Genomic DNA, 144,179 nt, shown 5'->3' on the forward strand with positions numbered 1-144,179 from the left:
GTGCGTTATGTGTGTGTGTGGGAGGAAAAGAGAGAAGGGAGGGAGGAAGGAGAGAAGAGAGGGAGGGAAGTAGAGAAAGAAGGGAGTGAGGGAAGTAGTGAAAGAAGGGATGGAAGGAGAGAAAGGAGGGATGGAAGGAGAGAAGGGAGGGAGGGAAGGAGAGAAGGGAGGGAGGGAAGGAGAGAAGGGAGGGAGGGAAGGAGAGAAGGGAGGGAGGGAAGGAGAGAAGGGAGGGAGGGAAGAAGAGAAGGGAGGGAGGGAAGAAGGGAAGGGAGGGAAGAAGGGGAGGGAGGGAAGAAGGGAAGAGAGGGAGGGAAGGGAAGAAGAAGGGAGGGAGAGTTTCCGGCGGCGGGAGCGGATGCCGGGGTCCGGGCATGAGCTGAGGCCGAGGTTTGTAAACATTGCTCCAACCCTCGGCCCGGCCCTCCCTGTACTGTTCACCGCGTCTCCCCGGGAAGAGAGAGGGGTGGAGCCGGGGCTGTGTGCGTGAAGCACGGCTACTGGAGGGGCGGGAGCGCTGCTCCGGGACCGTGAGGGAACGACCCACCTCCACCTTCTCCATTCCCCCTCACACCCCCCCCTCTCCCCGTCTACCCCTTTCTTCCCCCTTAACCCCTCTACTCTCTCTCCACCCCTCTCTCCCCCCTCCACTCGGGGTAGATCTACCCATGCCGAGAGTAGATTACTCTAGCGCGGGGCCGCCTAAGGCGCGGCGCCCAATTGGGAACAATTGGTCCAATTGGCTTAAGACCTGCCCTGCCTTCTGTTGAATTCACTGAAAGAGACTGTGACAGACAACATGTGCAGCCATGAGCAGAAAGATCAAGTATTGTATTGGAGTTGCCTGTATAGGTATCTCCACCACCTATTCCAACTTCTGCTGTATCTCTCCTGTTTGATCCTCTCTTATATTAGACATGGGTTTGTATGGAAATTCTGTGAATATTTCAGTGTTTTGGGTGCCTCAATCTGATTTACAAACATTTTTAATCCAGTCAAGATAGAGTGGAGTCTGTATTAAAACCCATCCCATCATAATGGGGTAGAATTAGTCCCATCTAAGATGTCTGATCTAAAAGATGTTCTCCTGCTTAAGCCTTGAATAAATAGATTCATCAGCATGTTTGCTTTAAGGGGAAAGTGAGTTAGTTTAAACACCAAGGAACAGTAAAACATTCATTAGGATGCTGTCTGATTGAAAATGTGTATCATTCATGTGAAGAAAATTGCAAAATGAAGTCTGAAGGGATGGGATACAATTGCTTTCTGATGGCTGAGGGGTGTAACAAACCATAAATATAATATTTAAGGTGGCAACTGGGAAAAATATTTTACAAAATACTCTGTTATACCATTTAGATATGATTTTGACTTGATGTCTATCTGGTCCATCAGCAAATCTAATCCAAGGACAATAAAATAAATCTTCTATATACTAAAAGTCTGATCTTGACCACTTCCTGTTGTTCTGTATATTGATTTTTTTTAAAACGCTGCAACTTACGGCTGTGATTTTTGGCCATCTTACTCAGTCCCCCTCCGCTGTGCAGGCCAAAAGGATTTTTCCCATCTATGAAAAATAAAAGAGTTATTAATATTTTTTAAATGTTGAGATTTTCTCTCCCGAAGGCCACGCCCCTTCCGGAGGGACTATAAAACCCGGAAGTTTGGAGCTGCCTCAGTTCTCTGCAAGATGGGGGAGCGAGAGGTCGCAATTCTCAGTCTGAGCTGTGAATAACACTGAACGCATATCTACTAAACTGTGAGTGGTTTTACTGAACTGTCAGTGCCCTTAATGTGGTTTGAAAATGCTAAAGTGTGTTTTGGTTTGAAAGTGCTCAAGCTGTGTTGCCTTTCGTTTTGAAAGTGCTAAAGCGAGCTGTGCTGCCTTGGGTTTTGAAAGTGCTAAAGCGAACTGCCTTACCTTTGGTTCTGAAAGTGCTAAAGCAAGCTGCCTTGCCTTTGGTTTTGAAAGTGCTAAAGCGAGCTTCCGTGCCTTTGGTTTTGAAAGTGCTAAATCGAGCTGTCTTGCCTTTGGATTTGAAAGTGCTAAAGCGAGCTGCCTTGCCTTTGGTTTTGAAAATGCTAAAGCGAGCTGCCTTGCCTTTGGTTTTGAAAGTGCTAAAGGTGTGTTGACTTTGGTTTTGAAAGTTCTAAACAATCTGTGTTGACTTTGGTTTTGAAAGTTCTAAAGCAATCTGTGTTGACTTTGGTTTTGAAAGTGCTAAAGGAAGCTGTGTTGACTTTGCTTTTGAAAGTGCTAAAGCAAGCTGTGTTGACTTTGCTTCTGAAAGTGCTAAAGCAAGCTGTGTTGATTTTGCATTTGAAAGTGCTAAAGCAAACTGTGTAGACTTTGCTTTTGAAAGTGCTAAAGCAAGCTGAGTTGCCTTTGGTTTTGAAAGTGCTAACACAAGATGTGTTGACCGGTTTTGAAAGTGCTAAAGCGAGCTGCCTTGCCTAATTAGTGCGGCCTTGCCTAATTAGAGCTGCCTAGCCTTCTATATAATTAAAAGTCTAATCTAGACCACTTCCTGTTTGCGCTTTATATTGATTTTAGAAGAAACGCCACCACGTACGGCTGTGATTTTTGGCCATCTTACTCAGAGACCCCTCCGCTCATCAGGTGCCGAGGATTTTTCCCATCGATTAAAAATAAAAGAGTTATTAGTGTTTAAAAAATGTTGAGATTCTCTGCCTTAAGGCCACGCCCCTTCCGGAGGTACTATAAAACCCGGAAGTGTGGAGGTGCCTTAGTTCTCAGCGAGATGGGGGAGTGAGAGGTCACAATTCTCAGCCTGAGCCATGAATAACACTGAACACACATCTACTAAACTGTGATTGGGTTTACTGACCTGTCAGTGCCCTTAATGTGCTTTGAAAATGTAGTTAGAAAATGCAAAAGTGTGTTTTTGTTTGAATGTGCTAAAGCTGTGTTGCCTTTGGTTTAGAAAGTGCTAAAGCAAGCTGTGTTATCTTTGGTTTTAAAAATGCTAAAGCGAGCTGCCTTGCCTTTGGTTTTGAAAGTGCTAAAGCGAGCTGCCTTGCCTTTGGTTTTGAAAGTGCTAAGCGAGCTGCCTTGCCTTTGGTTTTTGAAAGTGCCAAAGCGAGCTGCCTTGCCTTTGGTTTTGAAAGTGCTAAAGCGAACTGTGTTGCCTTTGGTTCTGAAATTACTAAAGCGAGCTGCGTTGCCTTTGGTTTTGAAAGTGCTAAAGCAAGCTGCGTTGCCTTTCGTTTTGAAAGTGCTGAAGCGAACTGCCTTGCTTTTGGTTTTAAAAGTGCTAAAGTGAGCAGCCTTGCCTTTCGTTTTGAAAGTGCTAAAGCGAGCTGCATTGCCTTGGGATTTGAAAGTGCTAAAGCGAGCTGCCTTGCCTTTGGTTTTGAAAGTGTTAAAGCGAGCTTCCTTGCCTTTGGTTTTGAAAGTGCTAAAGCGAGCTGTGTTGGCTTTTAGTTTTGAAATTACTAAAGTGAGCTGCATTGCCCTTGGTTTTGAAAGTGCTAAAGCAAACTGCCTTGCCTTTGGTTTTGAAAGTGCCAAAGCGAGCTGCCTTGCCTTTGGTTTTGAAAGTGCCAACGCAAGCTGCCTTGCCTTTGGTTTTGAAAGTGCTAAAGAGAACTTCCTTGCCTAAGTAGAGCTGCCTTGCCTATTTAGAGCTGCCTTGCCTTCTATATAATTAAAAGTCTAATCTTGACCACATCCTGTTTGTGCTTTATATTGATTTTAGTAAAAACGCTACCCCGTACGGCTGTGATTTTTGGCCATCTTACTCAGAGTCCCCCTCCGCTCATCAGGTGCTGAGGATTTTTCCCAACAATGAAAAATAAATGAGTTATTAGTGTTTAGAAAATGTTGAGATTCTCTCTCCTATCAATAACGCCATGAAGGCCATGCCCCTTCTGGTGGGAGGGAACTATAAAACCCGGAAGTGTGGGCGTGGCTCAGTCTCTGCAAGATGAGGGAGTGAGAGGTCACGACTCGCTGTCTATAGTGGCCTTGCACACTGATTGAAATGGTATGAAACTGCACTTGAATTTGGTGCCTGCTTGAAATTGAATTTCAAGGAATAGCTGTGAGTCAACTGCGAGCCCACCAGCCGTGAGTGAGTGAGCTGCCAGCACAACAGGCTTGAGTGACTAAGCCGCCAGCCCAAGAATCCATTCAGCCCACAATGTCCATACTAGCCCTCTGGATACCAGTCCCTTCAGCACACAACACCCATACTAGCGCTCCAGAAAGCCCCCTCCCCTCCCCACTGGTCACCAATATTGGAATTGGTAGAGAGGTGGAATATTGCGTTGGGGGACCAGCCCTCCCATGTGATGCTGGGACCCAACGGGTCCCACTTAATCTAGTAAGTATAAGTAGATAGAATTAGGATTGCGGTTTATGCAGAAGATTATCTTTAATGTAAACTGACCAGGTCAAAAGGATTTTCATGTTTGAATAAATCAATTAAATTGGGTGAACCCATGAACTAAGTGCAACATTTGAGTATTTCAGTTGTTTCTAAAATCACACTGGAGGGCAAGTGTTCAAGATGTAGAAGTTGAAAGATGAAATTGAAAACAAAGGTAAGAAAAGTATTTTACTTTAAGTCCGACAAAACAATTTGTTTTTACTCTCATTGCAGATCAGATGTAAAACTAATATATGCACTGTATATCAAAAAACAGAAAATATTTATTACCTATAAACACAATAGCAACACTAACATGATTTCAATATTGATGATACATTTACAAAGGTTGTTGAATTTGTAAGTAGATGCAACATTTAAAATGCTTAGAGTCAGGGAAATTAAGGTTAGAAAATCTGTATGGAGAAAAGTTGAACATTAAATGATTGTTGTTTTCAGACCATAATGAAGCAATTTATTAATATTTAGTCTCAACATTGCCACATCATTATTGTTTTGACAAAAAAGAAAGTAGATACATGGAACTGCAAATGCTGGTTTAGAAAAAAATAACAAGTCCAGGGGTAACTCAGTGGGTCAGACTGCATCCCAAGAGAACATCAATAGGTGATGTTTCGGGTCGGGACCCTGACCTGCTGAGTCATGCAGCACTTTGTGTTGATTTCTGACAGAAAAGAGGTTTGTTGAAAGGTCTGTATTCATCCTGTATATCTGATGTAATACTTGGTTTGTTGTTGCAGATTCTTAATTGGATAATATACGTCAGAGAATCTGTGAAAAATCAAGGGAAAAGATTAAGGCACGTCCCATATTTTTGGATGCACACTTGAGATTTAGTGCACAAAGTACATAAGTTTGATGCTTTTTATCTGTTCCCCATCATCTGAAGATTAAATATCCTCTTCCAACATTGTCAGAATTGGTACTGATTTAAGTTGAGATGGATGAAGACAATGCATCTATCAATATATAAAGGGTCATTATCTATTAATGGCTTTCAAATAGGCATTTACTGGAAAAGTAAAATGATTGATAGATACTGTGTAAGCCCACATGTACTGTTAAAATGGAATACTATTGGTTTGCATTGTTATACTGTAAAGATCTCAATGTAGATAACTGAGAATCTGAATCCACTAATTGAAGTTTGGGGAGCATTGCTTCCTTAGTACTAGGGGAAAATTCCAATTTGGATAAAAATAATTTCAGCTATCTTTCAAGGTAAAGTTTGGTTTAGAGATACAACATGGAAACAGGCCCTTTGGCTCGCTGGGTCTGCGCCGACCAGTGACACTATTCTACACACACTAAGGACAATTTTACACTTATACCAAGTATACAAACTCAGGCCAATTAACCTACAAACCTCTATGTATTTGGACTGTGGGAGGAAACCGAAGATCTCTGAGAAAACCCACGCAGTCACAGGGAGAATGTGCAAACTCTGTACAGACAGCACCCATAATCGAGTTCGAACCCAGGTCTCTGGCACTGTAAGGCAGCAACTCCACCGCTGCGCCACCGTGCTGCCAAAGAGTTGCTTAAAAAACTGAGCATCTTTGTCCACCTTTATTATAGAATAAATCAGTTTACTGATTTTCTTTTTTAACTTAAATTAGAAATCTTTTATCTTACCTTGAACATTTTTAGTCTCTTAAAAGTAAATACTCCCCCCTTTCTCAAACCTTGTTGCAGCCGTTGCCCATTTTGTTACCTGCCTGTCTTCTACAGGAAGTTGGGCTTGGTTGCTGATCATTTTAACTTTTCCCCAAGGATTGACAAAATCTTATACTGTGCATTCTTTGACACTAGTTTCACACAAAGTTGAAAACCACATTCCATTCCCCAATATTATTAATACTAAATTAGGTTGAAATGAAATAATGACTTCGGATAAAGCAAGTATTTGAGTGTTAATAAATACTTCTCAGCATGTGATCATAACTTTTTTTTTAAAATGCATGTACTTTTAAATGCAGCAACTTTAAGTTGTTCCTGGTACTCGACCCAAGTGGGATACGTTTTTTAAATAATTCTGCCACGTTCAATAGAAACATCCAAAAGTTTATGTAGGAACCAAAGTTCTTGTATTTCAAATATAAAATTGTTCTTTTTTGGGAATAGTTCCTCACTAATGTGAAATCTGGTAAAATGTCACTTGGCTAATATAATTTGAGGTGACCGCTGATGCGTCAGTGTTGAAAGGCTCAGATGGTAACTCTTAGTGAAAAAGGCAGGTTGATCACTCATGTTGCTGGCATTGGTGTGAAGAAAGAACAGGCAAATTCACATCACAGCTGATTATAGAATGATGTTCTCACTTTGGAAAAAAAAAGCCTCCTAAGAGACTTCACTGTGGTTATTCCGGCAAGAGATGATAGTATCCTGATCGCAGCATTGTCAGCTGAAAGACTCCACCATACGTGTTTATTGATAACTCAATTTACTCCTAGCTGGCATATGTTTCCAGCATCTTGTGAACATCATTATCCAAAAATCTGTTTTCTATTCCAACTCACTTTTAAATCATTACTCTTTACTTTCAAACCTTGCTTGAACACATCTTAAAATAAAAATCACTTATTTTCAAATTGTTCCATTGCTTTGCCCTTCACTATCTTTGTAATCTTTCCCAGCTCAGAAATCCTGAATGATGGTTACTGATCTAATGCTAACCTTTTGTGCTTCTCGGATTTTGAATGGTTCACCGATCCTCAGCAGTAGAGTGCTCTCTAAATCCCGTACATCTTTTCCATTATTTAAAAAGTACTGCTTTGACTTTTTGTCATGTACCCTAATGTTATTTGGCTCAGTGTCAATGTTATCGTATAACATTCCTGTGAATTACCTTTGCAATATTTTGCCATGTTATAGGTGCTAAGTCAATTTGCAATTTTCTTCCAACATATCACATCTTAATCATACAAACATCCGTTTCAATGGTCAGCCAGCACTTCCGCTATGTCATTGAGACTGCTGTTGTAATATCTATAGATTCTAAGGGACGACATGCACTTATCTTTTACCACATCTGTCTATTGAGGCAGATTACATCTGTCCGTTGAGGTAGAAACAAAGTTACCAGTGGAAGGACATTGAGTGCATTGTGTAGATCCTGAACGGTTCAACATTCTATCAAGAGACCTTATTTTATTCCCAGTGTTTCAGACAATAAAATGTCTACTTGTGGTGCAATGAGGGATGGAGAGGTACTATGGTTATAATTCTACAACAGAAAAACAAAGCAAAAACAAACAAGTGAAGTGAATATTAACTCAATGTTTAAAAGAGAACAAATGAAAGAAGCCAAGAATTGCCTGAAATTCCTAACAGTTATATTTTTACACTAAATTGATTCACTGTTCTTGCTTTGTGCCCAACATAGAACAGTACAGTGTAAGAAAGAACTGCAGATGCTGGTTTAAATCAAAGGTAGTCACAAAATGCTGGAGTAACTCAGCGGGACATGCAGCATCTCTGGAGAGAAGATATGGGTGACATTTTGGGTCGAGACGCTTCTACAGAATTATACAGAAAGGTCTGTAGAAGGGTCTCGACCCGAAATGTCACCCATTCCTTCTCTCCAGAGATGCTGCCTATCCCGCTGAGTTACTCCAGCATTTTGTGTCTACCATAGAACAGCACAGCATGGGAACAGGCCCATTGGCTCACAATGTCCATTCCGAATGTGATGCCAAGTTAAACTAATCTCCTCTGCCTGCATGTGATCCATATTCCTCCATTCCCGGCACATCTGTATGCCTATGCAGAAGTCTCAAATGCCAATTTTGATTCTGCCTCCACCATCACCCTGGGCATTGTGTTCCAGGCACCCACCACACTCTGTTCATAAAAATAAACCCCGCACATCTTCACAATTTTCTTCCCTTACCTTAAAGCTGTGCTCTCTAGTCCTTTACATTTCCTCGGGGATGGGGGGAAGAAAAAGATCTGACTGTTTACTGTATCTATGACACTGAGATGGAGATTTGATTCTATCTCAAATTCAATTGAAAAGATACAAATATGATAAGCATGAGAACAATGCTCTGTACATCAGTTAAATATTAAAATGATCTCCTACCAGATTTGTTGCACCTGTTTATAGCCTGCTAGAAATGCATTCTGTCATGTGTGAGAGGACTCTCTTCCACTCTCTGATCTAGGAAACTGATTGTTTTCAAGGTGATAGCTGGAAGGAAAAGTAATCACAATAGATCATAGGATTTTGTAATTATAAGAACACCATAGAAGGCCACTTGGCTCTTCAAGCCTGTATCGCCCAATAAGGAACTCCCCAGCACCTGGTCTCTTGCCGTACAGGAAACTACTCTTCAAGTGTACATCCAAGTTTTTGCCTCTGAGACACTGGGTTCCAGCCCCTATTGCCCATAAAGGGTTGGGGGTGAGAGAACTCTCCCCTAATCTTACATTGACTACTTTAATCTAAGCCCCATGTCTTGAATCTATTGGGCAAGTAGCATGGGGCCTTCCTATTTTCCCTGGATCCCCATAATTTTGTCTCGAGTTTCCCAACAGCCTTCTTTGCTACATTTTGTTTCCAATCCTAGCAACATCCACAAATACCTTTTGCAGTGTTTCTGTAATAACTGCATATTCTCTTTAATGTGACCTGTCTGTAATGTTGTGTGCATTCATAAGCATCAACATGACCTTTAAACGAGTGTTTATTAGAGTATTAAAGATAATTTGGTTCACTTGGGCTCCTCTGCATTCCCTGTCATTAGTATGGGATATAGGCAGACTAAGACTATGGTAGTAATGTCGTTTTGAACAAAGACTACAATGCCTACTTTAGAGAACCGTAAAAGTTAATGATCTTATCAGAATGTAAACACCAGGAATGTGAGGCATTAATTAGAGAAATTGGTGTCATCCGATTTTAGGGTTAGATACTAACAACAATGCTTCTCCCATTTAAAGAAAAACAACTAATCTTCTGATGTAAAGCAGTATGTTGTGTTAATGTGCACAAAGACAATGCAGTTGAGTACTGACTTGGCTAAATAATTAGAAGACCCCTACCCCCCTACCACCACCCCACCCCTCCTCTTTTTGGTTGTTGTATCTTAATAAATAACTATGGGATACGGGGGTTTATATAACTGCACCCTTCAATATTTTTCACTGGACATTACATTAAATTTATTGAGAAAAAATAATAAAAAACTGCGTGTACTAATTATTATACACAATATATACAGTGGCTCTACACAGTGGTTGAAACGTGTTGCACTCTATACAACATTGCAGTTGTTCCTATTCACTATCTCGCACTCGTTACTGCAGTTTTCTTGAACTAATTGTTGACACGGCTGTTGACACGGCTTTGCTATCGCAAATTCCGGAATCGTATGAAACCTTCGGCAAAAAAGTGCAAGAAACGCAACTTCCATGCCTGGGGTGGTTTGTATTCACGAACATATTTGCTTAAAACAGCCTTTTGAGCACTAACATTCTCATTCCGTAATTGTATTGCATCCTGGTCTTTGTTGGCTCGATGTCAATACAATCAGTCAAAATTATGGTATTCATTTTTATTGTATTTTAACAGCAACAGGTAAGCCAGTCCACAATTCAACTATGCCCTTTTTGTTGTCATGAAAGTCTCCTTATAATCTTCTACTGCCGCGAAGTGGTGCCAAGGACGTGTAAATCCTTGATTTCTTATTTTATCTGTGCACAACTAAATCGATCCGCCGCGCATCTGCACCTGCTCCCTCGCTTTTTGCACGAATAATGGTGCCATCTAACTCCCCTCTAATCAGACCATTTAAACCAAGCTATTACAAAGGAAAGTGAAATTCCTGCTGCAGAGTAATGTTCGCCCTCTGGTAAGAAAAGCTAATAAATTTCCCAAACATGGCACATTTAACTGATAGTATGTGCGCTTTTTTTCTTATTTGACACAACCAACTGTTTTACTTACCAGGTTAGTGAACCTAGACATCCCCGAGGACTCACTGGCCAGATTAATGGCGCCATCTGATTACTACCAACAACTTGCAGAGTATTCCAAATTGGCCATTGTTATAGTTTACCCCGTTTATAGTTTTGATCGCAAATGCAAGTAAAATCATTACTATTAAATAGTTTCAAAAGACTTTCATTTCCAGGGGCATTCAAAATAGAACTGTTGCAAAAGGAATTTGCGGTAACTATATTCCGTTTGCACACAGCGTTTCAATAAAAGCCTACACTCTAGATTAATTTAACAGTGGTTTAGCTGGTTTTAATCTAGTACTAAAAATCTAATATCTGACTATGTTTTGGGAGAAATAATAATTCGGCGCAAGATTTGATTAAATATATTTCAATTATACAAACTAAGTGGTTCCGACATGAACGCGAAAACAAGAATAAAGTGCGAAATGAAACCAAACCGGACAAGATAAACGCAGTTTTCTATAACTGTTTTCTATATAACAGTTCGACAAGTTTTCTATATACTATGTTGAGAACATTATTAATGTAATCTTCAGTCTATCAACCAAGGTACGATCGTTCCATATTCACAACACCAATGCTATTTATTTCGCCAACTCGGTTCATATTTAAGGACACATTAATCACTTGTTGATGTCTATCCTTCTCCCACATTTAATTTTGAATATCTATATATGTAATGCTGGCAGAAAATGATAATATAAATCATCGTCTGTGCATAAATCATCCTCTAAATCATAAATCACCGATCTTCGTTCATTTCAGTAAACATATTAGAAAGCAGTATGAACTTGGAGGTTTCTACGTTCTAAACCTGGGTTACCGTGAATAATATATGTAGGAAAGTAAATTTCCTATCACTTCGGAAACTCGAAACTTCACATTTCTGCTGGCCTAGTCATATTCATTAAACTGTAGATATCGTTATCTTACAATTCTTGGATCGTTCGGACATTAAACAACCAAAAATATACCAGCGAAATCTTAAAAGGTGTGAGCACATCGAGAATGCATTCTTTCAGCACCATGGACAGCTCCAGCCGGTAGGAACTATGACATTTTTAACTTGCTTTAACCCAGCAAAACCCTCTCGTTCAAAAAATAAATTCTGTAGTTCAAATGTTCGCCGTCTGTTTTATCGGGAAAATAAGATATTTACGTTGCAACTATTGAAACACTCACTCTATTGAAGTTCTGCCAACATCAATCATTCTTAAATAAAGCTAACATCCCTTGCCACTATCGCATACATTTCTCTTCCCCATTAGCTGACCCCAAAATTGACTGTTTTGACCAAGTGAAATGGTTATAATAGCTAATTCATATTTTATCCGTCATGTGTTCAAGAAAATAACTGTTGGCTTAACATTTAAAGCTGCATTAGCCAAGTGAGTGAATGCGCTGAGTACTTGGGGCTGTCGAGAGGCAGTTTACAATAATTATTTCCATTATCTCCCATCCGTCAATCTTCAATCACAGTCTCTTTGGGAAATATTTCACAACGCGGTTAGCACTGCTCAGTGACAGTACTTCAATTGCCAAGATGCAATTTAGATGTGATTGAAATGTGAAAACTTAAACAAAAACAAGAATATGCTAATATCTGAAAACAACCATACTTGACTTTTTGAACTCAATTTCTGTGACACTGTTCTTTAATTGATTTTCTCAATTGTACCCAGACAAGTTGTACCTTTGTAAGCAGAGACTGATGGGAGATTAAATTTCATGTGGGTGTTTGCAATTGTCGCACCACCTTCCAATAATTGTGACAGACACTGGCTTAACAATTTCTATTAAAAGTCACGTTTTTTAAGCAGAGGCACTCGAAACGTTGCAGTAATCAACAATGACTGCAAATGCATACAAGGTGAACGACTTTACCCCATTTTAACGCAACTGGTGCTTGAATGATTGTAATTATAGAGGCTTAAAGTCCAAATAGATGATGATGATGATTGCTGCTTTGTGGGAAAACACCACGAAGACACTGAACGAAGCAATGTATTTGCTTCATTGTCTCCATATTCATTAGCCTAAAATACGACTAGAAAGATGTGCATTTGAAGGATAACGCATTGTGTAATTTCTCGGGGATCAGCTAAATGCACAGAGAAACGAACTAATTCTTCAGCCCAGTGTAAATAGTTTGCAAGTGATAGAGGAAGTGATTGTTTTTCCTAGAATCCATGTACAAAACATACGGTTTGGAGGGAAAGAGTTCGGGCAACACAAATATACCTAATTTCTGAAAATTTACAACTTGCAGCTAGCGATAATTAATAACTTTGGAAAATAGTTCAATTTGCTAATACATTATCATATTAATTTCAATTCAGAAATAATTTCATTGAGCTGCGTAATACTTGGAGTTAGGACAAAGTTCCTATCACGTTTATAAAATACATCGCGACAGAAGATATAACAACCGCATAGATTTTGCTTTGATGTAGCAATGTAGGACTGAGCCAACCATTCGGTTGCAAAGTCTTCTGTGGTCATTCGGGCGGTAGAGTTATATCTAACCTTGAAAATCTGTCTCATCTGACGCAAACACGATAGTTGGCATATTTTCAAAGACCGGCTGAGCAGTTTGCTCGTGTTTCGCGCCCCCTACATCAAATGTCACCCAAGAAGATAAAGTAAAATGTAAGTTCATTTCTATAGAGAAAGTTCATTCAAAGTAGCGGATGTTGTCGACGCAAATATATTCTGCAATGTCCACCTGGAGATAAATATACTTCAGAATCAATAATGTTTGGTGAAGTTTTCAATTCTAACAATTCACAATTTGTAGTTATCCAAATGCAAAAATAAGCTCTAATTGCATCGGAGAGCCCCGTGTTTCCAAGAGTTCTGTTGAAGGAAACTACGTTAAGTGAACTGAAACAAAGCAAAAATACCAATTATATGCGGTTCTGAAAACGATTCAACTGAACTGCTGTATGCGCACATTAAAAAAAAACGCGTTGAAGGATCAGCGGGGTCATAATGCATACACCATCCGGCACACACCATAATGTAAGATACTTTTTACATAGCAAATCTGTGATGTTACTGGCGAAAGAGAATTTAGTTTTTCGGTAAACCATAAAACTGGCACTAATATCTGGACTTATGAAAGGTATTATGTTTATATTATGTCCCCTTGTATTAGAATACCAGTTATATGAACCGAATTCATTTGTTTCCCACTTCCCTGCGTTTAATTTATCTGGAAATCCTATCCTAATATCACATGAATTTCAATTTCTTAATTTACAGCGGCGATAAAGTAGGCAAGAGCTGGATTGGTGCTGTTGTTACCATGGGCAGGTCTTATCAAGCGTGAAGTTGGGTGCGTTGCAAACCTATTTAAGTGATTATCTGTGGAGCACCTCTCGAGTCATCTCCATCGCTGCAGTCTGGCGATAAGACAGCTGTTCCTATGGCTGCTGCCTCTCGCTGGACCCTAGTCGGCTTTTGATATAGTGTAGCTTTGTTATTGCACCCTGGCGCTATCACTTGCTCTCTTCTGAAAACATTTGATCTGAAGACAAAAAGAACGATTGATTGATTGATGCTAAACACTGCACTACAACGAGAGCACGTATCTTCGGCGAAAATGTGTTAATCTAAATGCAAAATCGGAAAATTAATTAAATCTGTCGATACCAATCACTGCATAGCCCGAAAAACACCAGGGCGTTCTACAAAGGTGTAATCGGCCTGCAATCGTAAAAACTCAAAAGATAAATATTAATTTGTTATTAAAATACGTTGAAGAACCACCACGATCGAGTTTCCCCTTATCAACAAACACGGTTGAGGTGGAAGAGAGGGAGGTGGGAGGAGGGGGAGGGGGTGGGGTTGGGGGGGTGGGGTTGTGTGGGGGGGGGGGGGGGGGGGGGGTGGTGGTGCCGAGAAAAAAATCTTAGACAATTACTTCGTGCATAAAATACAGGTGACGTTTCCCTTCATCCCCATGCTGGAACTTGCCGCGAAACGGGCATTGTCTTATCAGAGGTGAAATGTCAAATAAACTGGCGGTTCAGATGAATAGCAGACTGATAGTCTTAAACTGAGAGAAGGCTGAAATGTTTGCGATTTTTATGTAACACACTACAAAATTTACCATCTGAACTAAAATGTTAGTCTTTCTAATTTATATTCATCCCGTCTCAAGAATCACACACGAACAAGACTGCTTTTCTCATTGATTCGACGGAGGGTGCTTTTCCACAAGCCAAACAGTTGTTAATTACTTAAAATAAGCATTTAACAGTCGGGCTAAATGTCACAATTGGTAATCAATACATCTTAAATGTCTATACGGGTAACAAACAAAGTCAAAGTGACAGCCGAAATGTAATTCCTCGGGGTTGTAATTTGTCACGAAGACAAAATTGTAAACATATCATATTAACTACAAGATCCCTTATTTTTGTGACAAGCTCTTAGTGCAGGGAATTACATTCTCAAACAGCTAGATGTTATGGCCAGGGTTAAACAGCAGAGGCATAAAATCCCACTGATCTCCAAGTACAAGTGGTAAAGTGCATAAACTAAATGTCCAATGCAAGGCTTCTTAGCTGTTGATCGTGGCCTTGAATACTAATCACGTTTGAAAACCTACAAATTCTTCGCTGTGCCACATCTTGTATGTACTATTTGCGTCTCCGAGTATGTATGATCTTTAGAAAACTGATCCCGTATGAGGTGTAGGCTTGATTGCATGGTTGATACGTGCTGTGCGCTTTATAGAAATACAGAATCTTTATTAATCTTTTGGGTTCAAATATCATAATAGCTTGTTTCAACGAAGACGAGTTGAGAATAATAGCTAGAACGTTGATACAGTCGGTTTTATTTTTATGATGCGTTATCCGACTGTCAGTTTGCGGGTCGTAATTACCGTTCCTAAAGCTTGGCTCGCTGCTGGTTTTATTGAGAGAACAATCATTTGTTATTACTGCTAGGTCCAGGACTAGACTGGTCGGTCTATCCTAAATTAGATAGCCCGTCTTTCTATGCTGCCGCCATTTTACACCAGCTCTAAGCAGATCACAAAAGCTGCACAGAAGGAAACGAATTGAAAACTGTTCATCTTGATAATTCGTTCTTCATTTAGTTTTCAGTTTTAGCTATTCATTTGATCGCGATGGGTGCAGGTGGAGGCTTTTTTTCCTTTCGCGACTGCTTGTGTAGTGAAACTACGTGACTTTGAAATATGTAACCACGTGCTTTTATGAAAGTGCCCAAGACAGATGAATTCACTTTGAATCCAGAAGTTACAAGAGTTTGATTAATACTTATGGCATGCTTGAAACTATGATACCATCTTTTCATGGTTGGATCTGGTTTCCACGCAGTAAAGACAGATCTGAATAGTGAAAATCTAGATTAGACTTAAGTAGCTGTTTGTGGAATTATGTGCACTTTTAAAGCGAGTCGTGGATAATATATTCCAGCGAATTAAATTGAAATCAATTGGCGTTGCTCACTCAGCAGAACATCTACTTGGATGCTCATTAATCTGAAAGTGGATGTGATTTCGATGTGAATAATATTCTTGTTGCACTAATGGACGCACCAACTTGTTGGAATATCCGTGTTTCCACGATCACAAATCCTTTAATAAAATTACCGAATGTAGTGGTTTATGCAATTAGTTTATCGTGTGTCCATTATTATCACGGTGTTCTATCGCTTACATTCTCGTAAGTGGAAATAACGGTACTCAAATGTAAATTGTTTTACAGTAAAGGGTAATATGTGGTGTTTCTTTTCCAACCTTAATGGCAATTTTAATATTACAGTAGAATGATACACACTTCTCTGAAAATCTTTGTTTGACAGGATGCTTATACCCATAGTGAGATGGTCTAAGGATGTGGAAACCAAATCCACTTCCGCATGCACGCAACGTTTTGCACAAAGGTTGTAGTTAAAAAGAGAAATGCAGAATATATTCTACAATTTATGTTTTCATATTTAAATACGTTTGGAAAAATCCTGCAGAATTAGTTAGAATTGCAATAAACGAATTGGGAGGAATAGAAAATAAATACATTCCACGTGGGCCCGCATAAAGTCATACATCGAGAGTTAAATTACAATATTTTTAATTTAAAAGTTCATTCAATGTTCTCATTTGGGAAAAAAATGATTTAAAATGTTTCGGGTGTTTTGAAGAAGTTCTTCGTTTACGTTTTTCATTTACGATTATTGAAATCCTTCCGCACACAGGACAGTTAAAAGTTGTAAGTTTTCTCTGTCATACCAGAACCGTTGAGGAATCGTTAGTGTACTGGCTGGTAAACACTGGAACGATCAAAATGATTCGTCCATGGAATTGATCCTTAAAAACGCAACTACCTTTGCCGATGTAATTAATGGAAAGTTACTTACCGTTTGAGTGTCACTTTTATACATATCATTTTGCTGTGGTGAAAATAAAGGCAGTTTCCATTACGGACTGCAAGATAAGAAAACTGCATCAGTACGTCACATTATCAGTTATTGCTTTCTGTTGATTTTTCGCAGATGACTTCCCATCAATATGATACTCACAAAGGCTATTATTTGTCGCTAACCGGGTTTCTGGTATTCTACCCGCGTTCCTAATCGCTGACAATACTGAAATAGGAACATTATTCAAACTCGCATTGTTTCAAATATAGAACATCTATATTCGAGTCGAGTAAACGACTCCAAACGTGAACTGACATCGACAGTGAAAAAGTACCGTGCAATAGAATGGTGTACGAAAACATTAAATTGAGGAGTTATGTTCTGTATAACACACGATTGCATATGCAATTGTCATTTTAATTTACTGGTGCCCTTGATCCAACAGTAACATATTCTCAGGTCGATGTTACTCAAGTTCCCATACGTGTGGAAATGAACATCCAGTTCACAAGGCTCTTGTTTTGGTACCCATGATAAAACGTAGCCTTTCATGTTAGTCCATCTCCTTACACCTCCATTGTTTCGTACAAGCTCTCGTTAATTACTCGCGTTGGTAAGGTTTGACCTCCCCCACCCCTTCTCCGATTTGTTTAGTTGTGTTTGGTCTAAAAACTCAGAATTCGAGATGCAAAAGATCCACATTTGTGTCAAACAGCTTTACGTGTAACGACTGCTTTCTCGGAGCGATTGTAGAATCACCTCACTGTCAGGTTTGATCGTTTCCTCATTGTGGTATGAGCTTTACCCTGTACCAATGTTACATGACTAGTCATACCCCAACGGATATCACCAGCAGTTAACCAGAAGCCTTTTTCATATCCATCATGATTTGATGGGATTTCTTTGCTATGATCTAACGTACTGTAAAAGCAATAGGAGCACGTTGTTGTGCACCATCTCTTTAGCAATGGAATTGTACACTGGCGCGGGCTGCTTCAATGACCCTGTTAGCTCGAATGCACGCAGGAAATGTTGCTTTGTTTGAGGATTTGGGCTCGCTGAAAAAAACCCGTTACCTGAACATATCTGACAGCGGCAACGTTAATAAAAACTTGAACTTTCAGTAATTTATAAAATTACCACATGCAGAATATTGGGATCTACGTTATCAATTGTAATTTGCGTTGTAGGGATGTATCATTTAAAAAACGTGTTTTGCCTCCGCCTAAGATCAATGTCACTCGATGGGTTGAAAGATTGGAAGGTTTACTTTGAGGAAAGAAATTTAGAGCAATAAATTTGAGGGAAGCAATTCTCTATAGTGCACTATGGTTTATTTTCCTCACTTAATGCCAATCTTTCTATATAAATGTATTTACATAATCATTACGATTAAAACGGACTGTACTTTGGTTGGTTTCTACATTTAGTTACGCGACGGAAAACAAGTGACCCAGGAGAGGGTATCGGAATCAAAAATAACAGTAACTTACCAACAGTAAATACAGTAGGGCATTTTCCTATTACAAAACAAAGCTATAACCGGAGGAAATGTGGCAGCTAATTTTTGACACATTTAAAATGAGTGGTTTAACTGGAATATTGAAAACAATAAATCTGATTTGGCTTTTTTTTTTAAAGTGCGACGTTAATCCAAAATCATGATTTCGCTCTTTGTTTTCGGCGAGAATGAGGGGGATAACGTCGCTTCTTCAGTCGTCTGCCTGGTTATGTTACTCAATGATATGGGGGGGAGGGGGGGGGAGAGGGGGGAAAAAGGCAGCTTTGCGTTCAAGCCAACCTGCTTGCGAATAACAGGCTGGGCGGATTCCTCTCTGCTCGACCCCCTCCCTCTCCCTCCTTGCACCCCCCCTGGCCGTGATTGACAGGAAGGCAGGCACGCGCCCGCTCCGGGCCCGCTGGTGGACGGGGACACGAGCTATGCAGCCCGTGGGTGGGGAGCGGCGTCTCGGCCAATCGGTGGCTCCTTCTCCCTCCCCTCCCTCCCCCGAGCAGGGCTGCCGCTCCACCGTATACGTCCGCCGCCGCTGTAGGAGGGTCTGTGCAACGATTGCTGGTGGCGTGCGGGGCCCTGTGCCTGTGCTGTGTTACTGAGCGAGTGCGGATGTGGAAAGGTGTACGGATGCGGTGCTGTTCGGCTCTATAAAGCTGTGCGCGAACACACCTCTCAGTGACAGAAAAAGCGCCTTCTTATTTCTAATCTGCGTCAGACCTCCTTACAGCGGGATGCAGCTGGTGTTTCTGCTGTAGGGGAAGATTTGAAAGCCGCTTTGACGGTCCCGAATTCTTTTGTTCATTTAAGTTATTTTTTTTCTTAAGTTTGCTTAACGTTATATGCTAATTAAATTAATTAGACTTCTCATTTGGGTTGTTTTAAAGTTTATTTTGTGCATTTTTTTTATTTCTATGTTGGACGTTCAGGCACACTTTTCTACCCCAAATTACTTCTATAAACCGCTTTCACTTCAGGGTCTACAGTACTTGAACTATTAATACCCTTTGCATCACCTTTTTTCGTAGAAGGACTGCACTTAACTTTTCTACTTCCTAAAAGCCAGAAGGTAAGTAACCGCTCCATTGGTTTTTGGTTTTAACGTTTTAGTATGAAAATAATTTGGTTTTGAATGGCAATACTCAGTCCGGTGATAAAGTGGAATTTCGGCAATTGCGAATAAATGTCGTTATTCAAGGAAATTATTTTCAAACAAAATCAAAAATAATAGAAAAGGTAGTTGGTATAATGTTTTATGTGTGTCGCGTTTCTTTAAATCCATTGGGTGCAGCCGTGTGGTGGTTAGGATTGCAGGAGCTACTTTATCAAATGACAGATTGTGAAGCCCATGATCTTACAGACTCAATTTTGAATGCTTTGTTAACTCTGCACACAACAGCAACGTATGGTTTGACTTTTTTTAAACAAATGTTATCTCCCACGGAGATAGTGCAATGTCGGTTATAAGGCTATGATAGTATCTAGGTGAGATCCCGTTACATCAGATTGCTATACCGAATGCAGGCTGTTTGCATTTCTACCTCTTACTTTTGTCTTAATCACTCCTTGAGGGGGAGAGATGCTTCGTTTAAGTGGCTTTGTAAATTACTGCACGTGATTTCAATATTCGATGGGTTCCCCAATTAAATGTATTGCGCTGGTCGTTCGGCATACAATTGAATGGCGCTGGCAGTTATAACTAGGAAGGAACTTGTATGGAACGGTTCACTCGGGTAACTGCATCCACGAAAGAATGTTTACGTTAAATATCTTGACTGATGCCTTCGACACGTCGAACTTGAATAGACCGGCCTTTCGGTTGGAAGATCGGCACGTGCGTGGAAGTGTTTTTTTTAAAAACTCTACTTTTTCGAGGTTAAATTAGTGAATTTGAGACTTTCATTCACTGAAATCGAACACCGCCTACACTTGATAGATTTAGCACTATTTAGAAATGATTCCTCTGGATTTGTAAAACATCTCTCATCTGTGTTTTCAGTTCAGAATGGCATTTGCACATTGCCCCTTTCCTTCCAAAACTTGGGTTGAAGAAACTGCCCACTACAGACCTTTTTAATCTAACAATCTCAGGGTGGATAGAGCGGTCGAATGAAGACATTTGGTTCGTACTCGGCTTCAGATCTACTACTTCATATTAAATTATACTGGTTTCAAGTACATGCAAGGTTCGCTAGTCCTATATCGGGATATATTTCGGGACTAGCTTTGGGGGCAGGCTGGAATTGGAATTGTGCATTGGAAATTGAGCGATCGGAGCTAACTGGTGGAAACGGTGAACGGTTGCACCTCGAGGGTTATTTACCATGCCTAGACCGTGTGCGTTGTTCATTCACGACACGTTAACGTATGGTAGAACTAATAGTAAATAGGCCTGCGTTTGCATTTTCAACACGCTTTGCCAGTCGTCATGAGCCCAGAACCTGGCGAGGGGTTTCGGAGGTGTCCTCGGTTCAACTGTGTCGGGCACATGGAGAGGCGCCAACCTCCATCTGCATCGTAATTGTATCTAGGAGACACCGTCGTCTTTTCCCGCCAAGCCTTTGGGTCGTTTAGTAGCAAAAGAATGGAGATAGCCTGGCATTGCAGAATGCATGTGAGATTGGATGGGGAAGGGATGGAAGCTATGCTTGTTGGAATGTTTCTTTTTTGTCAGCTTCGTTTGCAGCACCAGCCCGGCTTGGAACCCCTCGAACGTGGCGTGATCCCCGGGGGGCGCTGGCCGTCGCTCGTGTCTCTCACACCCGGAAGCGGCTCCCCTGACGGAGTGATGTATGGTGGATGGTTTTGGTTCAGGCGCGACTTGTATCCTTTCGGCATCCTAAGCGACATCTCGCATAACTTCTTGCCGGATAGGGATCACTTTATATATATTTTTTAAAAGCAAATGGACTGTGTTCTAAATATTGAGTGAACTTGGATCTATAAAGTTTGACAGCATGGGAAGGGGGCGACGGCAATATCTTGAACTAACCTGTTGAGAATACGGTATAATGAACGTTGTTCACTACTATCAGTTTGATTTTTTTTTTTAAATCATTGTAGTTCGTTTTAGAGCAGTTGGTGCGAGCAAACGAATCTAAAGCGATAGGATAAATATTGCAATGACTAAAGCTGAGCCTTTTTCAGGATTTGGTCTTGCACAATCTAAAATTATAAGGGCTCACCTTAGAACAGGTTTTGGTTGTGATGCTTGGAGGAAGTAAACTTTACATGGAAATAATTCCAAATAGTGTATCTAGACATTCTGAAATGCCACACAAGAAGTCACTATTGGCTGACATGTGATCAGGCCATGCAATCATTGAGGAGATTCGACCTTGTTTAAAAGAAAATGCCTTGCATAAAATACTTTTGGCCAAGTAAAGATGAGGTTCTCAAGGTTAATTCCTCGTATGTTTACTTTGAATATGTTGCACCATTGCATTTGTTCGGAACCTTGGTTATCAGTGATTTCAATGCCAGTGATCCTGTTACTCTACTAGTTTCACCCCACTGGAACTCTCCTTCCTATTTTGCCCCTACACACCAGTAGTACTTGTGCGGTTGACGGTTTGATTATTTCTATACTTGCGGTGTTTCTAGGTACCAACTCGTTTCTTTCATGAGATCTGAGCACAGAAGATAGTGGTTGCAGAGCATTTCGATTGAGGGATTTAAGTATATGCAAATAAGCTTTTGCATTTATTGTTAAAATAACTGACTTATTTCTTAAGGTAGGCTTAGAAACTTTATAGTTCTAGAATTGTCGCAAGAAGCACACATTTCAATCAAGTCTTGTGGTGGATGCAAAGATGTTATGTATACATTTTAAAATCTTGATATACCACTCCAGATTGAGGATTGTTTAATTGCATCATCTTTTCATTTGAAGCGATCAATTTATGGAACAAGATCCTGTTTTGACCAGCACTCAAATGTTCATGATCAAGGATTCCAACCTTTGAAGCAAAGGTCTAGGAAATAACTAAAACTGAAGTGCAATTTATTAGATTTTAGATATTTGGGGAGTTATGGGTAGGATGGATGGTAGGGAAAATATTTAATACAATGTACATATTGCAAATATAAATTAATACTAACAGTGTTAACTCTATTCAGCTGTTAGACTAAGTACATTAGATTTGCATAATTGGCAGTCCAGTTAAATTTATTGCAATCTTGTAAATTAGTAAATTTTCATTGTGCAGTAAACATTTTGTCTAAATTTTAGATCAATGTCTGATGTACTAAATTGTGTTTTATTTAATTGCCAAAATTAGGAGTGATTTTAATCATGGTGCTGGTTTTATTTAATGTCACCTTGTGTTGACCAAAATTGGACTGAATGTTCAACATGCAGGTTGAAACAAATTAGTTGATTTCGTTAATACACTGACTTTTGACTACTTCACATTTGATTTTTTTTTAAATTGCCTCTCAGCATTAAACAGACCGTAGAAGGGTGTGCAGAAAGGCCTGACACACTGCTTCACTCGTAGAAAAGATTTTCTGTACTTTGCCATTCATTTAAAATTTAATCTGTTTTGTCCACTTTAGCAAGTTGCTAGCTATTTCTATTTTCGATGCTTTTCCGGATATGCATTTAATAGCAGTTTGAGTGTTGCGATGAAAAACTTGTTTTCAATACTCCTTGCATGACGGTGTTAGTCTTTATAAGATGGGTTATTTTTGTTATTTAATGTTTTTGCAGACGGGATGAAGATAAATATATGACCTATACCACATTACCACTAACTCTCAGATTATGCCATGAAAGGTTTGGTTTGAGAGGCTAGTTAGCTTGCATAATCACTTTTTCCCATAGGATATTCCTAAAGATATTTATTTGTATGGTCTGAAATCTGAATGTCCCTAAGAATATTCTTAATAGGCATTTGTGAGGATGGATATGATGCATGTATGCGTTCCATCACTTGATTAGATTGAACCATGAACTTGGAGATTAGTGATAGGTATCCTAATGGTTTCAACATATTGTATCAAAATCTGGTTTTAACATAATGATACTTGGTATGCAGTTTAAATTTGCACCCAAAAACAGCTCTTAATAGACCTTGGAGATGTTTGAATTCTATGGCAGAGAGAAGGTCACTGCATATAGTAAAAGCTGGTGTGGACATCTAATCATAGAACAATTTTAAGTTCCTCCAAGCTAGTTTGGAGCCCAGCAGCTGAGGTAATGGTGGAACTTTAGAAACAATATGTCAGAATTGGAGGATTATAGCTATCTGAAGATTGTGCCTGGAAGAATTTGGAAATGGGAATCTGGAAGCACTTGAGAACAGAATTTCAAAATATTTGTCAGATGAGTTAATGTAGATCACTGTATCTGGGTAATAGTTTAAACCAAGTAAATTAGGATGTGGGCTTGGTGCTTTGGCTGGATTTAAATTTAATAAGGTAATTGGATTTAGAGGGCCAATTTGAAGGTTTTGAGGGGAAGAAGTGGGTGGGGGTGAGTGCAACAGAAAATTAAGCCTTTACCATGTGGTGGTTTGGTCCTGTTTGGATTCTGTTCCCCAACGGTGTAAAATGCTGGTTAATTTTGTGAAGAGTTGCTATTGAGAATGATTAAGGTATTAAGTTTTACAAATATAGCTTCGCTTAATGTTGTGCTGGGGAGGGAGATATTTGTAGTGGCAGATGTTAACATGATTGGATGCTACAGATTTAATAAACTTTAATATGTTCAATATGTGGGACATAGGTTTTGCTCAAATCTTCCAGCATTTTGACCTTTTTGTGCTCAACTAAAGAAATCTATCAATGTTCATGATATGGTACGACTTTTGAGGTTTGTGGCAGAGTAATTGGAGATTTAAACTATCGGTCTGTATTTTTCTAGTCATTGGCAAATTTAATAGCACTGAACTCTGAATTCAAAACTCACTTGGATCTCGAGGAAGAAAAGTAAAAATATGGTGGCAGCATCTGTGCAAATGAAAAAACAGAATGTTTCAGACCAAAGACCCTCATTCAGAAAACACTGGTGGTGAAGAACTCGGGTTTTGGATTTCCATCATCTACAATTTTGATTATTGTCCACATCTCTGGATGGCAACAAGAGCTGCTACCAGGCATTAACTGTAGAAGGTGCTCAAGTACCTAGTGGTGATGCCATCAAGCTGATTGGGCAGTCAACCAGATTAAAGACTTGCTGTATCCAGTTATGAAGTAAAAAGCATCTCTTTGAAACTACGTTTTCGGAAGAAAAATACCCAATGGTTATGTACGAGATCATTGTAAAGAGAAATTGTCAGAGAGCAACTGAAACACTTGAAATGTAATAGTTATCTTAAAGATTTGGATATAAGATGGTGCATTTGAGCCAGAATTGGTTATGCCTCTTATGTGATTTGTGCTACATTTTAAAAACTTGGTTATGCTTCATTCAGCAAGGCATAGCATCAGTTTTTGATGGATTGTTAAAATGAAGAATTCTCTACATTGATACTGGGGGAATGTGTGGCAGCATATTCTTTGAAGTTGGGAATTGTCGCTGCATTTTCAGGATTTCCACATTTTTGTCCCAGAAATTGCTGGCAGATGTAATTTATTTTAATCATGAGCTGATGTCCTTTGCATATTGACCCAGAAATCTCTCTTTTGTTGGGAATGTGTAGAATACATTTCACTAGTTCAAGTGTGACACAGCGATAGAGTTGCTGCCTTCTAGCACATAGAACGGGATTCGATCCTGGCTACGGGTGCTGTCTGTATGGAGCTTGTACGTTCTCCCCGTGACATATGTGAATTTCTTCAGGGATCTTTAGTTTCCTCTCACACTCAAGACGAACGGGTTTGTAGGTTAATTGGCTTGATATAATTTTAAGTTGTCCCTAGTGTAGGAGGATTGCAGATTGGTGTGGGCCGAAGGGCCTGTTTCCTTGCTGCATCTCAAACTAAGTGTCATTCATGAAAGAAAAATCCAAAATGTACATTAACTGATCCAATAGAAATAATTGATTCTTTTTCGCAGCTAATGAAAAAACCTGTCAATAGAATTGCTGATTTTGTGATGACGTTTTGTAAGAATTTGCTGAACTTTGACGTTGCTACAGGCTCTTATGTTAGTGAAGCTGGTCTAGTGTGGAATAAGTAAAAGAACACTGCTTAGTGAAAATGTCTGCAGCACAATGTTTGTCGTTCCAAAAGCGCCATTACAAATGATAATTTCAAATAAGAAATTTTAACAAAGGAACACAGTTGATGACACGATTCAGCTGCATATCTTTACAGTGAAATGCGTGGTAGGTGCTGGGAGAAAACGTGGGTGGGGTTAGGTCTCATGGATGTTGGGGGAAGAAAGTTGAACAGAATAAAATATAAGGAAATTGTAGTGTGAAGTCACCAGGGATTAAGTGGTTGGGACAATTAAATGATAAGCATTCTGAAATAAATGAAACTATAGAAAAACTGGTGAGAATGGAGACCTGTTAAGTATTTGAAATTGGTATTTGATCTGTGTTTGTAAAATTAAATATTTCTTTGGATAAGGTGTGGGCATTTTTAACAAGGAATTAATAAATGTTATTGATATACTTTTGGACTTGTTTTTCACCTTATTTCTTCAATTGGAACTTTTATTAAAGATGGTGAAATAAACTTGGTGGAGGGTACTCGGCAATTGGTATTTGGAGAAAAGTGGGGTTAATATTTTGGCCTGGTGATCATTAGAAGTGGTTCTGACTTGGCAAAATTACAATTAATTGGAAAAGTGAGATTTAAAGTGAATTAAAATTATGGGTTAAATGCAAAACTAAGAGCTGATTGTTGAAATGTGGAATCAAGTCTGTTTGTTTGGGTGATTCATCAGGGCATCAAATTGCTGAACCCATTGAATAAAGTCAGAGACGACCATTTGCAAATAAGTGAGTGTAATGAGAATTTGCTCTTACTGGCAATTTGAAATGAAGGTCAAAAATTATAAACAGCAGTTCAGGCAATATCTGCAAGAAGAGATACAATTAAATTTTCTGGTCGCAGACCTTTAATAATCATCAAAGATTAGGGTGGCAAAGTAGCACAGTGGTAGAGTTGCTGCTTTATAGTGCCAGTAGACACTGGTTTGATCCTGACTACAGGTGCTGCTGTACGGAGTTTGTACGTTCTCCCCGTGACCCTGTGGGTTTTTTCCGGGATCTTTGGTTTCCTCCCACATTCCAACGTTTATGTACACGTTTATAGGTTAATTGGCTTGGTATAAGTGTAAATTGTCCCTAGTGTGTGTAGGATGGTGTTAATGTGCTGGGATCGTTGGGGGAGGGGGGGGGGTGTGTGAAGGTGGGGTGAAGGGCCTGTTTCCACGCTGTATCTCTAAACTAAACTAAAAATAATAATTTATCTTTTACCTCTTCCACAAATGCTCCTTGACCTGTTTCCAACATTTTAATTGTAAATTCAATTGTAATTCTAATACTGGATAACCGTACAACTCCTTCAAAAAAATATTTTTTTTCGTCTTATTTTGCACTTATGACAGATTTATCCTTCTGCAGAGATCTGTGGAACAAGAGGCAATTTTTTGCTATTTATTTAGCCTTATGAAATTGTTTGGTTGTAATCTGAGTTCCTGAATTAGCCCATGATAAAATATCCCTTGCGTGGCTTGACAATTGAATAAGGACAGTTCTGGGTTTTAAATATGCTCTCACTAGATTTGCTAAAAGTTAGATTTAGTGACTTTGGGAATCTTGCTGTTTCAAAGGATCAATATATTGTGGTGCTCGATGCTCACGATGCCAGGAACAGCACTTCGGCTGGAATCTAAATGTTGAGTTTGTCGTGTGTCGAGGTGTTTTCCCCAGTACTACCCCATTAAGATCCTGATCAAGTCAGCTCTCCATCGTTGCACCCACAGCAATGAATTAATATGTTGCTACATGGTGTTGCTTTTAGGGCTGCTTGGGCCGATTGGTGCAACTGCTCATTGCGGGGACTGTGGTGTATCCTGGCTTGTATGGTGAATATGGACCATTGCTGGAGACTGGCAACTCCTGCTCTGTGTTGCTAGATTGCTGGGGTATTATGATTCCCTTGTAACCCCCTCTTAGAATGTGTCAGAAGCCTCTATTACCTTGGCTGAAGATTTCTTTATGGTTAGTTTTCTGGTTGCTGCCCTATTTAGCTTGTCACTGGTTAAATCCCTAGATGAGGACAGTTGCCCACCCAAACAGGGACAGCCCTTCATCTTGCAAGGGACCATAATAGCCAGGCAGTCAACACATGGAGAAGGTGTTGCCTCTCCCCAGCAATGGCCCATACTTGCCATGCTCGGATGCAACCTAACTTGCACATTTCATTGTGGAATAGCTGCACTGTTTGCCCCAGTCCTTGTAGGTGACCCATTGCATTGGTGGTTCATTCCACATCGAGCAATGTGATGATGCGATCACTGTTTCGCTGATTGTTGGAGAGGCAGCGTCTATGTTTAGCCCGAGTGGAAATCTTAAGAGGTATAAACTTGCAAGTCTGTGTTTTGCTCCCAGCACAGCAGTCACTGCAGTGATTCAATGCTGTGTAAATTGCACATAGTGGGGTACCGGCAGGTGTATAATGAATGACACGTATATAGTAAAGGGCCTGTCCCACTTTCACGACCTAATTCATGACCTCTGCCGAGTTTGCCCTTGACTCGTACTCGCAGCATGGTCGTAGGTAGGTCGTAGCAGGCCGTGATGCTAGCCGTAGGTACCCGTGGCATCAAGTAGGTCGGGCCGTTTTTCTAGCATGATGAAAAATGTCCACGAGTGAAAAAAAGGTTGTGATTTAGGTCGTGCAATTATGCTAGATTCCAATATCTGGTTCTTTGTCTCCATGGCACTGTTAAGTTTATCTGCATGGCGGTACTCAGTGTTTGTTATTTGCATACAGCAGAAAATGTGGGCTCTTGAATTGATCTCCTGTGGGTTCTCTTAAGTTTCCAATCAGTTGTGACCACCTCTCCACAATGATGTTGCTGAATTCTTTATTAGCATTGATATCAACAATAAAAATAGAGGAGGTGGAGAAGCTTTTCAGAGGACAAAAGAGCCGGCAATCTCCAGGACCTGACAATGTTTCCCCCTCTACTTTTAAGCTCTGTGCCAAACAGCTGGCATGGTCTATACAGCCATTTTTAATCAGTCCCTGCAAACATGTTCTGTCCCTGCCTGCTTCAAAGTCTCCACTATAGTCCCTGTACCCAAAAAGGCAAGGATTACTTGTCTTAATGACTACAGGCCTGTCGCACTGACCTCTGTAGTCATGAAGACACTCGAAAGGCTGGTGCTGGCCAAGCTGAAAAATATCACAAACTCCCTGCTGGACCCTCTACAGTTTGGGCCAATCGGGCCAATAGATCTGTGGATGATGCAGTCAACCTGGGCCTGCACTTCATCCTACAGCACCTAGACCGCCAGGGGACCGATGCGAGGATGTTTGTTGATTTTAGCTCTGCATTCAACACCATTGTGCCAGAACAACTACACTCCAAACTTTCTGAGTTGACTGTGCCTGAACCCCTGTCAGTGGATCACCAACTTCGTGACAGACAGGAAGCAGCATGTGAGGCTGGGAAAGTACATCTCGGACCCGCAAACACTCAGGAGCACCACAAGGCTGCGTACACTCTCCTCTCCTCTCTCTACACTAACGACTGCACCTCCACAGACACCTCTGTCAAGCTTTTCAAGTTTGCGGACGACACAACCCTGATTGGACTGATCCAGGATGGGGTGGAATCTGCCTACAGACAGGAAGTGTCACAGCTGGGGTCCTGGTGCCGTAGCAACAACCTAGAGCTCAATGCGCTTAAGATCGTGGAATTGATTGTAGACTTTAGGAAAGCTCCCCCTCCCCTCACCCCACTCACCAACAACACTGCAGTCACATCTGTGGAGTCTTTTAAGTTCCTGGGAACCATCATCTCCAAGGACCTGGCTGAACCGACCCGACCAGCTGTGACCTGCGCCAGATAATGGCAGAACGGCATCTGAGATTGCAACGGACTCGAAGAAGATCATCTCCAAGGACCTTAAGGCTACCATCGACTCCACAGTCAAAAAGGCACAACCGAGGATGTACTTCCTGCGGCAACTGAGGAAGCACAATCTGCCACACGCAATGATGGTCCAATTCTACATGGCCATCGTAGAGTCTGTTCTCGCCTTCTCCATCATGGTCTGGTTTGGCTCAGCCACCAAGCACGACACCTGGAGGCTGCAGCGAATCGTCCAATCAGCAGAGAAGATTATTGGCTGCAACCTTCCCTCCATTGATGAACTGTACACTGCAAGGGCCAGGAAGCGAGCGGGCAAGATCATCTCTGACCCCTCGCACCCTGGCCACAAACCCTTTGAATCACTTCCCTCTGGAAGGCGACTCCAGACTGTCAAAGCTGCCACAGCCAGACATAAAAACTGTTTTTATCCACGAGTAGTTGCTCTACTCAACAGCCAAAAATCTGTAGCCTCCCTTTGATCTGGTATTTTGTTGGTTCACATGCTTGATCAATGGTGTTTCATCATTAATGTTTTATTATTATTAATGTTTAGTGTTTTCAGAGTCATTCGGAACTGTCACTATGTCATGTTACTTGTGGGCGGAGCACCAAGGCAAATTCCTTGTATGTGAATACTTGGCCAATAAACTTACTTACTTAAAAGTAAGGTGATTGTTACAAATATTTGGAGATTTATGCCAGATGGTGGCTGCTACTTATATACCCGTACGCTGCCTGGATCTTGCTGCACGATTAAAGGTGTTGCACTTGGAAGGGAAACAAGTATGCTAAGAGTTACCTTTTCGATTATCAAAACCTGCGTTAAAAAAAATGCAATTCCTTGGTTTTGTAAATCTGGGATCAAGAGTTGGAAGGCTGGCATCAAGAGTTGGACTCATACTGGATGGAGATTCCGGCATAGCTAAATTTAACAAATATTAGTTTTTAAGTCTTTGGTTTGCAGTGTCAATTCCTTTATTGTTGTTGGCTTCAGTGTGGGGAAAAATATGAATGAATTATTATCAAGTACATCTTGGTAATCTTTTTGGACATTAATCAATGTTTTACCTTGTTTATCCAACACTGTCCAAGGTTTACATTTTGAATAACATTATACATTCCTTTGGAGCTTTCACACCATCTTGTAGACATTTTAGGATTAGCATTTGAAGAGTGTACTACTTTAGCTAGAATGGAATGGTTTAGTTGACTATCCTGAGATGAGAATAAGTAAATGCTTAAGCTATTGAAAAGCGTGTGTGTATATAGGCTCGGTGGACTTTTTCTCTGCTGTATCTTTGCATTTCCTCAAATGGGAACTGTTAGATAAGTAAGCTCCAACTGACTAAAGCTGGGTCGGTATCCTTTCAACCCCTTTCTTTCCTGGTAGTAAAGAGCATTTGGCATGCGTAAGTTTGAGGTAAATCTTCCTGGTCCGTGATGCTGTAGGATGGGGTATTACTTGCTTGTGTAAACCAGCAGAATAACATAGTACAATAGGAAATAGGTGACGTTTCGGGCCGAAACCCTTCTTCAGACTGATGGGGGGTGGGGGGGAGAAGGAAGGAAAAAGGGAGGAGGAGGAGCCCGAGGGCGGGGGGGGGGGGATGGGAGGAGACAGCTCGAGGGTTAAGGAAGGGGAGGAGACAGCAAGGGCTAGCAAAACTGGGAGAATTTAACGTTCATGCCATCCGGACGCAAGCAACCCAGGCGGAATATGAGGTGCTGTTCCTCCAATTTCCGGTGTTGCTCACTCTGGCAATGGAGGAGACCCAGGACAGAGAGGTCGGATTGGGAATGGGAGGGGGAGTTGAAGTGCTGAGCCACCGGGAGTTCAGGTAGGTTATTGCGGACTGAGCGGAGTTGTTCGGCGAAACGATCGCCCAACCTCCGCTTAGTCTCCCCGATGTAAATCAGCTGACATCTAGAGCAGCGGATGCAGTAGATGAGGTTGGAGGAGATACAGGTGAACCTTTGTCACCATGGATGTCCAGTCACTCTACACCTGCATCCCCCACCAGGATGGCCTCAAAGCCCTCCGGTTCTTCCTCGACCAGAGGAGCAACCTATACCCAGCCACTGACACCCTCCTCCGCCTAGCGGAGTTGGTCCTCACCCTCAACAACTTTACGTTTGACTCCTCCCATTTCCTCCAAACACAAGGCGTAGCTATGGGCACACGCATGGGCCCCAGCTACGCCTGCCTCTTTGCCGGGTACGTTGAACAATCCTTGTTCAATACGTACCAGGGCCCCATCCCCGACCTCTACCTCCGTTACATTGACGACTGCTTTGGGGCCACCTCCTGCACCCACACACAACTGACTGACTTCATCCACTTCACCACCAACTTCCATCCGGCACTCCAATACATCTGGACCATTTCCGACACTTCCCTACCATTCCTTGACCTCACCATCTCCATCGCAGGGGACAGACTTCTGACCGACATGCACTACAAACCAACTGACTCACATGGCTATCTGGACTACACGTCTTCCCATCCTGCCCCCTGTAAAGACTCCATCCCCTACTCCCAATTCCTCCGCCTACGCCGCATCTGCTCCCAGGATGAGACGTTCCACACCAGGGCATTGGAAATGTCCTCGTTCTTCAGGGAACAGGGATTCCCCTCCGCCACCATAGATGAGGCTCGCACCAGGGTCTCATCCATACCCCGCAACACTGCTCTCTCTCCCCATCCCCGCACTCGCAACAAGGGCAGAGTCCCCCTAGTCCTCACCTTTCACCCCACCAGCCGGCAAATACAACAAATAATCCTCCGCCATTTCCGCCACCTCCAACGTGACCCCACCACTCGCCACATCTTCCCATCTCCCCCTATGTCTGCCTTCCGCAAAGACCGCTCCCTCCGCAACTCCCTTGTCAATTCTTCCCTTCCCTCCCGTACCACCCCCTCCCCGGGCACTTTCCGTTGCAACCGCAAGAAAAGCAACACCTGTCCCTTCACCTCCCCCCTCGACTCCATTCAAGGACCCAAGCAGTCGTTCCAGGTGCGACAAAGGTTCACCTGTATCTCCTCCAACCTCATCTACTGCATCCGCTGCTCTAGATGTCAGCTGATTTACATCGGGGAGACTAAGCGGAGGTTGGGCGATCGTTTCGCCGAACACCTCCGCTCAGTCCGCAATAACCTACCTGAACTCCCGGTGGCTCAGCACTTCAACTCCCCCTCCCATTCCCAATCCGACCTCTCTGTCCTGGGTCTCCTCCATTGCCAGAGTGAGCAACACCGGAAATTGGAGGAACAGCACCTCATATTCCGCATGGGTTGCTTGCGTCCTGATGGCATGAACGTTGAATTCTCCCAGTTTTGCTAGCCCTTGCTGTCTCCTCCCCTTCCTTAACCCTCGAGCTGTCTCCTCCCATCCCCCCCCGCCCTCGGGCTCCTCCTCCTCCCTTTTTCCTTCCTTCTCCCACCCCCCATCAGTCTGAAGAAGGGTTTCGGCCCGAAACGTCGCCTATTTCCTTCGCTCCATAGATGCTGCTGCACCCGCTGAGTTTCTCCAGCATTTTTGTGTACCTTCGATCTTCCAGCATCTGCAGTTCTTTCTTGAACATAGTACAATAGGTGTCTTTATTTTTGACCAGTTACCAGGCCATATTTTTTATTAAACTTTGTGATGGATGTTTAAGCTAAATTTTAAATTGTGGATAGCATGAATTGAGCCATAATCTATTTTTGCTCAACTCCTATTTTAATTTTCACCTCTATGAACAAAACCTTGCCTTAAGATTGTATTGTTTCATACCCCAAAACATGTGTAATTGTAGTTTAAATATATCTAGAGTTTAGTTATAGAGATCGAGCGAAAACAGGCCCTTTGGCCCACCGAGTCCGCACCGATCAGCGATCCCTGCACATTAACACTATCCTACACACACACTAGACTTTTTTAAACTTATACCAAGCCAATTAACCTACAAACATGTAAGTCTTTGGAGTGTGGGTTGAAACCGAAGATCTCAGTAAAAACCCACAGGGAGAACATACAAACGGCACCCATAGTCGGGATTGAACCCGGGTCTTCGGTGGTGCAAGCGCTATAAGGCAGCAACTCTACTGCAGTGTCACCGTGCCGCCCCAGTTTGATCTCCGTTTGGTTGGTAAAGCCGTACCCGCCAATGGGTTCCTTACACGTCCAGAAGTCCATAGCCAGAAAATGCACAAATCTTTATGAATATTTAGAATTCAGTTGTATGTGAGCTCATGTGTGTGAATGTTCACAGATCAGGTGTTTGTAAACCAGTGGCTTGTACATTGTGTTGGTGTCATTCAATCTGTACTGACCTGGTATTATAGTAAGGAGTTGGACATTGTTCAGACAAATTGAAAACATTTTGTGGAAGGTGTTTTCAACATACCCATTTGAATAGTATTTTCTGTAATTCTAATGGTATTTGTGTAGCTTTTTTTTTTTTTTAAATTTCCGAGGAGATTTAATGATTTTCCAAATGACCAGCCGGTTAGATTAACGTAAATGTTGTAAATTATCTGTATTCTAAGGATAAGGGATCTGTGGATAGAACCCAAATTAATTGCTTAAAATTAATTTGAATATAGCAGTATCTGAACAAGGTTTTTAAGTTATTGTACAGATTATTCGACTTCAACTTGGTTAATATTATTTTCGGGCAAAAGTACTACTGTTAAATAAAAGACAAATATTGGGCACACTTGGCAGGTCTGGCAGTATCTGGAGAATATTTTGGGTTGATGACTTTAAATCATGATCTTTAATTGGAAATGTTGGTTGTGTCTCTCTGTATAAATGCCTGGTCACCTGAGTATTTCCAACATCTCCAAATTTAGTTTTCCCTAGTAATACTATGAACTAGTTTAATTTTAATAAAAGCATACTGATATTACAGGGAAAGATCAATGTCTATCGTTGTTAAGGGTGCCAGTTACTAAGTGAGTGACTCTTCAATACAAGTCTGATTATTCAATAATAAAAAGTGTATCAGTTCGAAAGAACTTCTTAATTTGGGAAAATAATATGGGATGATTGCCTTTTACCTAGTCTTTATCAAAATGGGTAACTTTGGAGTTGGATTGGCATGAAACTGATTGATGGTACACCTGGAGCAAATCACTTTTTCACACAGCAATGCATGTTTATCCCATCATTTAAGAAATCGTTGGACAGGTACATGGATAGGACGGGTTTGGACAGTTATGGGAAAGCGCAGGCAGCTGGGACATTGTTGGCTGATTTGGGCGAGTTAGGTCAAAGGGCCCGTTTCCACTATATCACTCTATGACTGAGTGATTAAATTCTAGTTCATTCTAGATGCTTTGGACAATAGTAGAAAGTACAGTTTAGTGCTGTTGGTAAATGAATGTTCAGTTCTTGGCATTAGATGTGAAGCATTAAAAAAAAAGTGTCATGGTTATGCATTTGGTAGAGAATAAAAGCTAAAATCAGCTATTCAGTAGAATTTTGCACTCATGTAATAGCCTTGGAGCAAAGTGTAGAAATGCAAGTATAAGCAGGGAGTCTGAATGATGACTGAGCATTGGTATAGGTTTATGAAGTTTACTAGATTCAAGCAGTAGATTGCCCAGGATCTGTTGTGACCACTGTTGCAGGTCTGGATCAAACGTGTTGTCTTTCAACAATCTTATTTTATAAAATTCTGCATCGGGTGATATCAGCACTCATTTTATAATTATTGTGACTGAGAATATATTGATGCCTCATTATAGTAACGTGGAAATAGTTCATGAATAGAGGCTAAGAATTTGGATGTGACTATTTCTGACTTGGTAACTAAGGTATAATAGTGGATATATGATCGTAATACTTTGTGGGTATGTCTAAGGACTGCAGACTGAAATTATCTATGTTTAACCTGTGAGATGCACAAGCATTGATAGTTCATGAGGCCATTGGTTAACAACAACTATCAGTGCAAATATCAGGACTGACTATACAGGTGCACAACCTTTTATCCGGAGTTCCGGAAACCGAAAAGCTCCGAAAACCGGACATTTTTTCCAGGATGTCATCTGCACACCAAAGCTCGTGTTTGGCGCCAAACTTGACCCGAAACGACCCACGGTCAACCCAGGTCTGTACTACTGTAGCGGCTGCCTCCTCCCCGGAGACCGGGGAAACTTTAATTCTTAGCCCCCTACCTGGGCGGGGAGCAGGCAATGCCTTACCGGGTCGCCGTGCAGTAAGCTCCGGAGCGCTGTGGCCGCCGACTCCCAACATCACGGAGCTGGGGTTGCGGGCGTCCGGCCGCGGGCGGCGCTGGATTTTGAGCGCCGCGCAGCCAGGGGTAGAGTTGCCGGGGTCGGAGCTCCAACCGGCGCCGCCCGCGGCCGGACGCTCGCAGCCCCCAGCTCCGCGATGTTGGGAGTCGGCGGCCACAGCGCTCCGGAGCTTACTGCACGGCGACCCGATAAGGCATTGCCCGCTCCCCGCCTCTCCGACCAGGTAGGGGACTAAGAATTAAAGTTTTCCCCTTCACCCCCCCCACCACATAAAATCCCTCCAAACTAACTGACTAACATTTAAGCAATGATTTACAATGATTCCCCGGTCTCCGGGGCGGAGGCAGCCGCTCCAGACTTTTCAAGCCGCCCGCACTATCTACCTAATCTACGCTAAAAATCTTCCATTCGGAAATCCGAAAAATTCAGAAATCCGAGAAGTGTCTGGTCCCAAGGCTTTCGGATAAAAGGTTGTGCACCTGTAATACCAAATTAGCTCAAATAATTTGGTAAATATTTGATAATAAATGGAAAGACTTCTGAAGAGAGCTTTAAGGTTTTCAACCAAGATTTGATTTCCCAACCTGCCTCGCATCAGGATGTTTAAGATAGAATTGCAGATGCTGGAAAAATTGAACGTAGACAAAAATGCTGGAGAAACTCAGTGGGTGAGGCAGTATCAGAAGGAATAGGCGACGTTTCGGGTCGAGACCCTTCAGACTGATGTCAGGGGGGGGGGGGGGGGGGGCGAGCGGGGAAAAATAAAGAGGCGGAGACAGTAGGCTTGTGGATGAGCTGGGGAAGGTAAGGAGGGAGAAAGCAAGGACTATCTGATATTGGAGAAGACAAATGTTCGTACCGCTGGGGTGTAAACTACCCAAGCGAAATATGATGTGCTGTTCCTCCAATTTGCGCTGGGCCTCACTCTGGCAATGGCGGAGGCCTAGGACAGAAAGATCTGATTTGGAATGGGAGGGGGAGTTGAAGTGCTGAGCCACCGAGAGATCAGGTTGGTTATTGCGAACTGAGCTGAGGTGTTGGGAGAAGCAATCTGCGCTTGGTCTCACCGATGTAGAGAAGTTGACACCTGGAACAGCGGATGCAATATATGAGGTTGGAGGAGGTGCAGGTGAACCCCTTCCTCACCTAGAAAGACTGCTTGGATGGAGTCGAGGGGGGAGGTAAAGCAAGAAGTGTAGCATTTCCTGCAGTTGCAAGGGAAAGTACCAGGGGAGGGTGTGGATTGGGTGGGAAGGGACGAATTGACCAGGGAGTTACGGAGGGAACGGTCTCTGCGGAAAGCGGAAAAGATGGGAAGATGTGCCCAGTGGTGGGATCCCGTTGGAGGTGGCAAAAATATCGGAGGATTATATGTTGTATGCGACGGCTGGTAGTATGGAAGGTGAGGACAAGGGGGACTCTGTCCTTGTTACGAGTGGGGGGATGGGGAGTGAGAGCGAAGCTGCGGGATATAGAGGAGACCCTGGTGAGAGCCTCATCTATATTAGATGCGGCGTAGACGGAGGAATTGGGAGTAGGGGATAGAGTCCTTACAGGAAGCAGGGTGGGAAGAAGTGTAGTCCAGATAGCCATGAGAGTCAGTGGGTTTGTAGTAGATGTCAGTCAGTGGTATGTTACCTGCGATGGAGATGGTCAACGCTGCATCTCCACCCAGAATGAGGTGTTCCAGCCCAGGGCATCAGAGATGTCCTCATTCTTTAGGGAACAGGGGTTCCCCTCTTCTATTATAGAAGTATACCTTGATGAAAGCTATCAAAACAGTATGAAAGCAAAATGACTAAAATGGCAAATTAGACTTTATTTTGAAGCAGTTTGGCTTTGAAATCTAGCTATTATCTTTTCACTGTGCACATTTTTTAATATGTGGTTACAGTGGTTTCTGAAAATCTGACCAGGCAATTCTGCATGTAAAACCAATTTTAAAATCATGTACATTCCATGTTGGAATGAAGCCATCCTTAATGAGTATACATTTGGAGCTTTAATATAAAAATTGTTCATGAAACAAGCTGTCAGTGGGCGCAATAGCCAGTGAACTTTAGTAGCTTGGTTTTTTTCCAAGCAGGTTAAACTTCAGGTAATGGCATAGTGTAGAAGACCTACCTATGGTGGGCTCAATTTATTTATCAGTCTCTTTTTCACATTTTTCTCTAATTCTGAGATTCTTCAATATGAAGACCCTGGGATCATGACTTTGTGCCTGTACAGTCAAAGAAAATCCCTTTACTTCACTCTATACCCATGACTGTAGCCAGATGCAGTTCCAACTCCATCTTCAAATTTGCTGATGGCATCACCATTGGTGGACAAATTACAAATGACAATTTAGAGTATCGGAGGGAAATTGATCGACTGACCAAATGGTGCCAGAACAACCATATTGCTGTTAACATCAGTAAAACTAAGGAAATGATTGACTTTAGCAGTGAAAGGCTGAAGATCTACAAACCTGTCTTCATCGATGGATGGTGGTGGAGAGATTCAAAACCTTCAAATTCCTGGGCATCTGTGGCGCAGCACATTGATACAATCATAAAGAAAGCCTATCAACGCCAATACTTCCTTGGAAGATTGAGGTTATTGCTATGTCGATAAGTACTTCTACAGGTATACGGTAGAGAGCGTATTGACGGGCTGCATCACGGCCTGGTTCGGTAACATGAATTCCCCAGAGCGAAGAAGATTGCAAAAAGTGGGAACACTGCTTAGTCCATCACTGATACGGTCATCCCCACCATCAAAAGAATCTACAGCAGCTGCTGCCTAAAGGCTGCCAGCATTATCGGAGACCCACACCATATTGGTCATGCTCTCATTTGACTCCAGTCTTCCGAAGAAGGTATAGGAGCCTGATTATGTTCAGGAACATCTTCTCAACAACCATCAGACTATTAATCACTAAACCTTCAGCTAATCTCCAAACTACATAGACTTGGGGGCATTGTTTCTGCCTTTTTACTTTTTATTTGTATATGTTGAACCTTATTGTTCTGGTGTTTACAGAGTAAATGGTGTTCCATTTCAGGACATATGATAATAAAACACTAACTCTTGAATATCTTTGGAAGCCCCCATTACTTTTGGCTGTATTACATTTCTGTCCATCACTGGAAGACTCATTGATCTCTATTAGCATTTAGTAAAAGCTAATGAGTTTTTTAGGCCCTTCAAATGAAATGCAGATTTGATTTTGCCATAGAGGTAATTTTAAATGGAGGTCATTTTCTGAACTGAGTATCCCAAAGGAAACTGATCCTTTACTTTCCATTAGAGATTCGGGTAGAAAAGACAAGTCATTTCTGTTTTGAAATTGTTTGATTTGTTCTGGCACTCCCCTCATCCCTATTGCTATTTTACACTCCAAACTTGATGGGATTATTCAGAAATTTATTGTACAGGTGTCCACTTGATCCAATGTGATCCCATCAAGCAAAAATGAAATTTAAAGTCATTTTTGCCTCCCAGCTCATCATCCAATGCCCTGCTCTTCAATTGCTTAGTAAGATACTTTTTAAATTTTGGTAATGCTTTTCATCTTTGTCACCCGTTTCATTTCAGGGATCCTAACACTGATTCCTTTGAATTATGTAAAGTGGCTCACATCTGATGCAAAACGACACTGATTTGCTGGGGAAGCATTATATTTGTAGGTAGACATCATTGATATAAAGAAGTGCATCATTAGCTGACTGAAGCTTGGATTGCTTGTAGCTTCCAATATTTGAATCGTTTTTTTTATCGAAAAAAATCTTTATGCAGTAGGATTTCAAGTTGACTTCAATTTTAAGTATAGCTTTGCTGTCTTCAAGAAAAAAAATTGCATAATCTTCTATATTAGACAAAGGTAAATGCTTGCATTTAAAAGTTGGTTTATTTTGGCATATGGTGATAAGCTTTTTGGTTGATTTCAATGCTGGTTGCAAACACAATTCTCCTGCACTTGGAAATCCAATTTGCTCATCAAATACAATTTTCCAGTGTTTTATAGATTATGTATATTAAGCATTTTGTTTTCAAAAGCATTTGTAAGAATTATTAACGCACATATTTTTGGAAAGACTAAATTCAGTATGTTCTTTTGCTGAATTGAGAGTCTGGCAGAGCTACTAAACAATGTCCACAGATTTGCAGGTAAATCTATTGGTATGAGTGAATGTGTGGTAAATCCTTTTGATGTGTAATTTTGCTCATACTTCTGCTTCTTTAATGCACCATTAGGTCAGAACTGAATTATGTTTGTTCTATTTTGGTGCTGTTTCAAATATACAGGTCTACTGCTGTTTTTCCCCTGACAACTGATGGTGGGGCCCCCTTAATCCGGACTGAAGCCCCTCTGAAAATGTGGTGCCTAGGCTGGGTGATGTGGCCGATCTCAACCTGATGTGGCCGATCTCAACCTCATTGGGACCTACGTGTCAATCGCCGGGTTGAATTTGCTACCTGCGGTCAGGGCTTTGGAATTCCGGCCAAGCCGGAGCCAGCAGATCCATTCCCATAACTGACTTCCGTGGCCGACTTTGCGTGTCTCAGTCCCCCAAGGTCGTGACCTCTGTTGGTCCGGCCAAACTGATAATCCAGAAAAGCGCTGTAACCAATGGTGCTGGAAAATCAGCGGTGAACCTATACTTGATCACAAATATAGGAATGCATTTCGTTTTGGTAACATTAGTTCGCAATACCATCAGTCTAGTCTAACTTACAGCAATGACTGGACTTGGTTCGTTCAAAACGATTAACATTTGTATGAATCGTTCTTATTTTGAAACTAAGAGGTACATAGCAGGATAGACAGAGTCAGTAGATGCTGTTTAGATTTTCAGAAAGCCTTTGATAAGGTGCCACATGTGAGGCTGCTTAGGAAGTTGAGAGCACATGGTATCAAAGGGCGGATACTAGCATGGATAGCAGGTTGGCTGGATGGCTGAAGGCAAAGACTGGCAATAAATGGGACTTTTTGTGTTTGGCTGCCAGTGACTAGCTGAGTTCCACAGGGGTCGGTGCTGGGCAGCTACACTTCACGTTGTAATGGTTTGGACGAGGGGATTAAAAGCTGTGTGGCCAAGTTTGCGGATGATTCGAAAATAGGTGGAAGGGCATAGTAGTGCAGAGAAAGGACTCTGCAGAAGGACTTGGACAGATCGTGTGAGTGGGCAGATGGAATATAGTGCAGCAAAGTATGGAGTCATGCATTTTGGTAGTAGGAATAAAGGTGTGAACTATTTTCTAAATGGGGAGAGAATCAAGAAATTGGAGGTGCAAAGGGACTTGGGAGTGCTGGTGCAGAATTCCCAAAAAGTTAAAATGCAAGTCGAATCGGTAGTAAAGAAAGCAAACTCAATGCAAGCATTTATTTTGAGGGCTTGTGTACAAAAACAGAGATGTAATGTTGAGGCTCTAAAGACACTGGTAAGGCCGCATGTGGAATATTGTGAGCAATTTTGGGCACCATATCTGAGGAAGAATGTGCTGGCTCTGGAGAGGGTCCAGATGAGATGATCCAAGGAATGAATAGGTTAACTTATGAGTGTCGGCACTGAGCCTGTACTCGCTGGAGTTTAAAAGAATGAGGGGGGACGGCATTGAAACATACAGAATAGTGAAAGGCTTGGATAGAGTGGATGTGGAGAGAATGTTTCCACTATTGGGAGAGTCTAGGACTAGAGATCATAACCTTAGAATTAAAGGACCTTCTTTTAGGAAGATGAAGAGAAATGTATTTGGTCACAGGGTGGTGAATCTAGAATGCTTTGCCACAGAAGGCTGTGGAGGCCAAGTTGGTGGATATTTTTAAGGCAGAGATAGATTGTAATGGTCATATTTACAATTGGAGGTGTGGGTTCGATTCCCACTTCTGACACCATGTAAATATGACATCTACACAACACGTAATTTAAGATCATCTTTAATCCACATACAGACTTGACAGCATGTTAGTAGTCACTGCCTCCTGTCTGCTACCAAACTGCATATCAAAGGAAGTAGTTAATATAAATGATACAGTAAGGCGGCGTTAGTGATGCTAACCTATATATGATTGGTTGCATGCATAAACTAATCTACAGTCATGGGTGTCAGGAGAATGGGGTTAGGAGGGAGACATAGATCAGCCATGGTTGAATGGTGGAGTGGACTTGATGGGCCAAATGGCCTAATCCTACTCCTATTGCTTATGACCAATAGTACAATAGTTTAAATAAAAATAAACTTTCTGATGTTTCATTCCAAATTCCATTCTCCAGATGTTTGCTCTCTATTCTTGCATAGGATTTTGATGCCACTGTCTTGAGCAGCAATTATCACACATCCATAATAGCTTTAAGGTAGCAGCTCGTCATTTGGACAACATTTTGTTCTCTGTTGCTGTTGGATGGTTTCAGGATTTCTAATCCAGAATCTGGTGTTTTTTTTAATCTCCAAGGTGAAAGTTGGAGAATTCTTCAGGTTCCATTGCAACATGACAGTTGCCTGCCTTCTTTCAGGTGTGGTGGTTGTGGGTTTAAGAAGTCCTGTTGGTGCCTTTGCAATATTTGCTGATATGCAGAATGCAGCTACAGTTCTTTGGTCGTCCAGTGTGATAATATTTAAGGTGGTGCATTAGGTGTTTGGCAAGCCAGTTGCTACTTGAGTGTTGGACTTTCTCGCAGGCAAATGGGAAATATTCAGCATACCCTTGATGTGAACATGTTGCATATGCTTTGCTTCTTGGGGAAACGTATAGTTTGTTACATTCCCAGTCTCTGATCTGCTCTTATCAATTGTGGTATGTGGCTCATCTATTTTGTTTCCAGTCAGTAATGGTACTCTTTTGTGGGTTAAGGTTAGGGGGTGCTCTGTCCTGTGAGATTTAGGTTCAATACAAAATGTCGTAAGTTTTTCATGAGAAAATAATTCTAAAATTGTGTGCTGTTGTAACCCCAAGCATAAAATGCTTGAAGATTCAGTGCAGCTTCTTGTTTCCACTTGTAATCGTGGATAGAGCATAGTACCTATGTTGGTTGTGTGTTTGGCTCATGCTGTTGAATTAATCTCTACACTGCTGTTCTATGAAGCTGTGAGTCATTGTTTACCTGAATTGTGAATCAGAAAAATCTGGTTACAGCCTTGGTCAAAGTCAGTTTGGACTATAATACAGTGAAAAACCTTGTGCTATGTTTCTAAACGTCTTTTTGTTGAAGAATATAAAACGCCTCAAGTAGTTAAACTAGAATTAGGCTTGTTTGCTTTATATTATATAAAGCCACTGATTTCAGCTAATATCTCAATACCTGTCATTGAGTTTGTACAAATGTAGGAGGTATTGGCGAAAATGTATTTGTCTTTGGATATACAAGGAACTGCAGATGCTGATTTACAAAAAAAAAAGACATGTGCTGAAGTAACAGTAGCTTGGGCACCATCTCAGGAGAACCTAGATCAGTGATGTTTTGAATTGGGACCCTTCAGACTGATTGTGTGTGTGGGGGGGGGGGGGGGGGGGGTGTGGAAGGGGAAGTGTATGGAAGAGAGGTGGGGGCAGACCAAAGCCTGGAGTGATGGGTGGGTACAGGTGAGAGGGGTTTATAATAGACAGATTGGAACAAAAGCCAGAGATCACTGGCCCATCACTTGCCAGGCATTGGCCTGTCCCCACCTCGCTTCCAGTTTTCTTCCTCCCCCCGCCCCCACCACAATCAGTCTGAAGAAGGGTCTTGACCCGAAATGTCACCTATCCTTGTTCACCAGAGATGCTGTCTGACCTGCTGACTTTCTCCAGCACTCTATGTATCCTTGCCCTGAAACTTGAGCTGCATCATACAACACTCTTTGACGGTGATTCTATTTCCTATAAAGGATTTAATGAAATTAACAATAGTTAATGCTGAGAATTGCATTCCAAGACTTCCTTTGATTAAATCTAATCTTCCACAGTGAAACTGAAGTTTTAACTCTTGCGATCATTCCACTGTGATAATCTAAAATTGTAGCTTACTGCGCAAGAAACGGATTCACTGCCTATTGAGTTGTGCTTTATGGGTTTAATCCATAGTTGGGTACAAAAGTTACATTTATCAATAGTAACCAATATGCATCCCTCCTTGAGGGTGACTAAGATACTGGATTCAATATGGTGTATGGAATATTCATTGGAATGTTCATGTAGTCTTGTATGATAAATGAAAATGCACAATTTGTAGAAATTGAAAGAACAAGAAAAGGTTAACTATAATTTTAGCAAACATCCTGAATAAGTTTGCAATCGTAACTGCTAGAAGCCCACTTCTGCATCACCAAATGTATTTGTTGTAGTTTGAATCACAATTGTGCTTATTTGTACTAATTTTAACTAATGTATTGATTTTTTTAAATTGCAGAATCTGGCTGCAATTTTATCACTATCTCTTGCTTATACATTTCACTATTCACTACATATAATTTATTATGCATGGGGTAATTTACATTTTTTAAGCGGATTAGATTGGAATTGCCTCATTTTCTTGAGCCCAAACTGCATGGACATGCTGTGAATATACATAAGGCATTGTAAATTGATTGTTGCATTATCTTGCTAATCTAACATACGGTACTCTTTTGTGTCCATATTGCAGACGGCAACTCCAAACTAACATGGCAGTCAGACTGTGTGATGTGGCTACTCTGCTTAGAAGTGGTTCGTGGGCTGCAGAGCCTTGGACTGGGGTCTGTGGGATTTTTCTTTAAATTCAGTAGTGACTAAGATATTTTATTATTGAGGCCATACCAAAACGTATAAAATACATGGTTCTCAAAGGTCCTTTGGTCTTGCAAAAATCTAATTGTTCAGAAATAGATAATTTATATAGATAATTTTAGAACAGCAATAGATCTTAATTACAAAATAGCTGTATGTAAAGTGAAGCCAATGTAACTATTTTGGTATGGTCTGATTTAGAAATTGTATAATTTTTATTGAAGTGGATTTAATGCATTATGCTGTGCACTGTTGTAGCAGTGCACATGTTTAACTGCTGTTAATTTCCTGGGTTGAGTTGCTAATTGCAAATGGCATTTCAGTGAAGTTCTTTAAAACCCAGTTACTTGTAATCATTCTGAACTCTTGCTATTGGTTTATGGTTCATTGTTGTGATTCCCATCCACATTTTGTAAGTGATTATATTTAAAAAAAAAATAAAATTAAAAAAAAGTTCTTGGCTAGAATGAGTACTTCTGCAGCGTGCATGTGGCTGCTCAGTGGATTTGTGGTTGTGCTATAGTTTTTCACATAAAGAAAAATCTGAATTACAGTAGTGGATATCACTACAGGTCTCTGTTTTTGCCAGTGTTATACACTTGTTTTACCAATACTTTGCATTAAATTTGTGTTAAGCCTCAAAATTTGCTAATTTTTTTTGCTTACATCTTGAGTATTGAATGGAATGTACAGTGGTATCAATAGTATTTGAATTGCATAGGCTTATTTCTTAATGGCTGCTGTGCTGTTTTGAAGGCTTTCCTCATCTAGGGTAGAGGATGGCTGCAGGTGGCACATATAGTTTTTGTGTATGTAATAATTTGTGTTTGACAAAGGGGAAATATCTTCATTGAGATCCTCCTTGTCTGAACTCAGTAGTTATAAACTAATTGCTGCAGTTGCTGGCAGTGTAGAATTTGCCCCACAAATATATTGTAACCTTGCAAACATCTTGAGCTGTTTTATCTGCTATATGACTTTGAAATGTTAAAACAAGTTGTGTATCTTAAATTGTTGAATGATATCCCCAACACCATTGTTCCTCCCAAAAAGATTGTGGTTATCTAAATTCCCTATTCTGAATATTGTGTGAATTTGTAAAATGTGAAATATCAGTTGGAGTAGTTGATATTTTCGGAAGTTGTCACAGCTAGGATCTTTTGGAGGTGGTCATAGCCAGGGGCTGTTTGTATTGTGACATTGCAATAGCAAAGTTCAATTTTTTTTAAAAAGGTCCTCCCTTTGACGAGCTTGGATGATTGCAGGAGAGGTCTGATTGAATGAGATTATGCTGCCAATTTGGTGGAAGTGCTATCCCTGTCTCTTGTGTAGTGTACTACACTAGTGTGGGATTATAGTCGTGTAGTTGCCGTTGAGCTGGTGATTTAAGATTTTGGCTAGAGATCCAATCTTGAAATTCAACAATACTTGTGAATATGTTGTTTCAATAATTTACAGTTAACATAACAGATCTTGTCTGGAAGGATTTTAGTTTAGCCCCATTTCTGTGACTAAATTTGACTTTAATATTTCTACCGCATATAGTTGAGTGGAATTCTTTTGATATTAAAAAAAAAAAACGGGTTGCTGCAAGCTGTGGAATATGAATGGATTTTATTAAGTTTATTGTATAATGCAGCATGGCTTCAGGAGGTTCTGTTGTTATTTTGTTTCACCACAAGATGGCGGAAATCTAGCTGTGGGGATTCATAACCCTCCATCCGTTCGGGAATGCTGTGGAGTGCATTTGCAGCATGGGTGAATTGCTGGTGTGCACTGAATATCAATCGGGTATCTCTCCATTATGAAATGTAAAACTGTTATTACTTAATAAAACTAAAGGATGTTGAACGTTGTGGCTGTTGACGTCACCTGGACTTGATAACTGAAAAAAATTAAAAGCCTGCTTCAGGTTACAAAAATAGTTTGAACCATAATGCAAGCTGTGAAAGGCTAAAGTGTGACCTTATTTGATCAGTAAACTTCTGAAGAAATATCTTCTATAAATTGAAAAATTTGCTATATTGCTGCTTTGGTTCGTTCTGTAAATCGAAATATGTCTTTTTTTTTTACATTTTGATTATAAGAATAATATTTTTTTGAATAGTTTGAGGCTCTGCATTGATACCCAAATTATTGCCGCTTGGATCACAAGTGATTTAGAAGTTGAATTGTATTCCTTGCTTAAAATGTGTCCAGATATTCATGATTACATTTCTTAATTACAAAGACTAGGACTTGTACCAATTCTTAATCTAGCTAACATTTATATGTTGGGTGATCTGTACGTATGTTCTATTTAATTATTGATCATATCCCCAATAAAACGCTATTGATCTCCATTTTGCATTTCATTGTCCATTTCTAGTTCTTGGGGGAGAAAGTGAAGTATTCCATTACTCCTGTTAAAGTGGATAGGGGAGAAACGTCCATGTGTTTATGGGGTGTTTTGGGTGGGTGAGAAGGTTTGGGGTGTAAATGGGTTATTGCCGCAAGAGATGATTTATTTTGAATCTTATCTATTAAATATCAGTATAATTCGGTATTTTGTTTTAATCACTTGGTAGTACATATGCACCTCATCACCTTCAACCAATCAGTGTGTATCCTTCATTCGTGCTCCACTCCTGACCAATTTCCACACAAATGGAATTTTAGAATTTAATTTTTAATAAAGTTGTCAATTGGCTTTTGATGGTGAATTCTGATTGTGTAATGTCAAATGTATCAAAATGAAGCAAAAGGTCATCAGACGTTTTTACTGCTGGAAATGCCAAAGCAACATGGCGATCTGTTGGTCAAGAAAAGGCTTGCATTTTGGGTGTTTCTAACATAAATGCACGATTGGCATATCAGAAAGGTCTTGGGGGTTTTGTTGAATTGCATTTTTAAATGAGTTCATAAGATAATGTTGACTTATTTATTTTTAGCAGGTAATTGCTGCCATGGAAACGCAACTGTCCAATGGTCCAACTTGTAATAACACATCAAATGGTCCTTCCAACACCAACACTGGTACAAACAACTGCTCATCACCTGTTGACAGTAACACCATACCAGAGGACAGCAAAACCAACTTAATAGTCAACTATTTGCCTCAAAACATGACGCAAGAGGAGCTCAAAAGCCTGTTTGGCAGCATTGGTGAAATCGAATCCTGCAAACTAGTACGGGACAAAATTACAGGTATCTTGCACTTTACCATTGTATGTTGTTTGCTTTGTGTTATGGCCACTAAATGTGTAGAGCCTCCAGAATGAACAACCAGATATTTAGATGTAGAACATAGAAAAGCTGAAACTTTCTGTAAACCCTTTACTGCTGACTGAATATAATTTCTAAAGTCAGAGCTTTGTTTCATTTTTTTAAATTTAGACTTGGTTTATTTGCATGTAGATAGGGTTTTTCATCAATAAGATTATAAACTATTTGAAAGCTTTGGAACAAGGAAATTAAAATAATTTTAATATGTAGCCTTTGTGCAAAAATGGTATGTTCCAATGTTAATTGAATTTATTTTATAACAGCTTGTGCAACAAAATGGGATTTTAATTTTAATTGACTACAGTTTATTTCCAAATTCATGTTAATTTGCATTTTTATTTGATTGCGGTTTAGAAGTCTATGCAGTGCATTCTTTAGGCAGGTTCCATTACAGATGAGAGCTTCAAGATTTTTAATTTAAGGCTGTGTGTGTGTCAATTAATCTTGAAGCTGGCACTTTCTTAAATAGTTGTGGCAAACCCTTAAAATCCAGGACATTAAAGTGGTTCCACCACCTTTTAGGCCGTACATTCCAAATGTATAAACATCTTCTCTGCCCTCTTGTAATTCTTGAGCGAATTGTCTTCCATTAGTCTCTAAATTGCTGTAATCCAATTGTTTTTTTAGTTTTGAGCACAGAGTAAATATTGCTTTAACCTTTTTGCTTTACAGAGAATGGCCTCATTTTGCAGTATCCCAAAGGTCATAGATTCATAGTAGAATTCTAGCAAACCTCCTTTCTACCATCAAGGTTGTGGTACAGAGTATGGTACAGAGTATTACAGTATTGTTGCAGCTGGGGAATAACCAGTAACTACTTTTTATACACCTTATTTAGTTTAGAGAGCATGACATGGGTACTTCGATCCACCTAGTCCATGCTGACCATTGATTACCCCATACTTGTTATGATATACCACTTTCCCATCCATTCCGTGCATACTTGCGGTAATTTGAGGCCAATTAACATACAACCCCTTATGTCTATGGGATGTGGGAGAAAACCTGAGAACCTGAAACCCCACGGTCACAGGGAAAACGTGTAACGTCTACACAGACAGCATGCAAATATCAGGATCAGACCTGATTGGTGCTGTGAGGCAGCAACTCTTACAAGCTGTGCCACCTTTCACGTGATAATGGAGGCTATTCAGTCCATTGGATTTGGCTTTTGGATCATTCTTTGCTCTCTTAAATGACCAGTTCCACCCTGATTCACCTACTTGCAACCACAACAGGGATAATTTGTGATCCGTTAACATAGCACAAGCATGCCTTTGAGATATGGGAGGAAACTGATGTACTAAGAGGAAACTCCCATGGTAACAGGAAGTGAATGGAACTCCAACCAAGATCAGGATTGAACTCGGGTTGCTAGAGCTGTGAGGCACCAGCATTGCTTGTTGTACCATTGTGCTGGCCTACTGTAAAGTTAATGGTTTAAAATGACTAACCTCAAGCCATCTTCCTGTTTTTACACACTGCTTGCTGACAAATTAACTCTTCTTAACCCAGATACATGTCAGCATATCAACCTAGCTTCAGCACCTTTCCTGCTTGGTACCAACTTTGTCTTCTAATTCAAGGAATAAAGGATTTCTGTGTTTGCTGTGAGCTTTCAGTCCATAAGACTGTACAGTTCATTACTTAAAAGCTGTTACTGGTGAATTTAATTACAATTACCCAATTAACTTCAAAGGTTCAAAGGTCAATTTATTGTCATCTGTACCAATTAAGGTGCAGTGAAATTCAATTTACCATATAACCGTACTTTTTAAAAAAAAGGCAACAAGACGTGCAACTACATAAGTTAACATAAATCCACCACAGCAGATTCCTCACTGTGATGGAAGGCAATGAAGTCCAATCTTCCTCATTTATTCTCCCGTGGTCGAAGCCCCCATGTCGGGGCAGTCGATGCCCCCGCGGCCTGGAGCTCCCGAAATCTGTAGTCAACCAGGGACCGCCAACTCCACGATGTTAGTCCTGTAGGCTCCCGCGATTGGAGCTCAGTGGTCGATCCCCGACAGGGTTCGCGAGCTCCACGATGGCAAGTCCGCAGGCTCCCGTGGTTGGAGCTCCAGAAGTCGGTCTCCAGCCGAGGCCGCCAACTCCTCGATGTTAGGCCACAGTGTGGATGGAGATAAGATATGGAAAAAATGTGCATCTTCCCAGACCCCCACCCCCCACATAAAACAAGCTAAAGAACTACAACATTTAACACGTACTATTAAAGACAACAAAGAAGGAAGTGACAGATAGACTGTTGGCAAGGCAGGCATTGCTGGCGCCACCCGATGTTTGCTATAACGTCTAGTTTATAATGCTTACTGAACATCACGAGAAATTATAAATTATGTAACAGTCATCTGGTTTAGGAATTGCACAATGAAACATAGAAACATAGAAATTAGGTGCAGGAGTAGGCCATTCGGCCCTTCGAGCCTGCACCGCCATTCAATATGATCATGGCTGATCATCCAACTCAGTATCCCGTACCTGCCTTCTCTCCATACCCTCTGATCCCCTTAGCCACAAGGGCCACATCTAACTCCCTCTTAAATATAGCCAATGAACTGGCCTCGACTACCCTCTGTGGCAGAGAGTTCCAGAGATTCACCACTCTCTGTGTGAAAAAAGTTCTTCTCATCTCGGTTTTAAAGGATTTCCCCCTTATCCTTAAGCTGTGACCCCTTGTCCTGGACTTCCCCAACATCGGGAGCAATCTTCCTGCATCTAGCCTGTCCAACCCCTTAAGAATTTTGTAAGTTTCTATAAGATCCCCTCTCAATCTCCTAAATTCTAGAGAGTATAAAACAAGTCTATCCAGTCTTTCTTCACAAGACAGTCCTGACATCCCAGGAATCAGTCTGGTGAACCTTCTCTGCACTCCCTCTATGGCAATAATGTCCTTCCTCAGATTTGGAGACCAAAACTGTAAGCAATACTCCAGGTGTGGTCCCACCAAGATCCTGTACAACTGCAGTAGAACCTCCCTGCTCCTATTCTCAAATCCTTTTGCTATGAAAGCTAACATACCATTCGCTTTCTTCACTGCCTGCTGCACCTGAATGCCTACTTTCAATGACTGGTGTACCATGACACCCAGGTCTCGCTGCATCTCCCCTTTTCCTAGTCGGCCACCATTTAGATAATAGTCTGAAGAAAGTTGCTCTTTCTGTCAGCAAAATGTGGTTGGATGTTTGGCACATCGGAGTCAAATCTTTGGAATTCTCAACCCAGGGCTGTGCATGCAGAAGGTACACAAAAATGCTGGAGAAACTCAGCGGGTGCAGCAGCATCTATGGAGCGAAGGAAATAGGCAACGTTTCGAGCCGAAACCCTTCTGAAGGAGTAACTGGAGAAGTAGGGTTTCGGCCTGAAACGTTGCCTATTTCCTTCGCTCCATAGATGCTTCTGCACCTGCTGAGTTTCTCCAGCAATTTTGTGTACCTTCGATTTTCCAGCATCTGCAGTTCCTTCTTAAACGCTGTGCATGCAGAGCTGTGTATATTCAGGGCTGGTGCTGCTAGATGTTTGGATGATGGGTTTGTGGATGGGAAGTAGTTTTGAGTTGAAGATTAGCCTCATCTCATTCATCCATCTCATTGAATGAATGGTACACCAGGCTTGAGAATGTATACAGAAAATTATAATTATCTTTTTAAAATCAGCAACTAGATGGTCTGCTTTAGACTTGTTAGACATGATCTTACAAGACTATCTTACTTGAATTGTATCCTCTGATTTTTGATCATGAATAAATTGTGATCTTTAAGATCAATGTACGATGAAGTAACAGGCGGTGTAAGACATTGTGCAGTTTTAGAATCTTATATCTTTACTTGTGTACCTTGTGTGCATTTTGTTCCAAATTATTCCTTGTACCAGTTTTAACTAGTTACAGCTGCAATTTCCAAGCTGCTGAATACTAAAGTTCACACTATAGATCATGACTGACTTGAATAGTTTTAAATCTTTTGGGAAGTACACATTTGCTCCTCAAAAGTAAATTACGTATAGTTTAATTTGATTCTTGACAAGTATTGTAACCTTAAGTGGCTGCATAATGGGTGTCTGTAGGTGTTTTTTTTAACTGGCACTGTGCATCAAATATTGTGTAACATTCTAGCTGTTATAACCAATTTCTGTCTGCCACTTGTTAATTATATTTAACAATGTCTTCCTAGTAGAAATGTCTGACTATATATGCAGTAGGGCAATGCAGTTATCCGGCTTTTTTTTTTTTTTGGCCGTATGTGCGACAATATGAATGTTGTTAACTAAAATAAGTAAGTCAGCATTAATCTAAAATTAATCAGTTCAATTTCTGGAAAATAAGTGATTTCAGCATTTATTTTGGATAGATCAAGGGTGAAAAACAATTTCCCTCCCCCCCCCCCCCTCAGTACATTGGGTTTAATGCTTTGGAATATCCTGACATTTAGAAAATCTACCCTTAATAGGTACATGATAAGGGAATAATGTTTAGTACAAGATAAAGCCAGTAAAGTCTGATCAAAGATAATCCAAGGGTCTCCAATGAGGTAGAGTGGTTCGGGACTGCTCTCTAGTTGTGGTAGGATGGTTCGGTTGCCTGATAACAGCCAGGAAGTAACTGTCCCTGAATCTGGAGGTGTGTGTTCTCACACTTCAATACCTTTTACCCAATGGAAGAGAGGCAAAGAGGGAGTGGCCAAGGTGTGACTCTTCCTTGATTATGCTGTTGGAGTCAATGAAGGGAGGTTGGTTTGTGTGATGGCCTGAGCTGCATCCACAATTTGCAGCAATTTCTTGTCTTGGATGGAGCTATTCCCAAACGAAGCTGTGATGCATCCAGATAAAATGCTTTCTATGGTGCATCTGTAGGAGTTGGCGAAAGTTGTTGGGGACATGCCAAACTTCCTAAGCCTTCTAAGGATGTAGAGGCATTGGTGTGCTTTCTTGTTCATTGCTTCAATATGGGTGTTCCAGGAGATGTTGTTGGTGATTAACTCCTAGGAATTTGAAGTTTTCAACCATCTCTACTTCGGTGCTGTTGTTGCAAACTGGGGTATGTGTATGCTTTGCTTCCTGAAGTCTATATCACTATCTCCTTTGTTTAATACTACAGTTTGCCATTATAATGTACAATTATCACTACTTTTTGATGCAAGTGGTTTTGAATTTAACCCTATCAAAGTTAACTTCAAGGCTGCGTAATTGGTCAAAGCTGCATTTGCTGCTCATTCAGCTTTATTTGCTTTAGAGGTTGGTTTTGGCAATGTGGTGGAAGGAGACAAAGTGAACAGCTGAACAAAACAATGATAAAATATCATAGCAGACACAAGTAATTCAGCGGGTCAGGCTGCATCTCTGGAGAAAAGGAATAAGTGATGGTTCGGGCCGAGACCCTACAGAGTGAGTCGGGTAAGGGGAACGAGAGTTATAGACGGTACTTAGGAGAAATGAATGGAAGGTATGCAAAACGCACCGATAATTATGGAAATGTGGAGCACACAATAGGCCATTGTCAGGTGTGGAATAGGTAAACTTAGGACTCAACAGGATGACAGTAAAACTGGTACGACAACTAGGATGGGGAAGGATGGAAAGAGGGGATGCAAGGGTTAATTGAAATTAGAGAAATCAATACTCGTACCACTGGGTTGTAAGCTTCCCAGGTGAAATATGAGATGCTGTTCTGTTAAACTGAGTTATTTTGTCCATCTAAAGTCAACTTGACTCAAACACTTGTAGCTGTTGAAATCGATTCTTTACTCAGCTGAGACTAGTCTCTGAACCTTCCAACACAGAGCTGATGCTCTGGGGCGGGTCCAGAGAGGAGTAAGTTTGATAGAACTCATGTCATTTATATAGGTATTAGACATTTCAGATACAGAGGGTATGACAAGCTAGTAACCAATCATCTGAGTCCTTCTGATGATTTACAACATCAGTCACATGATCCCCCTTTCCTGGCCTCACAACCTTCGTTTGCTTGTGGTATAACTTTGCTTATTTTATTTCAACACAGCAAAACCCCAGTAGGCTCAATTATCAAAGACCACTCCTCAAAATATAAGATACATATGTAATACAATGATCACACAAGTCATACACACTTTCCATACCAAGAAGAAAGATATTTCTATAAATCTAAACAAGGTCTAATGTTTACATTCCTACTAAGACAATACATTTCATAAATTGTCTCACTACAATTTTACAGTTTAAAATATCATTACCTATGTATTTAAAACATTAATTATATAAGTTTGCTGAATTACAGTTTCTAAGTTCAAAACCCCCAATCTCCCAACCAAGCATACATGGGTCGTAAATCTGTCAACTTAATAAGTGTTTGGTGCAAGGATACAACTCAATTCTAATTTGTAGCCCCTTTCCTGCTATCTGGAAGCTGGATTTCCAATCTCATGTACAAGGCAGAACACAAGGGAGATTTACAACTCAAACCATTACATCAGAATTACATCTGCTTCTTCGACTTTCTATAAACAACTCCATCAATTTAATTATTTCCTCTCCAAGCAACTACTCCCCTTCACACACATCCTATTCCTTATCACAATCTCATTATAATTTAACATAGCCAAGGCTAACTACAGGGTCTATTATCTCTCAGCCTTGAATACTCTCAAACTCAGCATAAACCTCACAGCTTAAGAATGTGCCATAGAGAAAGAGCAGTTGACCTCTGGCCTAAGAAGAGGCCCCTATTCAACTATCCATTCTCCAACATAATCATACCAAATACAATTTCCTCCAGCATTATAATTGCCTCAAAGCAATAAACTAAGCTAAGCAGGTTCAGGTTTCTATGCTTTGATTCATCTTTCCCTGTGTGTGTATGTTTCATTGCACTTTATTTCTCTCGGACACATATTTCTGAGAACCTTAAGCTTTTATTTTGCAAATTACCTAGCTTATATAAAAGTCACTATCTGAGCGGTTCTATTATATAATATTTCCTCAGTTCCTCCAATATGCATTTGGCCTCACTCTGACATTGGAGGAGGCCCAGGACAGAAAGGTCAGAATGGGAAGGGGGGTTAAAGTGTTTGGCAACTGGGAGATCACTTGGGACTGAGCGAAGGTGTTCAAAGAAATGATCACCGAGTCTATGCTTGGTCTTGCTGATATATAGTCCACACCTGGAACAGCGGATACAGTCGATGAGTTTGGTGGAGGTGCTAATGAACCTCTGCCTTACCTGAAGGGACTGTTAGGGTCCCTACACAGATGAAGGGGAGAAGGTATAGGGATGGGTTTGATGGCAAAATTAAATGTACTTGTTATAGTACTTGTGCTTTCATGGGATATTATGCAATTGAGTTGAGTTTCTTGTGAATTGAGAATGGAGATTGTGTTTTCAAATTGTATTGCACGAATACAGTTATTGTAGTTCAGTCAATAGGTTTTGTATTGCTACTTACAAAAGGAAAAGCTTATCTGCAACTTCTGTAATTCCTTTTCGCTTTTGTTGCCCAGCTTTGTTTTGAAGTAAGTCTATGTAATCTTAACAATTTTTCATCCCCATTCTTTTTATAAGATGAAAATATTCCATCCTAGGATCTAAATCCTGGAATTCTCCACTCAGTCATTTTGTGGGAGTACCTTCAAGTGAGAATGTAGCAATTCAAGGAAGTGGCTTACTAACAAAGGTAGCTGGGAATGGATAGCTGAATCCCCAAAATGCAATTTATTAGTAACTACCCTGTAAAGAATTTAATTTTGTTCTTTTGAAGCTTTAACGTTTTCCTATTGGTATCCTGGTATACCCTATGCTGTATTTTAACCGGTTTTCAGGTAACATTTGATTGCCACTTCAGTTTGCATTGGGATTGTCTGATCATTTGCTATTACTTGCCAAGCTTGTGTGGAAATTCACTTGTATGTTTTGCAATTTCTCCAGTAATGTGCTAGGCAATGACATATTGCAATGGTCCATAATTAAACCCGTTGATGCATTGAATTGGGGAAAATCAAAAACTGCAGATACCAAAAATGGGAAGAAAAAACATGCTAGGTCTATAAAGGGAAAGATTTAACATTTCAGTCCCTACACCCTTCATCAGAAATGTTAACTTTCTCTCTATCTGCAGGTGCTGCCTGACATTAGAATTTCTAGCACTGAGTTTTGTCATATTGATCTTGGTTCTGTTTGCACGTGTTATTTTCTTGAGATACTTTAAGCTTGTGCTGCAAATTCATTCACCAAATGTAACTTGGTCGAGCTTCTGCAGGTTCAACCCACGGAGTCATAGAGCCATACACAGCACAAACCATCCCCTTGGCCCAACTAAAATATGCCGACCAAGATGCACCATCTAATCTAGTCTCTCTTTCCCATGTCTGGCCCATGTCCCTCTAAATCATTCCTATCCACAGAACTGGGGAGCTTTTTCCTGACCTGAAGAGTATTTTCCAGAATGTAATGTTCTTAGCCTAGATTTCTCAATTAATCAAGATTCAAGAGTTTATTGTCATGTGTCCCAGATTGGACAATGAAATTCCCACACTAAGCAGATAAAGTGCAATGGGCTATTAATGTTCAGAGTTTTGTTTGAGTTGAGATTAATAGCCTGATGGCTGTGGGGAAGTACTATTCCTGAATCTGGATGTTGCAGATTTCAGGCTCCTGTACATTCTACCTGAAGGCAGCGGGGAGATGAGTGGCCAGGATGGTGTGGGTCCTTGATGATGGCAGCCTTTTTGAGGCAGCGACTGCGATAGATCCCCTCGATGGTAGGGAGGTCAGAGCCGATGATGGACTGGGCAGTGTTTACAACTTTTTGCAGTCTTTTCCGCTCCTGGGCGCTCATGTTGCCGAACCAAGCCACGATGCAACCGGTCAGCATGCTCTCTACTGTGCACCTGTAGAAGTTCGAGAGAGTCCTCCTTGACTTACCAATCTCTCCTAATCTTCTCAGGAAGTAGAGGCGCTGATGTGCTTTATTTATGATTGCATCAGTGTTCTCGGACCAGGAGTGATCTTCAGAGATATGCACGCCTAGGAATTTGAAGCTCTTGACCCTCTCCACCACCTGATATAAACGGGACTATGGGTCCCCATCCTATCCCTTCCAAAGTCCACAATTAGTTCCTTGGTTTTGCTGGTGTTGAGAGCCAGGTTATTGTGCTGGCACCATTTAGTCAAACGGTCGATCTCACTTCTATACTCTGACTCATCCCCATCAGTGATACGTCCCACAACAGTGGTGTCGTCAGCGAACATAATGATGGAGTTCACACTGACCGGCTACGCAGTCATGAGCATAGTGAGTACAGCAGGGGGCTGAGCACGCAGGCTTGAGGTGCTCTCGTGCTGATTGTTATCGAGGCTGACACATTTCCACCAATAGGGACAGACTGTGGTCTGTGAATGAGGAAGTCGAAGATCCAATTGCAGAGGGATGCGCAGAGACCCAGTTCTGAGAGTTTGGTAACCAGCTTGGAGGGGATGATTGTATTAAATGCCAAGCTGTAGTCAATGAATAACAGCCTGACATATGAATTTTTGTCAATGATACAACTTTTTCGGTTTGATCAGAACAGGTCTCCTCTGATATGTTGTCTCTGTCCTTCACCAGAGAGCACCAAAATGTTCCTTTCCTTCCAACATTTGCTGATTGTTGATTTTGCTGCAGTTATGTAAAACTAGCTTGAGCACATTTGGCACTCTGTGTACAGTCCAAAGCACCATAATTTTTGGAGGATGTATTGGTCATTGTCAGGCTACACTGAAGCCTAATTTTCACCAGAAAATTACATAATATTAGTGAGGGGAGATGGCATGAACTAAGTCTTCCCTGGAGGAAATTGAAAATTATGGTCTTAAGGCACTGACGAAGATAACTTTGTGTGCATATGTGGGAGCTGTGGCTCAGGATAAATGGGAATTTACATTGGGATGTTTGGGAGAGAAATTGCAAAAGGGATCATGCACAGGGTGGTTGAAGTTGCACACTGACCCCTCTCCCAAATAAAAACTCTGGTGTATTATAACTTGGATCCCTGAACTGGCTGCACAAACCACTTGGTTGCATTGTAGCTGTAGATTGCCTTGGTTATCTTTTTCAAAGCAACCAGGGAAGGACACCAGATACTGGACATCTTGAATTAATTTTATAGGTCGCGCAAGGTCTATTTTCCAATAGAACAGCCGTGTTAAAAAGAAATGGAAGCAGGTAGACCATTCGGCTCATCTTACTGCTCTGCTGTTCAATATTACTGTTTGTAAAAAAAATGCAATCACTTTACTGCGCCAACTCATTGCCCATTGATTCCCTTGGCATTCCAAAAATGTCAATCTGTCTTTCTATTTGATGTATGATACTCCATCTTGGATATAGAATTTCAAATATTTGCTATCCTTGGGCAAATATATTTATTTCCATCTGGCTTGACTGGTCTGTCCTTTATTTTGAAACTGAACATGGTTCTCAAACACCACAACCAGATGACCCAAAGTGCTCGAGTAACTTGACAAGTTGGGCAGCATCTCTGGAGAACATGGATGTGATGTTTTGGGTTGGGACCCTTTGTCAGATTAATTGTAGGGGGGGGGTTATAGAAAGCTGAAAGGAGGACAGGCCAAAGCATGGCAGGTAATGGGTTGATACAGGTGAACATGATTTTTTTTTTAAGGCAGATGGTTGGACCAAGGCAAGAGATGAAAAGACGACAGAAATTTAAGTTGCACATTGTGAAGCTAGAGGGAGAGATGTGGGTGGTGAGGGGAGAAATTGGTGCAAATGTAAGTGGGGGATGGGAGCGAGTGTGGGGGGTTATATATGTGGGGAGATGGGGAGGGTTAAGTAGTTGCCTAAAATTGGAGAATTCAATGTTCATAGCATTGGTTTGTAAGCTAACCAAGTGGAATATGACGTGTTATTTCTCCAGTTTGTGTGGCCTCACTCTGGAAATGGTGGAGGCCCAGGACAGAAAGGTCAGAATGGGAACGTTTCCAAATGTGGCCTCACCAATGTACTCGGATTAACCTCCATCTGCCACTTCTCAGTTCCTTCCTGTCATTCATCTATTTCCCTCTGAGTACTTTAGCAGCCTTCCTCAAGTATTCAAAAATCCTCAAATTTTGGTGTTGCCTGCAGATTTATATTTATAAATATATATATATTTTTACGTCCAAGAAATTCGTATACATCTCGAGATTCCAGCAGATTCCTGTGGAACTCCACTGGCCACAGACACCCTTTCATCACAACCCTGTCTTCAATGTATAAGCCAGTTCTGAATCCAAATGTCCAAGTCACGGTATCCCATGTATTTTAATCTTCTGTGTCATCCTGCCATGGGGGACATTGCCATATGTCTTCTTATAATCCATGTAGACAACCTCCCATCGAGGAATTGTAAGGGTAAAAAGACCCTAATGGTCCCAAACAGTAGCCTGGACGTAGGGCGCAAGTTGAATCGGGAGTTAAAATTGGCATGTAGTAAAAGTAATGCTGTGGTTGTATTGGGAGATTTCAACATACAGGTAGACTGGGAAAATCAGGTTGTTACTGCAGCCCAAGAAAGGGACTTTGTAGAGTGCCTTCGTGATGGATTCTTTGAACAGCTTATATTGGAGCCTACCTGGGAGAAGGCAATTCTGGATTTAGTGTTATGGAATGAACCGGATTTGATAAAGGACCTCAAGGTTAATGAGCCATTAGGAGGCAGTGACCATAACATGGTCAGGTATAATCCACAATTAGAGAGAGAGAAGAGTAGATCGGAGGTGTCAGTGTTGCAGTTGAATAAAGGGGACTATGGTGCCATGAGGGAGGAGCTGGCCAAAGTTGACTGGAAAGATACACTAGCAGGGATGACAGTGGAACACAAATGGCAGGTGTTTCTAGGAATAATACAGAAGGTGCCGGATCAGTTCATTCCTAGGAGGAAGAAAGATTCCAAGGGGAGAAAGATACGACCATGGCTGACAAGGGACGTCAGGGACAGTATAAAAATTAAAGCGAAGAAGTACAACGTAGCAAAGATGAGCGGGAAGCAAGAGGATTGGGTAATGTTCAAAGAACAACAGAAGATAACCAAAAAGACAATACCGGGAGAAAAGATGAGGTACGAAGGTAAGCTAGCCAAGAATATAAAGCAGGATAGTCAAAGCTTCTTTAGGTATGTGAAGAGGAAAAAATTAGTTAAGACCAAAGTTGGACCCTTGAAGACTGAAAAAGGTGAATTTATTATGGGGAACAAGGTAATGGCAGATTAGTTGAACAGGTACTTTGGATCTGTCTTCACTAAGGAGGACACAAGCAATCTTCCTGATATATTAGTGGCCAGAGGATCTGGGGTGACGTTGGAACTGAGGGAAATCCACATTAGGCAGGAAATTGTGTTGGGTAGACTGATAGGACTGAAGGCTGATAAATCCCCAGGGCCTGATGGTCTACATCCCAGGGTACTTAAGGAAGTGGCTCTAGAAATTGTGGAAGCATTGGTGTAATTTTCCAATGTTCTATAGACTCAGGATCAGTTCCTGTGGATTGGAGGGTAGCTAATGTTATCCCACTTTTTAAGAAAGGTGGGAGAGAGAAAACGGGGAATTATAGACCAGTTAGCCTGACATCGGTGTTGGGGGAGATGCTGGATGCTGATGATACTGTGGTGGTGGGCCTGATCTCAGACAACGATGAGAAGGCCTACCGGGAGGAGGTGGCTGATCTAGCACTCTGGTGCCAGGACAACAGCCTCCTCTTGAACATCAAAAAAACTAAGGAGCTGATCGTGGACTTTAGGAGGGCACATCATCCGAGGACGTACACACCATTGAGGATAAATGGGGATACTGTGGATAGGGTGAGCTGTTTTAAATATCTGGGAGTCCACATCTCTGAGGATATGACATGGACATCACACGCAGCAGCACTCGTGAGTAAGGCAAGGCAGCGCCTTTACCACCTCAGGCAATTGAGGAAATTCAGAGTGCCTCCGAGGATCCTCCAGTGCTTCTACTCAGCGGCTGTGGAAAGCATCTTGTCCGGAAATATTACCATCTGGTTTGGGAATTGCTCTGCCCAGGACAAGAAGGCTCTGCAGAGAGTATTGCGTTCGGCCGAATGCACTATGGGAACTTCACTCGCCCCCCTGCAGGAACTATACATCAGGAGGTGCAACTCCAGAGCCAATAAAATCATGGGAGACCACTTCCACCCATGCAACGGACTGTTCCAGCTGCTACGGTCAGGCAAACGCCTCCGTTGCCATGCTGTGAGAATGGAGAGGTTGAGAAGGAGTTTCTTCCCAGAGGCCATTCGGACTGTAAACTCCTATCTCACCAGGGACTAACTTTACTGAACGTTTTTCCTTCCAATATTTAATATGTAAAAGAATATGTGTGTGTTTATGATTGTGTTTATAGTTTGTTTGGTTGTTTGTTTGTTTGTCTTTTTGCACAAAGTCCGCGAGCATTGCCACTTTTCATTTCACTGCACATCTCGTATGTGTATGTGACGAATAAACTTGACTTGACTTGACTTGGAGTCAATTATAAAAGATGAGATAGCCGCACATTTAGATAGCTGTAACAGGATCAGTCCGAATCAGCATGGATTTACGAAGGGGAAATCGTGCTTGATTAATCTTCTGGAATTTTTTGAAGGTGTAACTAGGAAAATGGATAAGTGAGAGCCAGTAGATGTAGCGTACCTGGACTTTCAGAAAGCATTTGATAAGGTCCCACATAGGAGATTAATGGGCAGAATTAGGGCACATGGTATTGGGGGTAGAGTGCTGACATGGATAGTAGTGGTTGGCAGACAGGAAACAAAGAGTAGGGATTAACGGGTCCCTTTCAGAATGGCGGGCAGTGACTAGTGGGGTACCGCAAGGCTCGGTGCTGAGACCGCAGCTATTTACAATATACATCAATGATTTGGATGAAGGGATTCAAAGTAACATTAGCAAATTTGCAGATGACACAAAGCTGGGTGGCAGTGTGAACTGTGAGGAGGATGCTATGAGAATGCACGGTGACTTGGACAGGTTGGGGGAGTGTGCAGATGCATGGCAGATGAAGTTTAATGCGGATAAATGTGAGGTTATCCACTTTGGTAGCAAAAACAGGAAGGCAGATTACTATCTAAATGGCGTCAAGTTGGGAAAAGCGGAAGTACAACGGGATCTGGGGGTCCTTGTACATCAGTCTATGAAAGTAAGCATGCAGGTAGAGTAGGCAGTGAAGAAAACGAATGGCATGTTGGTCCCCTAATTTGAGGAAGGACATTCTTGCTATTGAGGGAGTGCAGCGTAGGTTTACAAGTTTAATTCCCGGGATGGCGGGGCTGTCATATGCTGAGACAATGGAGCAGCTGGGCTTGTACACTCTGGAGTTTAGAAGGATGAGAGGGGATCTCATTGAAACATATAAGATTGTTAAGGACTTGGACACACTAGAGGCAGGAAACGTGTTCCCGATGTTGGGGGAGTCCAGAACCAGGGGCCACAGTTTAAGAATAGGGAGTAAACCATTTAGAACTGAGACGAGGAAACACTTTTTCTCACAGAGTGGTGAGTCTGGAATTTTCTGCCTCAGAGGGCGGTGGAGGCAGGTTCTCTGTATACTTTCAAGAGAGCTAGATAGGGCTCTTAAAAATAGCGGAGTCGGGGGATATGGGGAGAAGGCAGGAACGGGGTACTGGTTGGGGATGATCAGCCATGATCACATTGAATGGCGGTGTTGGCTCGAAGGGCCAAATGGCCTGCTCCTGAACCTATTGTCTATTGATCACCATCGTCACTGTAACACGATTGTTCAATAGGCATGACCTGCCACAGAAAAAGCCATGTTAGCTGTTCCAAATTAGCCCATTCTCTTACAAATATGGCTAAATCCTATTCTGAAGAATCCTCTCCAATAGCTTCCCTACCACTAATTAAGCTCCTTGCCTATAATTTTCTGGATTATCTCTATTTTCCTTATTAAATAAAGGAGCAACATTGGCTACTCTCCTGTCCTCCGGGATCTCACCTGTGGCTAGATAAGATATAAAGATCTTCGTCAATATCCTGCAATCTCTTCTTTCGCCTCTAGAATTCATTTTGTAGCTATCTCCATTGTAATTTTACAGAACTATAAATGTTTGATCTGAAGTATTTTTTGAATAGAGCTGGGTAAAAAAAGTGCATAGGTTTGATTAAGATGTAATCAGTTTGCTTTACTTTAGAGATAATGCATGAAAATCGGCCCTTTGGCCCACTGAGTGCACCAAACAGCGATCACCCTATACACGTAACACTATCCTACAAGCTAGGGACTTTTTAAAATGATATTACCAAAGCGTATTAGCCTGCAAATCCCTACGTGTTTGCAGTATGGAAGGAAACTAGAGCACCCACACAGCCGCAAAGAACGTACAAATACCACCCGTAGTCAGCATCGAACCTGGGTCTCTGGCGCTGTATGGCAGCAACTATATTGCTGTGCTACTGTTCTGCCCGATATATTGTTTCACAATTGTATTGTTACCAGCTCCAAGTTCTTGTGAGGAAATGGTGGTGGTGACTGATTTGCTGAGAAAGTTGAGACTTGACTGCATTAAAGTGAGTCTGATGTTGTAGGTAAGTTGAGGACAATTTATTTTCTGAAAGAACATTATTTTATTTTCCACATTGTGTTATGACATAGGACTTTTTCCATTGTGCTTTTGCTGGATCTTGGGGAAATAAGCCAATGGATTGCACTGAAACCCATTCCCTTGCACATTCACCAACTTCTCTTTAATTCTCTTCCTATCTATCCTCATTAAAAGTAAATTGCAGATAATTTACAAAACCTGCACAGATTTGAGATGTAGGATAAAGCTGGGGGACTTGGAGGAACATGTAAACTCAACACACAACATAGATCAGGATTGAGTCCAGGTTGCTGGAGCAAAAGATGCTGCTGCCTACCTGCTATCACTGAATCTATATTGTTTTTAGGATAATATGTTGAACATGGTTAGGTTATGCAGTATCTGTGGGGATTTATTAATCCCCAATGAATCTGTTTAAACAATTGGTTTGGTATAAAGTTGCATTAGTTAAAGATGTGGTTAATTGTTAGCTGCTGCTTTAGTACAGGAGCAGTTGGCAATAATTATGAATGTCCATATCCTTTGAATAAATAAAATAATCAATCTGCAGATGGGGAGTGGGGGAAACATTGCTTTGCAATTAATGTTACAGGCCATTTTCTACAAACTAACAGCACAAAAGTGACCCATTCATAATTGACTTGAATTCTCTCTCCTCCACAGGTCAGAGCCTTGGTTATGGGTTTGTAAACTATGTGGACCCAAAGGATGCTGAAAAAGCCATCAACACATTAAATGGTCTCAGACTCCAAACCAAAACAATCAAGGTAAATTTGTGACACTAAGACTTCGTACTTTGTATTGGGTGCTGCACTAAATTTAATTTTTCAAACAAGTATTTGGGGTAGATTTGATGGGTCTGTCGTACCTTTCATCTGCTTTAACCAATAGTCAAAAGTCTTTAATTGTCATATGACATTCTTGCTGCAGCTTCATAGTTTTGCTCTTAGTAGTTAACTATTAAGAGCAAGATGCCATCAAATTTCCTCATTGAAATACTAGCTGGTATTAGGATCAAATATGAGTGCGAGTAAAATGTGCTTTCATTTTCAACTATCAAATGATCTGTCCATTAACATTCTAAATTTGGAGCTTTTCCAGTGTAGTGTTAGGGGCCTGTCCCACTTGGGCGACCTAATCCACGAGTTCTGGCGAGTTTGCCCTCGACTCGTACTTGCAGCATGGTCAACACAAGGTCGTAGGAGGTCTTCGTAACTCTCCTTCATGCTCGAGTCGTCTCCGCGTACTCGAGGCCTCAGTTAGGTCGCATCGGTATTTTCAATATGTTAAAAAATGCCCGCGAGTAAAAAAACGTTGCAATGGAAATCAATACTTTTTTACTCGTAGGTTTAGTCGTAGTAGGTCGCCATGTTAGTCGAGGATAGTAGAAGGTAGTCGTAGATAGTCTTCATCATAGTCGAAGGGAGGTCAAAGGAGGTCGTCTTCACTCTCCACTATTCGATGTCCAATTTTCCTGAAGTTAGTCGAAGCTAGTCTTCAACATAGTCAAAGGAGGTCGAAGGAGGTCTTCTACATAGCCGAAGGAGGTCTTCAACATGTCATTTTTTTAAACTCTTCTCTACTCGCCAATTAGGTCGCCCAAGTGGGACAGCCCCTTAGGTGACCATTCTAAATCTACAGGTCTTTTATACTGGGCTCGAAAAGAGATCTGCCTCACAATTATGTAAACTCGGAGATTGTAGCATCTTCCACTTTTTTTAAGAAGCTGCTTTGTTCTTCAAAAAGTGCTTGTTTTTTGGTATGTAAGAATCAATTAAATAAATTCTTTGCTGGGAGTTTAGGATCGTGTCATGTGAAGACTTGACTGTTTTGCTGTTCTTTCAGGTGACCAGATGAACCTTTTTGAGCAAACCAATAGGCCTGCAGTTTTTTTTGTTTATTGCCCAGAGGTACTATATTCAATCAACGATACTTTATTGTCACATGGACCTAGAAACAGTGAAATTCTTTGTTTTTGCATACAATCCAGTAAAATCATACTGCAAACTTCACCTAGGCAGTACACAGTGATTAGTACCTCTGATCCAGCAACATTTTAACCTTTCACTGACACCAGACCTTGGGTTTGATAGACGTTATCTCCTTGTGGCGAAGTGTGCTGATGTTGCAGTAGTTTTAATGGCGTTGCTTTGCCCAAGACTATCCAAATGGACTGACAAAGAGCATAAATCTAAAAGGTGTTTAATTTTGTTGACTTCATTTGCTTTGGAGTCGGATGGCATTTTTCCACAGCGTCCTAAAGGTAATTGATATGTTACTGTTAAATGTCTGGAGTTTCAATTTTTCAATTTCCTTCCAATCTAAACTCTATTCTGTGTAGGAATGAACTGCAGATGCTGGTTTAAATTGAAGGTAGACCCAAAATGCTGCAGCATCTCTGGAGAGGAGGAATGGGTGACGTTTCGGATCGAGAACTTATTTCTGACGAAGGGTCTCGACCCGAAACGTCACCCATTCCTTCTCTCCAGAAAAGTTGCCTGAGTTACTCCAGCATTTTGTATCTAAACTCTAATCTGGTTGTCTTTAGCCATGGAAAATATGTTCACGTACCTCAACCAGGTCTAACTGTTGTATTTGTAGTTCATTTCTGCATTGGGCAGGTTTTTATAGAAACTGTTCTGTGTGAACCATGATCTTTAGCAATGGGATAAAAAAAATTGACCTCTAATACAAGTCCAACTCTACACAGGAAGTGAATAATATGCAGTGGAGCCAGAGAAGTGGGTCCCTGCCCAAGTTTCTTGCTGCCCTACCTGAATCAAATAGTTTATCTGTTAGTACTCAGTTAGGTATAACTGTTCAACACTCTTTTATTGCTGTGCACTATGTATTTGATTTTGATCAGCCCAAGATCTATCATTAAAATGTATGTTGCAGAATACTACAGAACTGTAGGTGCTTAATTTTTTGTGTTGTTGACTCTGCTGTCAAGTGGAGTTTGTGTTCACTTTTTTTCCACCCGTTGAGGACTAGCAGTAATAAATGAGGGACTGCCTCATGCCCTCGTAAACATGTGTAGGCATTGGGCAGTATGCTCAACTGATGGCTCATTGTCTGTCTGTCTTCCCAGGAGAAGTTATCCTGCAGTATAAAGGTAAATAACTTTCCCAGCCCGGGCGGGGGGGGGGGGGGGGGAGTGAACTATTTGCTGTGTATTGTAGTATTAATAATAATGGTTTTGGTTAGGTGGTGCTCAAGCGCTACTGTTTATTGTCCCTGTTTGGTCGTACACTTTATAAATTTGAAAGGCAGAATTGTGTGCACTGTTGGAGTAGAAGTGCTTTTTCTCCGAACAAATGCAGCTACCCTTAAATGAATCTTGGACTTTCATTCTTGACTTTCTTCAGCTCGAAGGCTGAGGAAAGAACTGAGATGTATATAAAATTAGAAGAGGCATAGATGGAGTAGACATTTTTTTTTCCCCCTAGGATGGAAATGTCAAAGACTAGAAGGTATAGTTTTAGGATCAGAAGAGCAACGTTTAAATGATGAGCAGGGCAAGTGGTGGATGCCTGGAATGGTGGTGGAGGCAGATAGGATAGGGGAATACAAGAGGGATTTAGATAGGCAAATGGAAATGCAAGGGATGGGGTATATGGATCATGTGCAGGCAGAGAAGATTAGTTTAACTTGGTATCATGTTCAGCACGAACTTTGTGGGCCGAGGGCCTATTTCTGTGCTCTACTGTTTTATGCTCTATTAGACATACGTTAGATACCAAATATGGTATCATCTAATGTAAAACAAACACATCACACTTGACATGCAATCTCTGCACAATGAATTTGATCAAATATTAATTTGGCCAAATGAAAGTTGATTAAAAGCATGAAACATTTGCAGACAAAACTAAGTGATCAACTGCAATATTCAACGCTATTCACATGGCATGTATCAGAATAGAGAGATTGGATTCTTCAATTTAATTTTATTCTGCTATTAATTCCTTTTATTTGGGCAAAACACTTGAGCATGTAACATTTAAAATAAATAATATTTTAATGCAATTTGATTTTTAAAATGCCTCTCATTTCTAGTATTCTGGTTTAGTCTGGGTTTGTGCCATTTTTCCAGCAACTATACTTCAATAGAGATGAAGGGTGGTTTTGTGAAGGGTGAGAGGCAGCACTTTAATCCACATTTACAGTAAATATTGTGATAATGATTAGGGTTTTTGGAGAAGGGAAATTACATGCTTGTAAGCATTCAAGTGGTAGGTAAAGCATTGTAGTTCATCTAAGTGCTGCTGCTGCTGCTGCAAAGGTTGGTGGTACATGGTAGCAATTGATTCCTTTGCGGCAGTTGCTGAAGTTGGGGCCATTATAAACACTTGGTTCCATTAAATGGTTTCTAAGCTATGGGAAGATGTACTTACTTTAAACGCTTCTGAATTGCCTTTGTCCAATAACAACAAAACGGATGAGAATTTGCCATAGTTGATCTTAAAGTAGTTCTTGTTGGATTCCCCTGTAAAATGTAATTTGCTTATTCACCATGTTGCTGTGAGCAGTTTTATTGATGTTGTTATGCATGGTCCAAGGTGGGTCAAGTTGAAGGTTGGCCTAACAATTAAAATGTAGGTTGGGGTTAATGAGTGAAGTCCATATTAATGCAAATTTGATTTGAAGCATTTGCATGTACTTCCAGATGGAGTACACTATTGTGATCTTTTGTTTGCATTGCTTGCTTGTTCTGACTTTTGCTGGAATTGTTCAATAACCACAAATATTTTGAACTGTGTAATCAATCTTACACCGCAAAATTGAAGTAAAGCCTAAAAATCTAGATCATTTTCTTCTATTGATTTATAAGGGGGAGGCAAGGACAAAACTCATTTTTGAGTAATTGCTATACTGTGATTCAAAGGATGGGTGAGTTGGCAATATTAAACATTGGTATTATTTTATCTCCTTTGCCCACATCTAAATTTACTTTGCTAAGGTCAGTGTGCTTCATTTCCTCCTTGAACTTGCTTTAATCAAAATTTGTGCCATGTTTTTGCCGTGCAGTAGATGCATCTAATTTCAGTTTGGAGAACTGAATTAATGCCAGTTGAAGGCTCGTTTGTGGAGATAAGCTGTAGGTAAGAAGAGTGATAAGAGTGAGGCAGTGATAAGCCAGTGATGCATGAATAATGGACAAACATATTGATTATTTTTCTTCTAGTTTATTTCTTCAAAAAAATCAATTTCCGGGCTTTTGAGAGGGGGTGGTGAAGACTAGACAAGGATTCATTACTAATTTTTAGTTTTTATTCAGTTTGGATGTTCTCTGATTGGGTCATGTATCAAAGGTATCAAAGGTATTTTATTGGTCACATTCACATACACCTAGGTGTAGTGAAGTAAAATGCTTCTTGCCATTTTGCAGCACATAAAGAAGGAATACAGACATAACATTAATAAGAGTTTTAAACATAAAGAACATCCCCCCACAATGGTTCCCAGTCCCCAACCCCAGTTCACCCATAGTCGGGCCTGTTGAGGCCTCCACAGTTGCCTCTACGGAGGCCCGATGTTCCTGGCCGTTCTCGCCGGGTGATGTTGCTCCGGTGTCGGGAGAGTCCTCTCAGCGTCTTGGGAACCCTGGAACGGCCACTTCCGTACTGGAGGCCACGGCTTCCAAAGCCAACAAGGCCGCGCCGGTTGGAGCTCCACAACTGGTGATCTCATCTAGAGATCTCAGGCTCCCGGTGTAAAGTTCAGCGCCGCCGCCCGCAGCTGGTCACTCCACAGTCCCGCAGCTCCGTGATGTTTTCCTCACGGTCATGTCCTGCCATGTTGCACTTACCTTTTCTTCTTATCTTAGACTGTAGCTACTTCTGCCTAGGGAAATACTCCCCAAAGCCAATACTTCAGAAAATATTACTGCTATTTAGTCTGAAGCTTGGTTTAAACACAGAACTATGTTCCTATGAATTATATCAATATTTTGATTGAAATAAAGTTTTGTTTGGAGCTTTCATTATAGAATAACGATTCTTGCGTGTGTTTATATTTATTTGTGAGGTGGGAAGGGGAAGAAACGGGGTGCAAGTAACTTGGTATTGTACCTTTTTTGTGCAGGTTGAATATCCAAAGATACTCTAGAAATATCCAAAGGAATTGCTGAAAAATATAAAGTAATCCAATGATGCAGGAGGGAGTGGAGCATTTTACTGGGAAATTTTGATCAGAGTAGCTGGCCTTGTGGTCAGTGAAGTAAATGGAGGTGGGAGAATGCAGGTTATCGTATTAATTTTGGCACAAACATTAAGTAACATTAGTAAAAATTACCAAAAGACTGAAGGGCCTGTTTTTGTGCTGTGCTTTTCTGTTCTGTTAGTGATGGGGAAGAAATGAAGCAGTGACGCTAAATAAAGCAATACATTTTTAAAGTAGGTAACAGAGCAGCAGTAGGTCAATTGGGGTACCAGGATTGGATACGAGTGGTTTGGCTCTCGACAGCAGACATTCACATTGGGTTTTCTGTACTCCAGTAGGAGGGAAACTATTGAAGGGTAAAATTAAGGTTATTGGGTATTGGGCGCGACATGCAGTGTTAGAGGTAGAATAGGTAGTTTTGGTCATGGAGAGGATATTCAATCGAAAGCTGTGCTCTGGATGCCAAATAGCAAATTTGAAATGGGCATCGCTAATTGCTGGCTCATTTGGGATGTGGTTTGGTGGGGTTGGTGTGTGATGTGAGAGGAATGTGGTTTGTGATGAGCACACAGTTGTTTCAGCCAAAGGCTGAAAATGATGGCTTTAAACTTTTTACTGTTTAGATGGAGAAAGTTGCAGCTCATCCAAGACCAGATGTCAGACGAGCAGTTTGGCCCAAATTAAAAGGTCAGACATGTATTTACCTGATCCCTTACAGCAAGCTAAAGAAAGTAGTCAGGATAAGGCTATCTGCTTTATCCAAGTTCTCCCCCCCCCCCCAATTTTTAGATTAAGACTTTACCATCTAATGCACAAGCCCCATCAGGATTTCTTCTGTCTTGGGAGTTACAAAATACCATGTGTTGGGAATTGTTTTTTTTACCGTAATGGAAAGATTGAGTACAAAAATTACCAAAAGATAGATTTTATCAAGGGTAACATTTCAGTTACATACAGTATAAAATTTGACTGCTATTGAGGTTTTTATTGCATATAATCTATATTCCGGAGCATTTAAGAAATGTTTTGTCGTTCTGTAGGTTATCATTAGAGTCAATCAGCAGTTTTGAACAGGTGGCAAAAACAATGGCAGTACTTTTTGCATGTCAAACCTTTTTAATAAGAGCAATGATTTGCACATAGCCAGAAAGTGATTTTAAACTCACAACCGCTAATCCAATAATTTGAACTAGCTATTTATCCTGTTTTAAGAAACAACGCCTAGTTAGATAGTTAACTTTGACTCTTTCCCCCCCCCCCCCCCCCCCCCCCCCCCCACTATATTTGGTGTTGTGTTTTCAAAAATTGCCTTTGGGCCATTTTGTTCAGTCCATCAATTTTTCTATAGAGTCCAGTCTACACTTTAATTTTTGTCACTTTAATGTAGTGACTGGCCAGTGCCATAAACCGCCAACTACCATCGAGTTTCCCCTCATCGCGCACCCTGTTACTCCAGGTACTGAAGACGTTCACACCACACACTGTTACTTCAGGTACTGTAGTGAAGACTAGTTGTAATAGTGAACATTTATTTATAATCCCACCTACCGATGAGTTTCCCTCATTGAACTGTAGGTTCTGTTTATATCCATTCTGCTGTTAATATATCCACTTGAGTGCCTGCTTTCTTTGGCAATGTCACTAAAATGTTCAATGAGTGGGTCTTTCACAAACACTACTGACAGCCACAGATTAATGTTATTTTTGTTTGCCAAGGGATAAATACCAGTTTTAAGATTGAGCAAAAGATGGCTGACATATGAGAGGAAAATGAATTTATTCTCTTTGAGAAGGATGGATATGCATAATATTATCTAAATGATGAAGCTTAATTTCCAGACTGAATTAGTTGTGCTCCTACAGAAAATAAGACATTTAACTGCAACAGTAATTTGGAAGGGTAAACAAATTAGTAGTGCAGAATGGCACTACGCCCTGGAGTTTGGAATGAGTAGCCTATTTGAAACATTTTCTAAGGGGACTTGGCAAGCTAGTTATTAAGGATGCTTTCCTTACCATGCCACACCCAGCCCCTAAAGCAACGTCGAGAATCTAGAACTGGGAGCCAATATTATGGACATTCAGCACGGAGGTAATTTTGTTTTGTTTCTTGAGCGTGAAATTTTGTACCAATGAATGGTATGGAAATTAGCAATTGGCATAACAATAGACAATAGGTGCAGGAGTAGGCCATTTGGCCCTTCGAGCCAGCACCGCCATTCAATGTGATCATGGCTGATCATCCCCAATCAGTACCCCGTTCCTGCCTTCTCCCCATATCCCCTGACTCCGCTATTTTTAAGAGCCCTATCTACCTCTCTTGAAAGTATCCAGAGAATCTGCCTCCACCGCCCTCTGAGGCAGAGAATTCCACAGACTCGCCAATCTCTGTGAGAAAAAGTGTTTCCTCGTCTCTGATCTAAATGGCTTACTCCCTATTCTTAAACTGTGGCCCCTAGTTCTGGACTCCCCCAACATCGGGAATATGTTTCCTGCCTCTAGCATATACAAGCCCTTAACAATCTTGTATGTTTCAATGAGATCCCCTCTCATCCTTCTAAACTCCAGAGTGTACAAGCCCAGATGCTCCATTCTCTCAGCATATGACAGTCCCGCCATCCCGGGAATTAACCTTGTAAACCTACGCTGCACTCCCTCAATGGCAATAATGTCCTTCCTCAAATTAGGGGACCAAAACTGCACACAATACTCCAGGTATGGTCTCACTAGGGTTCTGTACAACTGCAAAAGGACCTCTTTGCTCCCATATTTGATTCCTCTTGTTATAAAGGCCAACATGCCATTTGCTTTCTTCACTGCCTACTGTACCTGCATGCTTACTTTCATAGACTGATGTACAAGGACCCCTAGATCCCATTGTACTTCCCCTTTTCCCAACTTGATGCCATTTAGATAGTAATCTGCCTTCCTGTTTTTGCTACCAAAGTGGAGATAACAAAGCTGAGATTCTTATTCCATAGTGTAATTCAGAGGGAAGCAGGCAAGAAATTGACTTTTCCCATTAAGTTCCTGTTTCCAATAGCAATGAGATGGTTATATCTTGCATGTGGTTTGGGATGTGTAGAAGGCCAATGCTTGATTCATTTGGACTTTTGTCCATTATTCACCATAATCGTAACTGAAATTAAAATTAACGTGTTTGAATTTGTGCAGAATCTTTAGATTATAGAGTTATATATTTTTTGCAAGATTTTTTACAATAACTGAGCATTGCTGTCAAGATCGGGTTTATTGCATTCCAAAGATGGTGAGCTATTACCTTGAACTGTTGATGTTCTCATGAAAGCAACCCCACAGAGATGATGAGTGTGGAGTGCCAGGGTTTGGACCAGTAGTGTATTTCCTAATAAGAATGGTGTGAGACCTGGTGGGGAATCCACAGATGCCATCCTTGACCTTGGTTGTAATAGACAATGGGTGCAGGAGTATGCCATTCGGCCCTTTGAGCCAGCACCTTCAAGACAGCACATTTGGGAGATGAAGTTAGAATTTCCTATGTGAGCAACTGCACTGCATTTTCCAGATTATAAATACCTGTTACTTTTAAACCTTTAAATTTAATTAGTATATTCTAGTAAAATGTCCAGAAACATGTGCGACTTGAAGCATCAATGCATATATCCAATTATTACACGTTGAATTCGTTTATCTCAAAATATGACATTAACTACAGTAAACCCTTGTTATAATGGACCATGGTGAGGGGGGTGGGGGGGAAATGATGTCTGTTATTGCCGAGTGTCCGCTATAGCAGAGTAAGGTTTTACCATTGTGTATTGTTGAAATAAAGAACTGCAGATAATGGTTAATAAACAAAATGACACACGGTGCTCGAGTAACTCAGCAACTCAGGCAGCATCTCTGGATAACATGGATAGGTGATGTTGGGATCCTTCAGACTGATTCAATCTGCTGAGTTACTCCAGCACTTTGTGCCGTTTGACCTTAAAACTAGGCTCCGATGCCACTGGACCTCACCACCGAGCCCTTCACCAGCTATCCCACAGTCCAGTTGAAGCGGTTATTTTACTTATCACGTGCACAGGCCGCTGCAACTGACAGGATACGCTCAGCCACTGCGGGTCTGTGACACTCTCTCGCCAGCTGCCACTTCTTCGCTTTGCCCGTTCCACCGTCGCTGCCTTCCTCTCCCCTGCAGTAGCCAACATCTTTCAAGGTGGAGTATGTCGGCAACTCCGGGGAAGGAGACATAGGTGGTGGCGGGGGGAGGGGGAGAGAGACAGTGACGGAAGGTGACGACGGTCGGGGGGGGGGGGGGGGCAAAACTAAGGAAGAATGAGCAGCTGGGGAGAGGGGAGGGAGCCCCATGGTGACCAAGCGCGTCCTGTCATAAGCGGCGGCATGTAGAAAGCCCTCACGGCCAGGGGCTACAACGTGAGCCACAAAAGAACGATTTGGACAGGTTGGGAGACAGGAAACAGAGTAGGGATTAACGGGTCCCTTTTCAGATTGGCAGGCAGTGACTAGTGTTGTACCGCAAGGCTCGGTGCTGGGACCGCAGCTATTTACAATATACATCAGTGATTTAGATAAAGGGATTAAAAGTAACATTAGAAAATTTGCAGATGACGCAAAGCTGGGTGGCAGTGTGAACTGATGAGGATGCTATGAGGATGCAGGGTGACTTGGACAGGTTGGGTGAGTGGGCAGATGCATGACGGATGCAATTTAATGTGAATAAATGTGAGGTTATCCACTTTGGTGGCAAGAACAGGAAGGCAGATTATTACCTGAATGGTGTCAAGTTAGGAAAAGGGGAAGTACAACAAGATCTGGGTGTCCTTGTTCATCAGTCACTGAAAGTAAGCATGCAGGTACTGCAGGCAGTGAAGAAAGCGAATGGCATGTTGGTTTTCATAACAAGAGGAGTTGAGTATAGGAGCAAAGAGGACCTTCTGCAGCGTAGGTTCACGAGGTTAATTATGGTGGGACTGTCATATGTTGAAATAATGGAGCGACTGGGCTTGTATACACTGGAATTTAGAAGAATGAGAGGGAATCTTATTGAAACATATAAGATTATTAAGGGATTGGACACGCTGGAGTCATGAAATATGTTCCCCATGTTGCGGGAGTCTAGAACCAGGGGCCACAGTTTAAGAATAATGCAGGCCATTTGGAATGGAGATGAGGAAAAATCTTCTCACCGAGAGTTGTGAATCTGGAATTCTCTGCCTCAGAAGGCAGTGGAGGCCAATTCTCTGGATGCGTTCTAGATGGAGTTAGATAAAACTCTTAAAGATAGCAGACTCGAGGGATATGGGGAGAAGGCAGGAACGGGATACTGATTGTGAATTATCAACCATGATCACAGTGAATGGCGGTGCTTGCTCGAAGGGCCGAATGGCCTACTCCTACACCTATTGTCTATAACTTACAGTTCCTATTATTCAAAATCAAAGTCATCACAACCTCAGTATCTGACTTGAGGTACCATAGACAATGCTTGCTTTTTGTATGACCTGGTCATTATTGATATACATCAATGATTTAGATGAAGGGATTTAAAATAACATTAGCAAACTGACAGATGACACAAAGCTGGAAGGCAGTGTGAACTGTGAGGATGCAGGACGAGTTGGACAGGTTGGATGAGTGGGCAGATGCATGGCAGATGCAGTTTAATGTGAATAAATGTGAGGTTATCCACTTTGGTGGCAAAAACAGGAAGGCAGATTATTTGAATGGTGTCAATTTGGGAAAGGGGAAGTACAAAGAGATCTGGGGGTCCTCGTTCATCAATCGCTGTAAGTAAGCATGCGGGTACAGCAGGCAGTGACAAAAGCTGTTGGCCATCATAACAAGAGGAGGCGAGTATCGGAGCAAAGAGGTCCTTCTGCAGTTGTACAGGGCCCTAGTGAGACCACACCTGCAGTATTGTGTGCAGTTTTGGTCTCCAAATTTGAGGAAGGACATTCTTGCTGTTGAGGGAGTGCAGCGTAGGTTCACGAGGTTAATTCCTGGTATGGCGGGACTGTCATATGTTGATAGAATGGAGTGGCTGGCCTTGTATATGCTGGAATTTAGAAGGATGAGAGAGGACCTTATTGAAACATATAAGATTATTAAGGAGTTGGACATGCTGGAGGCAGGAAACATGTTCCTGATGTTGGGGGAGTCCAGAACCAGGGACCTCAGTTAAAGAATAAGGAGGCAATTTAGAACAGCGATGAGGAAACGTTTTCACCCCGAGAGTTGTGAATTTGTGGAATTCTCTGCCTCAGAAGGCAGTGGAGGCCAATTCCCTAGGTGCTGGTAGATAGAGCTCTTAAAGATAGCTGAGTCATGGGATATGGTGAGAAGGCAGGAATGAGGTACTGAATGTGGATGATCAGCCATGATCACAGTGAATGGCGGTACTGGCTCGAAGGGCCGAATGGCCTTCTCCTGCACCTATTGTCTATCCACTGTCTCCTTGTAACCTAAACCTTCAGAGCAGGAAGATCGTCAAATCTCCTATGTCCTTTCCATTTAATATCATCCTTTCTGTAGCAGGGTGATGAGAACTGCTCATAATACTTCAAATGTACCCTGAAATGTACAGCTGGAATGTGCCAAACACCACCTTCACCATCCTATCTACCTTGTTACCGGTTTCATGGAACTATGCACATACTACCCTCTTTTCTACAATGCTCCCCCAGGCCCCTACGATTAACTAAGTTTTGCCATAATTTGTCTTGCAATAATGCAATGCTTGACATTTATTTGAATTAAAATCCATCTGCCATTCCTCGCCCCATTGGTTCAATCAATCAAGATCCTGTTGTACGCTTGGATGACCTTTACTCTCTTCTAATTCCAACTTTAGTGTCGTGTGCAAACTTACCAACCATGCCACCTACATTCACACATCATTAATATAAATAAACAATTGTGGACCCAGCACCGATCCCAGCGGCACACCATTTGTTACAGGTCTATAGTCTGAGAAAAACAACCCTCTACCACTACCCATTGTCTCTTTAATTGGTTAGCTCATCCTGAATCTAACGAATCTAAAGTGATCTAATGTTTCAGACCAGCCTACCATGGGATACCTTATCAAAGGCCTTACTGAAGTCCATGTGGCCAACATCTGCACTGCCCTCATCAATCTTCATAGGCACCGTTTAATTAAAAAAATTGGTCAAACTGGATTTCCCATGCATTAAGCTATGCTGACTACATTTCCAATAATGCAAAGATGTGCTGCAATAACCTTGCAGAACGATGCTACTTAATTATTTTTCTATAAACAAGGAAATGCCGGTTTACCAAGGTAAGACAAATTGCTGGAGTAACTCTGGGTTACTCAATCATTTTGTCTTTTAATTTTTAAACCCTGGCCCTTTTGATCTTTTGTAAAAACTGCTGTGCTGTAATTCTAATGACAAAAAATGACATGTCTCTGCACCTGCCATTTTACCACCTTGGTCTAAATTTAACTATTAATAATAACTCATCCTGCATAAATGATTGAGAATATGATTACCTTGTGCTTTTTTGGACACTCTTGTAGGTCATTGAAATGGTGATCCTTTCAGACATCTATATCTATATATTACTAAAGCTCTCATCTTGTTTCTGTCTATCTGTGCTTATGTGCTCCCTGAACTATGGCAAAACGGTACAAGATAACGCTAACATTTTTTGCACCACCTAAATCGCAATTGTGCTGTGGTTGTTTTGTGTCAATTTTCTTTCAGATTGGTTATATTTCGTTATAAGTTTGTGACATTTTTAGATTTACAAAACCCGAATTAAAAAATAATAATCCCTGTGCTTACATCTATGATGTCACAATGGGATTGTAGCCATGCTCGCAACATTGTTGCTATCCAAGTACACCGAGTCCTGCTAACTAGCAGGTGCAAATGTATTTTTCTTAAAAGATACAGTACACTTAATTTTTTGTTTAAAATGAGGGAGGGTGATATGGCAGCCCCTGCGCAGTTGGGGGCTATGGGTGAGTGGTGGAATATTGCGTTGGGGAACGGGTTGCGTTGGGGGACCAGGCCTCCCGTGTGACGGGGACCCAATGGGACCCACTTGGTCTAGTGTGTGTGTATATGACTAAAACTCTCATCTTGTTAGTTTGCATGCGTGTGAGTTCCGGAAACTACGCCAAAACGGTACACGGTAGCGCTACAATTTTTGCCTGCCTTGCTCGCCATTGTCCTGTGATGTAAATGAAACAAGTTTCGTTCAGATTGATGTTATATTTTACAGATTATTGATATTTTAAACTTTAAACTTTACAAAAAACACTTTTCCACTTGCCCTGCCCGTCAACTGCATTACAATGACGTCACAATGGGCTCCGAAAATCTCATTTACATTTTTTAAAAAAACGTGATTCTGAAAAAAAACTTTGTTTTAATCAAATTCTATTTTCATTAACAGCTTAGGTTATTTTAAAGAAAACGCGATATTCATTGAGAACACTTTATTTATTTATTTATTTATTTTTTTTACTCGTGATTTTCATTGTGCGGGGTGCGACGGGGAGGTTTCATTTTTTAAAAATCACACTTTTCATTGGTGGGATGGGTTCATTTTTTTTTAAATTGCGATTTTCGTTGGGAGATGGGATGGGGGAGGTGAGAAGTGGGGGAGCTGGGGGATAGTGGGAGGGGAATGTGGGGGAGGTGAGGAGGGAGTGGGGGAGGAGGGCGGGGGGGGGGATAGAGGGAGAGGCGGGGGGAGTGGGAGAGGTAAGGAGTGGGGGGGATAGAGGGAGAGGGCAGTCGGGGAGGTGGATGAGGGAGAGTATGGGGTGGGGATAGGGGAGGTGAGGAGTGGGGGAGCAGGGCGATAGAGGGGGTAGGGAGGGGAGAGGGGTTATGGAGGGAGAGAGGAAGTGACAGGGGAGAGGGAGGGGGAGGTGGGGGAGGGGAGGAGGAGAGGGGAAACAAGAGAGGGTGAAGAGGGGGAGGGAGTGCTGGGGATGATGGGGAATGGAGTAGGATAGAGGTAGGAAGAGGGATGGCGAGGTAATGGAGGAGGGGAGGAGGAAGGAGGGAGGCGGTGATATTTTACAGGTTATTGCCATTTTGAACAGTTGCGCTTCCACTTGCCGGCCGTGTCTACGCAGTTGTGGGAGGGTTTACCGTGACTCGTGTCACAACGGGGATCTCTGGCGTCACAGCGGGAACCCGTCAGCCACGCCTGCGCAGTTGGTGGCTATGGGTTAGTGGTGGAATATTGCCTTGGGGGACCTCTACCTGGTCTAGTAAGGTAATAAAACGAAGCTTGAGTTTCTTGCTAACAGATGGTGCCTACCATGAACATTTCCAACATTCTGTTTCTATTGACCATCAGAAGTTTCGTATGTCCTCTTGTTCATGTCAGTGTACCAGAATTTTATTTTTGCTATCAGATCTTCAAACTATGAATACAAAAATGGTGGCAAATTCTCAACTCAATGCTTCAATCCGGAAACTGTGCCCAAGAACTCCGATTTCTGTCTCTGTAAAACATTAATAAAAATATTAATGGCTGAGAATTTGCAAAGAATTAAATGGTCTTGGACATCTAGAAATCTGGATGATATGGGGAGTGCTTATATAAAGGCCAGTATGTGAGAAACAGAACTTGCAGCAAAAGGCAGTGGACGAAGGTTGGGTCTATTTTATAACATCAGTTGTTAATAAACCAGGAACCTTAACACAGTAAGGTTTGAGTAGATGGTCTTGATCAGGGTTGGGGAACCTGCGGCCTTCTAGGCCATTAAGTGCGGCCTTTTGAATGAATCCAAATTTTGTAGAACAAATCCTTGTATTTTTATTTATGTTTTAGTTCGTCTTATATTAAAATTAAAATAATGAACGTATTTAAAATACCAAAGAGTAAAAGAAAATCCAACGAAAGAATCCTCCCCGACTGACGGCCACAATTAAAACATTAGTAAGTCATGAGGGCTTTGTTAACACCTGTTATGCTCATGATTTAGTTCTAATGCGACTCTAGAGTTAACTTTGACATGCACGAAAACTGCTTTCTTGCTTTTCAACCACTTATTGCTGCAAATCTACATTCTCCTATCTAACCCAAATCAAGACGCCCTTAAGATCACAAATGTCGGATACCCATCTAGAAGATCATCTGAAACTGCGTACCTCCATGTTGCAACCAAATATTCAAATGCTTTCCCACAAAAGCAGTCACAACAAAGTCATTAAAAGGTTAATTAACTTTAGAATTAACAATTTTTTTTCATTTTCTTGAAGTTAGTACACAGTAGTTAGATTTTTACAAAATAATGTACATTTTGAAATATATCTAATTGAACTTTCTTGGACGCGACCTTATTAGATTACAGCTAACTTAATTTGGCATTCCAACATGAAAAGGTTCCCCACCCCTGGTCTTGATGCATGAGATGGTCAAGAGTGGAAGTGATTGGACGGGAAGCTGGAGCTTAAGTGGTAGACCAGGGTATTTGCATGTCAGTTTGATTGTGGTTGCATTTGAGCCAAAACACTAGTTGGCAGACAGGAGGTTTGAACTGACTGAAAGTATGATTCAATTTTAAAAGTGTATTCTAAATGTATTATTAAACAAGTCTCATGCCTGACTACATGCAAACTGTTCTGGGGGGCTTTCTTAAAAACTTCTTTTTCTGTATCCATTGTTAAGATTGCTTGCAACTTTTCCAGTAAATCAACCATTTTAATATCCCATCTTGTCCTAACAGTATTCTCATTCAATAATATCAGAACATTTATGCATCTTGTTAGTGTTTTAGAGCATTGAAGTATGCAAACAATCCTGGTAGGGAGAGGGTGTGGCAAGTAATATTTACTTTATGGAAGTAGTTTATGCTGAGATTGATCCACCAGCTTACAAGTCGGAATCCCTGACCATCCTTGTTACAATTTCAGTTGGTCTCTTTTTTAACATTTTTATAAATACAATTTTTATAAATGAGCTTGTAATAATATTGTTAATGTCTTTTCATTTCACGATTCATAAGATCATACGATCACAAGTGATAGGAGCAGAATTAGGCCATTTGGCCCATCAAGTCTACTCCATCAATCAATCTTGGCTGATCTATCTCTCCCTCCTAACCCATTCTTCTGCCTTCTCCCAGTTTCCTGCCTTCTCCCTATTCATTGAAAGTTTGTATAAAGTAAATCATAGATGAACATAATGAAGTTGAAACGTTACTGCAGAATACGATGCTCTTTCCAGAAGAGAAGACTTAAATATCCATATAGAAACTTAAAATCTTTATTTTTGACCCCCTGTGAGTGGGTCTAACTAAACCACGCTGATGTAAAATTAATTCACAAGTCGCACAACTGAAGGATTGGTTTTTAACTTAATTTAAAAACTGAAGGAAAAAATCTAGTCTAAAATTTGCCAATTTGCTAATATGACCATGATATTTTGTAAGAAGGTTTATAAAAATAAAAATAACTTATGAGAACTTCATCCCCATATTTTGAGGCTTGATTTGATGCCATGAAATTCTCTCTATACTAGAAGAGCAATTCCAACCCTTCAGGGTTTCATTTATTAAACTGTGATAGATTCTGTCTTCAGACCAAAATATATTCCCTAGCCCAATTATAGCAATGGATGTTGAAAAGCAAAAGGTTGCTCTTCAGCATCCAAATTAAATCTGAAATACGACAAAATACTGGAAATACGCAGCAGGCCAGGCAGCATCTATTTAGAGCGAGTTAACATTGAGCCAGTAATATCAAGTGTTTAATTGTCATATGTACTGAAAAAGGCACGATGAAATTCTTGTAGCAACATAAGTCTGTAAACATAGTACTCATATATAATATAAATAAAGTTAAATGCATTAGAAACGATATCAGTGCAAAACAAAACCCCAGAGGCAATTAACTTTGTTTCCTTTCTCCACAGATGTCAAGAGTGTTTATGTCCCAGATAGAACAATGAAATTCTTACTTGCTGCAGCACAACAGAATATGTAATCATAACAAATAATATAACAAACTCGGGGGGGGGGGGGGGAGAACAAACAATAACAGTGCAATAATAATAATAATAGTCTATTGTAGTTCATAGCTTAGGAGGTTGTAGTGTTTAATAGCCTGATGGCTGTAGGGAAGAAGCTGTTTCTGAACGTTGCAGTTCCTAGGCTCCTGTACCTTCTTCCCGATGGCAGTGGTGAGATGATGCCTGACATGAGCATTGATAGCATTTTGTTTCTATTACAGTAGTGGGTGTTGCAGAAATGATGACCCCTATCCATAAGTCACAACCACTAGATCAGAAAAATGCTGCTAATCAAAATTCTAGTGGGTCATAGCTGGATTATGGCCTGATGGATTTTGGAGGCGTATAAAAAGAAATGCATGGTTTCACTCGATGCTATTTATGGCCATTAGTTGCAACATTGGTTTAGACCTGAATTACAAAAGTTGCACTTTTTGCACATGATGATCCACTTTTAAATTGTTGTTATGATCATTCGTATGGTTTTTGACTCTTAATTTTTCAAAAGTGAAAGGTGGTTTCTTTGTAGCATGTCTACTTGTACTAATGAATTCTAGATGTGCTAGACTTTTGATGTGCAAAGTCACCTGTCAAATGAATATTGGACTTGCTAGAACAATGCTTGAATGTTTATATCAAATAAAAAAATATTTTTCTTCAGGTTTCCTATGCCCGTCCCAGTTCTGCTTCCATCAGAGATGCAAATTTGTATGTCAGTGGGCTCCCAAAAACAATGTCACAAAAAGAACTGGAGCAGCTTTTCACCCAATATGGACGTATAATTACCTCGAGGATTCTTGTGGACCAGGTTACTGGTAAGTGTGCACCCATTTCTGTTCATCTTTTAAGGCTGCAGGTTGTGAAATTCTTCATTTGCTGATAACTTGCCTCCAGAACCTGTCAAAGGTTGAGAGATTTGGGCTAGAAAATGTAATTTTCTGCTGGAGTTGTTCATAAATATGCATGAGCAGAAATAGATTTAAGAGCTGTCTCTAACTTGAGTCAGTTCCCACCCTAGAGGTGCAGGTTTGAACTATGCTTCCACACATGGTGAAGTAATAAATTTAAAGTGGTTATAATCTTTATTTCAAATCTACTGCAGAGGATGCAGTTCTTAATCCTTATTGTGCTGCTAATGTGCTTTTAAATTTAACAGGAATGTGAAGCAAATGTAAAAGTTTGGATTTGGCACTTAAGCCAAACCTTAAACAAAACTGTTTGTAGTAGCAAGTCTGGGTAGCACAGATAGGTAACAGTATGTCAAGTCTTTACAACATGGACAGAATTGGTAGACTAAAGTTTAGTCACTGGACCATTTACATTCTACAATGCAAATGGAAATAAATATTGTCCACAAAGCCAAAGTTTAGTTATTCAGATCTTCTAAATCTGGTGGGAACGGTTTGAACTATAGATATTCCAGGATAAAAATCTAGCATGTTTGACAGTACAATTGGCAAGATGTATGGATTTATACATCAGTGAATATGTTCACACTGGATTCCCTTAATCTTGATGTATTGTGAGCAGTTAATTTTAAAGCTAAATACAGATCAAAGATTTCCCACTTCCAAACGCACAACTCCCTCCAAAGAAAAGGCGCTTTTCATGTGGTCATTACCCTACAGAAATGGCTATTTCCAGGGGCTCCCTTTCATACCTACCTATCTTTAAGTAATACATTTATATTGCTAATCTAACAAAGTAACTCTTAAACACTGTTAATGGCTCTTGACATAAACATAAATCAATTGTAAGAATAATGTTACAGAAAGTAATTGACCTGGCATGTAGGATAATTGATGATAAAACAGATTTGTATTTGAATTCAGATATCAGTGGTGGAGGCCTTGTTTTCAATTTGTATCAGAGCCATGACTCAATTTGTCAATGGCACATTTCCATGATTTTTCTGTTGGATGTGCACAATGCAATTGATTACTAAATCCTGTTCATCTAGACCAGCATTGGCTCAGATCTTGAATGTTTTAAAATTTGCAACTTTGATGGTCTTTGGATTTTGAGTGGGTGAGCTGAGGATTCGAACAGTATGAAATATGCATAAGTGGATAATATTGAAGATGGAAAGTTAGTAATGAAAGGCTGGTTTGGTTTTAAACTTCTGGGTAAATTATTATCCAATATGTTGATAATAAATTGGATAGTTATATGGATGGGAAAGGAATGGAGGGTTATGGTCTGAGCGCAGGTATATGGGACTAGGGGAGATTATGTGTTCGGCACGGACTAGAGGGGTCGAGATGGCCTGTTTCCGTGCTGTAATTGTTATATGGTTATATGGTTATTATATGGTTGAGATTGGGTTGGGTTTTAATATAAATATTGTCATTGATTTCTGTCGTCTTAAATAAACATTCTCGGGCTGCATCCATTTCCTGTAAAAAAAGGTTTATTGCTAGTGATGAAGACTAGAAACCTTGTGAATCAAAAGGTGGTAAATCTTTGCATTGATTTGTGCAGGTAATTTGCTTGAATGTAATGCCGGTGCTTACAACCTTTGGTGCTGGATTGGCAGACTATTGGAACACTTTTTCAGATTTAAGTTGCACAATATTACAATATTCCAGGTAACATTAAGTTTCAAGGCTGCACAGGGACCAAGACTGAGTCTTGGAAAGCAGGTACTGGTGAGCTTTGGGGGAGTGTGAGGACATAAGTTGGTGAGGTTGATGATGAACCATTGAGATTTCTAAATGATTATAGATTATTTGTGTTTTACTGAAGGACATTTCCTTTCTGAAATGGTTTGAAATTCTGTAGATTTTATTGACCCATTGCACAAATGAATTTTCCTATTTCTTGGGACTACCTAATGAAACATTTGTTGCAGCACAGCACCTCTCATTCTTTTGCAGGGGGCTTATCTGCACACTTAGAATGTATTTGGCATGCTCATGTTTGCCTATGGAATTGCTGTCACCTTAAATATCTGAATTTACTAACACCCTCAAAAGATGTGCTTTTTTAAGTGCCGTTTTCCAAGAAACCAGGTGGCAGTCCATAAGGTTAAAACAATGACTAACTATGGGTGGCACAGTGGTAGAGTTGATGCCTTACAGCGCCAGAGACCTGGGTTTTATCCTGACCTCGGGTGCTGTCTGTGTGGAGTTTGCATGTTCTCCCTGTGTCCACATGGGTTTTCTCTGGGTGCTCGGATTTCCTCCCACATTCCAAAGACATGCAGGTTTCTAGGTTAATTGGCCTCTGAAATAAAAATAAATGCCCCTAGTGTGTAGTGTATGGGTGATTGTTGGCCGGCGAGGACTTGGTAGGTTGAAGGGCCTGTTTCTATGCTGTATCTCAAAATTAAGCTAAAAAAAAATGTGTATTTGGATCATCTGTGCAAGAACAATGACCTTTTAAAAGAAACGTGTATAATGGAATGGGTTTCCAAATTATAACGCATAACCTTTTAGTATACATTACCTCTCATTGGTTAAACATTGTGCGATGGAGGATTTGGTATATTTGCTACATGTACTTGGAAATATGGAGGGTGATCTGTGCTCCAAATGAGCATCAAAATAAATGCAAATGAAACTGCAACCAATGTACTATGCCATTTAAGCTGATCAGTGTATTTTTAAACTAATTATTATTGTAGTTACCTTTTAATGTTGGAGTCTCTCAGTTACACTTATGTCAAATAAAATAGATATTAGTTTTAAACTTATCAATATCTGGTGGTTCTTTAAAATGTGGTTGCCCATGGTAATTGTTTAGGAGCTGTGGAAATGACAGGGCAGGGCACGATCCCCCTGCTGGACCCTATGCAGTTTGCATATCGGGCCAATAGATCTGTGGATGATGCAGTCAACCTGGGCCTGCACTTCATCCTACAGCACCTAGACCGCCAGGGGACCTATGCGAGGACCCTGTTTGATTTTAGCTCTGCATTCAACACCATTGTGCCAGAGCCACTACACTCCAAACTTTCCGAATTGACTTTACCTGAACCCCTCTATCGGTGGATCACCAGCTTCCTGACAGACAGGAAGCAGCATGTGAGGCTGGCAAAGCACATCTCGGACCCACAGACGCTCAGCATAGGAGCACCGCATGGCTGCGTACTCTCTCCTCTCCTCTACTCTCTCTACACCAATGACTGCACCTCCACAGACACCTCTGTCAAGCTTTTCAAGTTTGTGGACGACACAACCCTGATTGGACTGATCCAGGATTGGGAGGAATCTGCCTACAGACAGGAAGTGTCACTGCTGGCGTCCTGATGCCATCGCAACAACCTAGAGCTCAATGCTCTTAAGACAGTGGAATTGATTGTAGACTTTAGGAGAGTTCCCCCTCCCCTCACCCCACTTACCATCGACAACACCACAGTCACATCTGTGGAGTGTTTTAAGTTCCTGGGAACCATCATCTCCAAGGACCTTAAGTGGGTGGCTACCATTGACTCCACAGTCAAAAAGGCACAACAGAGGATGTACTTCCTATGGCAGCTGTGGAAGCACAATCTGCCACAGGCAATGATGGTCCAATTCTATAAGGCCATCGTAGGGTCTGTTCTCACCTTCTCCGTGATGGTCTGGTTTGGCTCAGCCACCAAGCACGACACCTGGAGGCTGCAGCGAATCATCCGATCAGCTGAGAAGGTTATTGGCTGCAACCTTCCCTCCATTGATGAACTGTACACTGCAAGGGCCAGGAAGCGAGTGGGGAAGATTATCTCTGACCCCTCTCACCCTGGCCACAAACTCTGAATCACTTCCCTCTGGAAGGCGACTCTGGACTGTCAAAGCTGCTACAGCCAGACATAAAAGCAGTTTTTATCCACGAGTAGTTGCTCTACTGAACAGCCAAAAATCTGTAGCCTCCCTTTGATCTGGTATTTTGTTGGTTCACATGCTTGATCAATGGTGTTTTATCATTAATGTTTTATTATTATTAATGTTTAGTGTTTTCTGAGTCATTCGTAACAGTCACTATGTCATGTTGTTACTTGTGGGCGGAGCACCAAGGCAAATTCCTTGTATGTGAATACTTGGCCAATTTACTTACATACCTGCAATTAAGGTTTTCAGGTGCTCAACAAGATGTTAGCCACAGAAGAGAGTTGCATTATTATTTTCACAAGAAAATGGAGCTGTAAGGATTACTTGTTATCACCTTTTAATGTGTGATACAAGTAAATGAAATCTAGAATAGAATTGGAGGACAAACTTTGGATTTCATGGATTAAGCATTTCTTGGGAAAAGCAACTCTTGGTCATAAAATGGTTCTCCTGTATAATTGATCCGTTCTTCTGCTGATACGTTTGCTTGTACACAGTTTTGTTCATGGGTAAATATTGACCCGTGGCTGCCTGTTCCTTGGAAGGTATTGTTCTTGGAAGAGAACAATTGAACCTTGAATGTGTTATTCCTTTTATAAATTGTTTGAACAATCTATGTGGATAATTTGCCATTGGAAGAAGAAATTATGCATTTCTTTATGGCAAAATCAATTTGGCAGCATTCAACTTTGCCTTTATTTTTGAGACCCTGAGCCATGGTTCAAACCACCGATAGTGCTTGGTGCTTCCGAGTAATTCGGTATGGCCTGTAAGATTTTGCAAGGCTTCTGATTTTCATGGCTTAATGCGTTAGGAAGGTGTTTTCGCAATGTGTGGTTAGTTGTTGCATTGTTCCTATAGGGAACATACAAAATGTTCTAGGTGAGCATGCAGTTTAGTAGCAATAGAGCTATATAAAACAGTAATGGATAGAGATTAGATTGCAGCTGCTGGCTAATCACTATTGTCGACATTGCACCTATGTCGCCATCTATAGTGGCACTTGGATAACAAGGACACCCATGTTAGACTTCTATTTATTGGCCACCAGCTCTGCCTTCAACACCATAATCCCAACCAAACCCATCTCTAAACTACTGGATCTAGCAGTTGTCAGCGCTCTTTGCCACCTGATCCTTGACTTCCTGACCCATATACCATAATCAGTGAGGATAGGCAACATCAAAAAATCCTCCACGATAATTCTCAACGCCAGTACATAGCAAGGCTGCGTTCTCAGACCTTTACTTCACCCCCTATAGATTCATGACAACGCAGCCAAAATCTGCTCTATTTGCAAATTTGCAGATAACGCTGTTGTGGCGGGCTTGATATTGAACAATGATGGGACGGAGTACAGGAAGGAGGTGGAGAATTTAGTAGCAGTGTCAAGACAACTTCTCCCACGATGTCAGCAAGATGGAGTAAGTTATTGACTTCAGGAAACAAGATGCACGTTCCAATCAGCATAATTGATGAAAATGTGGAGATAGTAGTTCCAAGGCGTAAATATCACTAACAATTTGACATGAGCCAACTACATTGAAGCTACGGCCAAGAAGACAAAGGAAGTTCATGTCTCCAACAACTTTTGCCAACATCTACATCTACATTGAGGAATGCATCACAGCTAGGTTTGGCAACTGATTTGCCCAAGACCACAAGGAATTGCAGAAAATAGTGGATGCTGTCCAGTTCATCTCACACATATCCCCCCCGATCGGCTCCATCTACACTTCACACTGCCTTAGGAAAGCAGCCAACATAATCAAGGTCCATTTACACTTGAGTCATTCCCTCTTTCTTTGTGGAACTTTGTCCTTCAGTCCACAGAGTCCATGTGACCATTGATCATTTGTTGACTCTTATTCTATGTTATCCCACTGAGGCATCCACAACTTACATATTGGGTAATTTACTGAGGCCAATTAACTTGCAAACCCACATGTCTTGGGGTTTTGGGAGGAAATCCAAGTGGTCAAAGGGAGAATGTGCAAACTCCACCCAAAGTCAGGATTGAATTCTGTTCTCCGGTGTTGTGAGGTAGCAGCGTAAACCAGTTGTGGCAGGAATTTGGTTGTTTCATGTTCCTCGATCTATATCAGCTTCACTCATCTGTTTTGATCCTTAGTATCAGTGTTGTTTACATATGTTTTAAGACCATTCAGCACATGGTACATACTTGACAGAGAACAGAGGCAGTGAATGGGCAGCAGGGAAGGAGAGAACTCTGGGTTGAGGTGAAAGTTATCTGATGCATGAATTCTGTGAAGCTTTAGCCAAGGATAGCCTAGATTTTAAATGCATCGTACAGAGGACATGACCATTACCTTGTAGAATAGCCATTTTGGAAAATGTCTGAGATAATTGAACTTAATAGATCAATGTTCATCTCCTAGAATCTCTAGGATGGGGAAAAAAATTGTTGATGCAAGAAATCTGAAATAATACCTCAGATTTTAATCTGCCTAACTCCCTCAATTCACTGTGCAGGATTATTTCCCCCTTTCTACCAAATTTGTGACTACCAACATTTACTATGACCTCTGGCTGTTCTCCCTCCATCAGATTGTTCTGAACCTAAGCGTCTCTGACCCTGCACTTGGGAGGCAATAGACCAATCTGGAGTCCTGCCCTTGACCACAAGTGCATGTCTATTCCCCTCAAGTTTATTCCGCATCACTATTGCTCTCTGACTTTTCCCACTGTGACTTTACTTCCCTGGCTGTACATCAGAATTTGCTTTGCTGTACAAACTCGGAAGCAGCTGCTGCTGCTTTCATCCAAAGCTGTCACCTTCCCACCAATAACCACAGGAGTCTCCTGCGCTAGCCTCCTCCACTTACTGCCACTCTCATGTCGTCAAATCCTTTCCTTTTGCAACTACAGTGTTACTAACTCACTAAATGTACTATCCATGACATTATTAACATCTCCAATGCTCCATAGCTAGTTAAACCAAAGCTCCCAACGATATGGACACCCTCCCCATAGGTGTGGTCACCAAAGTGGAATTTTGACAGAAAAATTGAACATTTGAAAAAGCAAACAATGGGTGATGGAAGGTCATTTTGTAGCTAGAGGTAATATTGAAGCTGGGTTTTATTGATAAAATATGAATGTTGCACAGAAAGATTCTCTCAGTAACATGGGCTTTAAAATGAAAAAGTGAAAGGTAGGGCTGGGCAGGGAGAGGTTGATAACCTGATAAGATGGAGGGAAGGAATTTGGGATTTTTTTAATTTCTAGATTCCAGTGGAAATAACATGTTATATTGAGCTAGAATAGGCAATGAATGATTTAACAGTGTCATGTGGTTAGGCTTTGCCTTTAGAGGGTGTGAGTATGTGGATGAGACTAGGCATGAGAAATAGCTTTCATTTAGAACATGCCGCCAAGGATGGAGGCATGTCATCATTACCTGCAGAGGTTTGTAAATAGAACTAAAGGATGGGTAGTTGCTAATTTGGTGACTATTGTATGCTTTTTTGTCCTTTTAGGGAGGCAGGGTTGGAAGAGGAAACAAAAGTGGCAAGCAGTTTATGATTTCATAATTGAGTTGGAGGTTTTGAGCTGTTTCCCTGCTCTCCAAAATATTTGGATGTGGATAAAACAAGGTTATCAACAATCCTGTGCAAGGTCCTTGATCTGCAGCAGAACCTGGCATTCTCGGCAGTTTAATTTCCCAGCTTTGTGCAAATTGGTTTTCTTTAGTGGCTGGACGCCACACGAGAATAGTTTACAAGTACTGGCTTTGATAATTTTATTTTATCTTGCTCCTATGTTGTTTCTTGTGCTGTGTTGGTTCTCCATAATTTAAAGTCGCTTGGTGTGTGCCAATTAATCCTTCAATGTACAAAATGGTTCATCGTTGAGCTAATACTTCAGCTTGTTAGAAACAAGATTGAGACAATTTAATATAGGATATTCCAGTATAAGATAGCACTTATTTTGAAACTTGTTTCATAATGATGACCAGATAATTATCTTCTTCCTCATCCATCTCCTTGTCAATTTATTTCATGATACTGGCTGTAGATCAGTAATTACTATTTCATGAGCCAGAAACAAACTGCAGGAGGAACTTGGCGGGTCAGGCAGTGTCTGTGCAGGGAACTGATTAACTGTATTTTAGGTTGTAACGCGCTTTCATACTGATGGAGTAGAAGGGTGATATCTGGTAGAAAGGGAAGGTTGGGGCAAGAGCTAACCAGTAATAGGGGTATCCAGGCAAGGAGGGGTTGATTAGCAGATATATGTGGTGGGAAGAAGGGTGAGTTAGTAAGGCTAGAGGTGATAACTGGAGTAGGTAAAAGCGTGCAAATGATAACATCTGTTAAGAACAGAAGTGGGGAGTGAAATGTATACCCAGTAGGATGGATGGTGGGCAGATGGGATAGATGAAAGGATGGGGGACATGGAATGGTATAAGGTAAGTATGATTTGGTGGAGAAGTGGAAAGCAACTGAGTAGTGAAAGCAGGGCGAGTAGAAAAAAAGCTGTGCAAGAATGTGCTACGTCAATGAGGAGGAAGGGGACATCCCACCCCTCTCTATCCCCTCCTTTGTGCCATTTACCCAGTACTATTTCCCATTTATTTACTCGTCACCCATCTGTTCCCGCTCTGGGTCCCCCATTTGCACTTTTTGTCTTCTTCACTTCGGGTACTAGTCACCATCTCATCTTTTCTCTTCCTACACTTGACTCATCTGCCAATCAACCCCTTCTTAACTGAATCCACATCACTTATCAGCACTTTCAAATATCTCCCCTCTACTCCAGCATCCTGAAGAATGATCCAAAATGCCTGTCCATTTTCCTCCAAGAATGCTGCCTGACCCCCTGAGTTCCTCCAGCAGTTTGTTTCTGTTTGCTCAAGCTTCCAGCATCTGCAGTCTTTGTCTGTTTTGCTATTTCATAGCATATGATCATCGATGTAGCAAAGTGTATATTTTATCAGAACAAGTTGACAGGGTACGATGGTTGATCTTGACATGGGAACAGATACCCACATGCTTTGGATAATTAGATTGTATGCAATTTGAGTGTAGTGAATTAAGATTTTTCAAAAGTTCTTGGAAACTGGAGGTGCAATATTTGACATTTCACCTGTTGGTTCTAATAAAATCTCACATGAAACGTGAACTATTTCTCTCTGCAAATACCTCTGAGCATCCCAGTATTTTCTATTTTATTTCAGATTTCCAGCATGTACATTTTTTTGACATACAATTAAAGTCAGTACTGTCAAACTCTAGAATTATCTGAGCTCCAGACAGCCATCCTTGGAAAGAAGTTGATGTGCTCCTCTGATTTAAGTGGGGCTTGATAAAACAGTGCTGCAAACCTCGGCCAGATCAGAATGGGATGGGCAATTTACAGTGACCATCAGCAGGCAGCTCCAAATTGCCCTCTGTACGTGCTCCCCTAAAACAGCTATCCAATCTGTATTTTGTTTCTCCAATGTACCAATGATTGGGTGAACTCCAACATACGATACAATAGAACTTTATTTATCCCAGGAGTGAAATTGGTCTGCCAAGTCATAAAACACAACAAGATAGATAAAACATGAAATTAAAGTGATGAGTGGAAAGTCCAGGATTGGGCATGTGCAAAGATTGGGATGGGAGGAGAGGGGGGGGGGGGGGGGGGGGGGGGGGGGGGAAGGAGAGTTGGTCTACAGCCACGACCGAAGGGGGAGGGGTTGTAGTTTGATAGCTACGGGGGGAAAAGGATCTGTGGCGTTCTGTGTTGCATCTTGGTGAAACCGCTCTGTTGATGAAGATGCTCTTCAGGTTGACCAATGTGTCATGGAGGGGGTGAGCTGTATTGTCCCAGATGCTCCACAGTTTGAGGAGCATCGTCCCCTCCAAGTCCAACTCCAATGAATCCACTCCCAGGATGGAGCCAGCCTCCCTGATGAGCTTGTGATTCTGTTGGCGTCCGCGGCTTTCGCCCTGCTACCCCAGCCCATGATAGTGTAGAAGATGGCAATCGCCACCACCAATTGATATAGTATCTGCAATATCTTACTGCAGACCTTGAAAGAGTGGAGCCTCATAGTACAGACTGCTCTGTCTCTTCTTATACAGTGCCTCAGTGTTCCAGGACCAGTCCAGTTTACTGTCCCGATTAAGCCTTGTTGACTTTCTGATTTAATATTTAATTCTATCACATCAGGTAACGCACTTTGTATCAGAACTTGTCAATTCTGCAGCCAGTTATCCAGTAGTGTTTTGGGGTTTTTTCCCCTCCATTTAGCCAAACTGATCTGCTGGCCATGTCCACAAAAATGTTCACAACTTATATTTTCTCTCGTATGGGATCTCATTCGAACTTTCCTCATTACATAGATTTTCTTCACTTAGTCTTCCTAACTGTTCCCATTAATGCAGTATCGAGATGATCTTTACAATAATCCCCACGTGATCTTACTGTGTCAGAGAGATTTCTCCTTGGTCTATCAAACCTCTTCAACTTTAAAACTGTCCTGTCTTCTCTAGTCTGTGGGGCTTTTGACTTGAACTGTTAACGGTTTCTCTTTCCACAGATGGCGCATGACATGTATGTTTCCAGCATTTTGTTTTTCAGATAACACCATTTAGTTCTATCTTCATGAATTTTAACATGCTAGTTTAGATTTTATACAGTGAATAATCTGATTACAACAAATGTTATCTTTGTTATCTGTTGATTGATACAAATACATCTATAGATGCTCCTGAACACATCATCAGTGATGTAACCTGGGGTCATTGGGTGTTTCGGGTCTTTCAACATCAGACATCCTCACCCAGGCGACCCAGCCGTGGTTGATCAGACCACGACTTGTGTTCAGGTGGCATTCGCTCCTCCCCATGGACCTTCTCTCCTGATCCAGAGCCATCTCGAGGCCTTCTCCGCTGCCTCTGTGGTGTTCTTGATGGCCCTTCTCCTCGCCACTCCGTTGATGCCCAGTGCACTCAAGGCTCTGTAGAGCGATTGCCCTGCAAAACCTCTGCAGCCAACCTCGATGGCCAGCCCTGCTTACAGCAGTCTATGACCAGTTCTTCATACTTGGCCATCTTCCTCTCGTGGGCTTCCTCCAGATGGTCCTCCCACGGCACTGTCAGTTCCAACAAGATTATGTTTTTGGTCGCCTCTGAGACCAGGAGGATATCTGGCCTCAGGGTGGTCGTGGCAATGTGCTGTGGGAACTTCAGCTGTTTCACCAGGTCTACGGAAAGTTGCCAGTCCTGCGCAGTTGCCAGGATTCCTAACGGATTCCTGGCTACTGTGGTTCTTAGCAGCTGCACTCCAGCCTTCACGAAGGTGATCATCTGGGTGGTGAGACGTGAATTTTAACATGCTGGTTTAGATTTTATACAGTGAATAATCTGATTACAACACATTTCAATTCAACTTTAATGTCATTGCACAAATACTAAGTATGGGTACAACGAAATGCAGTTTTGCGTCAGTCCGTAGTAGTAGTGCATATAGAAATTTAAAAAAGAAACAGAATAATCAAAAATACAGAATAATTAAACAATGGGGACGGAGAGACCGGAGAAATCTATCGGCGGGACTCCGAGTTCAGCAATGTGATGGTATAATTGTAGAAGCTGTTCCTCATCCTACTGGTACGAGACCTGAGGCTCCTGTACCGCCTCCCTGATGGGAGGAGGGCAAACAGTCCATGGTTGGGGTGGGAGGGGTCTTTAATGATCTTCCCAGCCCGTCTCAGACACCGTTTTCGGTGGAGGGCATCCATGGCAGGGAGCGGGGCACCGATGATGTGCTGCGTGGTTTTCACCACCCGTTGTAGTGCCTTCCTGTCCGCAACAGTGCAGCTGCTGTACCATACCGTGAAGCAGGTGGTCAGGATGCTCTCGATGGTACAGCGGTAGAAGTTGGTCAGGATCTGGGGGGACAGGTGGGCTTTCTTGAGCCTCCTCAGGAAGTAAAGGCGCTGCTGTGCCTTTTTGATCAGCTTGGAGGTGTTGAGGGACCAGGACAAATCCTCCGAGATGTACCCCGAGGAATTTGTAGCTGGAGACGTGCTCCACCTCAGTCCCGTTTATATGGATGGGGGTATGACTGCCTCCTCTGACCTTCCTGAAGTCGACAATGTTATCTTTGTTATCTAGTAATATATCAAAATGGTTTTAAACCTTTTGGGAGATTTTGCTAATTTAAATGTGTCCATAATGCAAGTAATAAAATGCATGGAGAGATTAAACTAGGTAACCACAACTTTGCTAAAGATTACATTTGTAGAATTGTAAAACTAATTTGGGTTTGTGGGGATTCTAGTTGTTGGACCATTGGCATCTGAAGGTATGCCAGTGGTATTTCCTCAATTTGGGAACTGGGCAAGACTGACTTATTTTCCCATTTCTAAATTAATTCGAGAAGATGGTAGTGAGCTGCCGGTGCTACTGTCCTTGTGAGGAACTCCCACAGTGGTGTTGGCTAGGATTTGAAACCAGAAATATATTTCAGAATTGGAGGGGGACATTCAGATGGCACTGTTTTTGTGCACCTAAAGCCCTTTTTACTGTGTCAAAGTAGCTTGGGTGAGTAACTGCATGCCCTTTTATAGATGTAGACTGCAGCCATTGTAGGCTGGTGGTGGATGGAATAGATGCCTAGGGTGGTTGATGGTGTACCATTTGAGTGGGTTGCATCGTCTTGAATGCTGTGCAACTTTGTGCTGGAGTCGTTCTTATCCAGGCAATTGGTGAGTGTTCCTTCAAATGACTGAAGTACCTTGTAAGCGGTGAGAGGCTTTCGCTTTCTGTTATGCATCAGTCATCATGGAATACCTAGCCTCTGAATGTAGCTATTGTATTTGTAGCTATTCCAGCTGAGGTTATGGTTCAAGTGGGACTATAGTGATGGTGTTAAATATATAACGTAAGTGATTGGATTGGCTAGTTGGTGATGGTCACCTTCTGGTACTTGAATGACTAACATTATCATGTCATGCTGAATGCTGCTTCTTTGAGTTGAGAATAGTTAGAATTGATGTATTAGACGAAATGGGAGTGAAAAACAAGTGTGAATTTTATTTAAAAAGTATGTTAACTCCAGTTGAATCAAAAGTTTCAGATTAAATTGGGAGAAGATGCAAATTATCTCTTGTGAATGAAGTAAAAAGAATAAAGCTAACCAGAAATGTGAACATACCTTCATGTTCGTTAGTAATAAAATGTGTAATTCTGGGTCCAAAACTAATTACAACCCAGATAATATGAAAATAACCTCTTGTGAGTAATAAAATCATTATATTGAGTTGTGTTGCAATGCAGAAAGATTTATCTCAAATTGTTTAGTGTTTTCCAATGTTATTGGACTGTAAAGGCAAGTCTGGGGATTGGGAGATGTAATGAGCTCTGTCCTACTGCAGTATATTATTGGAGAGCAAAAGATTCTGATTTTGAGAAGTAATTAGTAGATCACAATGCATTCTACCGTAATAAAAATTGCACTAGTCTAGTTAGAATCTGTTAGGCTCTGCAGAAATTGCATTTTTTACTGAAAATGTACCCTTTCGCTGAACGGGTAAATTACTAAAGTTGAATAAAGAAATACCTACTTTTTAGATATTTTTCTGTATTCCCCTTTGTTTATTTCCAATATTTTATCTTTTGCTTTCAATGTACTTTATGCATGGGTAGTTTAAAAATCAAATTATAGCAGCTTGTTCATTGAGAGTCAAATTAAATGTAAGTTGTGTAACTGGGCGTATATTTTGTTTTTAAGGTGTGTCCAGGGGCGTTGGCTTTATTCGGTTTGACAAAAGAGTGGAAGCAGAGGAAGCAATCAAAGGTTTAAATGGGCAGAAGCCTCCAAATGCCACAGAACCAATCACTGTCAAATTCGCTAATAATCCAAGTCAGAAAACCAACCAGGCAATCCTCTCGCAGCTGTACCAGTCTCCAAATAGGCGATATCCTGGACCCCTTCATCATCAGGCACAAAGGTTAAGGTATGTAATAACCCTGCACAGTTGCAACTTAAAGGGGGTATTTAACACATGTTGGGGGTAAGTGCTACATGAAGCTGGATTAAATATATATGGTAGCTGACTAGTTTCATTCCAAAATTTTATCTAGATATTTAACTGTGCAGAATCTTGATGGATTGATGAGTGATTTTTATAATATAGTTGAAGCTGCAAGAAATGCCATTTTGAAACTGCCCAATTTTCCCTGGGCCTTATTTTGCTTGCTCTAGCTAGATGGGGAAAAAAACATCTACCATCTAGCTTGATGGTGATTTTTAACTCATATTTTTAGTGTTCAGCTTCTCCCTATAAAACAATTAAATCTACCAATGTCCATATTTTGTTGAGGATTAATGCATGGGTTTTTCCTATCTGCCTAGAATTGTACCATAGTAACCTTTTGTCTGCAGTTCACAACAAATGCCATATTTCAAATAGTGTTCTGTAATGTGTAGCTACACACGAAAAGTGCACCAGAATTGGACCCAAGCGATAGTTTTTGAATTAGACGACGAGTTTGGTTTGACCCCTTCCTACATTTCAATAGAAATTCTTGATTCATCTTGGACTAATTGTGATTAAACTGAGCAGGGTGACCAAGGGGTTTGTGGAGCAACTTGCATACTTGAAGGAACATTTAGTTTATCTGAAGCTGACAGCTGTGAGCTCTGCTTACTTGATCTTTGTACCGTGTTTAACCTGAATCAAATAAATTCCCGAGAGTTAAAGGTCTGGCTTAGCTTGTGTAATTATGCTCCTACAGCTTACCCCCTTAGTCTAGTTCAGTAAAACACTGAGTCAAGCACTGGTTCAACTAATTCTTTATTCTCACTAACACAAACAAACTTCCTATACGATACCTAACCAACCGTGGGTCCGATCCATGTCTCTATTCGTCCAAGCCCTTCAGCCTCGTATGAATAGACACCTCCAGACAGTCACACAGTTCCAAGTGCACTCCCAGAAGATTGTCTCCGATCCATGTGGTGTCCCCTCTTTTACAGGGTATCGGACCCGTGGCGCGAAACTATATGGGGGGGGGGGGGGGGGGCTTTATGCGTATTTCAGGAGATTGAAGGTTGCATATTTTAATTATATTGTCAATGGGAATTAGAAGAGCAAATATGCCAGGAGATTGCATGCAGCGGCAGGAATAATAGGGTTGTCATAGTCGGGGATTCTAAATTCCCTAACATAGACTGAGACTATCGCAGTGCAAAAGACTTGGTTGGGATGGGATTTATCAAATATGTTCTGGAAAGTTTTCTCGGGTGATATGTAGAGGGCTCTACATGGAAGACGGCAAAGGTTGATCTACTCTTAGCAAATTAGGAAGGGCAAGTGCCTGAAGTGGTTGTGGCTTAGCCTTTTTGCACCAGTGACCACTTTTTTAAACTTTAAGATAGCTATGGATAAGGACAGGGCGTGCCTGCGAGATAAAATTCTGAATTGGGGCAACGTCAACTTTCATATTAGACAGGACTCGTTTAAGTTGGAGTGGGTTGTATTCAAGTATAGAAACGTCTGGAAAGTGTCATACTTTAAAAAATTTAATGACTAGAGTTCAGGGCATGTTCCTGTCAGAGTGAAGGGCAAGTCAGGTGGGTGTAAGAAAGCTTGCATGACAATAGAAATTGAGCGTCTGGTTATGAAATGAGGCATGGGGCAGGTGCAGGCAGCCGGGCCCAAGTGTATCCCTGGAGGAGTTTTGGGAACTGAGGAGCATACAAAGGGGGCAGGAGATAGCTCTGGTAGATAATATTATGGAAAATCCAAAGGGATTTTAAAAGTACGTTTAGGAAAGAGGATAACTAAAGATAGGATTGGACCCTCGGAAACCACAGCGGTGAGCTGCAGGAGTTGTGCAGGGTCCTCAAGAGTATTTCTCCTGCTTTTACCATGGAGAAAGACATGGAGACTGCAGAGCTTGGGACGGTCAGTATTACGGTCAAGGTGGTGCTGAATGTCCCAAGGTGTATGAAGATAGACAAATCACCCGGCCTGATCAGATATATCTATGGATATTGGGAAGCTAGAGAAGAAATTCTAGGCACCTGGCTGAGATATATGAATCATCAGTTATGGGTGGGGTGCTAGAAGACTGGAGGGGGCAAATGGTGTGCCTTTGAGAAAGGGTGCAAGTAAAAGCCTGCGAAATGTAGGCCAGTGAGCTTAATATGTGTGGTAGGCGTTACTGGAGGGTATTCCAGGGTCTAAAATACGTGAATTTAGATTAGGGCTAATTAGGTAGGGTCATCACCATTTTGTGCGTGGGAGATCGTGTCGCGAGAATGATTTTTTTTTTTTTTTTAAACCAAAAAGGTTGAGACCAGAGCTTTAGACATTTGATATATGGATTTCAGCAAGGCATTTGATAAAGTTCCGCATGGTAAAGTGCTCTGGAAGATTAGTTTGCATGAGATGTAGGGAGAGCCAGCTGACTGGCCAGAAAATTGGCTTTGCCATCCATGCCTTCATCTCCTCCCGACTGGACTACTGCAACTCACTTCTCCTTGGCATCAGCTCCACCTACATCAACCGACTCCAACTGGTCCAGAACGCAGCCGCCCGACTCATCACCCACACCAAATCCTGGCATCACATCACTCCAGTCCTCAAACAACTTCACTGGCTTCCCATCTCCCACCGGATCACCTACAAAATCCTGGTCCTCACCTACAAAGCCCTCCACCATCTGGCCCCCCCATATCTCACTGACCTCCTCTCCCCCTACCAACCCTCACGGTCCCTCAGATCTACATCAGCCGGTCTCCTCTCCATCCACAAATCCAACCTCCGCAGTTTTGGGGACAGAGCCTTCTCCAGGGCAGCTCCCAGGCTCTGGAACTCCCTCCCCCAACTGATCCGCAATTCAGTGTCCCTCGCCATCTTCCAGTCCCGTCTCAAGACCCATCTCTTCACCTCTGCCTATCCTTAGCCCCACGTCCCCCTCCCTTTTCATCTGTGCTTGAATTGCCTCATATTGTGTTTTGAATTGAATTCTGTCTTTAATTTGTGTACTAGTCATGTCTCTACTATTTATTTCATTCCGCTTACATGTCTTTCCTCTACTTGCTAAATTTTTGTAAGGTGTCCTTGAGACTCTTGAAAGGCGCCCATAAATAAAATGTATTATTATTATTTGTGGAAGGAAGCAGAAGGTGATGGAAGGTTGTTTTTCAGACTGGAGGCTTGTGGTTAGTGGTGTGCCTTGGGGATCGGTGCTGGACCATTTATGTTTTATGGTTTATATTAATGATTTAGATGAGACTAAAAGGCATATTTGGGAAGTTTGCAGATTACACTAAAATGGGTGGTATTGCAGATAATGAAGATGGCTATCAAAGATTACACAGGAATTTGCTCAATTGGGCAAGTGGTCTGAAGAATGGTTAATAGAATGAATGCAGGTATGTGTGAAGTGTTGCATTTTGGGAAGTCAAACCAGGGCAGGACCTTAAGAGTAAATGGCAAGGCTCTGGGAAGTGCTGTAGAACAGATGGCTTTAGGAAAAACAAGTACAAAGTTAATTGAATGTGGTGTCAGAGATAATGAAGAATTAGAACGACAGCTGCAGCAAGATGGTGTGAAGCAGGTATGGGCTGGAATGCGAAAGATCACGGGCATGAAGCAGAACGGTGGTACACTGCCTGATGGTGAACAGGGTCTGGCTGATGATCTGAATAGATTCTTCAACAGATTCGACGGCTCCACACCACCCCAGCCTCCCCCACCTGGTCTGCTGACCATTGCTGCTTCCTCTCCACCTCCCATCCCTCTCTCCATCACTCCTGAGATGTCACCTGTACGGAGTCCCCTCTTTCCACCTCCCACTCCACCGGCAGCCCCACCCATGACTCTTTATACTGCTCAGGTCAAGGTGATGCTGGACAGACTGAAGCCAGGGAAGGCAGTGGGGCCTGATGACACCAGCCCAAGGCTACTGAAGACTTGCTCTTCAGAGCTGTGTGGTATTTTAACACACCTGTTCAACCTGAGCTTACGTCTACAGAGGGTTCCAAGGCTGTGGAAAACATCTTGCCTGGTACCTGTCCCAAAGAAGACCCATCCCACTCTCTACAATGACTACAGACCAGTAGCGCTCACTTCTCACATAATGAAGACATTTGAGAGACTTGTCCTTTCCTACATCAGGACTAGTGTGTCAAATCACATGGATCCTTTGCAGTTTGCATATCAGCCTAACATCAGTGTCGATGATGCCCTCATTTACATGCTGCAGAGGGTGTACACACATTTGGACACTGCTGATGCATCTGTAAGGATTACTTTTTTTGACTTTTCAAGCGCCTTCAACACTATTCAGCCCCGACTGCTAGGGGAGAAGATGGAGAAGATGAAAGTGGATCCATCACTGGTACTGTGGTGTTTGGATTACCTTTCCCTCAGACCACAGTACGTGCGCCTACAGAACAGTGTCTCGGGCACCATCTTGAGCAGCACAGGGGCTCCACAAGGAACTGTGCTGGCTCCGTTCCTGTTTACCATCTACACAGCGGATCTCCAATGGAACACCAACAGCTGCTTTTTGCAGAAGTATTCGGATGATACAGCTGTTGTCGGCCTCATTAAAGGGGGCAATGAGGAGGAATACAGAGACATTATAAGTAACTTTGTGGAGTGGAGCGCACACAATAATCTCCATCTCAACACCAAAAAAACAAAGGAGATAGTGGTGGACTTTAGGAGGGGGAGGAGGAGGACTCAAGCAACGCCGATCACCATTAAGGGCACTGAGGTGGAGGTGGTTGCTAATCACAGGTATCTTGGGGTGCAGCTTGACAGTGAGCTGAACTGGAAGTGTCATATGGAGGCGGTGTACAGGAGGGGACAAAGCCGACTGTATTTTTTAAGGAGGCTGAGGTCTTTTAATATCTGCCAACCCCTACTGTGCAGTGTCTACCATTCAGTGGTGGCCAGTGCTCTGTTCTTTGCTGTGGCCTGTTGGGGAGATGGCGCCCGTATAGCGGATAAAAACAGATTGGACAAACTAATCAGGAAGGCCGGCTCAGTGGTCGGGGCTGAGCAACGAACGGTCCAGCAGGTGGCAGAGGCCAGAACTCTAAATAAACTAGGTTCCATAATGACAAACCCCGCTCACCCACTCCATGCCCTGAAGGTGATCAAGAGCAGCATCTTCAGCCAGAGGCTGATTGCACCAATGTGCAAAACGGAGAGATACAGGAAGTCCTGTTTACCAGCTGCTATAAGACTTTTTAATGAGCATAAATAACTGCACTTTTTTTTTTTTTTTTTTTTTTTTTTTTTTTTTTTTTTTTTTAATTGTATTTTAACTTGTATTTTAACGTATTTTAACTTGTTATGTATGAAAGCGTGGTGTTATGTTTGTCTTGAAGCTGTCGTGGCACTGTAATTTCCTGAAAAGGATTATTAAAGGAATAATCAATCAATCAATCAACCTCCGCAGTTTTGGGGACAGAGCCTTCTCCAGGGCAGCTCCCAGGCTCTGGAACTCCCTCCCCCAACTGATCCGCAATTCAGTGTCCCTCGCCATCTTCCAGTCCCGTCTCAAGACCCATCTCTTCACCTCTGCCTATCCTTAGCCCCACGTCCCCCTCCCTTTTCATCTGTGCTTGAATTGCCTCATATTGTGTTTTGAATTGAATTCTGTCTTTAATTTGTGTACTAGTCATGTCTCTACTATTTATTTAATTCCGCTTACATGTCTTTCCTCTACTTGCTAAATTTTTGTAAGGTGTCCTTGAGACTCTTGAAAGGCGCCCATAAATAAAATGTATTATTATTATTTGTGGAAGGAAGCAGAAGGTGATGGAAGGTTGTTTTTCAGACTGGAGGCTTGTGGTTAGTGGTGTGCCTTGGGGATCGGTGCTGGACCATTTATGTTTTATGGTTTATATTAATGATTTAGATGAGACTAAAAGGCATATTTGGGAAGTTTGCAGATTACACTAAAATGGGTGGTATTGCAGATAATGAAGATGGCTATCAAAGATTACACAGGAATTTGCTCAATTGGGCAAGTGGTCTGAAGAATGGTTAATAGAATGAATGCAGGTATGTGTGAAGTGTTGCATTTTGGGAAGTCAAACCAGGGCAGGACCTTAAGAGTAAATGGCATGGCTCTGGGAAGTGCTGTAGAACAGATGGCTTTAGGAAAAACAAGTACAAAGTTAATTGAATGTGGTGTCAGAGATACATATAGTGATCAGAAAGGATTTCAGTGTATTGGCCTTCATAAGTTAGTGTATTGAGTATAAATGTTGGAATGTCATGTTGCAGTTGTACAAGGTGTTGGCGAGGCTGCATTTGGAGTATTGTGTTCGGGTTTGGTCACAGAAAAGATGATGTTAAGCTGGAAAGAATGCACAGAAGATTTGAGGATGTTGCTAGGGCTTAAGGGCCTGATTTATAGAAAGGTTGGGCAAGCTAAGACCTTATTTCTTGGAGATCAAGAGGATGAGGCATGATCTTATAGACTTGTATGAAATCATGAGGAGAATAGAGTAGATGCAAAGTCTTTTACCCAGAGTAGGTGAATCGGGAACAGCAGGACATAGGTTTAAGATGAGGTGGGAACGATTTAATAGGAATTAAAGGGCAAATTTTTCACCAGAAGGTGGTGGGTATGTGGAATGAGCTGCTATAGGTGGTAGTTTAGGCAGATACTATTAATAACATTTAAAAGCCATTTGGACAGGTATATGGACAGAAAAGGTTTAGAGATATGGGCCAAACGTGGGCAGGTAGGATTGGTGTAAATGGTGCAGCTTGGTTGGCGTGGGCAAGTTGGGCCGAAGTGCCTGTTTCTGTGCTATGATTTGTCTCCCTGCTAACAATGTCACTTAATGGAATTGACTCTAATACATTTAATTGTGCTATGCATCCATTTGCAAAGCATGTGTAGAAAACCAAACACCAGAAAATAAGTGAAGTGTGTAAGAATGAACTGTAGATGCTGGTTTACACTGAAGATAGACACAAACTTGAAGTAACCTAGTGGGATAGGCAGCATTTTTGGATAGAAGGAATGGGTGACGATTCAGGATGAGACCTTCAGATTGAGTCAGGGGAGAGGGAGACACAGATAAGTGTAAGGTGTGAAAATGAGACATCAAAGGGGACGCAAGGCAAGAAAAATGTAGAATAGATCATTGTTAGCTAGCAAAATGTGAGAACGATGCATACAGAGATAATTTAATCAAGAGGACAGTCAGACTGGTCGGAGAACTAGGAAGGGGGAGTGATGGAGGGAGAGAGGGAAAGCAAGGGTTACTTGAAGTTCGAGAAGTCAATATTCATACTGCTGGGGTGTACGCTGCCCGTGAAATATGAGGTCCTGTTCCATTGGTATTGGGCGCAGACCTGACAAGTTATTATAGGACCGACCTTGGATAGGCCATAGGGGTTGCTTGCATTCTGGTTTTGAGATGGCTGAGGCCGGTGTGGGAACTGCACCCACCTTCAATACAATACAATTCAATTTATTGTCATTTGGACCCCTTGAGGTCCAAACGAAATGCCGTTTCTGCAGCCATACATTACAAACAAATAGACCCAAGACACAACATAATTTACATAAACATCCATCACATTGCTGTGATGGAAGGCCAAAAAAACTTCTCTCTCCACTGCACTCTCCCCCCCCATGTCAGAGTCAAAGTCAAAGCCCCCGGCGGGCGATGGCGAATTGTCCCGTGGCCATTAAAGCCACGCCGGGTGATGCAAGGTCGCACACCGGGTCTTGGTGTTAGAGCCCCCCGGCGTGCGCTCGCAGAGACCCGCCGCCATTCCAAGCCGCGCGGGGCGGTGCTGTAAGGCCCCGATCCAGGAGCTATTCAACCCCGCAACTCGGGCGGGAGAAGTCGCCGCTGCAGAAGCCCCGAAAAGCGGTCTCCCTCCAGGGACCCGCGGGCTCCCGGTGTTACCGTCCGCCAAACCCGCATTTGCAGCCACCGAATCTCCGGGGGTCGGGTCGCAGCAGCGTCCACCACAGCTCCACCCGCTCTGGACTCGGCCAGCTCCGCGACGGTGAGTTGAGTAGTCGGCACCAGAGCCCCCGGTCTTCCTGTTGGAGGCCGCTCCTCGTTGCAGCCTCAACGACAACGGAGACCCGACAAAGAAAAGGTCGGGTCTCCCGTGCAGGGAGAGATTTAAAAGTTACCCCCAACCCCCCCACACCACCCCCACCCCCCCACACACATACCCCAACAAAAAATAACAAAAACTACATAAAAACATAGACATAAAATAATAAAAACGCAGACGGACTGCAGAGGCCGCTGCAGACGTGAGTCGCGCCGCCTACTCTTCAGATGGGGCAGGAGGTGATTGATGGGGCAGGCAGGCTTGTAGGTATTTGGGTTGGTTTGCTTCCGCAACTTATGGCTTTTGCATGCTACTGATGCATGGATTTGAATGCGCCTCCTTCACGTTAAGCAATCATGGGCTGGATGTTTCTAGGTGTTTAATGGAGATGTTGCACTTTAAAGAAGCTATGAGCATGTGTTTAATCTTTTTGTTCATCTGATAGCTCGTCCCATGACGGCTAGAAATAGTGCATCCATTACAGGGATGTTGCCAGGACTAGAGGGTATAAGCTATAGGGAGAGGTTGAGTAGGCTGGGTCTCTATTCCATGGAGTGCAGGAGGATGAGGGGAGATCTTATAGATGTTTACAAAATCATGAGAGGAATAGATCGGGAAGATGCACAGTCTTTTACCCAGAGTAGGGGAATCGAGGACCAGAGGACATAGGTTCAAGGTGAAGGGGAAAAGATTTAATATAAATCATAGAAACATAGAAAATAGGTGCAGGAGGAGGTCATTCGGTCCTTCGAGCCAGCACCGCCATTCATTGTGATCATGGCTGATCGTCCCCTATCAATAACCCATGCCTGCCAACACTCTCTTAAATCCATCCAGTGACTTGGCCTCCACCGTCCTCTGTGGCAGGGAATTCCATAAATTCACAACTTTCTGGGTGTAAAGGTTTTTTCTCCCCTCAGTCTTAAATGACCTCCCCTTTATTCTAAGACTGTGGCCCCTGGTTCTGGACTCGCCCAACATTGGGAACATTTTTCCTGCATCTAGCTTGTCCAGTCCTTTTATAATTTTATATGTTTCTATAAGATTCCCCCTCATCCTTCTAAACTCCAGTGAATACAAGCCTAGTCTTTTCAATCTTTCCTCGTATGACAGTCCCGCCATCCCATGGATCAATCTCGTGAACCTACGCTACTCTGCCTCAATCACAAGGATGTCCTTCCTCAAATTAGGAGACCAAAACTGTACACAATACTCCAGATGTGGTCTCACCAGAGCCCTATACAACTGCAGAAGAACCTCTTTACTCCTATACTGAAATCCTCTTGTTATGAAGGCCAACGTTCCATTAGCTTTCTTCACTGCCTGCTGTACCTGCACGCCAACTTTCAGTGACCAGTGTACAAGGACACCCAGGTCTCGCTGTACCTCCCCCTTACCTAACCTAACCCCATTAACATAATAATCTGCCCACTTATTTTTGCCGCCAAAGTGGATAACCTCACATTTATCTATATTATACTGCAACTGCCACGCATCTGCCCACTCACTCAACCTGTCAGGACCCTGCAACCTCCTAACATCCTCTTCACAGTTCACACTGCCACCCAGCTTTGTGTCATCCGCAAACTTGCTAGTGTTGCTCCTAATTCCCTCTTCCAAATCTGTATATATAGTAAACAGTTGCGGCCCCAACACTGAGACTTGCGGCCAAGAGGTAACTTTTTCTCTCAGAAGTGGGGGGTGTATTGAACAATTGCCAGAGGAGGTAGTTGAGGCTGGGACTATCCCATCATTTAAGAAACAGTTGGACAGGAACATGGATAGGACAAGTTTGGAGGGTTATGGACCAAGCCCAGGCAAGTTGAGACTAGGGTAGCTGGGACATTGTTGGCCGGTGTGGGTGAGTTGGGCCGAAGGGCCTGTTTCCACACTGTATCAATCTATGACTCTATGACTATCTATCCTGATGCTTAGTTGGGTTAGTTCTTCCCAGAAAAACTTATTTTGCAACTCCCTGATCTGTTTTCAAGATTTGAAGCGTTCTATAAACTTGTGTTAAGGCTTCATGCTCCTTAATATAAAGAAAAGACAAATCCAACTTTGATTGCTTTAAATGGAGAGAACTGTATAGAAACACTATCACTTTTTAAAATTTGCCCTCTGGGACAATGTATTTTAAATGTAGATGAAATCCTATGTTGATGGTATCATTCTTGGCCTGGCAAGCACTTGTGTTGTAGTGCTAATCTATAGCAATGTTCCCAGTGAATCAAAACACCCTTTTAGAGTTCCTGATTCTTTTTTTAACTGTCTGCTATAAGGTGGTCATTATGCATCTTCTCGTTATCTTGACATGAATATTAGCTGGGGTTCCAGTTGCTTTACTTGCATTAGAGTTGTAGAGATGTGGGGGGTGGGATGAGGTGGAATTAGTGTAGGAAATCAGCCCTGTCCTGGAAAGTATTTGGTTTGTAGGGGGGAGAAGCAAGAAACTCCTCGCATGTTTTTAGATTAATGCCAATCTGTGAATGGAATTGATGAAGGAAAGTCGTTTACAACATGAATGTTGGAACTGTTTTCCAATTTGAACTGTTGCTATGTTAGAGGGGGACGTCTTATTACTGGATTAGATGGAATTAGTCATGGGGATTTCAGATTTTTAAGCAAAAAATATGCCACAGTTAATTAACTAGCAGCTCTACGAAGAAGTCTCGTGTTTTCTCTGCACAGTTCTACACAGCGTAAAACCAAGTACACCTGAAAGAAAAATCCATCCCTCACTACCCATGCTCTATGTAAGGAACGGATTCTTTCAATACTGATTTATCCTTGGAGGCAATTTTGAATGACTTGGGACCACTAAGATTATAAGCGCCAAGCTAATTGTCTGTCCTCGTATTAAAAATACCTGGGAAAAGTGTTAACGTTTGCATTTCACCATTGCTGATATTTGATATGTTATCCTCTGAAATTGCAAAAAAACATGTAATCAAAGTCAAGTAACAATTAGTGCAATCAGAGTTTGTATTTATTGGTTGATACAGAAAGTTAATGTTGGTTGAGTGCATCTTGTATGCAGTTTGTAGCATGTTGGGCTTTGATTTATATTCCCTAAGGCACTTGTAGATTATTTTTTTTTAAGTCCGTTATTGGATTTGCTAGTCTGGAACTAATTGCACATGGTTTGTTAAATCTGTGGTAGATTTTGTTTGCTTGTTTTGGGGATGAGTCAGTTAACCAAAATTTGAAAGTTAATTAAATTATCTTGGATGTCTTCAAATGTTTACCTACTTCAAATATTTAAAGAAAATTACAAATCTTCATTGAATGGTGAAGATATTAATTTCCCCAGAATGGAACAATTACCACTTTGGAAACAGTAGAACAGCTACACGGATGAAATCCCCACTTTGGTATTGCAAAATATTGGCATGCCTTCAAACTCAAATGGTAGAATCTTCAAGGTTTTTTTTTAACCTTTACCTTGAGTCCAATTGAGAAAATGGAAAATCTTGGACAACAATCTTAAATTAGAATGATGTAGCCCATTGGCTTGTTATCACACTCGTCTTCTGTCTTTTTTTTTTTTTTGCTCTGACTTTTTTCAAGTATGTATCTAATGTCATTAACAGGCATGAGATTTCTCCGCGGACCCACGGAATTCCGCGGATTTTGAAATTTGTTAAAATAAAATCTATATCTCTAAATCTATAAATGGCTTTCCGCGAGTCTGATGATTGAGGGTGTCGATTGGACGAGAGGGACGTCGGTCAGCAGGCAGTGGAGGGGGTGCGGGACATGATGATTCAGCACAATGATAGGAGGAGGGAGGCGTCGGTCAGAGGCGGAAGTGGGGGGCGGGATTGAGGATAGAGAGTGGTGATTGGAGGAGGGAGGCGCTGGGGGCGGGACAAGGCAAGGCGCCGGGGCTGGGAGTGCAGGTAGTGGCGGCCCCTGGGGACGACAGCGCGAGAGTGGGCACAGGGCTTGGAAAGGCCGGGGCGCAGCTGCAGGGCCGGGGCCTTGTCGGTGTCAATAAGCGTTTTAAAGCAAGTAGAGAGAGTGTGTGTGAGCCCTGGTGAGCAGAGGGGAGAGTCTCTGAGTGAGTAAAGGTGAGAGGAGGTCCCTGTGAGTGTGAGTAGTGCGGGGTTCCCTGTCAGTGTGAGCAGTGCGGGGTTCCGTGTGAGCAGTGAGGGGGTCCCTGTGAGTGTGTGCAATGAGGGGTTCCCTGTGAGTGTGAGCTAAGGTAAAGGGGGGTTCCCTGTGAGTGTGAGCAGTGAGGGGTTCCCTGTGAGTGTGAGCAGTGAGGGGTTCCCTATGAGTGTGAGCAGCGAGGGGTTCCCTGTGAGTGTGAGCTAAGGTAAAGGGGGGTTCCCTGTGAGTGTGAGCAGTGAGGGGGTTCCCTGTGAGTGTGAGCTAAGGTAAAGAGGGGTTGGTTCCCTGTGAATGTGAGCTAAGGTAAAGAGGGGTTGGTTCCCTGTGAGTGTGAGTAGCAATGTTACAAAATTTTGAGATTTTAAAAATCAAGTCTGCAATTTATCCCATCAGATAAAGCATAAAAATAAGTTTAATTTGACACCTAATTCACTTTCATATCTCAAGTATTTAAAAAGTTATGGCCATTTTCATACTGGGAAATGAGCATCTTGTTCCCTATTGATTTTCTATGGACATAACAAAAAAGCTGTGATCGTGAACAGTCAAAAGCCCATAACTTTCTTAAAAATTAAGAGAACTGAATGAAATTTTCAGTTATCATAGATTGAACCATTCTGAAACAAATATAAAATAATCTTACTTGGATGACCTGAAATTAAAGCATATAATTAGTTAGTTACCTAATTGTAGCTAATTTCAGACTTCAATTACTAGATCTAAACATCTATCCATTTCTTAATAAATGATTAACATTTTTAAATAGCCTAAATGTCCAAATAATATTCACAAATAATTCACAATAAAACATGAATTTTAAATCTCATTTACATTAATTTATAGACCAAATGGAAGGAATTTAGTGTTCAATTGCTGTAAATAAATGCCCATTTAAATCAGCTTTCCAGTGGGTCCCTGTGGAACGCGCTGGTTTAGAACGTTCACATTGCGCTAGATTTGTGCCCCCAAATGCCCAGAAAAATACTGCGGGATATAATGGGCCCAAAATGAGCTACTCGCAATATTAAACTTTGTATAAAGGGATCTTTAGAAGCCCTTTTTAATGTAAAAATATACAGCATACCTTCAATTATTTGCTTTATGAGACCCTGCGGTTGCTGGCGGTCGCGGGTTTAGAGATTGATTTTTAAACTACTATAACTATTTTACGAGGACTTTAAAACTAATAATAGCTTTTGCGGCGGGGTCGTTCAGCGATTTTTCGTTAATAATTAACTAGGCTGAACATCTTCGATTTGAACAGCCTAGAGAAAATCGCGTTTTAAACCCGCCCCCTCTAAACGGCGCCAAAATCGCGCACACCCGCAACGACAGATTTTCAGCGACGCTTCAGGTAGGCTTTGCAACATACCTAGTGTGAGCAATCAGGGGTTCCCTGTGAGTGTGAGCAGTGAGGGGGTTCCCTGTGAGTGGAGAAAACCCTACGGGAAATTAAGGGTAAACAGGGAAGAAAACTGTCATTTCAAGCTCCAATTATCAAAATAAATCTGCATAAAGGGGGCGCTGCCCTCTTTTATCCCCGCCAGGGGCCTTGGAATATTACTCGGGGCAATGCCCCCTTTACCCTCATCTCTCCCTCTTTTTTTCATTTTATTCTGTCTCATGCCTGCATTAAGAATATTACATTTTAAATTTACTACTACCCTCATGGCAGCTGGGTAATTTTATACCAACCCAATACACTAAACCCTCGTATTAGTGGATCCCGCTATGCAGAGGACAGACCTGCGAATGCAACCCCACTCCCTCACTGGCCATTTACAGCCCCAGCTTCTGACGCCACCCCTGGGTCACCAGGTGCACCAGCGAGCCCACAGCACAGTCCAGTTGATGCAGCTGTTGCTGCTCACATTGTAGCCACATGGGGACAACATTCTTCAGGCCGCTGCTACCGACAGCATGCTCGGCGATCGAGTGTTTCCCTCCCCTCCCACCAGCTGTCACTTATTCCTGACAGCTGTTGCTTTGTCCGAGCCACCACATCCTGTCGCTGAGTCTACTTGGCCTCTTGCCTACTCCCACGGAGTCGCTGACGTACTCCACCTTGGAAGATGTCGGCGATTGTGGAGGAGGCGGCGGAGTTGATGACGCCACAGGAGAAGGAGGCGGTGGCGTGAGGAGCAAATAATGCGTAGGAAGAAACGGCAGCTGATTAATGGGGAGGGAAACCCACGGTGACCAAGCGCATCCTGTCAGTGACGGCGGCCTGATGAGATCGCTGTCGTCCGGGGGCTACAAGGTGAGCTGCAAAAACAACAGCTGGCGAAGAAGGGCTCACTGGTGCAGACCAGTGGCATTGTCACCTACTTTTAAGGTGAAACGAAGAAGTGGTGGAGTAACTCGGCAGACTAAATCAGTCTGAAGAGGAGTTACAACGTCTCTTATCCATGTTCTGCAGAGATCCTGCTTGTCCCGCTGATTTACTCCAGTATTTTGTGTCTAAAATCAGTTGAATATTATTTGCCCAATTACCTGTTTAACTATTAAGGTTATAAGGAATAGGAGAAGAATTAGGCCATTCGGCCCATCAAATCCCCTCCGCCATTCAATCATGGCTGATCTGCTTCTCCCTCCTAACACCATTCTCCTGCCTTCTCCCCGTAACCTATGACACCTGTTCTAATCACTAATCTATCACTGTGATTCTTGATTTCATTTGGGTTTTGTTATCTGCTTATTAATTATATCCTCAAATCCTGGTTGGAGTCGTGTTACAAGTGCAGAATGCGTCTCCAATTTGGAAAATCGCCAGGGCTACTTCTATTCGTTCATGTAATTTTATATACTTGATTACCTTTAAACCATTACATTTTACATTCTATAAAATGACACATCAAAAATTCTTCATATACATGCATCTCATAACCTTCAGTTGTTTAGCAATCTCATCAGACTGTTTAGGAATGTTTTGTCAAATCTGTACTTCCAATGTATAAAGTCCAATGTGTCATGGGTGCCCGTATTTGCTTGTTTCGGTCACTCTAGGAGCTCTAGATTTAGATGACTCTTTGTTTCTCTCGTTGGAATGTCTACAAAGTACCTGAACGATGTTTTCTTTAAAATGTTTCCCACTGTTGGCTCCAAGCCAGCTGTTGAAATTAGATTTCCATCCAATTGTTGGTTTACTTGGCCTTTTCTAAAAGTGCTCAATCTGATATCACTGCTGAGTTACGCTCCTTGATGCAATTCATTTCCCATTATAAGATCCGGTGCTGACTTTCTTGACCAGGAAACTAACCCAGAAATATTTGGGGAATCACCCCTTTTGTCCTTCACAATACTCCTGATCCCAGTCTGTAATGGAATTGGACAAACCCCATTATATTTGCCTCTCTCTCCTCGGTAAGTTAGATTTTTGAAGGAAAAACAATCTCTCTTCTCCCTCCCCCCCGTTACCTGTTGTACTTACCCAATAATGTAAGAATTAAGTGAGCGATTCTCTCAGTTCTCCTTTTTCCCATTTTTTAAAAAGTATCTTGTCAAAAATATATGTATATTTTTTACTTTTTCAACACAGGATCTGGTTTGTGCTGCTATTCAATCCTGTTCAGCACATGTTTTTTATTACACTCCTTATTTATAATGGACACTTCAAGTCCATATTCCACTCGCAGGTTAACAATTTGTTTAATCCTACCTTTTCAATGATTTTTTTCTTATTTTATAGCATCTCTTTTTTCTACATGTAATCATATTGCCCAGGACCATACCTCCAAGTTCATGTCCTGCAACGACACATCAACCATTCATCTTAAATTGATGTGCCCAGAATACAAAGTTCTCCCTCCAACACCATCTGAACTTTTGAGCTGTTTATCCCAAGTTCATGCCTGTAGGAGTTGTGTTGTAGATGCTACTTTTGAAAGTTACTCATAACATGAAACTGGCAGTAGGATCTTGACTCATCCCACCTAATGTTATTGATTCCCAACTGGGAAAGGATTCCGACCACCTTAATTTCTCCCCAAATCATTCTGCAACTTCCAGCTTTTATCATTACACCAAGAGGCAAAAGATGTCATACTTGAGAATGCATAAGATGGACACAATGCTGGAATAACTCAGTGTGTCAGGCAGCATCACTGGAGAACATGGATAGGTGGTGTTTCGTGTTGGGACTCTTCTTTGCACTGATTTTGGGGGTGGGCCGGAGGGGAACTGGAAGCAAGAAAAGTCCAGGACAAATCAGGAGCAGCAATAGAAGATCTCGGGGAAGGCGATTCCCAAATAGGCCAATTATTGACAAGGGATGGTATGATCCCAAGAGGAGTACATCCAAACGGTCCGAAGATGGATCCCAACATGAAATATCTACCCATTTTCTCTGGAGATGCTCCCAGACTCGCTGAGTCACTCCAGCACTTTGACTATCTTTGGTAATAAACCAGAATCTGCAGTTCCTTTTTATTACTTTGAAATTGCATGTTCAGCAATGTTGTTGGTTTTGTCCACCTTTATTCTTATTGGTGAATCCCACCAGTGTACCTTTGGCTGTTGTGCTACTTCCATGTTTTGGTTATATTTTAAAGTTGAAAGACAAGTTGCATTACTGCAAGCTTCTGATGTATATATTTTTTTTTGTCTGAAGTGAAATAGTGTCTTTGACTTGAGCCTCATTTCTTCTTGGAATAACGGAGTCCATTAATGTCCCCGAGGAAAATTGTATGAATAGGCAAAAGTAGTGCCGAGTAGATGACAATTGAAATAAGTAATTTGCAGTATTTAATTGTATCTGACAGATCAAAGAGCTTGAATTCTGTATCTATAATTTAAAACTAAAATGGTAGCCACCAACATACCAGCTGCTTTCCAAGAATCCTGTCATTCCTTACTGCTTGAGCAATACAATTCTAAACTGGTATCTGGTTCTCCATCTGGATTCTGCACTGATGAATTTCAACATCTGGAGGACCAGATGCAATGCAACAACTTGCAACATTGCACTCGGTTCATGTACCTGCGACAGCTTGTCTTTCAATATTGAACTTTTGTATTGATGCAATATTTTTTCTGCCTTGAACATAACATTTATAAATCTAGATCATGAATTTCAACTAAAAAGCAACCTGCTAGAGGAATTCAATTGGCTAGATAAATGATTTTGACCTGGAACATCAACTGTGCATCTAATAATTGCGCTCATTTCGCTCCACAGATGCTGTTTGGCCTGCTGAATTCCTCCTGCAGTTTATATATTTGCTTTAGATTCCAGCATCTTATATCTGGGAATTCCAATCTTATGTCCACTGGCAAGAATTTAATCATCTGTATTTAATAAATTTATAAAGCCAAACAGGTTTATGGTAATGTTGCAAACATTTTAGCTTTTGCAAACACTACCAAAAAAATAACAGCAATTTTATAAATGTGCAATAATGTAGAGATCTGCAAATTTCTATTGATATCCTGTTCCGCCAGGTATGCTGTAGAAGTCTTTCCAAATGGTAAACTTTCTGAAGTCATCACATTGACAGGATGTTGTAACTAGCGCACTTTCTTGTAGTAACATCCCTTGAAAACAGTAACTGAATTAACTTTTAATGATTTGCTGAGCCATAACTAGTATTGAGAACTTGTTCATTCTGTCTAAGTTAATATTACATAAAATCCAATTGAGTTTAATATCAAAGCATCTAAATGTAATTGTTTGTATTCCCAAACTTCTGATATGTCTGTTAACTAAATCCTGCCTGGTTTGTTATCTTCTGGCTTTTTTGTATTATGGCTGATTTGGGCACTAATTTTAAAAAAGCCAGCATGCGTTGGTCTTAAAATGATAGTGATCCATTACTTTGAACCACTGCAATGTTTCTGGTTATGGTATTGGGGGTGGGGGGAGAGGAGAGGAGTGGATTTCTAGGATTTGTGCCTAGTGACAATAGAATGGGGATTTTTTTTCAAATTGGGGTGATGGGCAATATGAAAGGGAAAGTTGAGGGCATGATGTATTCATGTGTCCAAAGTCCCTGTCTTCCTAAGTGGAGGCTGTGGACTTTCGATGAGCTCGTGGAGTAACCTCGGTGAGTAACTGCAATGGATTTTGTACACTCTACAGCAGGGGTCCCAACCTTTTTCGTCCTGTTTACCCCATGCAACTTTAATAGCACATAACAATGTTATTTCACTTATTTATGAACAACTAATGATGAACAGATACCGGTATACCAGAACCAAACAGTCAGTCAGTCAATGAGAAAACATATGTACAAATCCAGAATCAACAAATTTACCCCCTGGGTAGGCAAAATTTACCAGCCGGGGGTAAATTTACCCCAGGTTGTGAATCCTTGCGCTACAAGTACTGGTGGAGGGAGTGAGCATTAGGGGGTAGATGGAGGTCTCTGACCTGGATGCTGTAGAGCTGCTTGTGCATTTGACTGCAGATCCAACTATGCAAGTGAGTGTTGCATCATACTCCTGACTGGCCTTGCAGATAGTGCAAAAGCTTTAGGGTGTTATAAGGCAAGCTACTTCCTGTTAGATATCCAAACACTGACATGCTCTTAGCCCCAGTACTTCTGTGGATGGTTGTGCTGAGTTTCTGATTGGTGATGACTCCCAACTCCAGGATGGTGATGGTGGATGAAATAGATTCTTGATTAGTATGGATGTCAGAGGTTATCAGGAGAAGACAGGAGAATGGGGTTAGGAAGGAGTGATAGATCAGCCATGATTGAATGATCAGCCATGATGGAAATGTTAACTGGTTAGACTGCCATTAGCCTTGTCATCGCTTGGCATTTTAGTGGTATGAATGTATCTTGTCACCTATCAGCCCATGCCTGAATATTGTCTAGGTCTTGTTGCATGCAGGTGTTTACTAAACTTTGAGAAGTTGTAAATGGAATTGGACATTGTGCAAACATTCCCATTTCAGACTTTGTTGAAGGAAGGTTGTTAATGATGCAGCTGAAGATGGCTGGACCCAGGACCTTTCCTTGAGAAACTCTTGTAGTAATGGACTCTGATGTTTGACTTCCAATAACTACAATCACCCTTTTGTTTGAGATGACTCTGGTGATGGGGGTGTATTTCCTTGTGATGCTCTGATATCATGGCCATTGACATTTGTGGTCAGATTCAGCTCATTGATCTGTTTCAACCAAGGTGGAGTGATCCTGATAAAATCCAACCTGGATATTGAGCAGTTGGCACTATCAATGGAAGATCCATTGCATTTGATCTGGTCATTTTCCATGTTGGGGCATTGCCAATATGGTAACAGTGCAGGTTTTCAGTCTTGCAGACTGAATCAAATTCTGAATCAAATCCTGCAGTGCTGGGATCTCAAAGCCAAGATTGATCAGTCACTTGATGCCTCTTGTGAATATGTTTGCTAATTCTTTAGCCTTTTGTATTTGCATAGATCCAGCTAACAACTAGGATGGAGATGTTCTTGGAACTGCATTGTGTTTAATTGTCCTTATCTAATCGATTTGGGTCAATGTAATTTCGTAGTTGTGCCGTGTGTGTGTGTGTCCTGCTTGGGTCAAGTGCAAAACAGCCTTGGAAGACCTCATTGACCCCAAATCCTCTGATATTTATGATGGAAGATTTGGAACACATTTTATAAGGTGTATGATTCTGAGAGATCACTGTTGGGTGTTACTTAATTACTAGGTAATTAATGAATAAACTCTCCCAATTTAGAAATCAGTCTCTAGATATTTGAGGGGCATAATTTCCCTAGTCACCCAGGCTGGGAGCAATTTTGTTGCCCAAATTCTGTTTCTATGTTGGGTTGTAACACATCTGAATAGCTTCCTGTCAATGTCAAGCAATAACGTTGAAGTCTGGAGCTGCGTTAACATTAAGTAAGAAATGAAGAATGTTGTTCTTAAGGGGATGTATGGCCAGATGTTTTATGGCTATGTAGTCTTTGGTGGTCATTATTAATAATTACCATGTATCAAATTTAATTGGATTGCACAGCTGGGATTTGAATTCTGATATGCCATTTGGTAATCCAGATATCTGCATTATTCATGCCGTTACCTAACTGCTGCACCAACACTAAACCTCATGTTGAGAATTCTCTAGTGTCCAGTAAACATGGAACATCTTGAAGGTATGCAGCACATCTTGTTACAGGCCACAAAATATGGCTCCTTGTGTTCAGATCCTGGGAAACTGAGAGCTTAAGTTTCCAGTTAATTTGCAGATGGATGCTGACCAATGTCTGCAGTGCCACCATCTTTTCCAAGATGTTATAACTTTGCACATCCTTGCAGTTAATGGGAGTAACGCGAGTTAGGGTAGAAGTCTTTCAGAATGATGCTGTCAGGTAGCAATGTTTTGAGCACTTCATTTGGTATTGCTATTGTAGACTGGACAAAGTAATGATATCTGAATCTAGTCTCTTCACTATTGCCACAATATTTGTTTGTGGAGGTGGAACAAATTAAATAGACAAATCCGTAGTGAATGTAGTTTTCATTTGCTGAACTGGAACGGATATTTTGCCAAAGCTGGATGAAGGAGTCAGTTCTGCCACTGAGCACTAGGTTAATTCCCATTTGTTTCTCTATTTTATCCCCCACAAAATTAATCCTTGCTTGTAGATGAGCTGTTATTTCAAAGACTGACCCTGTAATGGCATGCCTGTCATGTAATACTGTAATGAACTGTGAGGTTTGATTATTTTTGAATTTGCTTTCTGCAACAAATGCAATTTTCTTGTCTACTTTGTTTTATGTCAATTGAATTGCATTATGTTTTATTTTACAGGTTGGACAATCTTCTAAATATGGCTTATGGTGTCAAGAGGTAATTCTCTGCTTCGAATTTTTAATGCTTTTCCTTTGTCTCCAAGTAAATAGTCCCTAATCTTGAATTGATAGTGTGTTTAAGGGGGCAAGGTGTAAAATCAGTTTGAATTGACCAGGTTAAATTAAAGTTCAGTGCAGAATGCTGAATTTTAAAGATATTATTATTATTATTATTATTATTATTATTATTATTATATCTGAGAATATACAGTGGAAATTACTTTTTAAAGTTTATTAATGTATGAATCATTTTAAGTACTGTAGCCAAAAATGGTTTGTTAATTCACAATTTAAAAAGTACTCATGAGCAACTCTTTTCATTATGGTTCTAGCATTTTGTTTAATAAATATTTTAGATTAGTTTTCTAACTTCAAACTTCATTCCATTTGAATGTTAATTGTTGGTCTCCAGTTACTATCATTGCAAAAAGCTTTTTTATGAGCAATTGTCTTGATCGCACATTTGCCTTAATTTCCTAAAAATTTAGACTGACTAGTATTGTGTCTTGGCAATAAATTAGACTTCTACAGATTCACAACATATTTTATGGCTTTGCACAGCTGCATTGAGGTTCACAAAATTTTAATTCTTTGCAATAAATAGTGCAAATGCAAAATTGTTTGAATCCCATTGTAAAGGGGTCATATTAGTTTGTTTTAATATCAACTTTAGTCACGGATGAGGATCTATTGTAGCTTTTTATTTTTGGCAGGTTTTCACCAATGACCATTGATGGAATGACCAGTTTGGCAGGCATCAATATCCCTGGACATGCTGGAACAGGCTGGTGTATCTTTGTTTACAATTTAGCGCCTGATGCAGATGAGAGTATTCTTTGGCAAATGTTTGGACCATTTGGTGCAGTGACCAATGTGAAAGTTATCCGTGACTTTAACACAAACAAGTGTAAAGGCTTTGGATTTGTGACTATGACCAACTATGACGAAGCTGCCATGGCAATAGCCAGCTTAAATGGATACCGTCTAGGGGACAGAGTACTGCAGGTCTCCTTCAAAACCAACAAAACGCACAAAGCCTAATATGTAACATAACTGTTATATAGCTATTCAAAAAGACATGTTAAAGCAAAACTTTATATACTAGTGCAAAGACTTTGTAAGTCAGTGTTAAGAGAGAAGAATGACTATTTAGCATCCTAAGAATGAGAGGGTTTTATATTGCTGGTAACTTTGCATTAAATCTTCTTTCATAGCTTTTATGTTTTGAAAATAAGACAAGAGGTGCAGGTTTTTTTACCTGTCACAAAACATTCTAGTACCTCCTTTGAAGGAGGTGGACCTTTTAAAAAGAATCTGTTTCAGCTGAAGGAAGAAAGACTCCTAGATTTTTACACAACTGCCTTGAAACAGAACATAAAGTGAATTTGTGAGGCTTTGTTTCTTTTTCCTTTTATTAAAAGAAAATATATTTTGGTCAAGTATTTGATTTGCCTTTAAATTCATTGCATTTAAGTGATCAGTTTCAAAATGTTGGTTTACATTTTGTTTTTCTTTATTTACATGTTAAGTAAAGTTTTATTTTGATAAGACTTTGAATTGGGAAAGGGTGGGCTGCAATTATACCTTTAGCTTCTTGGATTTTTTTTTTTCGTAACACAGTACCTTGCCAAAGAGAGAGAGCCTCTTTGCTGAAGTGGGTTTAAAAAAAAAAGCATCTATTTTTATAAAATAAATTTGGAGAAACTTTTTACAGGACCTGGAACAAATATTTTGACTTGGTTACTTTGAGAATCTCTTCATATGACATCTAGTGAGCTTTTGAAAAATTAAAACCAGGAAATTTCCAGTGGCTGGCATTTATTGGAAAGTCTTGTGGTGTAGAGATTATCTTGAAGACCTTTGTATTACCAAGATGTAGAACCAGTGGGCACTGTGGGTTTCGTTTGTATAATCAGTGGATCATCCTGGTTATTTGTGACAAAACGGCTCGCATTTAATTGTGATTTCAAGAATTAAAAAGAGGCTTAACATTGAGACAGTGCATGCAAATGTATCAATTATTGAAAATTGGGGGAAATGTGTTCTTCCTGAAAGTATTCCCTTCTGTTGAAGCTCAAGGTGTTTAGTGATGTACACTCTCCTGCTGTATTGTCCGTGCTGGAATTGGGTGGAAAAATGATTTGGAGTTGCTTTGCAATACAAATTTCAAAGCAATTGGAATAAATTTGGAAAATGCAAAAGTATAATAGACTGCACCTGAGCATTGTGTAATGTAAATACGTCCTTGTTATGGACCTTTTCTGCTTTTTGTTTTTGACTACATGCCAAGTGCTGTTTAAAAAAAACCTGAATGCTTTGTATGTTTTTTGTTTCTTGTAGACTGCATTAACATTACTTGAAGTTTACTTGTTTTGTTGTCCTAATGACCAGAATTGCAGTGCATCAGATTTGTTTGTTGTTGGTCTGTAGATAGTCTTGTTGCAGCTCTTTAAAACTATAGTGACACTGCTTTTGTTATATATGCATTTGTGGTACAATGGGTAAAGCCACAGTTTGAACAAATATGCTTACATTTTCATACTAAAGAGGAAGATATCCTGTTGAAATGTTAAAGTAAATTTGCAATTAATGCTTAAATCACTATGGGGAGATATAGCAGTTCTTTATCATAACAGGAATAAATTTGAAAAACTCTATTTTCAGAGAAGCATCTAGCTTAACTTATTCTTCTAAGAACAAATTGGTTGTGGAATTGCAGTCCTCGACCAGGTGCACTGATAACTGTAGTTAAATGTCCTGCTTTGTGTAAACTGAAATGCTCATGTGCTCTTCCCCTTAGAACAAGCAATGTGCTATGCATAACATAGTTGTACATTTATCTTTGCTATTGCTTTTGAAAACTGTAGTTATAAATTCTCAGCCTAGTTGAAGTACATATACTGTGAAGCACGTGGAAGTGCACACCCATGTTTTCATGCTAACCCACTCTATGCTGTCATCTACAATTAATTTCTTGGGCCTTGCACGAAAATGGGCTGTGAGAGCCCAAGTGCAGCTTTAAAAAAGACATTGTTCAATGTTGAAGCCTGTAGCAACGGATATGAATTAATAGCCTAGTCAAATGCAGCAACATTAGTGGGAAAGCATGTGAATTGGTCTTCACTTCACGATGTTTATCATAGCACTTAATAAGATGTAAGTCTGTATTTATTTGAAGTTGTAAAGTATGACTAAATTTACATCGGTTGAATAGAATGTATGTTCTTTTGAGTATTTAAGAGGCTGTACATGTTTCTTTCCTTATATTGTGTTTGGATCATTTGTACCTTTTCATGTTCAGTACATCAATAAACAAAAGTTGAAGGGAAATAAAGCTTGTTTTAAGGTTCAATATACCTGACCATTAGGTTTATGAACCCATCTTTCCTTGCCTTGTGGAATTTGGGGAATGACATTAAAAAATAAATAAGGAACTAGTTGGTTCCTGGAGAACAGGGTGTTTGTTTAATTGCTTGCTACACCGCTCGCTTAAACTGGTTCACGTCATTGAGGAAATGATTAGAAACTAAAGCATTGCACTTAGTTGCATGATATTCTGTCTTTAATGTTGAGGTGCATTCGAGCCATATAGTACCAGTTTTTGAATGATCGATAGATTTTTAATATTAATACCATTTATATTTATGTAGCACCTTTTAGCATAGCAAAACTTTAAGAGATTCATAAAAACCATTATCAAAAGATTCTGTCAGCTTCATGAAATATTGCATGGCTAAGTACTTTAGTGATTTTAAGGCACATATTAAACAAGGATGAAGGGGTGGTGTGGTTTTACACTTAACACCTTAGCATTTGAAACGACACCTATCGGTGGAGAAGCAATTAAGTTCAGATGGATGTCAGAAACTGATGTTTCAGTAATGCTGAAAGATCTGAATAGGTATTGGACTTCATGAAATTTAGATAAGGATTTTAAAATCAAGCATTATTTAACTGAACTAGTGTGGATGAAGTACGGGAGAGATGGGTGAATATGATTTGGCCAATTATGGAACAGTTGTAGCAAAGTTTTAGACCGAGGATAATGGCCAGGAATCCGCTAAAACTGTCCAATGGAGGAAATCTAAATTTGGTTTTACCAAAGCCTCGACTGTTTTCCTTTGATTACTGTTCTTTTCAGTAGCCCATCCTGTGTTATTATTTATTGTAGAGTTATTTTCAAGAAGTCTTTTTATTACTTTGCTTTGTGCTGCTGCAATAGAGATTGTAGCTTCTCATCAGTATGTTACACGAATGAAGCATTGCTGGTTAATGAAAAACATGTAACCCTTTCAAAAAAATCAAACTGTGTTTTCCTTATCCTCAATCTTGTGAATATTGGATTTACTTTTGCCTAGCTTTTCAGAATGAATAGCTTATTTCAGTGGCTGGTATGTGCAAAATTGCAGTTTAAGAACGCAAAGACAGTTCAGCATTGACTACACCCACATGCATGCTTCATCTTGCCTGTGAAGATTTGACCCTGTGTGCTGTATCGAAACTCTCTTGAGGGCTTGCCATGCCAGGTTGAATTAACTACCTTTGAAATGCTTAATAGGATAAGGAACTGAAGTTTGGCACAGGACCTTGGTGAAAAGTTAGGTATTTGTATTAGAATTGACTGTTCAATAAGTCACTGTGGGGGTAAGTGGCATGTCTTGGATCAAATGTGAGAAGCAAACATTATCTGCTTTAACATTAGTTAATACCAATCTTGTGTGCATTGTTTCTTTGGTTTCCTCAAAGGTACCAATGTGGGAATACCCAATAAACTTCAGAAACTAAAGGAATGAATCTCTGGCAAAACCTTTACATAAATCATGCTAAGCATGTTAAATATTCAAATTCCCTAAATTTCATTATAACACCTTTCCTGCAGTCAGCAGATTCAAGCAAATTCAATTTGACGAAAGCATTATCAGAAAACTAATGTTGCCTATTTCCATCGCTCCATAGATGCTGCCTCACCCGCTGAGTTTCTCCAGCATTTTTGCCTACATCAGAAAACTAAACACATTTTTAGTAAATTTTCCTTCAATATCCAACTCAAGATTTTGGTTTTCTTGTCACTCCAACCTTGGCACAAGTGTAACTGTTGTGCCTAACTAGGAATTAGTATTAATTTTGACGTGCCCCTCAGGTATAGCATTATCAGGAACCAACTATATTCTATCATCATGATGCCTAATTTTTCTAAAATGTACCTCACTGAAAGCTACTTTGTGCCGTTTTTTAAAAACATTTAAATGGTTATTTTCCAAGTGGGTGTAGCTATGTTTTCATCAGACTAGAGTTGAATGTAAAATCTGAACTTTGTTTTAACACTACGGAGAAATCTGTACTGTGCAGTGTAAGATGTGGTCCTTTAAATATCAGAAGTTTGATATGTCCTGCTAGGTGGATATGTGACCCATAATTCTCAGTGGACTATCTAATATATATCTTAAGCACCGTGATTCTCCAGCACTGATTCACCAGCACTTTGTTTTGTTATTTTAACTGTTGTTATTTTAACTGATTTAATTGAGAAGAATAGTTTAGTTTAGAGATACAGCACAGAAACAGGCCCTTCGGCACACCGGGTCTGCGCCGACCAGCGATCCCCACACATCAACACCATCCTACACACACTAGTGCCAATTTTTACATTTACCAAGTCAATTAACCTACAAACCTGTACGTGTGGAGTGTGGCAGCAAACTGAAGATCCCGGAGAAAACCCACGCAGGTCACGGGGAGAACGTACAAACTCTGTACAGACAGCACCCGTGGTCGGGATCGAAACGGGGTCTCCAGCCCTGCATTCGCTCTAAGGCAGAAACTCTACCGCTGTGCCACCGTGCCGCCATAGATTGGGTAGACTCTGAGTTCTTTGTCCCAGAATAGGGGAATCGAGGACCAGAAAACAGGTTTAAGGTGAGGGGAGTGAAGGTTTAATAGGAACCTGAGGGGTAACTTTTTTTACACATAGGGTGGTGGGTAATGGAACGAGCTGCCGGAGGAGGCAGTTGAGACTGGTACTGTCACAATGTATATGAAATATTTAGATGGGTTCATGATTAGGATGGGTCTAGAGGGATATATATTGGCCAAGTGCAGGCAGGTGGGGCTACTCTCGATGGGGCATGTTGGTCGGTGTGAGCAAGTTGGGCCCAAGGGCTCATTTCCACACTGTATGACTAATTTGATTTTCTCTTACCTCTTTGTAATATGTGTAGTTTGGCTGCTTTGTTTATGATGATCTTGAAGTTTTAAAGAGCAAAAGTGACACAAACTTCCCCACTTCCACTTTCTTTAAATTCAGAGAGGTGGTTGCTGTTTTATCAAATTGAGGTATAACTCTGGTTATATGCCAACAATTCCCAGTTGGATTCCTGTGTGGTCAGAAATAGGATTTTCTCAAAATATCTTTTGTCCTTAATGTTGGGCAATTGAATGTAGAACAGTACAGCACAGCAACAGGCCCTTCAGCCCACAATATTTGTTCTGAACATGATATCAAGACCAACCCTTATCTGTCTGCACCTAATCTATATCCCTCCATTCCCTGCATACTTCTCGCTGTATTTTCCGATAGCATTCCTCACTGTCTGCAACTCCAATTCTGGTTTTGTCAGCAAAGTTACTCACCAACCCCATCCACATTTATGTCTAATTCATTTATATGTCACAAACAGCAGCATTTCCAGCACAGATCCCTGCGGAACTCCACTGGTCAAAGACCTCCAGCCAGAATATCTTCCCTTCACCACCACCCTCTATTCTCTATGAAAAAGCTAGGTATGAATACATATGGTCAAGTAACTGTGAATCCCGTACGTTTTAAACTTCTAGATCAGCCTACTATGAGGGACATTATCAACAGACTTACAAAAATCCATGCATGCAACATCCACTGTCCTACCTTCATCAATCTTTTTCACTTCAAACTCAATCGTTAGTGAGGCTGAATGGAAATTGGTAGGAACAGCATCTCGTATTTCGCTTGGGCCGTTTACAACCTCGGGTTCGCTCTCTCTCGCTCTTGCATATCTTTCATTCATTTGTTCTGTATCTCTGTACATCGTCTATATCTCTTGTTTCCCTTTCCTGTGACTTTTAGTCTGAAGAAGGGTCTTGACCTGAAATGTCACCGATTCCTTCTCTCCAGAGATGCTGCCTCACCCGCTGAGTTACTCCAGCATTTTGTGCATCTTTAGTGAGACTTGGCTTGCCATGTACAAAGCTGAGCTGGCTATCCTAATCTGCCGATTCTCTTTCAAATGGGAGTAAATCCTACCTCGAACTCTCTCCAGTAGTGTTCCCGCCATTGATGTGAGGCTCACAGGGCTGCAGTTCTCTGGATTCTCTCTATCCTTTCTTATTCAAAGGAACAATATTAGCCACTCTCCTGTCCTCCGGGACCTCGCCTGTGACCAGAGAAGAAACAAAGATCATTGTCAAGGCCCCCGCAATCTCCCCTCTTACCTTCCTCAATAACCTGGATAATAGACTTCCAGAAAACCTTGGGTACATGTAACAAATTCTGCCCTGTCTAATCCTCTTGCCCTGAATAAATCCCAGTGAATATGGGGGAAATTAAAGTGACCCACTACATCAATCCTGTGGTTCTTGCATCCTTCTGTAATCTGTTTACTTATCTGATCCTCTTGTCTCCTCTTAACTAATGTGTGGTTTATAATATAATCCCATTAGAGTAATTTCTCCTATTTTATTTTTGAGCTCAACCGATAATGCCTCAGCAGACGTATCCTCCAGTATGTTCTCTCTGAGTACTGCTCCGACACCATGATTAGCAAAGCAACTCCTCCACCTCTTTTAACCCGGCCCCCCCTATCTCGTCTGAAGCATAGAAACCCAGGCACGTTGAGCTGCCAGTCGTGTTTTACTCGCAACCACATTTCTGTAGTGGCTACATCTTAATTCCAGGTTCCATGTTCAACCCACAATACTCCTTGCATTGGAGTAAACACACTTCAACCCCTCATTATCCCCATATTCGTGAACCTCTGTATCCTTTGAGACTTCTCATAACCTCCACTTTGTCATCAGCCCTTCCCTTTGTTGACCTGCTGCTCTGGTTCTCACCCCCTTGCTATTCTAGTTTAAACCCACCTGAGTAGCACCAGTAAACCTTCCTGCAAGGATGTTGCGGCCTCTCCAGTTCAGGAGCAACCTGTCCCTCTTGTGCAAATCACCTCTGCCTACGAAGATTTGGACCAATGGTCCAAAAATCTGAAACCCTGTCCCCGACACCAATTCCTCAACCACATTCATCTGTCCTATCCTATTGGTATCCTCACTAGCACGTGACACTGGTTGTCATCCAGAGGTTACCACTCTTGGTCCTGCATTTTCACCTTTTTCTTTACTCCCTATATTCACTCCACAGGGCCTCATTGCTTTTCCTACCTATGCAATTTGGAGCTACTTTGAAGCTGCAGTCATTAAGATAAGACAGCACTCCAACATATTCCTGACGTGCTGTGTAAATAGTGGAAGACTGGGCGGTGTCAGGATTCACACCCTCTGTAGACCACTATGGCCATGTTCCTGGACCACGGAGAACCATCTTCCTGCCTCGACCTCCTGGAGGTGGGAGGGAAGATGTGGGAAAATACCAAGATTTGTTTGTAACATTTAATTGAACATTTGTCGCATGTTAAGAGGAGCTACATTACTGTCAGAATTGGATATTACCTGATCAGTAGTTACTTGTCATACCAGGTCAGGTAAGCATTCTTTTTTGTTGAGTTGTAAATTGAACTAAACATGGCCAATGTTGTACAGTATCATTGCTTTAATCTTGAGGAAACAGCTGAAAGGTGGATATTGTCTGAAGAACTTGAGTAAAGTCCTGGAGTTTACTCTGCCTTGAAAAACACAGCCGCCTACCTTATTCTGGGTTTGACTCCAGGGACTGGATTACCATTGAAGTTTTACCAGAGCTTTTTGATGGCATATTCAGTAAACTAATGCCTCGATGTCAAGAACCATCTCACTCACCTTGGGGTTGTCTTCAGCGCTCTTATCTATGCTTGGGTTGAGGTTGTAACAATGTATGGAGCTACTTTGCTGATGACTGGAATGCAGAATGAGCATTGATGATTTTAGTTTAGTTCATTGTCAGGTATACTTGAGCAAGTGCATTGATAGAAATAATGTCAACCTGTTTGTCTGCATTACCGGGCATTGAATATGTTAGCAATTTGTTCTTGTGGGTTTGTCCTGCATTTTGTAGACAGAATGTGTACACTATTTTCCACATGTAAGTAATTTGTTGTAGCAGTTCTGGAAAGGCTTGGCAAGAAGTGTAGAAACAGATGCTGATTTACACAAAGACACAAAGTGCTGGAGTGATTCAGTGGATCAAGCAGCATCTCTGGAGAACATGGATAAGTGACATTTTGCAATGGGACCCTTCAAAGCAAGAAGTGTGTCTGGTTGTAAGCACAGGTCTGGTTCTCACAGGGGGGGGGGAGATGTCTGAAGGATGAACTACACTTCTCAAATTATAGGAGTAGAATTTGGTCTACTCCACCATTCAATCATGGCTGGTCTCTGTTTCCTAATCCCATTTTCCTGCCTTCTCCCCATATCACTTGATACCCGTTCTAACCATATAACAATTACAGCACGGAAACAGGCCATCTCGGCCCTACAAGTCCGTGCCGAACAACTTTTTTCCCTTAGTCCCACCTGCCTGCATTCATACCATAACCCTCCATTCCCTTCTCATCCATATGCCTATCCAATTTATTTTTAAATGATACCAACGAACCTGCCGCCACCACTTCCACTGGAAGCTCATTCCACACCGCTACCACTCTCTGAGTAAAGAAGTTCCCCCTCATGTTACCCCTAAACTTCTGTCCCTTAATTCTGAAGTCATGTCCTCTTGTTTGAATCTTCCCTATTCTCAAAGGGAAAAGCTTGATCACATCAACTCTGTCTATCCCTCTCATCATTTTAAAGACCTCTATCAAGTCCCCCCCTTATCCTTCTGCGCTCCAGAGAATAAAGACCTAACTTATTCAACCTATCTCTGTAACTTAGTTGTTGAAACCCAGGCAACATTCTAGTAAATCTCCTCTGTACTCTCTCTATTTTGTTGACATCCTTCCTATAATTGGGCGACCAAAATTGTACACCATACTCCAGATTTGGTCTCACCAATGCCTTGTACAATTTTAACATTACATCCCAGCTTCTATACTCAATGCTCTGATTTATAAAGGCTAGCATACCGAAAGCTTTCTTTACCACCCTATCTATATGAGATTCCACCTTCAAGGAACTATGCACGGTTATTCCCAGATCCCTCTGTTCAACTGTATTCTTCAATTCCCTACCATTTATCATGTACGTCCTATTTTGATTTGTCCTGCCAAGGTGTAACACCTCACATTTATCAGCATTAAACTCCATCTGCCATCTTTCAGCCCATGTTTCCAAATGGCCTAAATCACTCTGTAGACTTTGGAAATCCTCTTCATTATCCACAACACCCCCTATCTTGGTATCATCTGCATACTTACTAATCCAATTTACCACCCCTTCATCCAGATCATTGATGTACATGACAAACAACAAAGGACCCAACACAGATCCATGAGGCACCCCACTAGTCACCTGCCTCCAACCCGACAAACAGCCATCCACCATTACCCTCTGGCTTCTCCCATTCAGCCACTGCTGAATCCATCTTGCTATTCCTGCATTTATACCCAACAGTTTAACCTTCTTAACCAACCTTCCATGAGGAACCTTGTCAAAGGCCTTATAGACAACATCCACTGCTTTACCCTCGTCAATTTCCCTAGTAACCTCTTCAAAAAATTCAAGAAGATTAGTCAAACATGACCTTCCAGGCACAAATCCATGTTGACTGTTCCTAATCAGACCCTGTTTATCCAGATGCTTATATATATTATCTCTAAGTATCTTTTCCATTAATTTACCCACCACTGAAGTCAAACTAACAGGTCTATAATTGCTAGGTTTACTCTTAGAACCCTTTTTAAAAAATGGAACAACATGCGCAGTACGCCAATCCTCGGGGACTATTCCCGTTTCTAATGACATTTGAAATATTTCTGTCATAGCCCCAGCTATTTCTACACTAACTTCCCTCAATGTTCTAGGGAATATCCTGTCAGGACCTGGAGACTTATCCACTTTTATATTTTTCAAAAGTGTCAGTACTTCTTTTACTTTGAAGCTCATAGTATCCATAACTACTCTACTCGTTTCCCTTACCTCACATAATTCAATATCCTTCTCCTTGGTGAATACCGAAGAAAAGAAATTGTTCAATATCTCCCTCATCTCTTTTGGCTCTGCAGATAGCTGCCCACTCTGTTTCTCCAATGGACCAATTTTATCCCTCGTTATCCTTTTGCTATTAATATAGCTGTAGAAACCCTTTGGATTTACTTTCACCTTACTTGCCAAAGCAAGCTCATATCTTATTTTAGCTTTTCTAATTTCTTTCTTAAGATTCTTTTTACATTCCTTATACTCCACAAGCACCTCATTTACTTCATGCTGCCTATAATTATTGTAGATCTCCCTCTTTTTCCGAACAAGATGTCCAATTTCCCTTGAAAACCAGGGCTCTTTCCAATTTTTACTGTTTCCTTTCAACCGAACAGGAACATAAAGATTCTGTACTCTTAAAATTTCCCCTTTATATGTCCACCATTTCTCTTCTACATCATTCCCATAAAACAAAATGTCCCAGTCCACTCCTTTTAAATCATCTCGCATCTCATCAAAGTTAGCCTTTCTCCAATCAAAAATCTCAACCCTAGGTCCAGTTCTGACCTTCTCCATAATTATATTGAAACTAATGGTATTGTGATCACTGGACCCAAAGTGCTCCCCAACGCATACCTCCGCCACCTGTCCCGTCTCATTTCCTAACAGGTGGTCCAGCAGTGCCCCTCCTCTAGTAGGTACCTCTATGTATTGCTGCAAAAAACTATCCTGCACACATTTTACAAACTCCAAACCATCCAGCCCATTTACAGAATGTGTTTCCCAGTCTATGTGTGGAAAGTTGAAATCTCCCACAATCACTACCTTGTGCTTACTACTAATATCTGCTATCTCCTTACATATTTGCTCTTCCAATTCTCGTTCCCCATTTGGTGGTCTATAATACACCCCTATAAGTGTTGCTACACCTTTCCCACTTCTCAGTTCCACCCAAATAGCCTCCCTAGATGAGCCCTCCAATCTATCCTGCCAAAGCACTGCTGTAATATCTTCCCTGACTAGCAATGCAACACCTCCACCTCTTGCCCCTCCAATTCTATCACACCTGAAGCAACGAAATCCTGGAGTATTTAGTTTCCAATCACAGCCCTCCTGCAACCATGTTTCACTGATCGCCACAACATCATACTTCCAGGTGTCTATCCAGACTCTAAGCTCATCCACCTTTCTTACAATGCTCCTAGCATTAAAATATGCACATTTAAGAAACCCCCCGTCTCTTCTTCTCTGTTTATTTCCCTTTTTTTTTTCTCCTCTTGTGTCCGAGTGCTTCCCGTTTCTGCTTCCTGCCTCCCATTCTGTCTACTAGCTTTCTCTATTTGAGTCCCTCGCCCCAACCATTCTAGTTTAAAGTCTCCCCAGTGACCTTTGCAAATTTCCCCGCCAGGATATTGGTCCCCCTCGGGTTCAAGTGCAACCCATCCTTTCTGTACAGGTCCCACCTTCTCCAAAATAAGTCCCAATGATCCAGAAACTTGAATCCCTGCCCTCTGCACCAGTCTTTCAGCCACGCATTTATCCTCCACCTCGCTCCATTCCTACTCTCACTGTCGCGTGGTACAGGCAGTAATCCTGAGATTATTACCTTTTTGGTCCTTTTCCTTAACTCTCCTCCCAACTCCCTAAATCCTCCCTTCAGGACCTCTTCACTTTTTTTACCTATGTCATTTGTACCAATATGTACCACGACCTCAGGCTCCTCTCCCTCTGATTTCAGGATATCTTGGATGCGTTGAGACACGTCCGAGACCTTGGCACCAGGGAGGCAGACCACCATCCTGGTCTCCCGACTGCGTCCACAGAAACGCCTATCCGACCCTCTAACAATAGAGTTAATTTGTCTATCTGCTTTAAAAATAATATCCCCTGAATAACATTCACTGGAATACCAGGCAAAACAAAATTAAACTTGCGGTTTGTGATGGGGAAATGGTATTGGAATTGAAACCTCAGCTTGGATTCTGGCTTTATCAAGCGCTAGAGCAGCTGTTTGAGGTTTTGGCAGCACTTCAAGCTTGTAACTTCCACCTAGGAATGCCAGGGCTGTAGGTGAATAAGCAAAGTTCCCTACTTTAAGCATGGATCTATTTTCCTTTCTTGGAACACTTACCAAACTACACTGATTCACACAAGAACCTTGCCAATAACTGGGCAATCAGATTGTTGGCACTTTCATATATTGCCACCCAAAAATGTTATGTCATCTGTGAATCAGGCAAAATCAATTGCTAAAATAACAAGTTAAATGATTAAAAATTAGACAAGGAAATATTATTCGCTGATCTGGGTTGTTGGGTAAGTATAGGCAAGTAGAGGTTCATGGGGCACGTTGGAAGTTTTCGGTGAGGAAGAGAAGAAAAAAAAAAAGAATAAAAATGGCAGACCTAAAGGGCAGATAAAATCTGGCAACCCTTTGAAGATTTTGGGGGTTACTTGTTTAGTGTTACTGTAGGGAATGAAGGTACAGAGAAGCAGTTGAGCAAGTTAACTTCTCAATTGCAAGTGAAAAATTAGTTCATGGGTCCAAGTTCAGATATAATTAGTTATACTGGATGAATTACGCTAAATTACTGATTTACCTTGCTGTGACAAATAAACAAACATGAAGTGTTCTAAATATACTGGTGACAACCATTCAGTGACCATTTTGATTTATTCAACACCATAGTGGTGTATATTGATCACAAACAGACTTCAAAATATCAGTAATTGTGAGATTATAGACTGCATGTTTGTTCACAGACATGAAATGCAGTCAGATTTTTGCCATTAACTTGGCTAACTGCTGGAAACTATCAATGCTGTGGATCGCATCAGAAGTTAGGATAATTTTGCAAACCACCTACCTTTTTCGAAATGCCAAGAGGCACTTAATCCACACATTTCATGACTTGTGTGAAAAGAGTGGGACACATGAGATTATAGATGTTGCAACTACTGAAGTGAAGTGGTTAGCACCTCTGCTATGAGAGAACCTATTTGTTCTCTCTGCATTATTAACAACATTTCTGGTGCACTTCTAATAAATTGAAAAAGATGACCAGATTGCCAATGTATTTATTATTGTGTAGTGTTTTTGATAATCAATGCAAGGATGCACTAAATGAAAGTTCCAATTCATCTTGCACAGGAGTCTATCTCCATCTCGCAATTCTAAAATTTTACAGATGTTGGCTTCCTTTACACACCACTAACTTGATCCATAGTGATAAGCTATTTCTTACTTTTATTCTTGTATAAAAGTGCATTATTGTTCACATAATTAGGTAAGCTTTTCTGGACTGTTGTACGAGAGAAGATGAACCAAAATCTCTACTGACTGCTAGATTACCATTGATCCCACATAGCTTCCCTCGGCAACTCCAGCATAATGATAAACTGGTGGACTGAATGAACTCCTACCCAGCCATTAGCTTCTGCTTCTGGGCCTCCATTGAATAATGGAACACACTCAATGGAATAGGGAATAGTGTCCATTATGTTCAACTCTGTCACTATCCATTGTGTTGTAACAGTTCACCTACAATTAAATGACATTTTAAATTCTAATCTTGCCACGAGCAGACCAGGAGAGCAAAGACTAACCAAGTTTGTTACCGTCTAACTTCTGCAGACTCGTAATGCCTTTGTGCAGTCTGTGACAATTGTGCATGGTATTCTTTTGGTTACTTATACAGTTAACCAACTTGCTACCTCATTTGTTCTCTTTGAATGCTTGTCAATGTGATATATGTGAGATGTTGTAAATTAATAAATCTTGTTCTGAGATCTGTTGCTAGATACATGGAATGTGAGTGTTTCCCCATTCAGTCACAGTTCCCAATCAGCTAATTTTAATATAACCATGGAAAGAGTGCAGAGTAGATTTATGAGGATGTTGCCAGGACTTGAGTGCCTAAGCTATAGGGAGAAGTTGGCCAGGCGAGGACTTTAATCCTTGGAACGCAGGAGGCTGAGAGTAAGGTCTATACAATTGAGGGGAATAAATAGGATGAATGCACAGTCTCTTATCCAGAGAATGGGAATCGAGACCAGAAGATATAGGTTTAAGGGGAGAGGGGCAAGGTTTAATAGGAATCTGAGGGGCACCTTTTTCAAAGGTTGTGAGATATATGGAATGAGCTGCCACAGAAGGTAGTTAAGGCAGATATTTCAACAACACTTAAGACATTTTGAATGGGTTCAAGGTTAGAAAAGATTTACAGGGATATGGGCAAAATGTGGGCAGGTGGAGCTAGTGTAGATGGTGCTTGGTTGCCATGGGCATTTTGGGCAAAAGGGTATGTTTTTGTGCTGCATGAGTCTATGACTGAGCAGCCCAGCTACAGTTCTGCAAAACATAATTTGCATGGAGAAACTCAATCCTGTGATGGATAAATGCATTATAAGGTCACGGCTTTGACAGTGACTGTAGGAAAGTAAATACCTCCAACCACTGAGACTTCAAGCTTGCTACGCAATATCTCATCAATTGGAAGTTGCTCTTCTGGGCGTGGATCGTTGGCAAGATCAGCAAAAGAATGGGTGAAGAAAACAAAACTGGTAATGAATTATAATTCCCTGCCAGAGAAGCTTGTGAGGTAAAAAGGCCATTGCTGGTGAGGCCATAGATTGCACTGAACCAATAAGTGAACCATCAAAAATGTGTCACTGTGACTGCTGATTGAACTGCTTCCCCACAATATTTAAGAATATAATTTTTGACAAGTGCAGGTCCTGAAACAATTATCAAATAAAGTGCTGTGGTTGGTAGATTTGAGGAAGCTTGCAACCACTCCATTATTCATTCACTCTGACTTTGGCAATCCTTGAATCCATGGAAGTCAAAGGAAAACCTGTTGGAAGCTGTATACAAAGTACCTGAGCAAAAGCTGAGGGGAAAAAAAGCAGGTAGTTGAGAGGAAAGAAAAGTATGATTTCAGGACTGATTATGAAAATAAAAGCTATCGAAATATCAAACGTTTATAAATTGGATATTAAAAGTTTAGAGTGGTAATTTGATAAACCTACCAATCTGTCATGAGATGCAGAAACAGGTTTATGCAGTTTAATTTTCATTTTTTTGGTGCAACAAAATAAAAGTGGTGATTTTTTTTCCCATTTAGCTTTAATGGTCCTGACCTTGAAATTGGTTTGAAGAGTTGTGCATAATGTTTAAGTTTGATTTAATTTTTATTATTTAAACATATTTGTTGTTTATTCTCAAGTTTACAACTTGGACCAACGGTCCATGAAAACTAGACTTTACTATTAGATTTCACTTAGATTCACCTTCCACCCTACAAGCCGTTGCATACAACATTTTCTCCACCTCCAACGGGATCCCACCACTGGCCACATCTAACCATCTCCTCCTCTTTCTGCTTTCCGCAGAAACCGTTCCCTCCATAACTCCCTGGTCAATTGGTCCCTTTCCACCCAAACCACCCCCTCCCCGGGTACTTTCCCTTGCAACCGCAGGAAATGCTACACTTGTCACTTTACCTCCCCTCTTGACTCCATCCAAGGACCCAAGCAGTCTTTCCAGGTGAAGCAGAGATTTACCTGCACCTCCTCCAACCTCATCTACTGCATTCGCTGTTCTAGGTGTCAACTTCTGTACATCTATGAGACCAAGCACAGGCTTGGCGATCGCTTCGCCCTTATACCTCCATTCAGTTCGCACTAACCAACCTGATCTCCCAGTGGCTCAGCACTTCAACTCCCCCTCCCATTCCGAATCTGAACTTTCTGTCCTGGGCCTCCTCCATTGCCAGAGTGAGGCCCAGCGCAAATTGGAGGAACAGCACCTCATATTTTGCTCGGGTAGTTTTCACCCCAGCGGTACGAACATTTGTCTTCTCCGATTTCAGGTAGTCCTTGCTTTCTCCCTCCTTCCCCTCCCCTTCCCAGCTCTCCCACAAGCCTACTGTCTCCACCTCTTTCTTTCTTTTCCCCACCCCCCGACATCAGTCTGAAGGGTCTCGACCCGAAATGTCGCCTATTCCTTCTCTCCATAGATGTTGCCTCACCCGCTGGGTTTTTCCAGCATTTTTGTCTACCTTCGAGTTTTCCAGCATCTGCAGTTCTTTCTTAAACCTTAGGTCCTGCAGGATTAGTTGTTTAAACTGAGCAGTGCAAGGAAATATAGTCAGTCAATCATAGGTATCGAGTGCCAGAGACGCATTTGAGAGTTCTGGCAGATTGAAGTGACAGCGACAGTTAGAACCAATCAATTTAACTGTTCTTTGGTGTTGATGAATAATTTGCTGTTACAAACATTAACAACTTATCAGCCAACCAGAACCCCAGAAGCCAAATTGTGATTCTTTGAATCTGTTTCTCTTCAGTTTAATGTTGCAATTATTTAGCAGTTCGCTCAACTTTGATGTTTGATAGATTTTCAAACAAGTTTAATTGTTTCAAAATGTATCAACAGCTTAATCAAAGGAGGGAAAATGTGCATAAATGAATTATAAATTACTTCATGCCCACATCTGCTGACTTAACATCAATGTCACTTTTCAAGTCTGGCTGTAGCTTTAAGATATGGCAGAGCAAGTGCTTATCTGGGGACGTTTTTGAGCTGGATTTTGTTTCAACCACCCTTTTGGACAGGGAGATCCAAACCCACCATCTTCCCACAAGCAACTGAGAGTTTGCTCCATTCTGTCGAATCCTTTCTGTTCCCTGCCAGTTGAATATCTTCAAAGGAAGACGGTTTTCCGTCAAGGCCCCTCAATGGACGTCATAAAATCCCACATACCTTGTGGAAGTAAAAAAAAAACAACAAATTAGCCAATGTCCTCTCCCCATAGCTTGATTTCTCCATCTCTGGAAAACCCTCTAAATCCAGTTGCATTACGTCCCAGAGTCTCTATTTTTGACTAATAAAGGGGAAAATAACCATTCTTAACCTGTCACAGTGTCTTTGATGACTGGTCACTTCTCTGTATGTCTGCTCCTCTGCAATTAGTAAGCAAACATTTTATGTTATCCTTTTCATCTTCCTAATGCACTCCGTCTCCAGATTGAATTCCATTGCCACAATTCCGTGCAGTAAATCAGTTCACAAACATGCAGTGTACAGATTTTGTTGCTATCAACCGCAAATTCTAAATTTCAAATGTCTCCTAAAGGATAGAAATGTGTTATTCAGAAGACATCTTCAAATGTTTGGAAGATGGGTCAGTTATTTCATTTCTGCTACTTTTTTAGATTATTAGTAGCCGCTGCTTTCATTTTTTTTTGCAGATATTGCCCACCCTACACTAGAAGAAGCAGCTCTTGGCTATGGAAACACTCCTGATGTTTTTCCTTGTGATAGTGACACTGAATTTTTTCAGGTGAAAGGTTTCTGTGAAAATGCCAAAATCACGATCACAAGGCATATACGTGCAGATAAAAATGTCTTTATTGTCTCTTCAGGTTAATTAAGATTATACACTTGCTCCTTTGTGATTGATACAAATACATCTATTGATGCTCCTGAACACATCAGTGATGTAACGTGGGGTCATTGGGTGTTTCGGGTTTTCAACATCAGACACCCTCATCCAGGTGACCCAGCCGTGGTTGATCAGACCACGACTTGTGTTCAGGTTGCATTCGCTCCTCCTCATGGACCTCCTCTCCTGATCCAGAGCCATCTCTAGGCCTTCTCCGCTGCCTCTGTGGTGTTCTTGATAGCTCTTCTCTCCATTCCGTTGATGCCCATTGCACTCAAGGCTTTGTAGAGCGATTGCCCTGCAAAACCTCTGCAGCCAACCTTGATGGGAATACACCTTGCCTTCCAGCCCTGCTTACAACAGTCTATGACCAGCTCTTTGTACTTGGTCATCTTCCTCTCATGGGCCTCCTCCAGACGGTCCTCCCACAGCACTGTCAGTTCCAAGAAGACAATGTTTTTGGTCGCCTCTGAGACCAGGAGGATGTCTGGCCTCAGGGTGGTTGTGGCAATATGCTGTGGGAACCTCAGCTGTTTCACCAGGTCCACAGAAAGCTGCCAGTCCTACGCAGTCGCCAGGATTCCTGACTGATTCCTGGCTGCTGTGGTTCTTGGCAGCTGCACTCCGGCCTTCACGAAGGTGTTCATCTGGGTGGTGGGTCGCGCAGTACAAATGTGGATAAACTTTTTGGATATTTTCCAATAATTTGAAAATTAAGAAATGCAGAACTATGAAAAGTTATCAGTCATGACTGCACAAGTAGAATTAAGAAAGGTGTAGGAGGGGAAATTAACTTTAACACGTTTTAGTAAAGAATGTTTTGGAGTAAGATCTATAAAAAACATCATGGTTTCAACATGCCTGATTTAAGATGAGATAAATGAGAGGTTGGGGCGACGAATGGTGTATGTACCATTGATAACCCATGACTTTAGTGCTGGAAACTAAACAATATACAGTAGCCTGACTGAAGCAAATGTGAAAATATGCTTTTTTGCCATGGCCATTCTTGATGGGATGCTCTTGCACCACTCTCGCTAAGCTGTTAGTTTCACCTGTTGTGTCCAAAATTTGATCATTAAATGGATTTCTGTTGGGACAAAAACAAAAGTGGATGATTAGTGATGTTCACAAGCGCGAGGGACAGATATGCAGTACAGAAATATAAAATCTCAGGATTAAAAATGGAGCACTATTCAGTGTACTTGACCTAAGCCAAGCAGTGGCTATCATTTGCTCTGGCGTATTTCTACCTTTGTCCTTTAATTTGGCTTGGATGTCTTAAAAGGAGAACTTTAGGTTATAACCCTAGAGGATCCTCGGTTTCCTTCAGAATCTTGTACTTTTTATTCTCACACCACTCGGCTTTGGGTAAATGATTTTTGATTTTTATAACCATATAACAATTACAGCACGGAACAGGCCATCTCGGCCCTACAAGTCCGTGCCGAACAATTATTTTCCCCTAGTCCCATCTCCCTGCACTCAGACCATAACCCTCCATTCCTTTCCCATCCATATACCTATCCAATTTATTTTTAAATGATAAAATCGAACCTGCCTCCACCACTTAACAGCCTCCAATTCTTTAAGCAGTGCCAATATCTACCTATTCTCTACACATGTTATGCTCCTTGTTCTTGTTGACCAAAACAAATATACAAAATAGAAACAGGGCAGCACTGTAGTCAACGATCGAGCTGATGCTTCAGTGTCGGACACCCAGGTTCAGTCATGACTACGGGCGATGTCTGTGTGGAGTCTGTACGTTCTCGTTGTGACTGCATTGGGTTTCTCCAGTTTCCTCCCACGCTCCCAAGATGTACAGGATTTTTTGTGTTAATTGACCTGTAAATTGCCCCTAGCATGTAGGATGCGAAAGGGATAAAATAAAACTAGTATACAGGTAATTAATGGGTGGCGTGAACTTGGTGGGCTGAAGGGCCTGTTTCCATGCTATATCTCTAAACTAAACTAATCTTCGTCACGAAAGGAAGAATATTTATTTACATGGATGACTTGTCTTTGATACTGATTATTACAAGATAATTTTGAGTGTTTTTCACCATCCTGCAAGTTTGTCGTAAATTAGAGTTTTCCTCGGTCCCATAGGGTTAGGTCCGCATTAACCAACCTGATCTCCCTGTGGCTCAGTACTTGAACTCCTCCTCCCATTCCAAATCCGGCCTTTCTGTCCTGGGCCTCCTCCATTGCCAGAGTGAGCACCACTCGGCCCGAAACGTTGCCTATTTCCTTCGTTCCATAGATGCTGCCGCACCCGCTGAGTTTCTCCAGCAATTTTGTCTACCTCCCATAGGTTTATGTGTCAATATACATTTGTGAACTGAGGACAAGCAACTCTTTCAGGCTGTACTACATATATGTAATGGAGGGTCAGTATTGGTGGCTAATAGCATCAATGTTGGGGGGGAAAAGACTGTACAATGCAGAAGTCATGAAATAATCTGAAGTAGTGAGGTCCATTCACAGGGTCTACTATGAAGTAGCATCGCATGAAAGGCTTTCTACATAACTGTGATAATCAATCAAACAGCTAATTAAGCATCAATAACGGATGCTTATCTCAATAACAACTGATCGGTACTGTTAGATGCCAGGCTTCATCTTAAACTGCCCTACAGAAAAATATACAAAATAAGCAAATTAACAAAGAGTATTTATTGTACTAAATATTAGTTGTTGGTAATCAGTCAATGTTTCCATAGATGTTTTCTGGTGTGAGAGAAGTGTCTAATTTTTATTCTAAATTATAAACCAAAAGTACTGGAAATACTCAATAAATCAGGCAGTATTTGGAAAGAGAAACTAAGTATTTTAGATGTAAGACCCTGTTGACTTTTTAATACTGAACGATTCCAATGTTTGCTGTTTATTTCAGATTACCAGCATAGACATCTTTTTTCTATTTTGTTTAATTCTGGTCTGGAAATCTAATGATGCTCAATTATGTTAAATAAAAAGTAACAAAATACTTTTTCTCCTGCATCTTATTCCTTTTTTTAAAAATAAACTATGTGAAGGAGATCCATGGAAGAAGGGGTCATAATCTCAGCATTGCGTGTCCCTGCTTTAATTATCCGGGTCTTGTCTCATTTACTCTGCACTGGCCTATAACAATGTTTGTATATTACATTGACTTGTGACATTCAACGACAATATATAATTGGCACTTTGCTGGACCAGTAACCATTGAAAGTTTACTTTCTAGAAATAATGAAACATACTACACATCTTAAATACAATGGAAAATGTATTCTGTATTTGCTGGCATATTTGGGAAATTGGGTGAACAGATATTTACAAAATGAGCAGGAAAAATCTGCACCTGTTCAGAACACAACGTAAAACGCAATCGGTGCTGAATGGAAGATGTATTAAGTAAATGGTTTCTGAAAGGAGCTTTGTTGTAGAACAAACAAATTTTGTTGTAGAACCTTTTCACACAACCAAAACTGCAGACTTAAGCAAAAATCACATTCATTCAACACTTACTCGCAGGAAAGCAGCGCTGAAATATCACTACCTGCAGCATAACTTTAAGGGCACTAGTGTTCTCCATTAATTGCCAAATCTAAAAGGTAAATGTAGACTGACAGCAGTTTCACACTGATGGAAATGTTGCCCCCTGATGTCATCAGGTTCCTGAGCCTTGGAGCTATTGACAATAGATAAACCTCAGATGATGGCATTGTAACAGTAGCTATGAATCATGTACTTTGGAGGCCCCTTCTGTTAGTTTTACAATTAGTTTTGGGGATATTTTTAAAAACTTACTACGGCTATGACATTTTTGTTATGAACATATTAAGCGCATTTGTCCTTCAATTAACTTAGAATATAAGGTTTTTGACAAAACCTGCCTGTTGAAAAATTCATTAATGTATTTGGCTGGCAAACAATTTTGAATGCTTACTCAATGTGTTATTCCCTTTGTGACTGGGAGCAATTAACCATACCAATTGCATCACAGTCACAGCTGGTAGGTATTATAGGCTTCAATGCAGAATATAAAAAGGCTCATTTCCATATGTAAGATCAGTTTGCATTAGGTCATCAATCTAATTTGAAAATTAAGTCAGTTTTATATTTTTACTAAACACCCACAACCTATTATTACTTTAAGCATCTCTTTAGAAGCTGTTGCACAATTTTGATGCTAATCTTTAGTGTGTTGAAATACTCACAAAGTTTCATCACTTTTGGGCAAATCCAAATGTGAATTGTGAACATGTACTTGGAATACTATTTTTTTCAGATTTCTCAATACAAAAAGTACAATTTTATAAAAAACTTCCAGAAAATTGTCAATGCACTTGTTACCTACCATACTCAATTGGAGTGATTTTTAATTTTTTTTTCACAAAACCACAGCTGGCAATTATGGAAAAAGTTCCAAAGTGGATTATTTGGATTTGGGAATTAATGTGTAACCTGTCCACAAGTTTTTGCATTTCTCAATGATGTATCTATAAATAAACTGATATTGGACAATCATTTTGAAATTAACATGATACATTCATACTGACCTTGTGAAATCTTTAAATTTTGAATCTGAATGTATTTGCCTACTGAGACAAAGATGTTATTGGCAGGAGAAAGGACCAACAGAAAATAAAACAATACCAGAGGCAGCTAATTATAACATGATTTCTCATGTTATTTTCTATATCTGTTTGTCACACTTTGTTCCATAAACCCTACCCTCAGATACCATGTAAACCCTCAGAAAATACACATAAAGAAATTCAATTGGCATCAGGTTTAGAAATAATCCCATTGGTAATCTCAGTAATTGCATTTAAAATGAAATTTTAATTCGGTGTGCCCATCAATTAAAGTGAGTTGACTGTTTATTTCCATTGTACGGGGGGTGGGGGCAGCACGGCATAGTTCAATTTTAGCAACAGCAGCCTGTGTAACACTGATCGTGCTCCAGGTGATAAAGTAGGTAATTTGACTAATCTGGAACATGTTTTAAAGTGCATTAAATATTTTCCATATCTCAACCTGTGCCGTTCCATCTGTAAATCTGTTGGATCTCCAAATTGCATGGAAGAGGTTGACGAGATCTAATGGAGGTGAGGAATATGGAAGATCTCTGAGGCTTTGGGCTTGTCACCAGCTGGATGATCAGTGCAGTGAATGTGGGTGTTGAATTTGCGTAATACCCAAAACAGCACTGGTTTCACAACTGTCTTCTCCATTAAATAAATTCCCACTCTGCCCACTTTCTGACTGACATAAAATGAGCACTTGTCTGAATTCTGCACCCATTCATAAAATGACAGCATTTACCTTTATAAAAGGATAGTGAATTTCATGTTGATGCATTGCTGGTCACTTTACCACTCAGCAATTATCCTGACTGTTGCTACTGCTTACAAGCCTCAAGGACAACTGCATCAGCATGTCTGCTTGGCTGCCCTGGGCCTGGCTAATAACATTATTATCGGATACCATCTAATGGGTGGGCCCAGGAACTTCATGTCCAAGACTGTGAACATAAATATTTGAAAGTTGCATTACAATCTAGTGATTAAACATAGTAAAATTTCTCTACCATTTGATTTGGGTGTTTCTTTGAAACCCCTGCACACAGATGGGTTGTTTTCCAAGTCATTATTCTGTCAGTTTTGAGAGTCCCCAACACTGGTCATTGCTGCAGCTCTGAGGATTATGTCTTGTGCTGACTTTACCAAGACATACCAATAGGCCACCCTTCTTTTCCCAACAATCTAAATGTGAAACTTTTCTGACCTTGCATGTTAATAACATTACTGAATATTCTTATATGCAAAAATAACTGGAATCCCAAATCTGAAATAAAATGGAAATCACTGGAAATCCTCACATGTCTGGCAGTATCTGTGCAGGATAACAGCTTGACCATTCATTGGACATGTGCCCAAGATTGTAATTGTTTTTTCAGATACTGCTATTTTCCTACCATGCACCAACATTATCTGCCCCCATTGTCATCAAGGGAATTAACTTGTTCCATATCCAGCTGCTTTGTACTTGCCTTCAGGCAAATCTGCCCAAAATCCTCATTTCATCCAGGACAACTCATCAAGCTATTAGGTAACGTGGTACAGCTCCATGTTAAAACATTTCCTCTTGTCTTCAGAGCTCTTCGCATTTGCTCCAAGTGCCCGCCATGAACTATTCAACTCATCTAACCCCCACATTGTTTGAGTTATCCTTGTTGAATCCACTCGGTTATGTCCTCGCAAGTATCGCCAGCAACCCAAAATCTAGATCAAAAATATTGTATTATTTGATGTAATTGCAGGCATCAGCTGAATACATTAATGTGGTATAAGCCCCGTTGTGTATATGTGGTTGAGAATAAATTGCAGCGCTGGTCTGGCATTCTGAAAGCCTTTGCAAACACTTGCTAGCATCAGTGGCAACTCCCATGGCAGCCTAGTGAACTACACGGGGCAGTCGGGGACTATTTTGTGCATCTGGGATAGATCCGTCAAGTTTCTTTAGATGCATCAGTTCACAATAGAATGTGCGGTGGCCTTGAGTACTTGCAATAATGCAGTGCTCTGAAATCTTTCCAACAACGTGGCCTAATTATGACTTCCTTATTGATAGCACCACAAAGTGACAGCACTTTGATCCTATGAGGATCTGTAACTTGGTGATTTGCTCTTGTCATTCAAAGGTGCAATCAGCATGGAGTTTAAGGAGCAGCAATTATTCATGAAGTGTACTTTAAAATGCAAGGGCAATTGATTGTTGGGGATGAATTGATTTTGTGTTCTAGTCAGCTTGTCGTATAATTGTGCATGCATTGCTTTTACGCTGTATTCCAGAGGGATCTACAGTATGCCCTGCAAACACCAGGACTGATGTAACTGGGATGTGCAGGAGGAGCAGCAATTCTGCCATCTTGCCAGAAGATCCATATTGTGGTGCTGTGCTTCTCGCCTCCTTCCCAAAATAATCGATAAATTCTAATCCATTGCTTCGTACAAACTATAGGGGTTGTATTTTTTTTTCCAAGAACTGATCAGAACCTTTCAATTCACTGTTTATCACAGGCGTCACTTCAAATTGTGTACAAGATGTGTTCAGTTGATGGCTGAAATATACAATTAGTGGCCAGTTCATGGTTTAGTCAGTTGTATTCACTGTTTATTGTACTATTTATCTTGCGGCAATCATTATCTTACTGTTTCCATGTCGTATAAGAGTGCTCCTTGGTATATGTGACTTTTCTTGAGTAGGTTTTATCTGCTGCATAATGTAGGTTTTACAAGGAATTGTAACCTGATAAATGATACTGCTAATATTGATGTGTATCTTTCATTCATTGTTCTTTATCTCTCAACATCACCATCTATATCTCTCGTTTCCCTTATCCCTAACCAGTCTGAAGAAGGGTCTCGATCCAAAACATCACCTTTTCCTTCTCTCCAGAGATGCTGCCTGTCCTGCTGAGTTACTCCAGCTTTTTGTGTCTTATCTTCTGCTCATATTGATATTTAGTATACTGTGAATTATGATTTTCCCAAACTCTGCACATTTCGCCCAACAAGGCTTGAAATCATTGTTGCGTGAACATTAGAGCTGATTAAATGGTGCTGAAAATATTCTTTACAATCATGCATTTTGTTTGTGCTGCATAATTGTCTGTTAAAGATGAAGCATGGTGATTATAAAAATAATGGGTTTTCTTGCTAATTCCTAGCGGATCAGCTTGGCTACACAGGATACAACGTATAACCTTTAGTCTTTAGTTAGTGATGTTGTATGCCTATACGATAAGGACCATAGTCCATTTTCCACTGGGTTTGACAGAAGCATCAAGGGTGAAGGTTGGACTAACCATGGACTACTATTAAATTCTGTTAATGTTAAGTGGGTTCAGATTTGCATTTGATAGTTTTAAGAAACAATATCAGATCACCCCAATTATACATCAAACCAATTTTTTGTTTATTTGACTTCAGTGTCTATTGTAACTGCTGTTTACGTTGGATGCTTTGTAAGTTTAAACTTAAAGAAACTAATCTGCAAGTAGAATTTGATCCAGCACATCCATATGGCACTATTTTGCACTATTTTCCAGACACTTTCAGTACAACGGACAGCTCAGACAGAATTTATTTAAATCAAACTGCAGCTCTCTGTGTCTCCATATGAATGTAGCTTATGCCAAGTGAATACTGCACTTCCCTATATTGCCACAGTATATAATTACCTAAATTACACTTAGACCTACTTTAAATATGAGCGCTCGGGGACATTTTGAATTTCTGAAGCTGCTAAACTGAAATGTATTTGTTGTCATTCGATATTCTTCAAGCAAAATGGAAATTTAATGGATTCTGTTTAAATAAATG

At 41.2% G+C, this 144,179-nt stretch overlaps 1 protein-coding gene and 1 long non-coding RNA gene across 6 annotated transcripts in view; one reads left to right on the forward strand and one right to left on the reverse strand.

Annotated features, from left to right (window-relative positions):
- The window catches only part of LOC116971030, a 5,285-nt gene extending 3,740 nt beyond the window's left edge, over nt 1–1,545 (reverse strand). Inside the window, exon 1 of the long non-coding RNA XR_004411383.1 lies at nt 1,505–1,545. This is a non-coding gene — a long non-coding RNA (uncharacterized LOC116971030). The remainder of the gene's footprint in view (nt 1–1,504) is intronic.
- A 17,107-nt stretch (nt 1,546–18,652) lies between these two features.
- elavl2 (ELAV like RNA binding protein 2) lies at nt 18,653–120,446 on the forward strand. Of its 5 annotated transcripts, none has more exons than XM_033017823.1 (8): nt 18,653–19,357; nt 44,141–44,231; nt 47,193–47,448; nt 63,792–63,895; nt 81,958–82,111; nt 95,858–96,083; nt 117,054–117,092; nt 117,808–120,446. In XM_033017823.1, exons 2-8 carry the CDS (start codon nt 44,160–44,162, stop codon nt 118,133–118,135), a joined length of 1,179 nt encoding a protein of 392 aa, XP_032873714.1. In that variant the 5' UTR covers nt 18,653–19,357; nt 44,141–44,159; the 3' UTR covers nt 118,136–120,446. The 5 variants fall into 5 exon arrangements, with proteins under 5 accessions (XP_032873714.1, XP_032873715.1, XP_032873716.1 ...); XM_033017824.1 differs by having other exon boundaries at nt 18,932–19,357; nt 47,196–47,448; XM_033017825.1 differs by lacking the exon at nt 44,141–44,231 and having other exon boundaries at nt 18,933–19,357.
- Nucleotides 120,447–144,179: the final 23,733 nt, after the last annotated feature.

This window comes from Amblyraja radiata, chromosome 3, assembly GCF_010909765.2.
Source record: "Amblyraja radiata isolate CabotCenter1 chromosome 3, sAmbRad1.1.pri, whole genome shotgun sequence".
NCBI classification, from domain to species: domain Eukaryota; kingdom Metazoa; phylum Chordata; class Chondrichthyes; order Rajiformes; family Rajidae; genus Amblyraja; species Amblyraja radiata.

Excerpts from the sequence above, each read along its gene's own strand:
- elavl2 (XM_033017823.1), top strand. The coding sequence starts at position 44,160 with ATGGCAGTCAGACTGTGTGATGTGGCTACTCTGCTTAGAAGTGGTTCG. Across the intron at positions 63,896-81,957 it reads TCCAAACCAAAACAATCAAG|GTTTCCTATGCCCGTCCCAG; the intron begins GTAAATTTGTGA and ends ATTTTTCTTCAG. Across the intron at positions 117,093-117,807 it reads ATGGCTTATGGTGTCAAGAG|GTTTTCACCAATGACCATTG; the intron begins GTAATTCTCTGC and ends TATTTTTGGCAG.